The sequence below is a fragment of the Corvus moneduloides genome, chromosome Z, assembly GCF_009650955.1.
Source record: "Corvus moneduloides isolate bCorMon1 chromosome Z, bCorMon1.pri, whole genome shotgun sequence".
Taxonomy (NCBI): domain Eukaryota; kingdom Metazoa; phylum Chordata; class Aves; order Passeriformes; family Corvidae; genus Corvus; species Corvus moneduloides.
In genome coordinates this window covers 10,891,770-11,035,948 of record NC_045511.1, presented here as the reverse complement: position 1 = coordinate 11,035,948, position 144,179 = coordinate 10,891,770, and the positions used below count along the sequence as shown (strand labels likewise).

The 144,179-nt window shown below is 40.8% G+C and overlaps 1 protein-coding gene across 1 annotated transcript; it reads right to left on the bottom strand.

Annotated features, from left to right (window-relative positions):
- Positions 1 to 48,416: 48,416 nt before the first annotated feature.
- OXCT1 (3-oxoacid CoA-transferase 1) lies at positions 48,417 to 133,120 on the bottom strand. Its single transcript, XM_032095470.1, has 17 exons — positions 132,920 to 133,120; positions 129,289 to 129,397; positions 127,873 to 127,963; positions 116,052 to 116,187; positions 111,707 to 111,856; positions 109,851 to 109,957; positions 103,246 to 103,306; positions 88,554 to 88,661; positions 85,847 to 85,958; positions 85,283 to 85,377; positions 84,525 to 84,573; positions 80,522 to 80,594; positions 79,703 to 79,778; positions 68,907 to 68,996; positions 64,016 to 64,096; positions 62,032 to 62,133; positions 48,417 to 52,203 (listed from the first exon to the last, which is right to left on the bottom strand). Exons 1-17 carry the CDS (start codon positions 132,989 to 132,991, stop codon positions 52,168 to 52,170), a joined length of 1,548 nt encoding a protein of 515 aa, XP_031951361.1. The 5' UTR covers positions 132,992 to 133,120; the 3' UTR covers positions 48,417 to 52,167.
- Between the last annotated feature and the right edge of the window lie 11,059 nt (positions 133,121 to 144,179).

Below are 144,179 nucleotides of genomic sequence, written 5' to 3'. Positions count from 1 at the left end.
GCCATAAATGAGATTTAAGATTTTAAGCAGCCTGTGTAACTTTTCTTCCTCTTAATTTCCAATATCTTCCAGTTAAGTTCTTCTTCTCTGAAAAGAGTTTTTAAGAATTTTTCAAGACTTTTATTTATGTACTTAAGGATATGCATATCCTTACTCATATAATTAAGAAACTTCTTTTTGTGTTTCTTTCTCAAAAACTGAAAAGAGGCAAGCCACTTTGTTCTCTGTACAGCTTATCTCAAGACATCCCGCTCTGCATTGTCCCTCTCTACAACCTTCACCAGCAGCCTAGATGTAGGCACTGATCCCTGCCTCAAAACACCTGTTCTTCAATCCACCCAAAAGCAGAAGCAAAGAGCATCTCTAAAATAGTTATATCAAATAGTGTCCTAGCATTGTTTGTCTTGCAGCATAGGGCTATTGTGCTTTCACAATACAGGGGAAATGTCCTTTTCACTCTGGGTTTGGAAAGGAAAATGGATGAAAAGGAAGACAGAAGATGCATGCAAATATATTTTCAATATGTTTCTGTAACACACTGTTCATTGGATGTTTCTGCTTAAGTCTGAACAGATTCACTGGGGATTTTTGTCATTAAAGAAGAGTTAAGTCTGAAGTGCAATATTCTCATGCTTTAATGCTACGACATTTCACTGAAGAGATTCAGGGGCAGACATCCTACCTGTGATTATCTCCGGCCATGAAGAGGCTGAGTGAAGACATTTGCCACCTAGCATGTGACCCATGATTCCCCTCATTTCTTGAATACCTGTCAGGCACTAACAAACAGATGTCATGATGCAACACTGAACTGCCCCACAGCATGGCATAGCCCTCAATGCTAGCAACCAAACTGAGTGCCAGGCTCCTGCTTTCACCTGGTAACCTTGCTGGAAAGCCATAGTGCTTTAAATTGATAAAGACAGGGAAAATATAATGGTAGAAACTCTGATAGGTTTTCTTTCTTTTCCTTTTCTCCCCTATACTGTACTCTGTTTTCATTACTGCTGATATTACTATAGGTAACTAATCAGAATCAGGACTGTCCTGTTGCAATAGGAGCAGTGCTTTAATGTCAGAGGAGGCCAGAAACCCAGCTTTCTGGAAGCAGGAGTTTTCCCTGGAGTGAGAGACAGCTTTAATGCCAAAGACTCCAGAGTTAAGCCACTTACATCCAACTCCCCAGATGAAACAAGAGCAATCAGAGTACATTCTGTGTTAGAAACATTACAAGCTGTATATGTTAGAGCATTCCTGGTGCTGTTCCCTGGCCCAAGTCAGTCCTGCGGTGTTAAAATTCAAAGGAAGGCAAGGGCAGTGCTGCTGTTGGCTCACCCTCTGCATCACTGCTGGGGGCTGCATGGACTCTGACCACAATCAGGGTAACAGCTACTTTTACATCCATACTTTCTCAGAACTGGCTTAATCAGAGATGAAGGTTAAAGTTTCTTCAGTTTTAGAACAGCTTGTTTCAAGCAATTTGGTATCATTGTGGGTTCTGACCTGGAGTGTTTTTCAGCACAGCCATTAACCCAACGCTGCTCAGAGGTTGTGCACACCGGGCTGCACCACGACCCACTGCTGCACGGCTGCAAGCCCTGCGCATGCTGCGCCGGAGTGGGAGGGGCAGCTCCCTGATGTGGGACGTCCTGGTGAAAATGGACATGCACTCAAGCTCCATTAGCGCTTTTCTTCCCTCAACTACCAATGTTTGTTTCTCCTGCTGTGTTCTGGCTGCTTAGAAGTGTTAAGTGCATTTCACTTAGCAAAGGCAAATACACACCCCACCGTACCAGCTTTATTGTATATAACATTCCATAATGCTTAAATTACACCGGACCAAGTCAAAAGCCTGATCTACATGGTATGTTCAGGATGAATTGATGTAAAATACCATACCAACACTACAAAAGAAGTATTCACTCATGTTGTCATGCATTTTAATCTTGTTCTCTTTTTGTTTTGCTAATGAAAAGTTGATTTACCTTGTGAAGCTATAACTAGATGGGAATTTTCATCTCCTATAGGTCTTTCATGTCTCTAGTTTCGTCACTAGATTTTATAATTCTTGCTAACAGAAGGATGAATACAATGTCTTCATAAGATTAAATAAGGCCGCTTAACTATGCTAAACTAGTTCAATAGCTGACTACACAAACGTAAACACTGTGTGCCCTGTCTCTAAGAAACTTCGTATTTGTGCTACATCAAAGCAACATTTAAATGGAAATGGGAATCAGATAAATTACATGTAGTAGAATTTAAGACTAGTTTTATCTGATAAATTACCTTGAATTTGCTGGGCACAAAGGAAAAAATAGCTTATCAAATCATATTCTTCATTAAAAACTGATTTATTATGAAATATTATGAACTGAACAGATTGTTCCTGGTGACTGTGTCTTCCAAAAGTTTAGAACCAATAAATTTCTCTGAGTTCCCCTCCTTCAGCTTGGTGCTGAGGGGGTATGAGACCCATTGCTTCTTGAGGTGTGGATGGTGGGTGTGCTTGTCTAGGGGGTGGCACAGTAAGGCTCCATCAGCCAGTCTCCTTCTCAGACTCCCTTTATACTTCTTGGCCTTTCTACTTCTTCCCTCAGTTCTGCTACCAGGCTGAGCAGATCGCCCCCCTGGTCGTACCTCACACAGCTGGTGTTTCTGCAGCCGCCAGGCTCCGGCACTTTTTGCTCTTCTGAGCAGCGCCAGGCTCTGGCACTCCCTGCCCCGTGACCGGGACCCGTGCACACGTTCGCGGGCGCTTGCTCGGGGTCGCCGCGTCCTTTCTGGCGCGCGCAGCGGATGTGACTTTTGGAAAGTGGACGAGTTTGGACTCGTGGACTTTTGACGAGTGGAAACCAAGCCTGAGCTCCTTAGGCGGTGCTTGAGCACCACCCGAGCTCAGTGCTGGAGCCCTGCGCGCCCTCCGACCCCGCTGTTCCGCGCCCCGGCGGTGTCGGTGCGAGTGGGGGTGGCGCGGTCCCCGCGTGGTCAGAGCCCCTCTGTGCCATGGAAACTGCGTCCCGCTGGGGCGCCTGTCTCTGCTCTAGTATCGAGGGCTTGCCAGGTAGGAAAGCTCGGCTTGCTCGGTGCTCTGAGGCACAGGGATGTGACTCACTTCGGCTTTGAGGTCCAGGAGGGACCCCGGGCCGGGCAGAGGCTGCTTTGTGATCTGTTCCTAAGCAAGCACCTGAGGAAGTCTTCACACCAGAATTTCGGGATAAGCTTAAATCTCTTAGAGAGTTCCTGTATCTTTGCCCCCTCCTCTTCTCTTCCTTCTCTTCATCCCTCTCCTCTCATCTTTCCTCCATTTTCCCAAAAAACTTTTGGGAACTTTGAAGCTGGCAGAGCAGCAGTGTAGCTCAAGAAGATACTGAGTTTAGAGTAGTTACAGCATCAGGTGTACATACTGCCTTCCTCTGTGTGAAAGGGGACACAGGCTATCACTCAAAATACTTGGCACAGACTTGCACATTTGAAATGTAACTTCACAGTAATTTGGGGCTCTTCCTGTTTTATACTCATTTATGCTCAATTCCTTCCCTTTCACTTCTCTGCTGCTCAAGACCACACCTCACAAATAATGCTGCAACATCATCATTTGCTTACAGAATAATCATGGTTCCAGCCTTTTCTCATAAACCCAGATGCAGCTCAGAGTTCAACGAAGGCGTGATCAGATTAAGTAAAATCAAAATTGCCCTGCATGGATCTTAAAAGCAATAATTGAAGTCCCTTCATCTGAAGGAAGTATTTTCTCTGGAGGTTATTTATCAGTCATTGTCCAAATATAGGAACTCCCAACATTTCTATTACCTTTGATTGCACTGTTTTATCCCCGTCAAGAACAAAATATTAAGAAAAAATATCACTATAGCGTCATATGGTTTGATTTTTAGTTCTGCTAGCATCTCTGTGTTTGCTTATGCATAAATAACAAATATGTGCTCTGCAGTTTCACATGGGGAACCCCACTGGCACCTTATGTTTCTCAAGCTGTAGGAAAACATTGTGACCTTCTTGTCCTCAACCATACAACTGAGGGAGCTTCAGCTGAGACCTTTATTGGTCTTAAAGAATCCTTCACTCTACAAAGCTGGCAGATAGCAGTGTTGGTCCAGATCAAATAACACTTTCAAAAACCGATTGATTTAAATATCAGAATAAAATTACTTCATGTTCTTGGTGATATTCAGAAATTTCCACAAGACTGGATGAAAACCACACTATTCTCTGGCACGTCCCAGTACTCATACTCATGTATGGTCTAGACTGGAGACTGCTAGAAAAGACGAGAAGGAGAAACAGTTTTGAATACGGCTGGAGAAATCATGTGGTTACCAGGTTGTTGGTAAGTCAGCTGCCAAGAAACTTGTCGGTGAAGAAGCAAAACTCAGTTAGCAGCTCAGGACATTACCTAATGGGCATCCTTACCTCTCAATGGCTCAAGAATAGGATAGTGTATGCAGTCTCTTTGGAGAAGAAAAGCACAAATGCTGACCCTTTTACTTGAACTCCTGGAACTAGACAGTATTATGAAAACATCCAGAAAAACACTGCTAGTGATGGTCTACTCTGTGACCAATACAATATCAAACCAGACAGATGGGAGAAAAATGGCTCCACGTTTTCTGGCCCCAAGAGTGAGACAGGAATGGGATAGAAATAATGGAGACACATCATTAGTCATATTAGTAGAGCGAAATGGGTTTTCCCAGAGCCTTAAACAGAAGGATTTTTTTAAAGACTGGGTGACCAGTATTTCCTGTGTTGCAGCAGTAATTATTGGGAATGAAGGGAAGTGGAGCACTAAGGAAGGCAGTGGTTTAAAAATAGAAGGGAGTATGAAAATGAGACAAATATAACATCAACGTTAACTCAGCAAATCATAAATAAATTGACCTACAATGATAGAAAAAGTGAAAAGAACTAGCATTCCAATCGGTAGAAATTGCAGCAAGATGCAAAAAGAATTGGAAATTTCTTATTTTAAAGAAGACACAATATAATTGACATTACAGACTACTAGTGGGAGGAATTGCATGTCTAGAATGTTAAAAGCATTGCTTTTAACCTGGTTGAGAGAAATAAAACAGGTATAACACAGATGGAACAATTACAGCATGTGTCACAGGAACTGTTGCTCACCGTAGAGACTTTGAACTACAGTCCAGAGCACACACACACACACACAAAAGGACTGAACATTAGTTATATCACCTTTGAACTGGTTTGATTTTCCTTTTTTAGCTCTCTTTTTTTTCCATGTTTGACACATATGAGTAGATTGACCATTGTAAACCAATGAGAAGAGTATAGAGGTAGACAGTAAAACTGTTGTCTTAGGTTGCTATTATGAAATTTGCATCTTTGACTTGAATGCTACCTGATGCTGCTTGATCCTGTCTGTTCTGTTCCTATCACATCTGTTCACCCCTTCAGACTGCTAGCTAGTTTCCTCTGGTTTTTTTGTTCGTTTGTTTGGGGGGTTTTTGTGGTTGGTTTTTTTTTTTTTTTTTGGTGGGGTGGTGGTGGTGGTCAAGCTTTCTGTAATTGTTCACACACTTTATTTTGTGTTAAAAGATAATTGAAAAAAAGTTGGTTTTCTTCTCCCCAAAGTTTCATTGTATACATTCCCACTTGGAGGTCTTCAAAGTCTAACAGTTTTACCTGTTCCAGTTCTTTCTGAATCGTGTAAGGCAAGATTCATGGATTAGTGACAGTGATAAAAAGGAGACAGTTCTTCTATTGCATATGAGGATAGTTTTAGGCAGCTTCATTTGAAAGAAAGGCCCAGATAAAAGAGAAGGAACAAGAATGGATATTGTCTTTCTTTGAGAAAAGTTTTAGATAGTCGAAAAGCTACAGTCGAGGCAGAGAAATTTTTTTGCTTAAACGGTCCTGTTAAATAAACACAGACCAGATAGAAGCTATATAAACAAAAAAGAAACAAGGAGGAATAGGTAAAATTAATGCGTTGTCTAGCTCAGAGTATAGAAAGGTGTAATAAGAGAAGTTAATACGTTACATAAAGATTTATGGCAGGCTGGGCAAAGAACAAAACAACTTCATTTAAATGTTTTAAGAAAAGAAAAGAGAAGAGCGAAATCAAGAAGGGCACCTGTTTAATGAACACCTCTTTCTCTCTCATTAGGAGCAACCTTTATAGAATAATTTACTACTTTTTATCTGGAAAAAGGCAAGATGAGGTACTTGAAGTATTTTCCTGACAAAGATGAAATGATTCCCAGGCCAGCAGAAGATGAAGCACACTAAGCTCATAGTGGATAAACACCTGAGACAACAGGGCAGGTAACTTTTTCCCAAGTCATGAAGTAAATTTTCTGTGGAATGTTCTAGACAGTTGATTTTATATAGAAAATAGATTCTATCAGAGGCCAGAGAAAATGTCTGATGCCTGGAAGAGCTGCAACATTGTCCACACTTCAGCCAGAGCAAACAGAATGACAGATGGTGGCTTAATTTGATAGCAATCTCAGGCAAAATAGTGGAAAATCAAATAATCAATTGTAGGAGATTCAGCCGACAGAAAATGAGCCATCTTGAATCTACCATGGCAACACATCTGCCACTGCTGTTCTTTAATTTGCCCAAATGCTTAGTGAAGTTTTTTTGCTTTGCAGACAACAAGAAGATACAGCTAATCTGAAAGGTTAAGGTCTTTGTGGCATTACCCCCAGCTTTCTGTATTCTCCATGCTCCGTTCTCTCCTTCCATTTTCCAGAGTCAATGCTTTTTAGTTGTAGCTGGAGAAACAGGTTATCCATTGAACTTGGAAAACAAGTTCTGCCAGACAGTGGATTTAATTATTGAGTGGTGGAAGGTAAAGATAACTTGAAGTCTTGAATGGTGGTGGTAAATTGTACTTGGCTCTTCTTTGCAAAGTCGCAATTGAAAAATGAGTGCACTAAAATATCTTCGAAGTGCTGGCTAATGTGTTGGAATGTTTCTTATAAGATAATAGGGAAAAATGTTGCCTGAAATCTAAAAATCTATCATCGGCTGTAGCTGCTAGAGCTCCAGTGCACAGCAGCTTGCTTGTAACCTAAGCAATGAGCTAAAACATGAAACAGACTCAATTACAGAGTAAGTTTGCATGATAGCAGCAGAAGACTGTAAACAAGATACAGTGCATTTGAGAAATCAGCAGAGAGCAGAAATACACAGCAGAATCCTCACTGAGGTAATCCCCAGGCTGTGAAAATTCAATCACAGAAGAAAAACTCTTTTGCCCTAACTACAAATGCAAATACATACTGCACCAACCGTACAGTATGAGCTCTGTGGCACCCAGGGATGCAGTTGACTTTTAAAGGCTGATCACTCCAATGCATATAAAGCAAGCAGAACATGTTGAATAGTTAGTCAGTGAGGTGTGTGTATATGCGTGTGTGTGTGTGTGTGCATGTGTATTTTTATATGTGTGTGAATATATATATATGTGTGTGTGTGTGTATATATATATATATGTATGTATGTAAAAAGAAAGACTGTTTGCAGTACCTCATAAAACATCTTGAGTTTCTTAGCTTTTGCAAGAGAACTGGTTGTTAAGGAAGTTTTGAGATACTGAAAACTATGACATGAGTGTGTCACAGCATGAGTCAGACATTGAGTGGAAAATGGGCTAGCAAGGTTTTCAAACTATAAATTGGTTTAAAAACCAGAGTGAATAAATAGAAAAGAATCTTACATGTCTAGGACTGGAAGAGACTCCATGGCTTTAAGCAAATAGTCATGGCACAGAGGTGTCCTGGTCTCTTTTCTAAAGGGCTTTTGTAACCCAGTCTGGAAGAGATGGCAGGAGGTACCCAATGCAGCCATCCACTCAAAACAGCAGCAGCAAGAATGTGAGATCACGTGGCCTGGGGCTTTCTCCAGACCAATCCTGAAAAGCTCCAAGAACACAGACCCCACTGCCTCTCTTAGCAACCTGCTCTACACAGGACTGTCCCTACAGGGAAAAAAGCTTCACATTGTATGTAATGTGGGTTCCTCCTGTTTCAACTTAGACATACACTCTCTCATCCTGCTGCCTTGCACTGTTCTGGAAAGCATGGCTCCATCTTCTCAGTGACCTGCCCAGAGATAGAAGGGGGCTCTGAGGTGCCTTCCCTTCCTCAGGCACAAGCAGTCTAGTCTGTCAGGCTCCCCTTGCCAGGCTCACTCTCCCTGCTCAACCTCTTCTTCAGGTTTTGTTATTCCACAAAAGGCCAAAAAGGTGCTCCCATTAATTTCAGAGATTTATAATTTAAAATAGACTACTGTTGATCTGATGGTATTAGGAGAGAGATACTGTGTTCATTGCTTATACAAACCTGTAACAGCTCCATTGGTCAGAAAATATCAGTAAGGGAGTCAGAAGTTCCATTTCAGGATGCTGACAGTTGTTGGTCTTAGTATCTTGTAAAAGACCTTTTAATAATGAAAAAGGTCAGGCTGCTACTAATACAGATTGAGGCAATTTTGGCTGGACAGAGCATAAATTCATTGAACTTTTCCAGAGTAATGAGTAGGATATGTTTTCTAATTTGAGAAGTTGATCAGTTAATCTGGGCCAAATACTGCTAAAGAGAAAAAAACCCAACAAAACAAAAGTAACAACTAAAACCAACCACCACCACCACCATCCTGTCTGTGAATATTCATTTATGATTGTACAATAATTTCACCTGATCACAATGGGGTCTCTTTTTATTTAGGAATACAATATTTGTGAATATTCTGTTCAATTAATTTAGTCTATGGTCTGACAAGGAAAGAACTAATGTTAAGGTGCTTGGAGTTACAAAACCCTTGGCCTGGCAACTTAGACTTAAAAGCCATGCAACATATGCATTAAATTAACACAACTCAAGATAGTTACTTTTCAGGACTAGCTACTCCTCAAAGCAATTATTTCAAAAATACATTTAGCAGTAAATAGGAATGTAATAGTAGACACAAAATCAAAGATATCTCAATTTCTGGACAACAGAAAGCGAAAATATGTTGTTCAGAATATATGTCATCTTCTCCAAGTCCCACAAGTAAATCTATTACTCTGAAATATCAGTTTCCTCCTTCACCTCTACTATTTTATACTCAAGCCAAAACACTGGGCCCAATGTATGTTACTTCTTAAAAATTTGCTTCAGATTAAAGTAATTGATAATTGTCACCATCTTTTATTTTTGAAGTGTCGGAAACAACAGAAACACTACAATAGAGATATTATGTTCCCAGAATACATCTTCTTAAATGGGAATCAGATTCATCTGGAATGAATAAACCCGTGATAGATGCAGTGCACATTGTGCTCAGAGAAAGCAGTTCTCTTCCACTTTGAAAGGGGCCTTATTAGCTAATTACACAGCAATAATCAGAACATGCTGATCCCAGCGAGTAATGACCAGAAGGGGGTGATTTTGTCTGTGCACACCTTGAGCCAGCAAGCCCTGAGTCATTTATCATCAGGAAGCTGCATTATTCTTATTGGCAAATTAAACTGCATATGAGAGCAGAGCCTGAAGGTGTATGGACAGCTTAATTTTATTGGCTACTGTGGAAATAGCTGTGTGTACAGCAAAGGGAATGAATGTCGTGTATGTCAAATGTCATGTATGTCAAATTAATTGAAAATAATCCCCAGACATTCTAGTTGCTTGATAATCGCAACACATTTTCCAGTAGTAACATGACTGATTTCGTTTCACACCACTGTACTTATTACAGCCTTTTTTTTTTCCTTTTAATAACAGTGGTCTATATGAAACCTGAAATCTTTTGTGCTTACTGATTTCAAAATAGTAATTGCAATCATTCACAAAATTGAAAAAACTTTGAAGAAGGAAAGAGAAAAAAAGGAATTAGCTGAATTTTTCCTGCTCTCAGCAGGACTTGCTTTCATACAGATGAGTGTCTCCCATTAATTAACAGCAACTAGAACCATGATCCCAAAGTTCCCGGAGAGCTGCGGAATGGCAAGTTCTTGCAGTCAACAGCCTCTTTCCTGAGGGAAACAACCATTAGGAAAGGGCACAGCCTCTTTCCTGTTGAATATGTTTTTCTTTCAACATCATTTTCCACAACATAAAATGTAATAGAACTGCTTTGTTAAATCTCAGCTAGACTAAGTAATTTCTTACAACATGGTTTTCCAAGAAAAAATAAAACGTGCTAAACATATACCCAGACGTGAAATACATTGCTAGTGCTATTACATGTAAAACTAGAGCTAATGGCTTGTTTCTTGACAAGTAGCTTTATCATATGGTTTCTTCAGCTCTGCATTTTTCAGCAGCGGTTATTACCAGAGGTTTAACCAAGGCATGGACTGTTACTGGCAGCAATGGCTTGGTCACATTTGTCAGCACAGTGTGGCACCATCGTGGTAACCTTTCAGACAAACACAAGTGGAACATGTGCTCTGGGCTTGTGCCATTTCTTAGAAACAATGATCTTACCATTTACAAAAGAGACAGTATCAAAGCATTGAACATGCCTTCTCAAGAAAGGCTGAATGAGAAAAATGGGAAACCTGCTACTCCCTAATCCAGTATAGAAATATGAGAATAAACAATTGTAGGGTGACTTTCACCCAAGATGCTCCAAGGGGTTTAATTAAACGTATCTTGAATTTGTCCAGCATTTGTAATTTTAGAAAACAATCTTTGATATTCACACATTAAGTTTGATTTTATCTGAGTGGACTGTAGATTCAAAAGCTAGTAGTATTTTTCCCATGATTACGTTATGCCAGTCCCTAACAATCATTCATTGACATAACTTAATGTTATGTGAAGAAAAGACAAAAGCAATATTTCAAGCCATAATTTTACAAATGAGATAGCAAGGTCCAGAAAGATTTAAAAAATGAACAAGGAAATCCTAGAGGTAAAGCCTGGGGACAGCAGCTTGATCATAAGATCTGCTTCCTGCCTGCCTGGCCTGTTTCATTGCCCTACTGCAGGGTGTGAACATATATAGAAGGAGGTTTGGCTCTTGTTTATTTTGGTTTTGTTTTATTGTTTTGGGGGTTGGGGGTTTTTTTGCATGTGTTAGAATACAGAATGGTTTTGGTTGGAAGCAATCTCAGAGATGATGTAGTTTCAACCCCTCTGCCATGGTATTGGTTTTAGTATCAATCCCTGGTCTTAAAGAAGAATGTGCTATACACTTCACAGCAAGGCTTATGCTCAGCCCACTCTTCCCTCTTTTACAGGGATACTCAACTGAAGATTCCCTGTGCATCTCAAGGACCTGTCCCAGAAGTATTATCTTCCCTGGAGCATGGAATTTTCTGGATGATGGAGAAGTCCCTCAAGCAGAAAGCTTGTCATTTTTCTGGCAGTGACTTTGTCAATGAAGATGAGGATTTTGGAAATCTGGTATGAAATTGAAATGCTCACATTGGCCATCATTGTTTTTGAGACACGTTAGCTGCATGTTGTACAAACACACATGAGGCTTCTCACAGCACTCATAGTAAGACAGAGGAAAAAGCAGTTGTGAGAACATATACTAGACATGACAGGAATAAGGATCCATAGACATGTTTCTTTGCTGGAAAAACAAGATAAGAAGAAAATTTCTGGACTACCTGAAAATTTCCTGACCAAAATGTGAACACAATGCTATACTTACTTTGGTAGCCTGCTTTGAAGTGCTCAAAATGCTGGTGAGACTAAAAGATGAGTTTGGATCCTTAAGTGCTTCCTAATACTGGTACAAAACTATTAATGCTTATGTATGTCTTGTCTGGGTAACAGCTCCATCAACTGCGTACCATCTCATAGGTTTAGAATTTCCAGGCTCTGGGGTTCCTGCCAAAAGGAAGGGAAGGAAACCTATTTGTCATCTCTACAGAAGTGTGGCATAAATGTCTTGCTTCACATCCCTGAGGATGCACAGTGGGAGGGAAGGGAACAAAGTGGGGAAAATAGAGCCTGGGTGACTCAGTAACATACAGACCGGCCACCACAGACCTACATAGCCAGAAGTGTCTGTCTAACCAGCACCCGGAAAGTTTGCTCTCTGTGCATGGAGATCTTCAAGTCCTCACATAAAGTCTACAACACACCTTGGTATTAGAGGTTTGCAGATGGTGGGTCAGGCACAGCTTTCCATGGAGGTGTAGGTACTCTTGATCTCCCATGCTATGGACAGAGATTTAGCAGACCATGAACAGCCTTCTGCATTTCTGTTGGGAGAGGGCAGATCTAAGTTTCAGTATGGCCATTTCTTGAGTTTGTTACCTCTAAGCAAAAATCACTATAATTTTGCCTTAGAAAGAAGAAGAGAACCCTGAAAGCATAACTGTCAGGCAGGACTAATCACCTGTGTGCCACACAGAGCTGTTAGAGTAGTTAGGATTTTCTTGATAGAGTTGTGCCTGAGAGATTATTTATATAACTGTTGCAATGGCAACACAGAAAGACATCAAGGGTTTTCAGCTGTGCTTACTTTGAGTCAGAATGAGTTTTCTTCAGGGATGGTGATCTCCACTGGTTTTTGCCTCCTACTTTTTATATAGTTATCACAGAACAATGAAGAATTGTGGGGCCATTGAAGTGTAGTGGATTAACCTGGGCAGATGCCAGGCCTCCACCAAAGTCACTCTCCCACTCCTCTCCACAGCTGGACAGGGGAGAGGAAATTTAATGAAGGGTTCATGGTTTGAGATATGGACTAGGAGAGATCACTCACCAAATACCATCACAGGCAAAACAGGCTCAATTTAGAGATATGAAGTGATTTTATTACTAACCAGATCAGAGCAGGATAATGAGAAGTAGCATAAGCCCTTAAAAACACCTTTCCCACCCTGTTCCCTCCTTCCCAGCTCTACCTCCTACCCCAGCAGTGCAATGAGACAGGGAATGAGGGTTGTGGTCAGTTCATCACCCAGGGCTTCTCTCACCAGTGAGGGAGAGGAGTCATTCCCCTGCTGCACTGTGGGGTCCCTCCCACTGGAGACAGTTCTCCATGAATTTCTCCAGCATGGCTCCATCCCACGAGCAACAGCTCCCTGCAAACTGCTGCAATGTGAGTCCATCCCATGGGCACCAGTCCCCCTCACACTGCTGCAGCAGTGGGTCACTGTTCCACGGGTGCAGTCCTTCAAGGACAGGCTGCTCCAGCCTGGGAGCTGGGCCCTCTTCCCACAGGTCTCCCACAGGATCACAGCCTCCTCTCAGGCACCCACCTGCTCCAGTGTGGGGCTTCTCCAGGGGCTGCAGATGGATATCTGTAACCCCAGGACACTGGACCTCCCTGGGCTGCAGAGGCACAGCTGCCTCACCATGGGCTGCACCAGGGACTGCAGAGGAACTGGCCCCTGGAGCAGCTCCTTCTCCGCCTCCTTGGTGTCTGCAGGACTGTTCCCCTCGTGTGTTCTCACCCCGCTCTGCTCTGGCCAGAATTAAAACTGTACAACTTTTGATTTCTTTTTAAAAACATTCTCACAGAGGAGTTACCACTGTTTCCAATCAGCCCAGCCTTGGCCAGCAGCACATCCATCTTTGGAGCCACCAGGGACTGGTTCTGCCAGACATGGTAGAAGCTTCTAGCAGCTTCTCACAGAAACCACCCCTGTAGCTGCCACTGCTACAAAAACCAGGCCATGCAAAAACGATACATGAAGAAATGCAGCTAGGTTTGATCTGACATGGTCAGGTTCTGTGGTATTTCGTCAGTGTATCAACATGATAATCTCTCTGGTAGTGAATTTTCTTCTGCATTTTTTGAAAATTCTCAGGTGATGTTTTTCCTGCAAAGTACTGTCTCAAGACTTTCAAATAAAAGGTCAATTACCTGATTTGTCATTTACTAGGTCATAGATATGCTTCTGAGGTTTAATCTTCAGCCAAAAATAAGGGGCAAACTTCTGATCACGGCTAGACTGTCTTAGCATAATATATTAATTATATAATTTAAAAACGGCTATGTATTTTTGGGTTAGATAAAACAATGTAGGGCTTTGTAGAACTATAGAGCACAGAAGGTGAATAAGGACTCCTTTTGCCACCTGCTGAAATACAACCACCATTAAAGACAAGCCTTCTCTGTCGCAGACAAGTAACAAGAATAACAAGAGTAACAAGAATAGATGGCAGACATCTCCACCTTAGAGAGATGAAGACACCAAGCCTGGCAGGTGAGGATGCTGACAGCTGGAACAAAGCACCAAGAGACACTGACGTTCAGCTGTCACTTGGTCTCTCTAAATCAAGCCTGGGTATTTTTCTGGAAGATAAGTCATACAGAGATCAATGAGTGAGGGTGAAGCTTTATAGCATGTGGCATGTGGGTCAGACTAAGTAATTAAAGGTGTCTTCCAGCATTTCTATTGATTAGTCAGCTGACCAGAGGAATGAATGACAGATCATGCATTCAGTGAGAACCACAGGCAGGAACCGAGGCAGGTAGGGCATGTGAACTCCTGACCTTCCGCTGTGCAAATCACTGCCCCTTAAATAAATAAAGCCATAACATATTATATAGCAAGGTACACAGGATCCTGATTTTGCCCCTGTGTGGTGGGGCTTTTTTCCTTAGGAACCTCTCTGTTTCTCTCCATGCTTTTTTGTTTGTTTGTTTTGTTTTATTATGAGACAAGGGATAGGAGCATTACGCGACTTTCTTTTGTAGCTCATGATTTTATATCCTACATCTGAAAATGAAACGTAGCATGAAATTTACTTTTATAGTAATGTGAAATTGGATCAAGTAAAAGCAATTTCTGTACTCTTAGCAGGGAGAGCCCCTTAAAAAAGGCTGAAAAGGCCTCCATTCAGTTTAAAAAAATAACCATCAGATTTGTACCTTGTCTCACAGTGATTTTATTACCGTCTGATATATGAATGATATTGAATTACAGATGGATCACCATATCAAGCTACAAAATTATGAGATTTTCCTTTTGCTCCAATGTATTGTTAAAATTCTTTCTCTCTGTGACTCAATAAAAAGCATCAGGCTCTGCGCAGCTGCAGCTAAAAGAACTTCCACCATAAAACATTGGCTCTGTTTGCAGCAACTAGGACAATGGTTTTTATTTTAATAACAGTGTTCAGTGATTCATGTTAATAAAAAAAATCCTCAAGAAGCATAGGCCTTCAATGCTTGGATTTTTTTATTTAATTAATTATTCCTCCATTTGATTATGATAGTATGGTTCAGAAATCTCTGGAAAAAGTGTCATATTATGACAATTACTGTTAATCACCCTCAGGCTAGCAGAGCAGACCAGCTTTCTGGGAAGTTGCAGCAAAGTAGGGAGGAAGCATCATAGCCTCTTACCCGGTGGCTTCCCCTTGCACTTGGTCCTGCTGTGCAAGCTGGGTGACAAGCACAGGAACTGTCACAGCACTTCCCACCACCCCCCACACATCTGCCTGGCAGCACCACGCAGCAGCATATGCTCTGCCACAGCCCACAAGGTACAAAGCAGCCCCGGGGTACAACAAGAGAAGCTCTTGAAAGAGCTTCTGATAAGATGATATTTACCAACCCCATCAAAAAAAACAAAACAGCTCTGAGATGAAACTGATCCCTAGAAGTCCTCCAAAATACCCTCCTCACAGTGAATATTAAATAGCACTAATACACAGGTTGGCAGAATAAGTGAAGTGTGGGTTCCGCCACGCATCTGTAATGCTGGCAGCCCTGTGCATGGGGAAAATGAGCGCACTCAAAGAGGAACTCTCTTCTTTGCCTTTCACATTGCCATGCAGAGTACCTAGCAATACTGCTGAGCCCCTGTGGTTTGAGTAAATAAACAGTTCCAGTTTGCAATTACTAAGAAGCAGAATTATAAAATATAATGAAAAATGAGACCTTCACTAGGCCATAAATAATTGTTTCTGACACAGCACTGAAGAGCGATTTGTCCATGTATGAGAACAATGCAGGACAAACAGCAAACTGTGAGAGCTTTTATACATTAATAAATTAAAATTATCTGGTTGGAAATTACACACACGCTCATAGTATACACAGAGATTTCACTGACAAAATTGCTGTTACTCTGAAGCCACAGTGGTGGAATTGCCAAACAGACAAGTACTCAGAAGCTTGGCTTCACCTGCTCAGGCAACCTTACCACAGGAAAGGGATTAGCAACCAGTAACAGCTTAAGCAGGTGCAGAATGAGCTCCCAGACAGCAAAGCTGCTGTTAATTTTGAGAAAGTCTGTTTCCATGGTTTCTACAAAAATATTCCGGGTAACATCAAACCACTTGCTCATCCTATTTCAGTGATATTCCCCCTCCTGATGGCAATGGTGCAACAAAAATCCTTACCCTGACATCCATGCCTTTTAACCAGAGATTGTCCATTCCATGTCAGGGAGCCACAGATTGAGCTCCCTGCACCCTGCAGAAGTGGTGGGTGATGGTGCCGTGGTCACTAGGGCTGGCCTGTTGTCCAGGAGCCCCAGAAATGGCTCAAGGCATACTGCATCACTGGAGCCCTAAAACTTCCCTGTTGTCATTCCAGGATGCAGTCACCAGTTTAAACCCTGTGATTCCCTCCTCACCTGCCACATTTGGTCATCAGCACTCTCTGTCCCTGCTGTCAGCTATAAAGACCTTGTGGACCCCAAGGGCCCAGATCCCCCTAACATTAGGAAACCTCACCTAGAAGGGTGTGAGCACACAGCACCTGCCTGAGTGCCCAAATCATCAGCTATGGGCTCTCCTGGGGCACCACTTTGTAAAGGGTAATGAAATACTCCTAAGGGTGGAGAGAGGGTGAGTGTGACCACGCTTGGAAGTGTGGTCAGAGCTCAAATCCATCGGGTTATGGCCTTACCTCATCCAGGGGCTAACTTTAAACAACACTATAACAAAATAGAAAAATCTGTTGCTAACATAATCTGAATTTAAATGTAATGGCTTACAAAAAAGGCATTTGTCTGCAGTACAAATTAATGTGGATTAGAGTAGGCACACAACAAAATGTGTGGCTGGTCCCTGTGATGGCATGAAACATCCTGGAGTGATGCCTGAAGTGGCCACCTAAAACAGAGACTAGACAAGAATAAGGGAATAAAGGTAGGTATTTATTTGAAGGGCTTTCAAAGGTACACCCTGGGGAGCCAGAGGCTACTGCCAAGATGGACCCCAGGATGGACGACAGGTCACAAGTTCTTCACACTTTTATAAGTTTGGTTCATTTGCTTATCAGGGTTAATTCTCCAATTAAAGCTTCAGTTAATGATGTAGTTTCCCCAAGCTTGCTCCCCCTTTCAGAGGCTTTTGATTTACATGTTTTGGGCCTAGGACAGTCTGAGCGTCCTTGAAGAGCAGGCCCGCAGAGGCTTTGTTATCTCTGCCTAGCATGAGAGAGCAGAAATTAAGAGGCTACAAGAAACTTCAGAGTTACACACTAAGCACTACAGGATTTGAAAAATATAAAAGTTAAAACCTAAGGCATCAGGAGCAGTTAGCCATTGGCAAAGAGCAGTGGAATTTTTCTCTGGAAATAAAGTATGGATAAACTAAACAACAGAAAGAGGAACTTTTTAGGCTAAGAAGTGTGTTTGGCACTACAGCAAAAGGTGCAAACTGCCAATAATAGTGTCAGGATGGGAGTGGACAGTAGTAAGCCAGCAGAGCCTCTGGGAGGGAGCAGTCCCTCAGCCTGGACAGCAGGCAAGATGACACGCAGAAGTGGGCTTGGTAGACATGTGAATAGAAAAACAAGAAGTGACAGACAGGGATAGTGGGAGACTGTATTTGATAGCTCAGGAAGGCTTGACTTCTATTTGCGCATCTGCAGGCAGACAAAGTTCAGTCTGAAGTTTGCTTTGTTTTTCATGGTGCTGATGCTGGGTGGCATCAATGAACAGCGTTTTTATCCTTGCTGTCTCTGCAAGAGGTTCATTCCCGTCATCACATGCAACTCAGCCCCAGTTTCACAGCTTTTTATTAAGGCCACCAGAACTGTAGCCATTAATAGAACCCAAAACTCAAAATGGTTCAAATCTAAACAAAGTAAAATGCTCTTCTACACAACTACATTTTTCTCTCTGAAGGCATACTACAGAATGACCCATACCTGACTGAAGCACCATGGAAACCCTTTAGATACTACACTGATGGGGGTTCTGTAAAAGCCTGTATAAAATCTGTACAATCCTGATTAGAAATGCGTACACAGAAGGGAGACATTGATACTATGCATTAGAGCCTCTGCAGGGGCACGTTGTGAATTGCTTTATGTAGTGCCTTCTAAAGTTTATTCTTTGGTGTAAATCTAAATGTGGTAAAAGAAAAAACAATCTCTGCTCAGATCATCTGGGAAAAGATTGTTTAATGTCATTAATAATATAAAAGAATGAATTACAAGCCCACTGTTTCTTGTATAAAGCAGTCCAACTCTGTAGACTCAAGGGCTCTTTGAAATACCCTTGCAACCACATCACTGGAGGAGCCTGCTGGTGTTTCACAGCACCATTCCCACAGCCTGCTTTGGCGCAGTACTGGGCACTATGTGGATTTTGCTGCATTGGTGTCCACAAAGAGTTGGGGTGTTCAATGGGACCAGCAAAACCTGGGTCTTTATAACAAGTGAGAAAGCTGTTGCTCAGCCATGGTCTCTAGGGTTTAAAATCATCAGCAGCAGAGAGTACACACATTCATGCATGACTAGTGAGAGACTAAACATCCATGAACACTGCACGATTTTGAAGAATAAACAAGTAACCTTGGGTGCATTCATGCCTGGATAGTCCAGAGAAGCCTTCATTTTTCACTTTGAGTGATGGCACTGATCGTGTTCTTCACCACCAGCATGACTGCTGCACATTCTGAGTAGAAAGAGGGAATTACATCTTGAGGGTTACTAGCATACCTACCCTAGCTCCTGTGTAATGAAAGGATGTCCTCAAAGGACAAGGCAATTATTCCTCTTGCAGGGAATGAACATGCAGGCTTCCTGCAGACTGGGAAGAGTGACAAAAATATTCCTAACAATTCAGACTGGTTTGATTTTGCTTATGGACAACGACAAAGCTGTCCAGAAAACCTCACCTAGCACAGCAACTTCTGCTGTTTCAAGACACAAGAGTCCCACGCACACATGAAAGTGAAGGTACACCCCTGCAGAAGATGCTGACATTACAGACCCACATGCTTCTCATTTAGGGAGGTGGCAGGTTGTGAAATGGGCAGCTTTTCATAATCCTTGGTCACAATTTCTATGCAGACTCTTTGTAAAGGATCCCTAAACAATGTGCCAGGCTCCCATGGCTACCATTAGAGATGGTCCTATGTGCATCTATGATTATAGATAATTATTAGCCATGAACAATTATTGACCTATTATGAACAATTATTGACAATTATGAACATTTATTGACCTATTGGATTTCTTTATTAAGTTAGCCGTGATAATTTTAATAGATCACCCATGGTAAAATGTTTAAAACCAAGATTGTAATGTAAAGTAAATACATTTATTTCCAAGCTGTGTTTTTCAAACTAACAAACAAAAAATCCCTACTGAAAGATAAAAAGGAAATATTATTCTGAAAAAGGACAGTTGCTGCCACTGACACACCATATCTACCTGCCTGCACATACACAGACATGTCTGTTCAGTTCTGGGCTTTGGAATTGCCCAGAGACTTGTCTCCTTGCTGGGCCATTGCTCTCACTTTCTGTCTGACCCTGTTGGCATTTCCAAAAGAAATCTCCCTGACAGATGAATTAGTTTGGTCTTTCATTTTCTATTCACCAAAACTGGTCACTAGAGTACCCTGCTGCAACAGAGGAGGAAAGAGCTAGGCAGTGAGGAGCTGAAGACCTATTGACTGATGTGAGATTCAGATACTGAATCAATGCTATCACAATATTTTTCCTCACAGTCAAACTTTTTTTTCATCCTCCTACCATGCACAAAAAAACCCAAAAAACAAAAAAACAAACAAAAAGCAAAAAAACAGCAGGGTTGCATGCTGTTGATGCCACATGGGAAGCTTCACAGCTTGCCTGTGTCTGCTTTCCATGCAGAGCAAGCAAAGCATATGCAGCAGCAGCATGAGTCGCAGAAAAATGGACATGCTGCCTCATTTACCTTCCTTCATAGTCCTGGAAGTTGTAGGTGCTGCACCCCTGTTGAGATTTGACTCTCAGTCTGTAGTGGGTTATTTATGAAGTTTTCAGAAGAGATTCAAACAGTTAGTGCAGAAGAATACAAAAATGTTTTTTAGGACAGACCATACTCTTAGACAATGCTGCATCACATTCTCCCAGAAACCCTTAATTCTCAAAAAATTCAGTATTGTTTCACTTTGTATACATACCATCCTGCCAAAATTACCAAATTTCTTTTTTAGCAAAATTGTTTCTTCAGTGACATTTGCCTACCCTTGAAGAATATAACAGAAGAAGATAGCTAAAACTTGTTTTTCTGTTCCCAAGGACTGAGTTTCCACAGTTAATGCTACAGCAGGTCCCATGATTTACTGTGGGAGAAGTCTCAACCCCAGAATTCTGTCCCAGGCAAAGACAACACACCACTGAAGGTCAGAAAGACAGTTAAACAAGCAGCTTTTTTGCAAACAATTCCCACTTGGTGGATGTTCTATTTCGAGCTATCACAGGCCCAATTGATAAGAGTTAGCATGTTTGAAGAGAAGGTTTATTCTAAGAAAAAAAACTTCACTTAAAGAACTTTTTGGTTTCATATACAAAGGCTGGAAAAAAGCGCACAGCAGATGGATATAGGAGGGTAATTTTAGTGATGATAATTTTGTGGAAATTCAGCCTGGGATAAAAAACTTATAAAGTATCATCTCCTGCTTTTCAGAGGTATTAGCAGGGCAATGGGCAGTGGTACTCAGCATAGATAGGATTGCCAAGCTAGGGGCACTGTCATGATGACAGACTGCCAGGCAGCAAGTGTCACATTTAGAGGGACCCCAGGACATCCACCCATCTGCCAAGACATTCTCAGGCCACAGAGCATCCACCTCTGCAGCAAACTCAGAGCCTATGATGATAAAACAAGATTCACCCACAGGAAGAGAACAGGAGAGACTGGGGACATCATGGGCTCTCCAGTAACTGCAAATTGATGTGCTATTGCAGCTTTTGCTATTTCCTGCTGGTGTTTAAACCATCACAGAGGTTTAAGCAGAGCAAGACAAGGAACATGCACTGAGACTCCTTTGGATGCCCCAGAAGTAGCAGTGCATGTTACCACTGCCCTGGTTCACTGGTCACTGTCTTGGGTGAAGTCAAAGAGAAATGTCCTTCCCGGAACCCCAGAGAGCTCGACCACAAGTAATGACAGTACAAAAACTGTGTTACCTGAGGCACAAACCTCATCCCTTTTCTCCAAGAATTCCTCCCTTTACCTGTTCTGCTCTTTACATGGGGCCATGATGCTCCATCTTAAAACAAGTCCAAGCCCTCCACTTCCATGACCAAAGGACCTCTTCTCAACTTGCCTCTTCAGATACCCAGAAATTGTCTTCTATATGAAAGTATAAATTTATCCATAACCAACACATAGTCATTTGATCCTGAGCTAATATTATGTTTCAGCTCAAAAAGCTTTTTTTCCTCTCCTCAGCATTTACTACCCAACATATTTATTAAGAGATATTATATCTCCTCTGACCTTTGTTTGACCTGGCTAAAGGAGCTAAGCCCATCAGAGGAAATGTTGTAATTATTTTAAAATACAATTACCAGTTCTGCTAACAAGAGAGAATAGAGAGACTACAAAGTCAGGGGACTTCAGCAGAAACAATTAAAATGGGAAGGTGCCTTAGAGGTTTTAGCTGGAGACAGTCATTAATTTCCCAAATACGTGTTTCCCCACGAGACACAGAAATGAACAAGTCTTCTACTAAAGATAAGGATAATTCACTTTACACTCCACAATATGAAACCTGTCCAGCATCCAGCCAGCCTCCAGCTGGAACAGCTCTTTGCATGTCTTCTGGTCTTTGCAAGCGTGGATCTCAAGAGGCGCCTCCAGCCACAGCACAGGCAAGGAGTGCAGGAGCTGTGGCAGGAGGAAGAACACTGGCTGTGCCGAGGAGCACTGTTCCACAGGTTATTAGTGAATTTGTTTTCCAATGACATACACCATTAGACCCACTTGCTTTCATATCCAATCAAGTCTCTTTTCAAGCTTTTTTGAAAAAAAGCAACCCCCGGGTTCTTTTCTTTATCCAAGTTGTGATTTTAAGACACTTACGTTTTTCCTTTGACATGTCAGAAGTTGTACGGCAGCTAAAAATTAACTGCGAAATCTGACCCCGCACTGGGGAAGGGGCCTGCCATTAAACCAGAAGCAGTCCATATGCCAAACACTTCATTTCCAAGAAAGAATAGCAGAAAAAAAGCTTGTGATTTTAATGACAGTCTCCTCCAAGAAGCCAGTGGCTGAACTAACTGGACATGAAGCTGTAGCTGAGACATGGCACTACTCACCAGGGCCTGGGAAGAGAGGACCCAGAAGGGCACCACCCTTGAGGTATTTGCCTCCTTGTTCAAATTGGAGCCCTGCAGAGGTGAGGGGCACATCACTAATACAAACCTACTCTAGCAAGAAGGATTAATCAGCTGCTGAACACTCTACCCTCTCTTTCTCTCACTGTGCTGAAATCATGGTGAGTCTTAGAACATCTCTGTGTGTCCAAGAAATGTGTTATATTTAGACAGATAATACGTGCCTGTGTAAGAACCTGCCAGGTTAAGCCCACCTGGCAACTAAGCACCACACAGCCACTCACTTACCCTCCACAACCCAGCCCCACCCTGCTGGAATGGGAAGGAGAATCAAAAGTAAAACGTGTAAGATGAGATAACTAAAAAAGAGCAAAATATAACAATAATAATACAACGAGATAAAACTCAAGAAGAAAACAAGTGATGTACAATAAATTGCTCACCACCCACTGACCAATGCCAAACCCTGTCCCCAGTATCCAACTGACCCCTTTTCAGGTAATTCCCCCAGTTTATGTCCTGGCCATGTCAATCTGTGTATGGAATATCCCTTGGCCAGGTCAGGTCAGCTCTCCTAGCCATTCTCCCCCAGCCTTTGTGCACCTGCTGACTGGCAGAGCACAGGACACTGAAATGTCCTTGACACGGGGTAAGCACTAGTTAGCAACAATCAAAACACCAGTGCACCTCCAACAGGATTCTCATACTGAATGCACAACACAGCACTGTACCAACTACAAAGAAATTATCCCAGTCAAAGCCAGGACAAAGTTTCTTCTATAAATGCTAGACAAACTGCTTCCATTTGCATAGAGGAAGAAAAATGTCTTTGCCCCGCCATCTGATAAAGCTTGTAAAAGCTGTAGGAGATTATTTCTCTTCCTCATCTGTAGTACATTTTTACCAAACTGTTACATTTTCATCCATGAGCAAAAACATGATAATGGGATGCTACATCTCTCTTGTGGCAAACCACACAGTTTACATCCTGCACATGGCCTTATTGGCCTGTCCTGGTACTTCTCATGGAGGTTACAAGAGAGCAGACAGCTTAAGAGTTCCTGGCAGAAGATGGAGGTGAGCAAATGGCTCCAGAGGACATTTGGGCTGTCTGCAGGAGGTGCTGAGACACTTGAATCACACAAGAGCCTGGGCTATCACCCCAGAGCTGCCTCATCTATAACCTGCCCCACTGCCTGCCCAGGCTGCACTCTAGAAGAGGGAGATAGGGCAGGAAAAAAAAGGCTTGTATACTCATGGACACTGCCTGCACTCATCTGTGTGGCAAGTGCTTTTCGTGTTGCTCAGCATGATTGAAGCCTGGTATTTCCTAGCTTTCCAGAAAGTATGATTCTTTTGATTTATAGTAGCTGATCAATGAAAGAGATGCATATGTTCTCAGGAATAGTGCCCCTTCCAGTGCTGGAGCCTTGGTGTCAGCCAGAGCTGAGGACACAGGTTTGCTCTGAACACTTTGGGTTGGAGCACTTTGCTGTGTGCCAAGGCATTGTGCAGGAGCGAAGACAGACTGTAGGGATGTAGTGCCCATCCCAATGGCATCAGCTGCCTCCTTTGTTGCAACAGCAATAGAGTCAGAAATTCAAGCAACTTCATGACTTTCTTACCTGCTTCAGCCATGTAGTGACAGCTTTAATTAGTGTAGATAATGCCACAAGAATAAAATCCTGGCATAATGTAGTGTCTCTTGGTGGTATGTAAATGTCAAGACATTCATGGAAGACAAGTGTTGCAGCAAAACAAATGCTTGTATTTTCATTTACTGAGTGATAGATGAAGATGCAAATGTCACCACATGGCTGAAGGGTGCTGTGCAGATAAGTGGAGGCGGCTCACTGTAGCATGCTGCCCAAGCTGATGTGCGCCACCACTCCTGGGAAGGGGCCACCTCAGGCAATTTGTACTAGAGCTGTCCAGGAGGACATGCCACGACCAGGCTTAGGTCATTTATCATAGACTCACTGAATAATCTGGTTTGGAAGGGAATCTTAAAGATTATCTAGTTCCAACTCTCTTGCCATGGGCAGGGAACCTTCCACCTGACCAGGTTTCTCAGAACCCCATCCAGCATGATTTGGACATTTCAAGGGATGGAGCACCCACAGCTTCTCTGGGCAACCTGTTCCAGTGCCTCACCAAACTCACAGTGAAGGATTCCTTCCTAATATCTAAACTTAGCCCCTTTGAGTTTAAAGCCATTCCATGTGTCCTGTCACTACATGCCCGTGTAAAAAGTCCTTCTCCAGCTTCCTTGTAGAACACCCCCATAGATACAGGAAGATGCTATGCAGTCTCCCCAGAGCCTTTTCTTCTCCAGGCTGAAAACCCCCAAATCTTTCAGCCTCTTTGTTGTGGGATACATTCCTGCAGCTCTTTCCTCACTGGATTAATCCTGCCTCCAGCTGATGAGATATCTGTCTTGCCCACAAATCATGCATAGACAAAAGAAAAGCAGAGGTCCTTGGAAGAAGAGATGAGGAGAAAGAGGCAAAGAGGACCATTTTCCCAAAGTCCTTCACATAGGGAGGATTTGGGCTCCAAGGCACCTTGACAGTATAAGCAATAAATAGTAACAGGATATAACCAGGACACAGGACTTCAGTTTGAAGATGATATGACTTTAAATTAAATTAGCCTTTATGTTCTCTTCAAATCCTAATTTAATTTCACTGACATTTTCAGAAGTCTCCAACAATATACACAGCACAATTAATGCATTAAAAATTCAAATGGCAGGTCAAAGATAAGCTAACAAATGAAGAACAGAAATTGTTTTCTAAAAGGCAACAACTCCTTTCTTCCATTTGCCTCGCTTTTACTGTTGGCATTGAATAATATTTTCCATTTCAGGATTTTTAAATGTGGACCCAGGTTTCATAAGCATATGTAGCTCCAACCACTGAACACCACCAGGTCGACAGGTCATGATCACAGCCCTGTGCAGCCTCCCAATTCCTCGTCACAACAGGAGCAGCCCAAGTCTGCCAGACACAGTGCACAAACATGTGCAAGAGTTTCACATGCACCATTTACTGTATGACTGAGGATGATTCTCATCCCCTTCACTCCTGCTGAAAAAGAACCCAACAGCAGCAGGAAGGGCCAATGAAGACCTTGCAGATGGAAGAGCTTGTAATTTTATACAGCTCCTGAATCCCTGAGGAAATATCCTGGAGTAGCTAAAAGATTATCTGCTTTTTATTCAGCCAAAAAGGGATTTATCTGAGAGAGGTGCTACAACAGAGGAATTCCCTCATGTGATGATGTCAAGAAGAATGTTGATACCTAACTTAGAGAAAACAGGCTAAAACTCCACATTATTCCAGCCAATTCCAGCGAAAAGCAGGATTTTCATAAGCAGGCAGGTTAGGTGAAAAAATCAATGATTAAAAATGTCAGCGATGGTTTTCATCTAAGAAATGACAGAAACGACCAGAAAACACTGTAATTCAGACATGCTAAAACAGGCTCTAGGAAAAATCAGTCAAACTGTTTCCTCACTACACATTAATGACATCCTTTCCTTCAGCAAAGAATTTTTCCAGCAGTGCCCCACACTGTGGGGAAATTGCAATACATAAATTTCTTTTCCAAGTAGGTGATTTAAAACAATATTAAAGCAAGGCAGAGTGAAATTGTTACATTTCTTTCGTCTGAAGGACTGAAGGCCGATCTTCCCTACTGTCAATATTTCAGTCTTTAATGCATCCATTCTCTTAAGATTTTTGTTTTCTTTTTAAATCAGATAAGCCCCTAGATAGGATAGCCTGGTTTTTGCAGCTAATGCTGCTCCAGAAGGCAGGTCCCCTTTGCCCCTTTCCCCGGCTTTTGTAGGTCTCCTGTCATGAGCACCGTCGTGCAGCACCTGCCCATGAACATGCCTGCGAGCTGTGGGTGAGAGACAGAAAAGTGATTAGTGGAAATAGCTTCCCTGCAGTCCACATGCAAAGGCACACACCCTGCCAGACAGGAATACAACTCCAGCTTTTCCCACTTCCAAAAACCTGAATTTATCTGCAGACAGTCCTGTCCTCAGTAGAAATGTTCTTGTAAAGCTGAGCACATCGCATCAAAGGGGAGGGCAGACCACATTTGGGGGATGTGGCCATCACTCACTGAGGAGCACAGGAGGTTGTGGAAAACCAGTAAAGCCACTACAGACTGAGCAAAGTCTTGGAAGAAAGGACCAGACTGCAGGGCGCAGCAGGGACCAACAGGATTTTGGTGGGGGTTTTGTTTGGTTGTTTCTTTCTTTTAAACCCTCATTTCTATTCTGTCTCACTTTGAGGTTTTTCATCAATTTTTCAGTTTGCTGCTCAGGCCCTGGGGTTCAAAGCCTTTTGGTGTCCTTGGCAACCGTGGCAAGGGAGTGGTGCTGCAGCTGCCCTCAGAGCTGGCACTGGCTGAAGGCCCATCAAGAAAAGGGGATTTATCCACGGACCATTCCATTTTCATTCAAAGGCAATATGAGCTTAAGAAGTAGAAAGAATGCAAAACATTCTAAAAGCTCTTGATTTGCAATATTACAGGCTGTGTGACTTGAAAAGGCATCTTTGGAGGTCATCTTGTCTAAAGCCCCTGCTCAAGCAGGTCACCCAGGGCAGGTTGCTCAGAGCAGCATCCACTGAAGTTTTGAATATCCTCAGGGATGGAGACTGCACACCCTCTCTGGGCTGCCCAAGGCATGAAGAAGGAGCTGATAGGCCTGATGTCACCATCACAAGTATTTCAGTTTCAGCTTTTCTAACATGTGGCAGTGTAGAAAGTAGCTTTTGTCTCTCTCAGCTCATGCTTAGCACAACTATAAAAGTCAGTTTCCACCAACTTCAGATGTGTCCAGTCAAATATATTTCCCACTAAATTAGTGAATCAGAGAAACATTTAGCTTGGAAAAGACCTTTAAGATCATCAAGTCCAACTGTAAGAGACATGGATGAAAGAATACAAAGAACTAGAAAGTGCCAGTTGCTGTGAGCAATCCAAAATTCCTCTTGCATGAAGGTTTTTTCAGCAGCGTTTGATGCCTGTGTCAGGCCCCAGAGCAAGAAGGAAAGGCTGCCTTTTTGTGTGCAGGCTCTGCAGTGCCTGAGCCATGTCATCCTGACCAGCTGAGATTCTGCTTGTAGGTTTATTAGCAGACTATATACACAACACCTTGTCTTTTGCTCAAGCTTGCTCTTTCCAAATATTAACGCCTCTGCGAATTATCCTACAACGAGACTTGAACACTAGCAAACACGCTTCATGACACCAACCATGGAGAACCACCTCACCTCCATTGCAGGCTGCCTTTCCACCCCAGGGGCTAGCAGGAACATTCAAGCACTGTTCCATTCCACTGCCATTGCTGGCAGTATGCTTGATGGCTGCAGCCTCACTGCCCTCCCCGATAAATCTGTGCCTGCAGTGGAGCAAAGCCTGTCAGCTTCCCCACTGCACCCCACCATCCCTGGTGGCACACAGAGCAGCTTCATGGGGAACCACTGGTTGAGATTTCACAGTTTGCTGCAGCAGCACTACCCCAAACACTGGGAAAGATATCTAACACTGTTCCCAGCAGGTACCTGCCATTGTGCCACATCCCCACCAGTCAGCCCAGCCCTCAGGAGCAGCTGCTTAGATGGAGCAGTCTGGGAATTTAGCAGTGCAGATGTCAATGCAGATTCTGGGCATGGCCCTGCCAGTGTGTGCTGTCCAGTAAAGGCAAGGCCTCAGATGTGAGTTTAGGTTAGTCTTTGTTTCTCTTTCCCTTGGCTTTTTCACCTGCAGACGAAGGGATGCCTGCAGGAAGTACAGCGGGGCTTGAGCCATTCATCTTTCTACACCTCCCCCTGGGGCCTTTCCAACAACATCAGCCCTGCTGCACCCACTCAGTGTCATCACTACCCTTATATTATACAGCTGGTCTGCTTGAAATCCTCTTTGGAGTTAATTTATTTCCCTAATAACACTGTCTATCTGCCTGGGTGTCCCTCTGAGCCCCTTTAAGGGTGCACTAGGAGACAGCACCACCTCCTTGCTGTTTCACCATGCGCTGGCATGGCCTTGGCACACCTGGATGTACAGGAGTGTATAACTTCTGATTTGGAGAATAAAGTTGCTGAGGTTTAGATATAAGTTTAAAGAAGGATCTCTCTTCTGCCTGTCATGGAGGACAGATGCCTTCTGCAAGGGACCCCTGCAAGACCTGGACATAACAGTTTCCCTGGGGTACCTCCTGCTGTTTTGGCTTGCCAAGCAGTCTCTTCCAGAGACTGGGGTGTAGAGGCTGGTGGGGAGCAGTGACTTCTGGGACAGTTTGCCTCTCTCATCACAGGCCACTGAGGCTGAGGCTGAGGCAAGCCCAGCACCTCCGTTAGATCCCGGCACACTTCAGCCTCCAGCTGATGCCTTAACCCTTGCTGTGGTTTTACTTGCTCCCCTGATCTCTCAGGGATGTTTTAATTCCTTACCAGGTGGGGTGAAAAGTGGCAGGGTGGGACACACAAAGACAAAGGACAGGAAGAATTTATGTCCCTTAATTTGAATATACCAGAACAACACAGTACCTGACCCTCAAGTTATTCATGTACCTGTCCTGTTTCTTTGAGATGTTCTATGGCATCCCTTTGAAGAAGGCTGTTTGGATGTATTAAAATAAAGGAAGCATTTTCCCAGTCCCTCCTGGTCTTACACATCCAGGCTGACATCCAGAGCTGGGCTTGAGTTCCTCTAGGATACAAAACTTATGGTTTTGGTTTCCACATTTGCAAACTTGGTGCCACAGCAGTCTCTTACTATGCAGTAACTCACCTTGTGGATCCATATAAGCCCATATTTCTGTGAAGAAAAATCAATTTTTTCCTTATTGCTGCAGATATGCAATACCACAATGTTAGATTGCTTCTTCTAGAAACATTTCTGAGTACATGAAGGGAGTGAAATCACAGACAACCCTTCCAACTGCTGGCTTTTATGAACCGAAAATCAAGTAGTAGAAATCACCCATTACACCAGAGATAAATGAAGATTGAGAATTTATAGAAGAGGGACTGAAAATACATCCCTTGGGTTTTTTTTCTTAATTGCACAGTGCACAGCTGAAGTAAATAAAGGGAAACTTGTGCTGGAGCACACGGCAGCAAGAGGCAGCAAGTAAGTGAATTAAAGCCCTGAAGTGGGCATGAGTCTCCCTTAGCAAATATTCAGTGAGAAGCAGCCAGTTCCCTTCACCAAGTGCCTGGGAGGTCATACCCTGGGGCCAGGATCAGTGCCCAGCTGTGGAGTCAGAGAAAAGAGCAGGTGAAATTCAGCAGTGAGAACTCGAAGGGGGTGAAACCAACACTGCAAAATTAGTTCAGTGTGTCAGGAGATCACTTCAAGGTAGAAAGGGAGCAGCTAAGAAAGCCATGAATGTTCCATACAGCTTTCATTTGCTTCCATCGGTCATTGTTACGGTGCCATCCTACACGTCACCAGATGACATTTTTTGTGCTCTGGCTGTAAATGCATTACAGCAGGACAGTGCCTACCACTGTGAGGTGCTGATAAGCTGTGCTGAACCCCATATACCTTCACATGAGAAATCAGGAGAATAGTGTTTTGCAGAGTTTTACGTCCTGTGGTGCCCATCAGCAGCTACATCCTTCCCAAACTCCAGCTTCCTCCAAGTCTTAAGTTGTGCTACTTTGATCTTGTGAAAGTGCTCTAACCTCCTTCAGGCAATCATGGCCCTGCTCACATTATTTCACTGATCCTGTGATAAAAAGTTTTCCCTTTACTCCAAACACCACAGGCACCAGTGTCTGATCAGCTGTGGACAGGTCCACTCTCCATCCTGGTCATGGTTTCCAACAAAACAAATCACTCTGTTTCTGTAAGCAGAGAGATTGGCTCGTGAAGCTGGCTAATACGCTAAGAGGTTGACAAACATGAGTTTGATGAAGAAATAGCATATCTTGTGTGCTCCAATGGTCTCCTCATGAGTTGGGTTGGCAGTGAATTCCCAAGTTCTATTCCATTAGTATCAGCTGCTGTCAGTGCTCCCAGGAGGGAAAAGCTTAAGATGAAAAATCTAGTGTGTAAGAAAAAAGGCAAGCAACTGCCTGTGGGGAGATTTCTGGTGTCCAGGCAATGACATGATGTTGACCCCTTTGGGTGTCTAAACACTATCCAAGGTGTTTAAACATGTTTCAGAGTATTTGACCTCAAACCTCTGAACACATCACTTTTGGAAATGTTGTACTGAGTAGGGTGCACCCTTTAAAGAGAGTCCAGGCAAAGCAGGCAGGAGGGTGAGGGACCAGCAGGGATCCAAGCAGTTTGTCTGTTCTACCACCTCAGCACACTCTCCAGCACAGGCTATCCACCTGGAAAGCCCCTTTGTTCAAAACTAAGCTGCTCTTTGCTTCAAAGCCTCAGCTACTGCATCACTACTTTAAAAACTCAAAAGGCTGGTTATTTGTCAATGTGGAAAGCAACTTTTTTAAAAGTATTTGTTCCTCTGCCTTGTAGGAGTTGATCAAAACCTCTCCAGCACTGGGGAGGGAGCATTTTTTGCTCAGTTATCTGCAACTTGAAAGCTGCTGTCTGGTCAGCCTTTGAAAACAACTTCCCAGAGAATACCTAGAAGCTGCTTATTTTATTTTGCAAATACTTTGAAAATAAATGCTTCTGTTGCACTAAGAGGGAACATTTTTATCTTTTTTTTCAAGTGGATTTTTATTCTGAACTGTTTTATTTTGCATTTCATTGAAACAAAATGTTCTAAATAGTGGATTTAAAATTAATATTTATCTCATTTTGTAAAGGAGATTTCATGCTTTGGGCTTTCGTTTCATGTTGCTACAAAAACAAATAGCAACAATCTGGGGCTTTCCCAGGAAAAAGGAGTATTGAATTTCAACCATATCTGGTTAAAAATCTCAGTTGTTATAGTCTCAAGCATAGGAATTGTGGAGTTTTCTCAGTATCTTTACAAACAGTGATTTTTTTTTTTTATTCCATTTTTCCTGAAGTTAACAAAGATTAGTGAGCTAGCAGAAGAGGCTAGGGAAGAGTCTAATTTGTTGTTTCTTAATGGCACAGATGTAAAACATTATCTAGATCCCTATTTACAGCTAATAGCAAGATAACATACCCAAGAGACAAATCATAGGCTCTGTAAAGTGCATGATAGCTCCGAAACACAGTACCCCACAGCATTCAGCAAATAACAAAGGCTTGCAAAGGCATTATTAAGTTTATTGTTAGAGAGTAATGATGATGGGAATGGACACAGGACTATAAATAATATAATTTCATGAAAGGCTGCCAAGAGAAAAAATTGAAACCACCACCATTGAAGCACGACCACGGAAGTGAACAGGGGTGAAGCCCTGCGGAGGGTGACGGAGGAGGGTCCTGGACCAGCTGCTCTGAAAGCTGGTGGGAGGGTGCTCAGCCACTCCAGTGACCCTTACTTAAAGGGAAAAAAATGGTCTGAAATCCCATTTGTTTGCCTTCAGTTCTTGTTTCCAGGCTTTTGGCAGGGTTGCAGTTTCCCTGAGGGGGAACATTTCTTTTGCTGAAGTGTCGGCTAGAGTGGTATGAGATGCCACAGTGGAGGGTCTCTAGGCATGCTGTGGCGGGTGGGTGCCCAAAACCAGGCAGCACAGCTTCGGCAGGGCTGAAGGCTTTCAGCCTTGATAAGAGAAAAAAAACGTGATTTTTTTGCATTTCCTGCTGAGAGCAGTCTTGTTTGCCAGACTAAAGCACTTTCCTCTCATGTTATCTTGTGGCAGAGCAGGAAACCTGCCCTGCTGATAATTCGGGAACACACGTCTCTCCCCATGTTTTATGCAGCACTTCCCTGTGGCCCCACAATACTCTACACAGCATGATAAATCCCATGAAATAGTCATGTAATATCCTCATCTTTTTCCAGGGTTACTTGAGGACTTCCATGGTGAGCAGCTTGGTGTGCAGATACTTACAGCTTTTTACCGGCTAGGCTCATAGTTCAATGTCTTAGAAAGCCTCGGGCAGCCTAGAGAGGTAGCACGGGCAAGCCAGCATTTCAGTAGCTCTAAAAGCAGCAATAGTAGCTGCAAAGCTGATATCACCAGCAGAAGCAAAGAGAGAGAAATATAGCCTTTGGTTTGCCCAATTCCTGCAATTAGAAGCTTTCAAACAGAAACAGACGACAAGATGTTCACAGAAAGGGTGCAAGCCAAAGAGGGCGGGCCCCCCCTTGGTCCTTTCTTTTATTCGGAGAAGGGGAAAGGGGAGGACTGGGGGCGGACCCGAGGTGACCGGCCAATCAGACACTGCTGAAGAGTTTGAGTTACATTTGGTTTTGCCCACGCTTGGAACAAAGCTGTTCAGAACACATGGCAGAGGCAAGTCCTGGCTTGTCTTGGGGAGGGGGAGGGGAAGCTCAGAGCAGGAAGCAACAATTCCCTATTTTTTTCTCTTTAAAGCTGGGTTGTAACTCTTAGTAACAAAACAACAGTGCAAAACATAATTGGAATCTATCGTCCCTACAACTCAACAGTACCTAGGATGCCTTTAAACTAGTTCCCCAGTGAAAACTCAGGGGGTTAGCCAGGACATCTGTGGTATGGGGTATCAGAATGAAGATTTACAAAATACCGTGCAAAATGTGAGTGCAAAACAGTGCAACTTAACTTAAGGGATTAACATCAAAATCTGCAGTAGGGGGTTGACATGAGGGTGCAAAATCAGGATCCTTCTTACGGCATCTCCTCCAGGAGGCAGTTTTAACCTCCTTGACTTTAAAGGAAGTGACATAAGGTTTTACCCATTTCCCTGGGATCCACCTCAGTCCTTGAGGGGTAGATACACTGGCATACCCACGTCCCCAAGTTACAAGTTTGTACGGTCCTTGGATTTTTTGAGTCTCTAGGTCCCGGATCAGGACTTCTGGATTTTCCTTCAGTTTCTGTCTCCCGGTGTTCTGGAAATGATGATAGATCAGAGGGTTTGGGTCCTCAAAGGTGCCATTCAGGAAGTTTATGGTAAACAACCCTTTGCTGAGTCTGAGGACAGGTGAGTTGAGTTTAGTGGTCCCTGATTGTTGTAGCAGCATTCGCTTAAGGGCTTGATGGGCACATTCAACAATGTGCTGCCCATCTGGGGAGTGAGGGATACCTGTAACATGTCAAAATCCCCACTGCTGACGAAAGCTTTTAAACTCTTGAGAGGTGTAGGCAGGTCCATTATCAGTTTTTATCTCCTCAGGTATACCGAGCACAGCAAAAGCTTGGACAAGATGTTTTTCAACGTCCTTAGCCTTTTCACCTGCATGTGCAGAGGCATACATAGCACCAGAGAAGGTATCAATAGAAACATGAACATATTCTAATCTCCCAAATTCAGGGAACTGTGTGACGTCCATCTGCCACACTTCACCACTATTAATGCCTCTGGGGTTGACCCCCATGCCCAGTGATGGAAGCTGTAGCTTCTGGCATTTGGGACATGTTGCCACTATTGCTTTTGCTTGTGTCCGCGACAGATGGAACATGCGGATAAGAGCAGGAATATTTTGACGGTACACGGCATGGCTCAATTTTGCTTGTTCAAAAACTTGGGGGAGCTTTGGTAAATCAGCTGATAAAACTATGTCTGCTGGCATAGCCAGAGCATCAGCTCTATGATTACCCTCTGCAATAAATCCTGGCAGGTTTATATGTGACTTCACATGCATGACAAGATAGGGATGCTCCCTGTGGGAAACCAGATAAATTAGCTTTGAGAGCAAATCACAAATTTTTTTGTTTGAGATTTCTTTTAAGAGAGCATGTTCAGCTCTAACAGTTGCTCCAGCTACATATGCTGAGCCCGTGACCAAATTAAAGGGTTCTTTGAACCTCTCAAATGATCTAACGACGCCTGCTAGTTCAGCTACTTGTGGTGATCCCTGGATTACTTTGATGTCAGATTCCCACTTTTGCGTCTTTGGGTTTTTCCATGTGATCACTGATATTTTACTTTTTCCTGAAGCATCTGTAAAAATGGTCATTGCATCGAGGGGTTTTCTACTTTGAATCTCTCGAGGGATGAGAGAATGCCAGATTAAACAATGAATGTTTTGGGTAATGATTTGAGATTTGGCCTGAGTAACTATCTAATGCAAATTGTAAATTTATATTATTTTGAAGTAGGTGATCTAATGTGTCTGTTGTTACAGGTGAGTAGATGCATGCAAAGTCACATCCTGCCAGGGTGCGGAGCCTTGCTCTATCCTTCATTATAATTTTTGCCATTAGTTCTTGTGGCTGTGTGATGGTCTTAGGTGGTGGGATTGGAAGGAATACCCATTCAATTATGATGATGAGTTCCTTCTGCTCTTTGTCCCACTGAAATATGAGACCATGAAAGTGTGGTACCTTCCCTAAAATGACAAGCTTAAAGGGCAGGGAGGGCTGATACCTGTGTGCTTGTCTGGTGGAAATGATCTCTTGTATCTTTTTGAAAGACTGCCTTGCCTCTTCTGTCAGGGATCCAGGGGATGCTGGACCACCTTCCCCTTTTAACAGGTTCGCAATAGGAGCTACATCCTCTGTGGTGAGTCCTAACCAGGGTCTTAAATAATTCAGTATCCCACAGATCTGCTGCACTTCCTCTAGTGTTTTTGGGTTATTATTAATGGTGACGGTGTTAGGGTGATACAGGTTTCTGTGATTTTGAGTCTGAGGTATTTCCAAGGGCTTGTTCTCTGCATTTTTTCTGGGTGTAATTCAAAGCCCTTGGCCTCTAGGGCCTCAATCACCATGTTAAGTGTCTGCTCGAGATACTGACTATTGGGAGCACATATCAGCACATCATCCATGTAATGTAGGATGATGGCTTTCTCTGCTTTGGCACGGATGGGAGATAGAATTTAGCAATATACTCTTGGCAGAGAGTTGGGGAATTTTTCATACCTTGGGGAAGCACAAGCCAATGGTAACGTTCCATGGGAGTTTCACGATTAATAGAGGGCATGGAAAATGCAAATCGAGGGGCATCTGCAGGTTGGAGTGGAATAGGAAAGCAGCAATCTTTAATATCAAGAACAGCTAAATGCCAATGTTGTGGGAGCATTGAAGGTGATGGCATACCTGGTTGAAGGGGTCCCATGTCTTCAATAACCCTATTGATTTCTCTAAGATCTTGGAGGAGCCTATATTTGTTCTTTCCCGGTTTTTGTATTACAAACACGGGAGTATTCCAGGGGCTATTAGTTGGCACAATATTCCCTTTAGCCAATTGTTCAACTACTAATGTTTTGAGTGCCTCTAAGTTTTCTTCTTTTAGCAACCACTGGTTAACCCACACTGGTTCATCTGTTTTCCAAGTTAATTTCTGTGGATGGCACTCTGCTTCAGTGGCCTGCAAGGGAAAATTTTGATGTCTAGGGGTGATATCAATTTTTGTTCCCCACTGAGACATGGCATCCCTTCCCCACAGGGTGAATTTGGTGTCTAGGACATATGGATGAAGTGTCGCTATTTGTCCTTCAGGACCTTCAATCTGAATGGTGTTTTTGGATTGTTCTGCAATTTGGGTACCGCCAATCCCTTGTATGATGCCCTGAGATTGCAATTCCCATTGCGTAGGCCACGTATCAAATGGAATGACAGACACACCAGCACCTGTGTCTATCATTCCCATGATACCGATTTTATGTGATCCGTGACGGAGCTTACATTTTACTACAGGTTTATTGCTTCCCAAAACCTCAGTCCAACAGATGGCTGGGATATGACCATCTGTGGGCAGGTATTTGGGCAGTGGAATGGCCTGTGCAATGACTTGACCCTTTGGCATGAAGTACAGTGGATATATACATTGTACAATTAGGTTAGAACACCCGTTCTGATCCACTTTCATGAGTGTGGGTGTAACCTCTATCCCAGCAGGTGTTTCCCGAGTGTCCCAAATAACAAAAAGGTATGCAAAGTCTGGCATGTGGTCCACATTCTGGAATGAGATGGGTATCACAGTCTGTTTGTTGTTGTTGAAATGGTGTGTTTCATCCCAGATTACCTTAAACCCGAGTCCAGAAGTCCAAGTTGCTTTGTCTGCTGCCCTATTTATGTCTGAACGCGGAGCTGTTAGGACGCGTTGAGTCGCTAGTTTCCCTGCTGTTGACCTGGGGAAACAATCTTTGGAGAGTTTTTATCAGCGATTATAGTTGTTCTGCAATTGTGAGCTACATGTCCCTTTTTCTGACAATGAGAGCATATAAAGTTACCTCGAGATTGAGTTTCCCCTGTAGTCGTAGCATTTTCCACAATTTCTCCCACCATCCCCACTTTTTTCAAAAAGGAAACAGCTGTGTTCAGCTGCACCTTCTTTGTACAGGCTTTGAGGATGGATTCAATAGTAGGAGGAGGATGCAGAGGGAGAGTGAGGATGACTTGTTTGCAAACATCATTCGTATTCACTTGGAGCAGTTCGAGTAGGAGCGCTTGTTGAAGGTCAGAATTAGGGACCTGGGAAAAGATAGCTATGCACAAACGGTTATAAAAGGGAATAATATTTTCATTTGGCAATTGTTTGATGTTGGTATAATGAGATGTAGAAGTCTGAGATGGTAGTAATATTAAGGCCTTTTCAGCAGCATGTGTGATTTCAGTAAGAACTGGACAAGGAATAAGCATTCCTTGTTTTTGGGGATTTGCCATATTATTGTCACCAGATAAAAGGTCTAATGTGATCTAATTGTTGTCAAAGTCCAGGTAATTATCTGGAGTTTGCCACAAAATTTGCAATAAATCAGATAAAATTATTTTCCATTGTTTTTTCCACAACACAAAATCACCAGGTGTGAGAAGTTTGCACTATTGTAATTAAATCATGAGGTACAAGTAAGTGAGTTGCAAAAGTAGCACTTAAAAGGCTCTTGAAATAATTATTATGTATCCCAAACTCCTTAATTGCCTTGCACAAATCCTTAATATTAGAATAAGGAAAGGGTGTCCAGCCAGGGTTCACGCCTATACGAGAGAGTGTAGTAGCAGCAGGAGGAGTTACTTCCTGGTAGCCACGGGCTTCAGGATTTAAGGGGGTAGTCACATGACTGTGGGAGCCTGGGGTAGGACAATGGGAATCAGGGGCAGGGAGTGGAGGGGCAGGGGTGGGGAGTGGAGGCGGGGACACGGCCGGAGGAGGGGAGGGGTTGGGGCGGGTTGTGGGAGGCAGGGGCAGTACTTGCGTCATGGGTGGGAATAGAGGGAGGGGTGAAACACGATGCTGTGGGGGTGGGGTTGGGGACAGGGTTGGGGACAGGGACAGGTTCCAATGCAGGAGTGGGAGGGGATGGGAACAAGAAGGGATTTGTGGGGTGGGGGAGAAAGGGATTGTGGGAGGTGTAGTTTGGGGATGAAGAAACATTGCGTCTGCCATTATTGGAGACAAAACAAACTCGGAGAAAAGGGGTTGGAGGGAGGGGATTTTTCCCGGGCTGCGAGCTGTCCCTGGGAACAAAGAGATCAGGGGAGAAGGGGTTTTTACGTGTGCTTAAAACATGAGGGCTAGAAACTGGGGACAAAAGAGTAGAGAAAAGGGGTTGGAAAGGTCCTTGGACTAGCTCCAGATTTCCGTCCAAGGCAGGGTGCTGAGGAAACACGGCTGAGCCAGGACGACAATAGCACTCCTGTGCTGAAAAGCAGTCTGCTCTATCTGTGTTTTCTAGCATAGCAGAAGAGGGGTCAGGGACACAGGGGTTGGAAGAGGGTGTAAGGGAATTAAAAGAGGGTTTCTGCAGTGGCTTTTCATGTACTGCTTTTTTCTCCAGCAAAGTATAACTTAGTAACAGGAGAGGAAAAAATTTTGAAACTGTTTCGTCTCCTGCACGCCTGAGAGAGGAGAGTTTTCTCCCCACCTTATCCCAAAATTCAGGAGATCTCATATCCTCGGAGGTCAGATTAGGAAAGTACTGAAAAAGCCGTAATACAAAAGATTGAACTAGATTTTTAGGGTATTTATGCCCAGTACAAGAAAGGTAGCTTTGAACTTGGTAGTATATTTCTCTGTGGTGTGCAGAAACCTCTGATCCCATAACGAATGCAGCACCACAAACCTCAGACCCAAACTGCAAAAAAGAGGAAAAAAAAAGGGAAAGTTTGCACTGGAACCAGCTTAAGACAGGAGCCCCTAAACCAGCAGGGAAATACTCACCAGAATTCTGGATTTATCACAGGAAAGCAGGTCTGGAGAAAAAAATAAGCGAAGAGGGTTTTCCACTTTCCAGCTGTTCCCTCGCCACGTGGTGTGGGGGACAGTACAGGCTGAGGCTCTGGGCTCGCTGTTACGCAAGAAGTAACAGCTCGCTACACAGAGCTAAGGTGCAGAGGTACAGAGCTAACTCCAGCAGACACGCAGCTGCTGGGACACCCTAAAAGTCTCTCAGAACTGGGGTTCAGAGAGAGCGCGCTGGGTGCCAGATGTGGAGATACTCACAGCTTTTTACCGGCTAGGCTCATAGTTCAATGCCTTAGAAAGCCTCGGGCAGCCTAGAGAGGTAGCACGGGCAAGCCAGCATTTCAGTAGCTCTAAAAGCAGCAATAGTAGCTGCAAAGCTGATATCACCAGCAGAAGCAAAGAGAGAGAAATATAGCCTTTGGTTTGCCCAATTCCTGCAGTTAGAAGCTTTCAAACAGAAACAGACGACAAGATGTTCACAGAAAGGGTGCAAGCCAAAGAGGGCGGGCCCCCCCTTGGTCCTTTCTTTTATTCGGAGAAGGGGAAAGGGGAGGACTGGGGGCGGACCCGAGGTGACCGGCCAATCAGACACTGCTGAAGAGTTTGAGTTACATTTGGTTTTGCCCGTGCTTGGAACAAAGGAGTTCAGAACACATGGCAGAGGCAAGTCCTGGCTTGTCTTGGGGAAGGGGAGGGGAAGCTCGGAACAGGCATCGACAACCTGGGAAATTGTCTTGAACAGTATCCTGTAAGTCCCTTTAGCCACAAACACCAGAGAAACGACCCCATTGTAGGGACATGGGTGAAGGTTGCATTGTCCCTTGTGCCTGCTCTCTTGGAGCACGTATATCCTCATCAAAAGAATGTTTGCATTGGAATACACCATTATTTGCCAGGCTTACCACCCTGAGAGAGTTACTGTATAATTAATTACGAAAAGGGCATTTAATAGGGGGAACATACAGATGGTCAAACCTACTTCATACTCAGTAACAGCTGACATGAAGGGAAAGGATGAACTTTTAATGATGCTGTCAGATGGCAGGAAAAATAATAACTTTTCTGGTAAGAGACAAACTACTACTATTGACCAAAAGTTTCTGTTTAAAAGAAGTTTCACAAGACTTTTCCCAGCCAGGGGGCATAGGCAAGGAACAAATTCTCCTGTGCTTGGGAGTACAGCAACTGCTCCTCTCCAAAGCTTGTGAATTTTGAAGTGAGCTGGTTCTTCTAGATAGTCTTACATTTTCCTTTGTCTTTCATTGTAGCAAGGTCCTCTGGGGACTATTCCACAGCCTGACTAAAAGCCAGAGTCCAAACTGAGCACACACAGAGCACCTTTACCCCAAGCTCTGGCCCCCAGCAGGTCCTTGCCTGGAGGCTCGGCTGCTCCAAGGGCAGCCTCAGGCTCACATCAGTACCCTGGCTCTGGCATCACATACATTCCCCATTTTGTAATCAGAAATATTTGTTTTCACTTGTCCAAAAATAGTCCAAAAATAATGGGAAGTAATACAATAATCCATGGGAAGTAATATAATAATCCATGGGAAGTAATACACATCTCCACTACTGAGGTCAGATCTTGCCCTGCCAGCAATTCATGTGCTTTGTCAGTTCTAACACTGTCCAAAATACGAATTGGTAAACTTCATGCTCTTCAGTTATCTAAAAAGCTCTGAAACTCTGAAAGCTGAACTTTCACCTGCTTGTTGTCTCATTCATCCCTCATTTTAAGTGGCCACAGGATTTTTAGGCACTACAGCTTTTAATAAGATGCACAATGGCTCTTCCCAGACTAGCAACGAGACAGTGACTTGGCCAAAGAGATTTTAAGTTATCCCTAAATTATCCTGTGACATTTCTAATCCCACGCCACTTAATATCACTGCAACACGTTTGCCTACTATCTTCTCCCCCTTTATCTTGCACTCATACAGATGTACACATGCTGAGGATCCTGTTAGGATCATGTGGAAGAAGAGGTATTTAAAAAAATCTCTTGTTGTAAGAAAAAATTTTAATTTTTTTCCCCACACAGGGAAAAGGGTGAAAAATACTGTGTTTGTACATGACTGAGGGGGAAGAAAAACAGTGGAGGAACAACGTGGGAGAGCCAACCTCGCCTGTGCTTTCTGGAGATCGTTCTTAGCTGCAGGGATTTTTTTGTTTACTAGGATTAGCAAATACCTCTGCAATCTTACTGTGAACCACTCAAATAGCAATTAAAGCCCTCTTCTTTGAATAATATCTCAGCCACAGCTCCATGTCATGCTTAAGGTCCTCTAATGTTCTGTGATGCCTCAAAAATTAGTAACAGCAACAAAGCTGGCAGAAGGCGCTGGTGGGGGCTGGCTGGCACCCTGCCACCCAGAGCCTCACAGCTGAGGCAGCGACCAAACCCTCACACCACCCCAGCACATCATGCTCTGGGGAGGAATCAATGCTCATGTTATACCACCAACTTAATTCACCTAAGAGAACATAGCAGCTTTCCTTCTCTGTGGTCCTGGCTTTAGTGCCAGAAAACAGTTAAGAATTGACCTTTCCTCCTGTCATTTCAGTGCATTTGGGTATTATCCTTCTGTGGATGAGGATGTGCTGAGTGCACCATTTCCAGCTGTCTCTGCAGCTCCCCCATCACTCCCCTGGGTAATTGCACAGAGCCTGAGTGCAGAACACTGACTTCCTCCAGCTATAACACAGGTAATCACATTCCCCAACAGGGATGGCATGCTGATTTTTTCAGCGAATCCAGTTATCTTTTTTCATTTCCCACCTTAAAGATTCTGTATAACTAGTGGGATTGCAGCTGTATTCATTTTTATTACTGAAGGCTTCACCTGTGAATAGTGGTGGTGAAATTAGAGCTTGCTTCCTCTTCTCTGGCCCCAATAATTATGAAGATGAATGTCTGCTGCTGGGTTTGATTTGCCAAAGTTCTCTTAAACTGTGAAGCACTGTGTGAATATACAAAATTTGGAGTGATAAGTGGCAAGAAAGTCACAGGAAAGCTGTTCTCTTTCTACCCTCTTCATTTACTACATTTTTACAGAACCTGTTTGCCATGGGTTGGCAAAGCATAGTCCCAGAAGTGATGTCCTTGCAGGGGGGTGCTTACAGCTTCCTCTGTGACCTGACAGGACCTATCAGATGGCCAGTTTGAATATGGACAATTCTTTGAGCCACTTAAAGTTGTGACCGCCTCTGTGATGCACACTTAAGAATAGAAACCCTGAGGCAGAGGCTCTCTCATTTCCGGCGCTGGGACAGGTGGCTGCGGGCCCTGTGCGGGGGCCAGCGGGCCCGGCCCAGGCCCTGCTCGGGCCAGGCCGGGCCGGGTCACGGCCATCCTGGAGCCGATGGACCTGTTCCACCCGCAGAACACCCCCACAGCCCTGCTGTGGGCAGCCGGAGTGGCTCGGCTCCCCAGCCTCTCCACTGTGATAAGCCACATTCCAGCTGCAAGGCCTAGGTGAGATTAACCCTTTTAGTGCTATGAAGAGCTGAAAACCTGACGGAAGAGAAAGAGGAGATACTTAAAGCTGAAATTCTGTTGTGAAGCTATGATATATCGGAGTACTCATTGTAATTTCATGAAGATATGGGGGGTGGAGTGCTCAACTCGTGCTTGTTAGCAAAAGCACCTGTGCTGAGATAGGCAGATGCTGATGCAGCTGTAATTTCATGAGAAGTTTGGACAGGGAGAGATGGAAGCCATGAGGACTTTTGCTCCAAATGGGAAAGGAGAAAACCTCAGTTCCTAGAGATGCTCTCAGAGATAGTCCTAAAGATGAAGATGAGGAAGACCCTTTGCTCCCAGGGAAGGAGAAGGGCCTCTGTTCTTAGACATGAAATGCTCCCAGATATGGGTGAAGAGAACTTTTGTTTCTAAACAGCTCAACCTTAAAACTGTACCCCAAAAAACTTCAAGAGTGGACCCTCGAAAGCAGTTGTGGGAGAAGATGCAAGTTGGGGGAAGGGACTCACATGCAAGCAGAGAGACTCCTCTTTCTAAATGGACTGAACAGAGTTATTTGGAATTGGGCGGCTGTCTCATTGTGATAATGTGTTCATAGCACGAGCAAGAGAGATTCCTCTTCCTAAATGGACTGAACAAGGTTATTATGGAAGTGGTAAACAGACTGAACATCTTAAGGGTTGTCTTTTTACATTGTCAGTGGGAGAAGGGAGGAAGGTGGGGGGAGGAGGAGAGTTCTGAAGATGTGGTATAATTTTTTTCCTTCTTTTAGGTCTGTTAATAAATTTCTTTATATTCTTTCAAGTTTGGTGCCTGCTTTGCGTTTCTCCTAATTCTTATCTCACAGAAGGTAAACAGTAATGAGTATTTTGGACCAAACCACTACACTAAATTGGTGTTTCCGCCCAGTTACAAACCCAACTCGCTACAACCCGCTGCATTAAATTTAGTTTCGTATTATACTGTTATTATTAGATTGTTTCAGATTATATTATTATTAGACTATTTCTAGATTTTAGTGCAACCCTTCTTAATATTTGAAAGCCAAGTACTTAAAATATTTACTGTGTACTCAAAGATGAAAGCCCACACCGGGGAGCAGTAATCCTGGGATCCTTAGGCCAAATCTCACTAAATTGATACACGTTTAGTAGTTAATGCTTAAGTAGCTAAAATTGCTCTGGGCAACCTCCACATACAGTTTCCCCATGCACCTACCCCAGCTGAAGCATCATGCTGTGCATATTGTTTTGTACGAAGAACTGGTCTCCCTTTCGGGTAAAATTGTCAGGTACTGCCAAAATTTGTCATGTCAGAAGTGCTGTTCTGTATACAGAAAGCCTTCAGATGTGCCCATCCAAGCCAGGGTTCAGCACTCAGCATCTCTGGGAAAAGATACAAAATCTCTGCAAAGCCCACTGAAGGGTCTGCCCCTGTCACGCAGCTCTGCACAGCCTCGACCAGACTCAGAGACACAGCACTTCCCAGCTTTCCCATCCCACCACCTCTGGGATAGCAGCATTTCTGGCATACACTGCAGATCCCCATCTGCTGGCAGGTCCTGCCTGCCCATGCTCTGCTGGAACCAAAAAGCCCTCAAAAGTCACAATGCCTGGTTTCTGACTTCCTCTAACCTTGATCTCTGAGCTCACACTCCTCGAGGTGCTTCTGGAGGACCCCAAGGGCACACTTAAATCTGATTAGATTTGAAGATATGTTTAAATAACACATGCACTTGTAGAGATCACCCCAAAGAGGATCCCATCCAAATCAAGAGCCAGGAGCCATGGCCCTGGTGGCTGGGTTTGCTGCCCCAGGACGAGCAGTGCCATGATATGATAGTGCTGCTCCCTGGTTGCTCTACCGCTTTCAGCTCCACTGTGAAAATAATCTGCTGCACAATTAAAATCCCATGGAAGAAAGGTCTCCGGCTGCTGCATTCTCAGAGGGATTGTTTTGCAGAAGGTCAGATAGCTTCTTTGGTGGCGATATACACAGGGTGATTTGGATAATTAATTACCAGCCATGACCTCTCCACTTTTGAAGTAATCAGTGATCATTCCCCTCTCTCAGTTTTTCTGGGACAGATTACCTCCAGGTTTTTGTCATTACAATATGGAGATTTTTTTTTCAGATTGGATGAGTTTTGCTACTCCACATCCAAAGTGGTCTGAGGCTTTCTCTGTAACTTTGCCCCACTGGTGTACCAGCGATGATGCTCCTGCAGAACTGAGGAAAAGTACTTTGGAAATTATAAATTGGCTTTTGTGAGGCTGTGGTTTACTTTATATTGATCTGCAGCTTCTTCTTGTTGCAGCAGTTAACATGTCCTAAAAATGCTGAATTGCTCTTAATGAGAACATGGATATGCTGTTGCAGAATAATTTCACCATCCTTCAGGTGTATAGCTAGCAGATTTATGCAGTTGGCTTTTCTATTTTTTTCCTTTTCCAGGCCAAAGGTTGCCTGAAAAAGACGAAAACCTGAAAATCTCAGTATTAATACAGCAGCAGAAGATCAGCAATACCAGCCCGAAATCCTGAAGAAGTATTAGCAATACCATGAGAAGCATCCCCTGGTGGAACTGAGAGTTCCAGCAGCAGTTCTGCCATGCAGGACAGAAAAATGGTTTTGTGCCTTATCAGTCCCAGATCTGAGCTCCTGCCTTCTGTTCCAAAGAAGTCCTGAGCCATTCTCAGCCCTGTCCCCCACCACTGTATAAGCATAGCCCACAGAACAAGCATCCAGGATCTGAGAAGAGCCATGTCCAAGCCTGATGTCTTCCTTCTTGCCCCAGTGGGCACTGCAGTCCGGAAAATGCCCAGGGCTTGGGTAGCCAAGCCCCTGGCTCTTCACTCTGATTCATCCTCTTCACTAGAGTTCATTATTTTAATTTTTCAAACAAAGCATTCATGTGATCTCCAAGTTGAAATAAAATTAAAAACAGTCAGAAGAACATACCGTGCTTCTGGGATTTTCTGACAAGAGATGTGTGAATGGAAGTGCATTAGAAGCTGGCCAGCACACCAGAGGTGCTGATGCTCAGCAGTAGCTCTCTAACACCTTTGCCCAGCACCATCTCTGCCCACGATGTCTGCTCTGCTATTCTGGTCTCAGTTGCCCTGCTGGCATGGCTCAGCTGAACACAGGCACACACAATTCTACTTCCTCTCCTCCCTGTAAGAACAAGCCCAGGCAAGCAGGAAAACTGATGAAGTTTGAGTAGGCTTCCTTGGGCAGAGGGAGCTACTTGTTTAGGATTAGTAGGGTGCCAGAAAGAGGAAAGCACGGGTGATGGATTTTATTGGAGCAAATGCAAGATGGAACTAGACAGAAATGACTGGCAAGCCAGAGTGTCTGATTAAATTTTATATTTTTAGGGATATTTATTGGACAAGACAGCCTTGCCTGCTATAGTATCACATAGCTTGCCTCATTTTTGGACAAATCTGAGTGAAAGTGTTAATTGCTCATACAGCCAAATTTTCCAAGGGGGTGGGGGAAACGTGATTTTGTAGGATATAGGCATCAGATCCAATTAATAGTCTTTATTCACTTGCTGCTTAAAAGATGAGATTGAATTTGTCTTAAAAATACTGTATCCTTTCTTAAGTGGCACCAATGTGTTGCTTCTGTGGCTTGCCTTTGTTTTTTCGGTGGTAACATATAAGTTTGCTTTTCATGTTGCTTTTGTTCAGTTTCTGCAAACTAATTCTCCTCCTGGCTGCAGTTTTTGCTCATCTTGAAACAGGTTTTCCCTGCATTTACAGAAGTTTTTAGTTCCCTTTTCTACCTATGTATTATGTACTTTCCAGTGACAGAACCAAAGGGAATATTTAGGAATTTATCCAAACAATAAAAGTAATTGGCATGGGCACCTACAAACAAATTTGATTCATTTAGACAATCTAATCTTAAAAGGGAAAATCCCTCTCTGTGCTGTGCTGAGGTGCTGTAGCACTACATCGCTTCACCTGCCAGTTCTGTAAGAGACTTCACAGTTTTGTTGTGTGCTTGCCCTGAAACACCTGACTTAATGCAGGTAGGTGCCTACACATGGGAGAGCCAGAAAAGAGGGGAAGTGAGTTGCTTACACATTTCAAAGTGCATGTTAATAAAAGAAGAGCCATTCTCTGAAAGATAATTCAAGGCTTGCCACTGCTTGGTGAATTACTTACACAATAGATGAACATCTACTCCTTCTTGACTTCATTCACAGCCTTGTGGCTTTTACTATCCTTTCTGCAAAGTAAGACATTATTCACTGGAGCAGCTCTCTCATCCAGCTCCCCGGGCAGCATGGCTGGTTAGGTGTTTTCCTGGGACCAGCAAGATGTGCTTTGAAGCTTACTGGACAGGGTTAGGAGCTGAACCTTCACAACAACTCTCCCTGCTGAGTTAATACAGGGAAAGAAACATTGTGACAATTTTTCGAAGGAGCTAGGGCTGTGCCACTTCTGTGTTGAAAACAGCATAAATCTACATACACGGTGAGACCCTTCAGCAGCCAGGTGGGTGGACACCAGCTTGTCAACCTCATACAGACACAGATTTGACACAAGCGTGATGATCTGAACTGCATCAAACACAGCATTTCTCCCCTGTACAATAGCAGCAGGGGCAGTGCCCAAAAGCACTGCAGCACCTGCAGTCTAATCATCTATCAAAGCTTTACACAAATTAAACAGTTTTTCTCTGGATTGCATGCTCAGGGGACAGTTTTAAGGACATGGAAATAAAAATTCTAGTTTTAGACTCTACTGCTCCCACCAATAAGTAATGTTCTGCTTGCTTTTGAAAGCCATTACACCAATAAAATACAATCAATAAAATCAAAGTATCATGGGAGGCAGATGAAGAACCCAATTGCCTTGAAGGCAAGGACTTCTCCCATGTCCTTAGTTCTTCTAAATATGTACATAAAGATGTGAACCAGGCAGAGCAAGTTTTCATAACAGACGTAATAGCTACTTTTATTTTTGCTGGATGCTCAAAACCTGATGTTAGGTAAATACATTCAGAAAAGGAATTCCTTCCCCATCCTGGTGTTCTCTGAAATTCTTCCATTTAAAGCTGCCAAACACACTGTGGTGTAGGTATGTCAAGAACTGATCCCTGGTCTCCAGGAGAAGATGGATAGGTGCAGAAGAGGGGTTCAGAGTACTGCTGTACAGCAAAGAAATTATGTCCTGGCCAAGTCCCCTCCCAGCTCCTGTGATCCCCAGCCTCCTCACTGGTGGGGTGGGATGGGGAGCAGAAAAGGCCTTGGCTCTGTGCAAGCACTGCTCAGGATAAGGAACACATCTCTGTGTTATCAACCCTGTGTTCAGCACAAATGCAAAACACAGCCCCCATACGAGCTACTGTGAATTAACTCTACCCAAGCCCAAACCAGCACCATAGGCAGCAACAGAAGACACACAAGGCACCACAAAACCTCTCAGATATGCCTGCAACCAGCTTTCTTCTCTTGTCAGAGGAAAATGTAACCTTCCACATTTGTATGAGTGGATTTTAGAGATGCAAGGCTGCTGTATTATCTCAGTGGGTTTAACACTTACCTTGTAGACCCCTTTACAGGGGTGTTGGATTTTGACCACACATATAAATTACTGAAGAGTTTCATTTCAGAACAAAACATCAGGGATTTTTTTAATGACTCTAAACATTTTTTTTTTTCACATTTATCAACCTGCTTTCTGAGGATACTGAAGAGAAAATGATTCTATGACACATTTATGCATGACCTTATGACAGGTATGGAAGGATGACCCCACTACACACAGACATTTTCATCCCTTTGCAATCATCTACTTTATCATTCAGTAGGTGGTTAATGGAATTTGTCTTCATGTGTCATCTACTACAATTTTCAGAGTGCAGCCACATGCTAACATCAATGATTAACATCTCAAATGTGATCAGTTCTACAGCAGTTTTAATCAAAAGGTAAAAAATCACTTCGCTAAGGACTACATATGCAGTCCATTATTTAACTTGATTGAAAAAACAAGTCATTTCAAAAATGAATGTGATAATTATGTTTGGGATTGACCCAACAGAGACATCAGTGAGAAGAGAGAACTTGTAGAATCCAGCTGTTAACTGATTTTCGAGCATCATTATTTCTGTTTATCAAACCCATCCACATTCAGACAAGACCCTGAGGTTTTGTCGTGTGCTGAGGTGTGACATGCTGATGTGAACACAAACTAAACTTCTACTTGTCCTAAAAGCAGAACAGAACACCACAAAAAATGATAATAGACAAAACCTGCGATTTTGAATTTTTACTTTATTGATTGTTTTGCAGATACATTAAAGGACTTTGATGTTTAGTTTGCAGAGTTTACAGTACAACTACATTTTCTATATTTTTTTCTTTTTTCAGGGACAAAAAATCAATAAAATATAAAGTGAAGTCCAATATGATAATACAGTAGAATTATCACCTTCTTCAGGACAAAGAGTATCAGCTGTCCTTGTCTTGTGAAGTGCTGTTAAGCAGGGAGTGATTTCAGTCCCAGTAAACCTTCATCCCTGCAATACCGACTATTGCAACTACTGCTCAGAGTATACCTTACCTATGAACCGCACTTGTGTCCACAGAGAGGGAAATACTTAGGAGTGCTTTAGTTTTTATTCCTGCTTAACAAATGAATTTAAAGAGTGGATTCAAAGCTTGCTGCAATTAGCTTGTGCGGACTCATGACATTTTCGTAACAATACCAATATTTTACCACAATCTTTTGTCCTCAAGATAAAAAAAATTCACATGTGACATACATATCTTGTCTCCTGTTGCTACAGCATCATTGCTGTATATGGAGAGAGCCTGTTCTCCTTTTATCCCCAGTTTTCAGCACCATGTACTTTTGCTCTCTTGCACTAACACTGACACAAATAAGACACAGAACTTGAATGTACAGCATGTATGACAATCTTCAAATACTCTTCCACACCCTTGATCAAGTGTGATCCCCAAGTTGAAGAGAAACAACTAACCTCTTGCACAGACCTTAGCTTCTTATTCCTCACAACATCCCTGTGAGGTAGGAAGAAAAACATCCCCTTTTCCAGCAACAGGAGACAAGGCAGGGAACACAGCTGTCGTTTCACAAGGCAGTAAGTGGAGAACCAGAAAAGCTGGAAATCAGGAGTTCTTGGGTCCTAATTCTTTGATTCAGAAACCAAGGTGCTGAACTCCCAGACATTACCAGGTCATTAGTCTTTTTATAGCCATGTGTTAATGACAACAATGGCTTCTGTGCGTGTGCCAGCAAAGTGAAGTTCTATGGCAGAAGCAGTGTACACCTGATCCTGCCCTCAGACACTTCTCCTGTACTTCATAGATGTGTAAATGTTCACTGTAATTAACTAATCAGTCCTATAACTAATGTAGCTTAGGTAATTGCAATATATCAACATTTTAATTTATAGATTTCTTTAAGACTTGCCATCTATTTAAATGGTTGTGTTCTTTGGTCTTTCTGTTCCGTTTTTGTGGGTTTATTTTTCCTCTGGATAAGTTAATAGTAACTGCCTTCCCCTGTATAATAGTTTCTATAATCCTCCCCTAAACCCAGCATTCATTCTGGGTACTCTCTGCAAGAGCTTTAAGTGAAGATGAACAAAACACCTTCAGTGACTACACCCATCCCCTCAGAGTACCTCTTCGCCCATCTCTGGCCCTGAGGGCAGAGACAGGCACCTTTTGCTGTGTACAGCACCACAAGGGTTAGAATCATCACTGAAGAGTCTCCATGCGTTAGGGAAGAGGCCTCTGGGCTGCTCTATCCAAAAGTGAAACTGTTTACAGTGAGCTAAAATAGTCAGGTTTTATTACATACAGATTTTTAATCTGCAAAACCTCTGTGAGCAGAACTTGAACCACCTCCACAGCAATAAAAATGGCCAAACAACTTGTGAGGAATCAGCAAGTAACACAGGGAATACACCTAAATAGCCTAAATAGAGAAAACATGTTAAGACTAACGTGCTGTGTTAAGATATATTGGAGTACTATGATAATATAGTTTCAAGTCTTCGATGCAAATTACCTATCAACCAAATCACTTGTATATGATAATCATGAAATTAGCACTGGTCTTTGTACAAAACATTTCTTTCCCATGGGCTCAGCATCAGGTCTTGCCTACAGATTCAGGCTACGCAATGGCCTACCACCCACTAGCAGCCACAAGTTCAAGTCACAGCTTAGTCTTATGGGAATGCTTTTGTACTGGCATAATGGTGTTTACAAAGGCATTTTGTTTATTTCTTTCTGGGATGAAGGGTAGCCTGTTGTGGTATAGAGAAGAGATTAACAAAGAATTGTTTAGGGTAAGTGCAACTGTACAAAATAATACCTCAAATCAAAGCAGTTTTACTGCTGTAAAACCCACATGTGGATCAAGACAAATTTTGTAACTCTTCCACGAAGGAGAAGCATTTCTTATTTTAGAATGGAAAAATTCTGTACAAAGGCTAGTACAAGAGCTAAACATTGTATGGTTTTTCTATCTGGCTCCCCAAGAAATGTGTTACATTCCTTCTACAACACACATTGACTGTGGTGAATCCCTTATTCACTTAGTGTTAGAAGATCTTTCTATGTCATGTGCTTAACATGCTTATTACATGTATGATAGGCATTACGTACACTTCTTCTTGTGCATCTACATTTTACTTGTCTTTCAGTCACTTAATATGCTACAGTCCTGATGTCAAACATTATGTCAGGAATTACTTTAAGTGAAGTGTTTTGTGTGCTCCTATTTATACCAGTGATAAAAATGACAGAAACCATTATGTTAGAGAGAACACTGTATTTTAGTAAATGTTGATTTCCAGTCAATCCATGCTCTGTAAAAGACATATGGTACTGATTTGGTATGTGAGATCCAAAGCTGTCATATTACCTGCTGGCAAAGGTAACAAAATACAAAGATTATTTTGTAAGTAAGAGGGAGAAGAAGACATCCATAAAAATGATTCTGAGATAATGTCTTTTAATTTTGATTGTCTCAAGTTATCATGAAATTGGGTTCCAAACTCTTTAGATTTTGCTGATGCCTTGACAGTGGTGCATATTTCTTTTACCCTTGACCATCTGTATTCCCTTCAGAAGAATCTTAAAGGTGTTCACAACCTTCTCTTCCCCTGTTTCTTTATGCAACACTGGAAGGACAGACCTGGCTCCAGAAACAATATTCATTTGCCTTTGACTGGTAGCTGGGGAGAAGCATTATATCTGGAGAATAAGAGCAGTTCATGTGGGAAATTGTGCAGCTACTAGCTGTCTGCATGAGGACGGACACTTTTTAATCTACCTCCTTCACACTAGCTCCGTTCTAGTTTGTATGATTGAAATTTAAAGGGTCTCAGTTGGACTTTGGGAGGCGTGGGCCTCTCAATACCAACATACACACACTGTGGAAACAGTAGATATATTTAGATCCCAGTTATTTCCACAGATTTAAACAATTTTGTTACAGACTGATGAAAAAGTTCAGGAAAAGGAACGTCCATATTCCCAATATCTCTGTACAGATACATATATTTGTTATAGGCCACTCCAGAAAAGAAAAACCCACACCTTCACAGGAGAATGGATATGATAAGTGCTGTAGTTCCAGAGCAACAGATATCAGGAAACACAGAGGCAATCATAAGTTTTGCACAGTTGTTTTCTACTTCTGTGTAAAAAACCCTAGTATTTGGCAGAGAGACTACAAGGCTTTTTTTTTTTTCTTTTTTACAATGATCATTAACATTTTACTATAGCATGATTCAAAACTTAGAGAATATATTCGCCATTCCATTAAAATTGGTAATGTTATGAAAGCAGAATACAATTTAGGCTTATAGTCACAGGCTGAGTTTAACTACCTGAAAACTACTTACATAGCCCTTTACAAAAAAAAAAAGAAAAGGAAAAAAAAAGTAAAATTGCAAGACAGTCATCAATTTCTTCCATTTGGAAACAAGCTTTCTTGCGTGTTAAGCCCAGTCTGTATTTCACATTTAAATCTGCCTCATTGGTATTAGTTTCGGTGAAACCTAGCAAAAAGGAGGGAAAAAACCCACAACAGTTGTCATACAGATACAGATATGTAGCAGTACAACCCACCATTCACTTCCACCTGTATCAACTATGTACCATTTGTGCTAGAGACCCTGCACTTATTTAAACTGCTGTATTTGCAGTATGTCAGAGATAAACACTACCACAACTAAATTTTCTGATGTAAGAATGCAAGATATGTGTGGTGCTAGTATCCAGACCCCCAACTTCATTTGTTTTGAGATAGGTCATTGGTGTAAGAAGCAAGCATATTGAGCTTGGGCAGATGAACCTGTACTTGCCCCCTGCACAGTCTTCTGTGCGAAACAGTCAACTGAGTTTTGGAATATGCATGTTAGCAGGGGATATACAATCAAAGGTATACATATATGATAAACACTCTGCAACTACTGTATATGGATACATTTGATGTGATTATTTGTTTGATGATGATATAATACAATATCAAATTTATATTTCCCATTTTTTTAAATGTCCTTCTTCCATTCACATTCAATTTGTTTAATTATGGTTTAATAATGCTAATTTTGCTTTTTTAAAAAAAAACTTGCCTTTTCCCATTCACATTCATTTTTGTGTAAGGACACATTTATGTATTCTATTGTTTTAATTCATTCACTCACAAAATTCAATTAGTGATATTATAAGATGTACAGCAGACCAAAAATAAAGCATAGTAAGCCTACATAGGAAGTTAGATGAGGAAAGAAGGTGTAAATAGGAACAATACAGAGAAGACTTTGTAGAGCAGCATAGTTAACATTTGCGTGAACTCTCACTCCAGGTCTACACAAAACCCTGAGGAATAGGTCTCCCCAGAAGATCCAAGCCTCTTTAATTATCTCCTGTTCCCAGCCCTATCTAAAGAGATGTCCCAGAATGAAGATCAGAAATAACTCCTGTGATCTTACTTTTTCAGGATGAAAAACAAATCCATGGATAATCTGGCTCTTAGTTGATTAATGTGCCCCATGGAAGCATCACCTACTGCATCCTCCTGCCTCCTTAACCCATCTTTTTCAGTTAACGGTACTCAAGAAGCTAACTCATGAAAGAATAATATATAAGTGCCTTTTCAAGTATTCAAGCCTCTTTCTTTTAGAGGTACAGAGCTGTATTTTCTGTACCACTTAGATTTCCATGTAATCTTTCCTCCAACCACTATGTATCATCATTTATAACCTTATGAGAATAGCCACTGAGGAAAACTTAGTTCATGAAGAATGTGTTTACTCTATCAAATGCTAATGAAATGTTTCAGTGGATGGCAACCATTCATTGATTTTTTCAAAGTTGTGCGTGAACTAGGATAATAAATAGATGTAATAGGTACAATGCATCAGCATTCCTGGATTCACTCCAGAAATGTTTCAACATTTCAGAGTCCAAGTTACCATGTGCCTCACTTTATTTGGGCCTATTTCTACCGCAGCCAGGGGTGGTTCCATTAAGTAAAGGTAAACAGTGGAGGACAAAGATAGAACCACTAAAATCTGTATTCTGCAAACAATGACAAAGGCAATTACTGGAGAGATTACTGTTTTCTCTGATGTTGTAGATTTCAATACCATCAAAACATCAAGTGTTTTACATTTGATGAGCACATTACATTAAATGTGATGTCTGCGCATCTGATGCTAACAGCTGTCATTTGTGTGTACCACAATCCACTTCAGAAGGGTCTGATGCCCGTGAGTGTGATGTGCCATAATGTCTGCTCAAGATAATGGAGGTGGTGAGAGCCCAGCACCACTCAGAACTGGACCCAAATGCAACTTTTGCTCCTACTAAAATGTGATTAAATAAGCAGAAAAATGCCAGTGTAACAAAAGGGATGGTTTGTGGTTGGAAAACAAGGAGTAATGCAGAAATGCAGAAAGGGCCCTGAGTCCACTGCTTTAAATCCCAGTAGAGACAGTCAATCCAGTATCACCTTATGCCAAGAGCACAGTACTTGGTAAGGGCTAAAGGGTCTTAATGAAGACTCTATTCACAGTGCGCAGTTTCAGAGCTCCTACTTTCTCACAGTACCTCCTAAGCAACACGTTCTTAATAGTATTCAATTACAGGAAGAACATCTTATCTTGAAAGCTTCAAATACCTTGCTAATGTTGGACAGGTAGGTGTTCTGGGAGGAGTTGGCCTGTGCAGTCCAGTACGTGGCCTCTCAAGTGGTAAGAGAAATATGGGCTCTGGGCCTTGCTGCAATTCAAGCCTGTTGAATCTCTGATTCCCAAACCCAAAATACCCTTTTCAGCTACACAAACAGCCCTACGCTTATTTCATTGAATTCCTATGTAGCAAGCATTCCTTCAGGTTCTGATTCTGAATAATGCTGAATCCTGTTAAGTTCTATTGACCTCAACAAGCATGCAACAGCAAGTTACTGTTCAAAAATTTAAAATAAGCCCCTCAAAAAAAAAAAAGCTAGCATATTTGTTAAGTTAATAAAAGTTGTCTGTCTCTTATTAACACCTATTGTTTAATTTCAGATAAATGCAAACCGGAATTCTAACATCATATGTATATGTGATACAAAAATCTCTTCTTAATGGTTTTTGCAGCAGGGGTGATCGATCAAGAAAAATCCCCACACTATTAATTAAAAAATCAACTCAGTCTTGCAAGAGCCTCGAAAGAAAATGTTCCTCAAAGGAAAATGTACTTCCAGAAAATAAAATCTATATCCCATATCATTTTGAACTCAATGACTTGGAGACACAATTCCTTTTCAAACATACACTAGGCTTGGCAGATGCCTTTTCTATACTTCATGCTATCTTTTAAGAACATTTTGAAAAAACAAGCTCTAAAATTAAGGGGGGAAAAAATGTGGTGGGGATTTGTGACTTATCCTGATTATTTTTATAATTAAATACATCTGCAAAAGTACGTTCTGCCACAGTCTCATCAATGGCAGAAGGCAGTACAAGCCCAAACAGATTGCCTGCCAAGGTGATCTATATGCTAGGCTACAGCAAATCTTATTTAAGCATGCGAGATAAGCCAACATTTTGTCTTCATAGTACAGTAAAATTGAGGGCGAATTGTTTATTTTTTAAATTATCCCAGTCTGTGATGAAGATTGTTGACTCTAAATCATGTTTCCTTTGACATTTTGTTGTTGCAAATGTTCTTTAGGAGATGTTTTTCCAAGTAAGTAAGTAGGCTGTGAAATGGAATTGTATAGTCAAATGTGTCTCAAATATGGCCATATAGACCATGAACTTTTCCTCTCCAAACAGGAGTAGTCTACATGGGGTGAGGCAGTTACATATAAAGATACAGCTATCTGTTAAAATCTCATTTCTAGTGAACCTAGAGAGGTATTTGTTTTAGTTCAGATCATACACTGGATCTACTGAAAAAAAGCTGCTAGAAAAAGGGGTCAGCTGCTCATTTTCCCCTGATTAGTTCTGTTTCAAACCAGGAAAATACATGATCCTGCTTTTACTGTGGCAATACAGTATCACTAAAGCTCCTGTCACCGATATAAATAAACCCAAGATATCTCATTCAGTGAACATAAATAATCACAAGCACAACTGTTACTCTTGCAAGAAAGCCTGAGGCAGAGTTTTGAAATGTGGAGAAAAAGGACCAAGGATGCTGCAGTCTGAATAAATGCCTATCACTATGCTCTAATTCCTATTCTCTGATTTGCTATATATGAAATTCAGGAAATTACAGGATGGGGGGAAAGGGGGAAGGGAAGGTGTGGGAAGGGAAGGTGTGGGAAGGGAAGGTGTGGGAAGGGAAGGTGTGGGAAGGGAAGGTGTGGGAAGGGAAGGGAAGGGAAGGGAAGGGAAGGGAAGGGAAGGGAAGGGAAGGGAAGGGAAGGGAAGGGAAGGGAAGGGAAGGGAAGGGAAGGGAAGGGAAGGGGAGGGAAGGGAAGGGAAGGGAAGGGAAGGGAAGGGAAGGGAAGGGAAGGGAAGGGAAGGGAAGGGAAGGGAAGGGAAGGGAAGGGAAGGGAAGGGAAGGGAAGGGAAGGGAAGGTGTGGGAAGGTGTGGGAAGGTGTGGGAAGGTGTGGGAAGGTGTGGGAAGGGAAGGGAAGGGAAGGGAAGGGAAGGGAAGGGAAGGGAAGGGAAGGGAAGGGAAGGGAAGGGAAGGGAAGGGAAGGGAAGGGAAGGGAAGGGAAGGGAAGGGAAGGGAAGGGAAGGGAAGGGAAGGGAAGGGAAGGTGTGGGAAGGGAAGGGAAGGGAAGGTGTGGGAAGGGAAGGGAAGGTGTGGGAAGGGAAGGTGTGGGAAGGGAAGGTGTGGGAAGGGAAGGTGTGGGAAGGGAAGGTGTGGGAAGGGAAGGGAAGGTGTGGGAAGGGAAGGGAAGGTGTGGGAAGGGAAGGGAAGGTGTGGGAAGGTGTGGGAAGGTGTGGGAAGGTGTGGGAAGGTGTGGGAAGGTGTGGGAAGGTGTGGGAAGGTGTGGGAAGGGAAGGGAAGGGAAGGGAAGGGAAGGGAAGGGAAGGGAAGGGAAGGGAAGGGAAGGGAAGGGAAGGGAAGGGAAGGGAAGGGAAGGGAAGGGAAGGGAAGGGAAGGGAAGGGAAGGGAAGGGAAGGGAAGGGAAGGGAAGGGAAGGGAAGGGAAGGTGTGGGAAGGGAAGGGAAGGGAAGGGAAGGGAAGGGAAGGTGTGGGAAGGGAAGGGAAGGGAAGGGAAGGGAAGGGAAGGGAAGGGAAGGGAAGGGAAGGGAAGGGAAGGGAAGGGAAGGGAAGGGAAGGGAAGGGAAGGGAAGGGAAGGGAAGGGAAGGGAAGGGAAGGGAAGGGAAGGGAAGGGAAGGGAAGGGAAGGGAAGGGAAGGGAAGGGAAGGGAAGGGAAGGGAAGGGAAGGGAAGGGAAGGGAAGGGAAGGGAAGGGAAGGGAAGGGAAGGGAAGGGAAGGGAAGGGAAGGGAAGGGAAGGTGTGGGAAGGGAAGGTGTGGGAAGGGAAGGTGTGGGAAGGGAAGGTGTGGGAAGGGAAGGGAAGGGAAGGGAAGGGAAGGGAAGGGAAGGGAAGGGAAGGGAAGGGAAGGGAAGGGAAGGGAAGGGAAGGGAAGGGAAGGGAAGGGAAGGGAAGGGAAGGGAAGGGAAGGGAAGGGAAGGGAAGGGAAGGGAAGGGAAGGGAAGGGAAGGGAAGGGAAGGGAAGGGAAGGGAAGGGAAGGGAAGGGAAGGGAAGGGAAGGGAAGGGAAGGGAAGGGAAGGGAAGGGAAGGTGTGGGAAGGGAAGGTGTGGGAAGGGAAGGGAAGGTGTGGGAAGGGAAGGGAAGGTGTGGGAAGGGAAGGGAAGGTGTGGGAAGGTGTGGGAAGGTGTGGGAAGGTGTGGGAAGGTGTGGGAAGGTGTGGGAAGGTGTGGGAAGGTGTGGGAAGGTGTGGGAAGGTGTGGGAAGGTGTGGGAAGGGAAGGGAAGGGAAGGGAAGGAAGGGAAGGGAAGGGAAGGGAAGGGAAGGGAAGGGAAGGGAAGGGAAGGGAAGGGAAGGGAAGGGAAGGGAAGGGAAGGGAAGGGAAGGGAAGGGAAGGGAAGGGAAGGGAAGGGAAGGTGTGGGAAGGTGTGGGAAGGTGTGGGAAGGTGTGGGAAGGTGTGGGAAGGTGTGGGAAGGTGTGGGAAGGTGTGGGAAGGTGTGGGAAGGTGTGGGAAGGGAAGGGAAGGGAAGGGAAGGGAAGGGAAGGGAAGGGAAGGGAAGGGAAGGGAAGGGAAGGGAAGGGAAGGGAAGGGAAGGGAAGGGAAGGGAAGGGAAGGGAAGGGAAGGGAAGGGAAGGGAAGGGAAGGGAAGGGAAGGGAAGGGAAGGGAAGGGAAGGGAAGGGAAGGGAAGGGAAGGGAAGGTGTGGGAAGGGAAGGGAAGGTGTGGGAAGGGAAGGGAAGGGAAGGTGTGGGAAGGGAAGGTGTGGGAAGGTGTGGGAAGGGAAGGGAAGGGAAGGTGTGGGAAGGGAAGGTGTGGGAAGGGAAGGTGTGGGAAGGTGTGGGAAGGGAAGGTGTGGGAAGGGAAGGGAAGGGAAGGGAAGGGAAGGGAAGGTGTGGGAAGGGAAGGTGTGGGAAGGGAAGGGAAGGTGTGGGAAGGGAAGGTGTGGGAAGGTGTGGGAAGGGAAGGGAAGGTGTGGGAAGGGAAGGGAAGGTGTGGGAAGGGAAGGGAAGGTGTGGGAAGGGAAGGTGTGGGAAGGTGTGGGAAGGTGTGGGAAGGTGTGGGAAGGTGTGGGAAGGGAAGGTGTGGGAAGGTGTGGGAAGGTGTGGGAAGGTGTGGGAAGGTGTGGGAAGGTGTGGGAAGGTGTGGGAAGGTGTGGGAAGGTGTGGGAAGGTGTGGGAAGGTGTGGGAAGGTGTGGGAAGGGAAGGGAAGGGAAGGGAAGGGAAGGGAAGGGAAGGGAAGGGAAGGGAAGGGAAGGGAAGGGAAGGGAAGGGAAGGGAAGGGAAGGGAAGGGAAGGGAAGGGAAGGGAAGGGAAGGGAAGGGAAGGGAAGGGAAGGAAGGGAAGGTGTGGGAAGGGAAGGGAAGGGAAGGGAAGGGAAGGGAAGGGAAGGGAAGGGAAGGGAAGGGAAGGGAAGGGAAGGGAAGGGAAGGGAAGGGAAGGGAAGGGAAGGGAAGGGAAGGGAAGGGAAGGGAAGGAAGGGAAGGGAAGGGAAGGGAAGGGAAGGGAAGGGAAGGGAAGGGAAGGGAAGGGAAGGGAAGGGAAGGGAAGGGAAGGGAAGGTGTGGGAAGGTGTGGGAAGGTGTGGGGTGGGAAGGGGTGGGAAGGGAAGGGAAGGTGTGGGAAGGTGTGGGAAGGTGTGGGAAGGTGTGGGAAGGTGTGGGAAGGTGTGGGAAGGGGTGGGAAGGGAAGGGAAGGGAAGGGAAGGGAAGGGAAGGGAAGGGAAGGGAAGGGAAGGGAAGGGAAGGGAAGGGAAGGGAAGGGAAGGGAAGGGAAGGGAAGGGAAGGGAAGGGAAGGTGTGGGAAGGTGTGGGGTGGGAAGGTGTGGGAAGGTGTGGGAAGGTGTGGGAAGGGAAGGGAAGGTGTGGGAAGGTGTGGGAAGGTGTGGGAAGGTGTGGGAAGGGAAGGGAAGGGAAGGTGTGGGAAGGGAAGGGAAGGTGTGGGAAGGGAAGGGAGGAATTCGGAAGGAATTCGGAAGGAATTCGGAATTCGGAAGGAAGGAAGGAAGGAAGGAAGGAAGAAGGAAGGAATTCGGAAGGAATTCGGAAGGAATTCGGAAGGAAGGAATTCGGAAGGAAGGAATTCGGAAGGAATTCGGAAGGAATTCGGAAGGAATTCGGAAGGAAGGAAGGAATTCGGAAGGAAGGAATTCGGAAGGAAGGAATTCGGAAGGAATTCGGAAGAAAGGAAGGAATTCGGAAGGAAGGAAGGAATTCGGAAGGAAGGAAGGAATTCGGAAGGAATTCGGAAGGAAGGAAGGAATTCGGAAGGAAGGAAGGAATTCGGAAGGAAGGAAGGAATTCGGAAGGAAGGAAGGAATTCGGAAGGAATTCGGAAGGAATTCGGAAGGAAGGAAGGAAGGAAGGAAGGAAGGAAGGAATTCGGAAGGAAGGAAGGAATTCGGAAGGAAGGAAGGAATTCGGAAGGAAGGGCTAGTGCACTTCCATGCCACAGGTTTAATAAACAAATAACTGAGGTTCATGTCATGCTTTTAACCGGCAGCGCTGTAGCGATTTCAGGCACTTTTGCAAGGACCCATCAGTACGTCAGTGACGCCCGCACGTACTCTGGCAGAGGTACACACTCTGCAAACAAGCATTGCTTTGCAAGCATTTATGCAAGCCACTGCTTTCAAGGTAAGTACATGTAAATGCATAAACCAAGAAGCATCTACATTTTTCATGCCCACAGCTCATGATTTCATGCATGACTGCAGCAACAGAACAAAGCAGACTGTACTGGAGCCTGCCTTCTGGAGAACTAGGAAACGGTTCCTGTGAAGGGTCCCTTCCTAATCTTAGAGAGACATATCCCAGGGACCCAGACAGTGCATTGTTCCAATACCTCTCATCAACTCCTAACTTGAGGCTACACTAAAGATTTGAAGTTTATATCATTCCTTTGCGACATTTCCAGGAAAGCACCAAGGAACAGTGGGTGGTGTTCATCTTTTCTTTGGACCTAATTGTCTTGCCCTATCATACCTGCTGCAGAGCTTAATCTCATAGCCCATCATCTTAACCTTATCACTTATTTCTCTGAATTTTTTGTTTGCTTCTGCTTTCACTGCCTTGAGCATAGGCAGCTGGACTTTACTTTGAGAAAAACACACTTAACTGAATATGTATCTGTTGGTCATCTCAACCAAAAAAACCCCAAAATCCTTCCAACAAGCAGGTTTGGAACAATTAAGGAGTGTCTTCAGTGTCTTCTGAAAACAGAAGTCCTTTTCTGTAGTTTACATCTATTTAAGTGCTTATTAAACAGTGCACCTTCAAATTCATCATGAAGTTACTCCTCAATTAAATACAAAAGAACAAAACAAAGTGACTGATTGCAATAGATACAAACCTAAAAAGTTCATTTTTATATTTTAGTTCTGGATGCTAGCTGCTTGATAGGCAGATCAGCCGAAGAAAAGGAAGTCTTGACATTACCGAAGTTTTAAAAATTTGGTAATTTTTTTCAAAGATCAAAGTCAGAAGCTGAAGGAATCATTTCATTTCCACACAGAACTGCTGTATAAGGAAGGTTGCTTCCACTTTAAATTAAAATATAATAATGACTTCCCTAAAATATTACATGGAAAATTAGTAACCTAGCAAAGTGATTCTGTAGCAGCTTCCTGCACTTTGCAGTTGCAGGCCACTAGTCTTCAATCCAAAATCTTTTTCTCAGATAATTTAAGGTATTTTCAGCAGTGAAAGATCTTTATTTAAAATATCCAAGAAGAAACATACATAGTCATATTTAGTTATCAGAAATGCTCTCCTATGGACACAAGAAATAAATTAAATTTCACAGGTTCATTGCTCAGGAAGTTTTTACCAAGAATATGCTCAAAGCCTTAATAAAAAACCCTTGCACATACTAAATGCTCTGCAGTTTGTGAATTAGGTGCTATAGCCATGCCATGAACTCTGCAAACAGGAGTATTTTACTTCACTACTAAATATTCCTGAACTACTTTTACAGCACAGTTTGTACACTGTCATACTTGCTGCCCTTGCCAAAGGAGGGCTGAACTGCCCCAAAAGACTTCACAACACAGAAGAAAAGATTTTGTAATGTTCATGTAGGGACAGGCCATGAAGAAACTGTATTATCAACCACTCATGCATTCAGTTACACTCTAGAGTGCTACAGCTGTCCATTAATAAGCCAGTTTTGTGTTTGCATTAAGTGAGACTTAAGAATGAATGTGAATGTCAAAAGGCAGGGGCTTTCTAGATTAGTGAAGAGCATAAATTCCATTCATACAAGGCAGTCTTAGAGCAGTTCACTGATCGGCACTACTAACACAGAGGGGACAACAGTAGTCACTCCTGTCAATAAGATTCACAACTTCACCTAAAGATAGCATGGAAACTTAGCTACAGAGAGTTAGGTAAACTTATACAGTGAAAAAAATCACATATTTTTCCATCTCTCAGAGATTAATCACCTCCCATCTTCAAAGCACAGAAGTTTACTTTCCACTTGTCTTTTTACTCTTAGTCATTTCTCCATCTCTCCTGGTCTTCCTAGCTTCTGATGCTTCCAACATCATCACACTGTATTAACCGCAAATTATCTTTCATTGTAAATCCCACAGGTAATCTATTCAGTCCTCACCTATAAAGACGAAACTTACTTCAACTACCAGTCTTCATGTGGTAAGTATTTGTGGAGAGTATTTGTTCTGACTCCAAACTGTACTGGTTTGTAAAATTACTTACCGCAAAGTCACAGCCAGTGCTTTTCTTGATATCATCTACGGTCAGTCCTTCCCAGATTTCTATGAGGGTCAATCCCTTCTTCTTGTCCACATCAAACACTGCCTATTAAGTTCAAAAAGCACGTAATTATTTTTTATTAATAAAGGAGAAAATGAGGATGTAAATGCAGTAACATTGTACAAAATGGTGTGCTGAAGTAGATAGCATTCCTTCAGTAACAAAAGATGACACTTTCCACTTTCATGACTGACCGATAAAGATTTCTGCTACATTTATTTGTACCAAGAAAAAGAATCTAGACTGCGTTAGAATATCTAGAATCTAGTATGTGTTAGTTTTCTGAGTAAAAAGTACAGCTGTTCAACACTGCAGGAAATGAGGACCATGCCCGCTGCTCTGGTGAGAATGGAAGGCTCAAAGGAAAGGGCTGACATGCTCTTTGCTGCAAGACAATGTCCACCAAGAGACCACAAAAGAAACAAGGGAAGAGAATGTCTTCATCATTCTTTTATTTCAAGGCCAGTAGTGAGATCACCTTTGTCTGACTATAAGTTTCTCCAACAGCTACTGCACACCCAATGCAAATGCTAGAATTTTCAGAAGCTAGGAGTGAAAGACAAGATTTTCTGCAGCATTTTTAAAAGAAAGCCTGAGAGGAAGAGGCTGAAGGAGCAAAGGCTGTTCTGTCTGATGTCTTCATAAGATATGCACTCTACTTCTGAGACCTGCAAGTGCATCAAATAAAAACACCTGTAAAACAATGTGCACTTTAACAGTGCCTACCAGAAGGAGATACACAGGTTGCACACTAGTTGCCAAGGAAACCATAAGGTCTAAAGCAATTTTCCTTAAAAATAAAAGTTTAGTAGCAAAAGACCAGTGAAGCTTGAACTTGAAATGAAAGTGAAGTCCTAAGCTCATCACAGAAGTATACTGAAGTCTAGCTGTCCTCTGGGCACATGAAACTGCTTTTTATGGGACTGAAAAAGGACAGCTTCTCTAAGTCTTAGAAGAGAAGCTGGGCATAAAGAACATACACACGAAGATGCTAGTGTGGAAAAGAATTTGCAACACTATCCAAATGCTGTTGTACATTTGTGTCATCTCCTGATAAAGCCACAAGATCTGGTAATTGATGAATATTACAGATATTTCTAAAACTTCCACATTTTGATATATTTTTCCTTATTTTGTGAAGAAAAATCCTTTAGATGTAGCAATATCCCACCATGAGAAAGCAAATTCTACATCAGCACCCTTGATGCATTCTACTTGGCATGATGGATGGCTCACAGAGGGACTACTGTAAGTCCTTAAAAATGTAGACACTGATAATAAAAGGAGTATGATTACAGCAAGAAACCTTAAGTCACTTATCCTGTGCTTAAAAGATCCACTAATGTACTTTGAGCAGCAGCAGAATCAGACGCTCATATGTACTTTTACCGGAGAATAAATTGCTTCACAAATGGAATCAAGTAAGGACAAGAGAACTAAAGCTCTGCTACAGCCACAGGTTTCTCTGAAACCTGTATACATGAAAGAAGATGCCAATTGTCCAACCTATAGGTGCTCTGCTGGGAAAAAAACCCCAACAAAACAAAAGGACAAAAACACTACCAAAACCAAACAACAATGCCCCTTTGCCTCCCAAGCTGTGATACAGCCGCATTCGAAAATTGCATCTCACAGCAAATTTTCAGAAATACTTTGGGAAAAATAAGGAGATACACACTTTTCATGCTTGTCATAGGAGGCATCTTTGTTCTGAAGGAATCTAAGGGTACAGTTCAGTATGCTAGATGTCAAAGTTTTAAAAGGAAAAATATGAGCCCCAAGACCTCTGGACCTGAACTCCAAGGCCATCTTTCCCCTTCAGTGGCAACAGATGCTGAATATATTCTTCATTTTTTACTAAGATTTGCTACTGTTATTAGGGATAGAGGAGAAAATTATTAATAAGGAGTCAAGAAAAGTACTTTACCTTCTCTGTAATGATGCGGTCCACACATTGTTTCCCGGTAAGTGGCAAACTGCATTTTTCCAGGATTTTATAGACATTGCCCTGTGTTTAACAATATGCAAACATCTGTTTTTAAAAAACTCAAACATGCTCATGGAAATCACAACTGTAGCCATTCAGTGTTATTTAAACATTCAGTGTACTCAGAACACTCTTCAAACTCACTTCTATGGCAGACTAGTAAGAATTTTACTGTACTACTGAGTGGATTCCTGAGTTTAAAAGTTCTGCACACTGCTTCTTAATAATCTGCCCTTCCTGCTACAATGTGAGGTCAAGAGATACATGGAACCTCAGTGATGACACATGAAGGACAAAAATTAGGAAACAACATTATGGACAACGTATTTCCCTGTGTTACCCTTTATCACAAATGGTATGTGCAGAATCAGCCATACACAGAGGAAATTCAAATCCCCAGAGTTCAAGTGCACACTCATACTCTCAAAACAGTAAATCCAGTTTATTTACCCACATTGAATTCCCATTCCCACTTCGTCTCTGGGAAAGACCCTGTCTTTTTTTCCTTTCATTTTTTAAAAATGCAAAAAGAGTTCACAAATGGCTCTAGATCACACTTAGTTAATGTAGGCTGCAAGAGCTCTGAATGGATATAAGGCAAATGGACCATTAAATTTTTGGTCAGTATTTTTAAGTGTTTTACAGAAGTAGCATTAAGTGCACACTTCTCCACTTACCCTATGTTTTTATTTTTTTGTCTAATTATCAATTTTTGGTTATGCATTTCAAATTTCTCAGAGTATAATATGTCTCATTTAACCATCTGGATGCAATACTTACATAATTTAGAATCATCAGTTTACCTTAAGGCTTAATCAGGAGCCATCTCACAGCTTGTTTGACTCCTGCATGATAACAAAATGAGCAATCCATGTGCTTTTGAATTTATCTTTCTCTGTGAGGAACTATTTCTTCATTCTAGTTACTTTCAATTGATCTACTTATATTCTGTCCATCTTGAGAATGTCCTTGTGCAATTTGCCTAAGAGCCAAGATTAATCTGTGCTATTTATAATATCTTCAGTAACATATCAGATACACTTTTCAGCCCTGTGAAATTAAGTGTCTCCTCCTGGTACCTAATTGAGATTGAAATGCATGGACTTGCAGAGGTGACAGCTTGAATGGCTTCTGTAACCCTGAGAACTGATACATTTGAGCTTCTTAACACTTGAGCTGAAGATTATTGTATTACCAGTTAGCCTTAAAGATGTAATGCATTTCCTGATCTTTTCAAAGGTTGGACTCTATGATCTTAGAGGCCTTTTTCAATCTAAATGATTCTGTGACTTTTGGAAGACATCTGTCAGGACAGTATAAGAAGAGCAATTTAAATGGAGCTGCATGATTTTTACCATCTGAATTTATTCAGATTTATATATTTGTTCAGCTAAAGGAAAAGACTATTGTATAGATACATAACATCTTAGGTGTTCCAGTTTGCTTTAAATAAAAAATTCTGTTGTTGAAGAACAAAAATGTCCTTAGTCTTCCACAACATATTAAAATCAGAACTTTTCACAGTATGAGAAAGGAGTTTTCAATTCAGTGCTCCATGTTTCAGTCATGCCCAAATCCAGTGCTTAAAACCAGTCTCCATTCTATTTTGCTGAACAATGTAGACAACTCATTTCACAACATGGAACAATTACCAGCCATTACTTTGCCATGTTTTGCAAAACATGTCAATGATGGTATGGGGGTAAGAACTTGACTTCTAATTCTCTCAGGCAGTATTTAGCAAATTAGACACAGATGCACTGGGACTGTTTAGACATTAAATAACAAGCTTATGTTCTATTACTCTTTTCTTCATAGCTATAAAAGAAGAGGTAATTTATCAAAAACTACACTAAGAAAAACTAATGAATTTGACTTAAGGTCTATTTGCCAAGTGTCTCACAGTGGCCTAAGCATATGGAACAAAAATTGAAATACCCTTCTGCAGATATGCCCTCTTGGTTCCTGATATGATGTAATGAACAGATTTTCTCTGCAGAGACTGCTTCCAGGCAGTGGTATTTAACTGTCATTGATGAACTCAATCTCATAAAATAGTTTAGTCTCTTTTATACAGATTTAATTCCTTGAGATTTTGCATCATTCTGCTATCATCCACAACTTCATTAGCTGGCTGCGGAAAGTGTTTCTTCCTGTTTCAATTAATTTCAGTTAGTTATCCCTATTTTGTTTATAAGGCAGTGGCAATTCTGCATCTACCTTCTCCATTCCCTCTTTATTTTGTGTACTTCGTTACCCTTCCTCAATAGCATTTCTTAAGCTGAAGACTCTTCTACGAAGCTGATTTCATGTTGTCTCATCTATCTTCTGTACATTTTTGCTTTCATTACATATAAAAACTTAAGTAATTAGAAGTGTCATTAACTTGGGACTGAGCATATTTATTTGTATTTGTAACATACTGCAGATCAGAGTTTTAAAAGAGTAAAATTGCTTGAGTATTTACTTGAGTGGTAAGACAAGTTACTAGTTCCACCATCATAATTTAGTGTAAATTATATTCTGCCTGTGCTGCAAGGACCCAGCCTATTTCTATGTTTAAAAAGTGCAATATGTGTCCTGAAAGAAGGGCTATTAAACTCTTAGAAAACTTACTTTAATGTTTAACAAGCCATCGTTATTATTAAAAAAAGCAAACAACCAAACTTGAAAAGGATTAGAAGATCCTTCACAAGATCACGTATCAAACAAAACTAGCGTAAGAACTACCTATTGCAGCACCTCTTCAACACGCCCACTGAAGGCACTGCCTATATCCCATGTCTGCCACTGTATTTCCATTCATCAAATCTTGACTGCTGCTGATTTACAGGAAACTTTCATGTCTGATGGTAGATTTCTTATTTATTTGGAGAATAAGATTACAAAAACATCCCTTTACTAAAGAGACAGTAGACACAACAGACTGTCTCAGTACATGCAGACATTTCTTTCACTCAGTAGCATACACAGGGCTTTGAGCAGGACGAAGGATTGCTCCTCTGATGCAGAGATTCATATGCAGTAAGTTTTTGAGAAAGTATTTGGTGTAAAGAATTAAAAAGCCATAAATAGAAAATCAGCTCTGTGAGAAGCAGTCAGCCCCAACAAAAGGCTTCTGACTTTCAGAATTGGCCTCATGGGTGCTATATTTAATTGCCTACTAATTAAAAAAAAAAGGAAAAAAAGGAAGAGCACCTGAAAACTCTAACAGCAGCATTGATCTCTAAATACTAGATATATATATTTCATCATCTTCACATTTGAGCAAGCAAGAAGCATTGATATGAAGACCCCAGAAAGAAGCTAGGTAAGAGGAAAAAGTGCCATTTAAACATAAGAATAAAATAAAAATGATGCATACTGTTTAATTTGGCAGTGCCTTCTCACAAAAGCAGAAGAAATAATTTATGAAAACCTGTAACTGGCTCTCCAGAAGTGCACACCAGGCACACCATGCACAAAAGTGCCCAAAGTAGGTATACCTATGCCAAAATAAATACTTCTATGCCTGACCTGTTCCTAACAGTGAACCTATCTCTGTTCTCACTCTTTTCCTGTTCCAGTACTCCTACAGACATAACAAAACAACCCAGCAAACAATTTCCAAACACTGTTTTGGAAAAATATTTTAGCAATAGTACCTTTAAGAGAAAAACTGGTTTGAATCATTTTATTGTGTGTGGACTCTAAGCCTTAACCAAATTCCACAGTATGTAGACATTTAGCATAAATATTTATTCAGACCACATTAATACCTGAAGTGTGTGTCTGAGCAAACAGATAACTACATATGTTACTGCAATTTTTGGGAGGCTATGTGATAGTGATGCAAGTCATAGAGACAAATTTGTTTTATACTCTCATTTACTTATTTATGCATATGAACATGAAAACTATTGGGTTAAACTCAGCCCTGTTACTTGAAATGTGCCCCTTAAGATCACAGTTTAGTAGAAATTGTGAAACTACTATGTTATTCAATTCTTTTTTATTTTCAAGTGAAAATTAATTCTTCAAATCTCATTAAAAACACAACTGTTAATATATTTACTCTCATATTTCCATATTTACTATAGCTTACTACACAAATTCTGACAAGAGATATTATTTTGAACAATACAAAACTAATCCTTGTTGCAGACATATAACAAATTTGGAATAACAGAAACAAAAAAATTAAACAAAAAGCAAGTTTTTAAACATTTGGGATAGAGATTTTTCTCCTTCAGTACATTTTTTCTCCTGTGTTAGAAGTTTCAAATGAAAAGTTTCCTATGATCTTTGGGGGGGATTTATATCTATATCATATACCTTTATCACTACCCCCACAAAGAAGTCTCTAGATTAACCACTTACACATAATGATGCAAGGTAGCCTGCATCTCATCATGCCAAAAAATATATTCTATTAAGCTGTTAGTACCAATTTGACTGGCAATTTCAAAGGTAAATAACTTTCCATCATAACAAGTATTTAACCGTGAGAAACCTAATTTTTCAAATTATTCTGAGGCAAAGAGTAGAGTAGCATCTACTGTAGCTTTGGCAATGGCTACCCCCATTAAATTTGCATGAAGTAGCTAAAAAAATGTGTGCAGCTTTTAAACATCAAGTTAATATTTCATTTTTTTTCCCATAGTGAATGATTCACTTACAAGAGTGGAACCATACTAACCTAGCCTCCAGTTGCACCACCATAATAAATAACAGCAAAACTGTCAAATCCTCACAGACTAGCAGAACGAAAAAGTCCTTTTTTTCCTGTTTAATTCCTTTTTTTTTGGTGCAGCAAAAACCACTAATTTAGAAAGAAGCGGCAGAGCCTTACCTTGGCTGAGTGCTCCATGGTGACAACCACTTTGGTCTGTGCGCTTGATACCAGGTCCATGGCACCCCCCATTCCTTTCACCATCTTACCCTAAAATTAAAATTTTAATGGAAATGTAATATTATTTATTATTACTATTATTATTATTATTTAAAAAAAAAAGAAGATAATATTGTGGCTGCAAGTGGCAGCACAAGATAGTCACCTTTTCCTGCATCAACACCCACCTATTTCATAACCACAGTATTCAAACACCAACAGAGTGAAAGGAGCTGTCTCATTCTAGGCTCTATATGACGAAAATAGGAGAAGAATGATGAGTAGAATAAAGAGATCCACTGCCATGGCTGGTGCCCTGGGGTGTAACCTAAATCTGAGTAGTATCCTTGGCTTAGTGGAAGCACTGACGCTGAGGAGCAATGAATTTAGTTCCAATGATTCTGTCACTTGAAAAGCAAAGTGTACATCTTCCTGTTGATGGAAATGTCATTACTTCCTCAAAAGAAATCCCTACTTATGAAATGCAGCAACAAGAACATCTGAGCACTGCACATCCACCTGACAGTTTGGAAAGTCTCTTGCCACTTTAGAAAGCCATGCCTTGTACCACTATATCAGCACAAACCAATTGTTTTTATTCTATTCCAGATGTCTGTAGAGGTCATTTCAGAGTATGAGCAAATATATAAATGTGCCTCAGTACTCACTTCTGCTTGTCCCTCAAACCAAGCAGTGTTTTCAGCCTCTGGACTCATTCCTCTCTCAAAGTGTGTTAGAATTGCACGTGTTATCACAGCAGGTGTCTTATGGCTTGGTGTTCAGCTACCTCTATTTTTACTTTCCATAATGCTATGGCACTCAACCCTGCCTGCTTCCATCACCTAAAACTGGATACATCTGATCTTGGAAGGGAAAGGGATCCAGACACAACACACTACTGACAGGAAATGATTAAAAGTACAAAGTTCTATAAGTATGAGCAGAGCAATTGTTTTTGAACAAGCACTAGACCCCAATAATCAAAGATGGTAACAATCTCACATACCAATCCAGAGCTGCTGAGGAGGAAAGAAAGGGGAGTGGAACATCTGCATGATAGGAGAGGCTAGTAGGAAATGTGACACAAGGAGAGCAATGAGGATGGTGAAGGGCCTTGAGGGGAAGCCATATGAGGAGTGGCTGCAACCAGGTCAGCCTGGGGAAGAGGAGACTGAGGGGAGACCTCATTGCAGTTACAATTTCCTCATGAGGGGAAGAGGAGAGACAGACACTGATCTCTGTGGTGATCAGTGACAGGACCCGAGGCCGTGGCCTGAAGTTGTGTCAGGGGAGGTTTAGGCTGGATATCAGAAAAGGGTTCTTCACCCAGAGGGTGGTTGGACACTGGACAGGCTCCTGAGGGAAGTGGTCACAGCACCAGCCTGACAGAGCTCAAGTAGCATTTGGACAATGCTCTCAGGCACATGGTGTGACTCTTGGGGACGGTGCTGTGCAGGGCCAGGAGTTGGACTTTGATGATCCTTGTGGGTTCCTTCAAACTGAGAATATTCTGATTCTGTGATTCTGTCAATTTTACAGATTAAAATAAATTAACTTCTGTCTCAAATGGTTTCCATTTGTTTTTGACAGGTTATATGGACAGTAATATACCATATACTGTTATGGATACGAACCCTAAAAGTTTATGATTAAATGCCTGGAAAACTTCCTAGTACAAAGCTTTTCTCTTATGCTTCCTTCTATCAGCAATGTGATTCAATACCTTACAAGTATGAGTACCTATGGTCCATCATAAAAAATATATGGAAGAGACTTGTCTCATTAAACTGCCAGGCCAGCTACTAGTTATTCTCTTGATCATTACGGTCTCTTATGTAACGAAGCCAGTATTCACACCCCACATCCCACCTCCCCCCAAAAAATTTCTTATCTACCTACTGTTGGCACAGTGAAGAATAAATCACATCTTCCTAAATCTATAAACAAACCTTTTGGAACTGTTCAGTCAGACTAATATTTAATATTTATCACATAAATCATTACTACTAAATATTTCTTAGCAAATACAAATGTGAAAAGGATTTACCTCTGTCCTTAACTTCCTGGCACTGCTTGGATCATTCTCCATCCTGCCAGGAAATACAGAGCTCTTACAGTGACCTCTTACCTGCCTACCAGAGGCTCCATGACAAGATAATGCAGAGTAGCTGAAGATGACATATTATCTCCCCAGTAACTCAGAATCTGTTTGCACTGAGGATTATGGTATCAATATAACTGTCCTGACAATGCCATTACCTCATTTCCAGGCCTTTTAGTTCTATTAACTACAAAAGACCCACAGCAACAAGTAAATTCCTGAGGAACTAAGTGCTGATAAAGGTCAACAACAAATGTACTGGTGGAGAAGCTGTCATCCAGAACTGAGAGAAGAGACATCATCCCACTGTGCATGAAGAAAGAGAAAAATGCAAGCTGAAGAGAAGAACTCACGGATTTTAAATTGCTTCATCTGCTCTTTCTCTTTAGAAAACATATTCAATGCTATTGGGTGGTGCCTGGTCATGCAAATCAATTCAGCACTAAATGCAACTAGCCAATTCCATGCTTTCATTTTGAGGAATATCCAAAGCATAAGAGATTTGTATTGCTGTCAGTGCATCTACCAAACTACCACAACTAGCACTTTCCCCCACACCATACTGGAAAAGGGGACACCTGCATGCTAAATTTGAATTAAAATATTCGAGACTAAAAGGTGATTCCAAAAAGACACTTTGCTCATTTTTGCCCCACCCTGCTCCCTCCATTTATTTACTTAAGATTATTTTTGTTAGTTCTCAATTACATTGGTACTGCTAGCTTCAGGAACCTTTCAGAAGGAAAGACTTAGTGCAGCGGTAAAATACTGGTAAATTGAAGCACTGTTATAAAACCCATTTCATCAGAAAGAGCTTGAAGTAAGAATAAAAGATTTTTGAATTAGCCATGCACTTCCTGGGAGGTCCAATGTTGGCAGTATTTATATAGAGGGTTGGGCGGAGAACAGACACAAGCTGACAATTTCCTTGCAGCTTCTCAGTTACAATACAAGGTGGGAATTCTGCTTTTCCCATTGTGCTTGCATCAGCAGTTTTTTCCAAGTCTCAGTCCAAATAATACTGGAGTGCAAGACATGGAAATTTTGGACCTGATGCTTTGGGTTTTTTAACTGAGATCATCAGCTCTTCTGCTTCTTTGTGTAGGTCATGAACCTACACAGTATTAGTGCAAATTCTTATAATGCCTACTTACTGCAAAATAAACTGTTTCGTTATTGTGGTGATGGGACATCATTAAGAAAATATGACAGAAGGGTACATATTTTCTCATCTAATGCGTTTATATCGGAACATTACTTGAGTAGTCAAAATACCTGAAAGAGTCTGAGGAATTAATTTAGCCTAATAGCAATTCCTAAACAGAAACCTTTGTGTTTGTTTGGTCACATGTGGCACCCAAGACAACCTGGCATTCCAGTGGAAACTTGTGAGTACTCCAATGTGGGCAAGACAGCCAAGATATTTTTCAAGAGAATGCGAAGTTTTGCCTAAAAGATATTTCAAGCAAGCTAGGAAGGTGCTATAGCAAGCAGGAAACAATTTATAAGAAAATTCAAGCAGATAGATAAAGAAGAGATAGCTGAGAGAAAAGAGAAAAATTCAGCAGCCTTCTAACACTATTAAGGTCTTGAATCCATGCTGGTGTTTTAAAACCTTCCTCTATATTCCCAGGGGGAAGAACTTTTCTTCTGTAACTGAATTTTATACCTACTCCTAATATCGTATGACAAAATGCACCTGAACTGTTGTACTTAAGTTAAAATAACATAATCTTTTGAGACAAACAGGTATTGCATCAACAGTACAGCAGAGCAGATGCTCATGATGACTTTAAGAAACAAGGAAAACTTGTCAGTGGTAAATGCATCTCGAATAATTCCCTTTAAAACTGAATATTAAAACACATGCAAGGTGAAAATGTACACCTGTTTGGAACAGAACCAAGCCACTTCCCTCTTAAGATTCCTTGACCATGTTGCCAGCTGCCCTAATATTGTATTAAACAAATAGCATTCAGTCTGAAATTTCTCTTTGCTTCCATGAGATAACAGAATAGACATGCCTCACACTATGCTCAAAGTCAGCGAAACTGCTGTTTCAAAAAGTCTTACGGTAAGATAACCAGTGCTTCTAGTTTAAACTGCAAGCTTCCCATTCAACCTCAATTTTCAGGCACCTCCCTGAACATCATGAACAAGATTCCTAGGATGAGAGAGCAAAGAATTTAAAGATGTCAGCATTGTCTCTCATGGCCACAGACACAGACGAGGTGTCAGGTATGAAAGGAAAAAAGGTATGAAGGCTGTCCTTATGAAAGGAAATGATTGTATCATGCCAGGGATAAGCACTAAAATTCAGAGCAACTGGAACAGTATGAACTTCACAGAGAAAAGCAGAAATTGGTAATGCAGTGGATACAAGATACTGCCATCACGACCATCAGTTGTGCTAAGGCTGCAGTCAAAAGGATAAACTGAAGGCCCCTTCAAAGGTCTCTGAAGGCCCCTTCAAAGGTCCCTGCTCTGTCCCTCTCTGCAGTATTGCTAACACACGTAAGACACACAGCTCTCGCTCTGTATAAATACTGCCTGCCAGCACAGACGTGTCAGCATGAAACAGCACAGCACCGGGAAGGAGGTCATCGGAGCCATACGTAACTATCTCAGTTGTTTGTGGGGTTACACCTGGTTGGTTTGGGAAAGTGCATATTAGCTCAAACCTTTGTTTTATTAAAAAAAAACCAAACTAACAATCAGAAGGTAATATTAAAAAAATATATGTGCACATATCTACTCTAACTTCATAAAAATGTAGATGTCTCCTTTGCCTGTTGCTAACAGCCCTGTCCTGTATTTAAAGGATATATTAAAGTTATATTTGTAGTTGATTCTAAAACGGAAAGTCACAACTCTTCCTGATTTCACTTTCCACTTTTCCAGTGAAAAAAGACTGGATGAAGATTGCATCAAAAAGATGGATAAAGCTCAAGTGTTGTGAACTATACTTCCTTGTTCTATTTTACACTGATTCTATGTCCTTATATGTCCCACTTACAGAATTATTGTAATTACACTGTCAACTAGGAGAGCTAGATTAGATTTTACTCTGAGAAAAAAAACTGGGAAGTTATTAACAGGATTTTTCAATCAGTAGAGTGGGTAATGCAACAACACAACAAAAAGCTAATACAGGCTGAATACAACAAAACTGAACACACACTACATTCACAACATGGTAAACGTATTTTTTTTAAAAATACAAAAAAACCTAGTTGTATGGCTTAGCCATATAAGAAATGGCCTGATTTTGAAGAATGTTATCCAGATATCTCCTAACACACACACAAACACATAGTGAAAAGCAAAACTAAAAAGTAAGTCTAATTTCTGAAAGAATGGAGCATAAGTTCTTGAATTACTTCTTTTTTTGGCAAAATGTAATAATAACTCTTCCCTAACTTTTAACATACAAAAATATGTGCACTAACTATATTTATATTCTTATCTTCCATGATCAGAAAATTAGGGGTGCATAAAATATGTGCAAAGAAAGCTGGACAAATTTTATTCCTTTGTTGTCCCATAAACCTAACTTGAAATAACCATTGGCAACAGATTTGAATGACAGAGTAAAATTCAAATGAATACACTGAGAAACTGCATCTCAGGAGCAATGCAAAACAGTCTGTGACATGCTTCATTGAAATGGATTTGCTTTACAGAGATGAATGTTATTTCAGTGTAATGGGACAATTAAGCTGTCCATTTACCTTTGCATACCACTTCCAAAACACACGGCATGGCATGCAATAATTAAATTTTACTGCCAACATAATACTAGTCTCAATCAAAAGTAATGGTTCCATATCGTAGTAACAATTCTCACCACTAACCCACAGATCAGAAGTCCTTTGACATATGCTTGTATTTTTGAGACAGGCAGAATTTCTTCAGCTGCTCTCATTACACAGAAAGCAGAGCTGCCACTTCCCACATTGAAAATTTAAGAGTATGAATAAAATACCAATAGGGAGCTCCTACATTCCTTCCATACAGTCTGAAGAGAAATAAACATGAAGAAAATTGATAGAAAAAGCCCTCAAAAAGGTGGAAGAGGTAGAGCCAACACAATACACTCAGTTTCTCCTTTTTGGCTGCAGGACTCTTGCAAGAGTGATAATTATGTGTTGCAAAGGCTCTGCAGGGCTTTCACGTACATGTTTGTTGGGAGATAAGCAGTAAGCTGATATATTACTGTAGGCTTAATTTCAAGATGTGTCTGCAAAAGCCTAATACATCTTCATACTAAACTAATATCCCGCTGAAAAGTAGATTTCCAAGGAGACTCTGGGTAACCGCAAGTCCCATCCTTCTCCTTTGTTCAACAACTGATGTAGCCTTACTCATGTCCTAGACATCAGACAACTTCATATTACTACTGAGAGAAACCCAGTCATTGAGCATAATTAACCTGTGTATTTTCTACTCATACCGATTTTAGCCCATTTTATAGTTAATATATAAAATGCCTTTCTTGCAATGCTGTACAGCTTGAAACAAAACAGAGCTGCATTCAGTGCCACAGATATATTAGGAGAACTAGGAGAGTAGACAATAGGCTTGGATTAAAAATGAAAATATGCCTTGTGCAAAGACACTCCTACTCAAGCAGAGTGACAAACAGGCTGCAATAGGGCTCCTCAAAGAAGACCTACAGTGCTCTCAGGCATTCAGGGATGCATTCTGGGATACCGGTCCTTTCTTCCATCATTAAAAATGATAATTTTACGTAAGAAAAACTCTTGGTGTGGAGCCCTCTGTTCCCAGGCTTGGCACAACAAATAGTAGCTAAAGGCAAAAATGAAACCAAAAAACCATCATGCAGACACAGAGCAGGCTGGTCTCTGTCAGTTAACTTTTATTTTAAGAATGTCTTTACTAATGAAATTCACTTCATGGTCAAAGCTCCCAAAACTGTGCAAAATATGTACTTTGAAGCTCTGTAGAAAAACTACCAATAATGAATAAAATTATATTCCTAAAGCCTTAGGTTATACTAACTTCTACAGACTGTAAATTAAAAGATTTATTATTGAATTTGAATTAGGTTTTCTCAATTCTTTTTTTCAGATAATCTTCTCTGATAAAGCTTAGAATTTTTGTGTAATTTTATTTCATTCTTAATGTTTTAATCCTCTAGGTTTGGCTAGTCCAAGCTAGAGCATTAAAATCTCAGGCTGCTGATTCTAAAATTTAAGGATTTTTTTCTTCCCAAGAATGATACAGATTTATGTATCCAAACTGCACCTCCTGCACAAATTACATCACTCTCTTCTCTTCGTGCTAACTAACTGCACTACCTTAGAATCAAAACATTAATTTTAGACTCCAGTTGAAGAATATACAAAGCTAAGGTTTATTCTCTTGGTTTGTATTGTTTGTAGAGAACAGAGATGCTAAATAGGGTCAGGCCCTGTATCATCTCTGAGGCTGCTGCTTGTTAACTTCCGGCCACTAGGCTTTGAGCCTGTTGCCTTAGGAAATGGCCAGCTTCTTTTGCACCTCTGGATGTATCCTATCTGCCCTTGTGAACTTACACAAATCCAGTTTATTAATCAGTCCACAGTCCTCTTTATGGTTGGTACTAAGTGCCATATCTACACATCTACAAGCCTTGGTGTCACAGGGGAACATGGCAGAAGTTCTGGTGTTTTGTTCTGACCTATGTCCAGCCTCTGATACACATCACAACAGCAATCATAGTTATGTGCCTTCCCTCAGGAAGAATGGGGAAAATAAAGCAGTACTTGGCGCAAGCTGAAGCTGCAGTACTTTGTAGTAAGCTTCTGCCCTTGCAGAAGGGCAGCAGAAACTGTTTCATAAACGTTTCTATTCCAAGGGTTTCAAAAAGACACTGGTAGAAAAGAACTCAAACAAAGCAAGTACATGCAGGGATTTGTGCAGTCAATCCCCCAACTTTTAAAAACTCATGTGAGACAATTAATGCTGCTGCTCTGTACATGCTGGGAAGCTGCCCTGCTATTCTGACAATATCTGACATTAGCTTGAGACACAGACAGGTCAGATACTGTGTTCTGCACTCATGAAATGAAAAGTAGTATCCATCCAGTAGCAACCAGCAGCTACGGGCTACCTGTTCTGGCCTATCTGCCCTACTCCATAACCATGACCTCAGTGTTTCTCTTCAACCTCTCTTTGCCACCTTCTCCCAGCTGCACTCTGTTTCCAGGGGATTCACAGAAATTTGCCACCTCCTTCCTTTCCCTCCTCAGAAACCCTATTGTTAGTTGGAGAAATACCAAAGTGAGGAAGACAAAAAGCCATTAAGTAGTAGTGCTTAATGGAATAAAATTACCAATAAATGCCAGTATTTAGGAAGTAACTTCTGCTAAGCAAACAGCATTGTTTACTGCATGTGCTTAAAATATTCACACCCTCTTCTTCCTTTACTCATGGGATTTTTCTCTCCATTAAAAGTCAGCAGATAAGAGCAAAGATAAAGGGCTGTAATTACTGCAGTGAGACTTCCTCAGCTCAGTTCATAATAATAAGTGCAAGTAAACACACACATGCACACGCTAGGGTTCAAGTGTTAGCAAGCTCTTATGGGACAGAAAGGACTGCTTCATGATGGTGCGCTTGCTCAAAACATACAGAGTTATTACTTGCCTCTGAAATAATGGCAAATACCATCAATACAAGAATCCAAAAGCTACAGTGTATAAGAAATATTTAACCAAAAGTAAATGAAAAACAAAGTGAAAAGTGTTAGAACAAAATACAGCTTAAAGTTGCCTTACACTATGAGTTTTCAGCAAAGTCAGTCTTTGTATCACCCACACACAAATCTTGTGACTAAAAAAGAAACACATCTTGCTCATAATTAAATTTAACTGACAATAATGTATCATCTTATTTACAGGAAAAGCAGGGAGATCTGAATATCTATGGGTTGGTTAATCCCATTTTAAAAACCTGTACTGTAGAATAGCAGTAACACATCAATAAAGTAGATTAAGAAACATCCATCCAACAGATCTCAATAAAAGTAACCAAAGAGAAATTATTGCTGCTTGGAAACGCTACTGGTTGGATTTATGAAGTATCATTGGGCACATTTACTCAAAAGTTAATACAAACTTACTGCAGAGGAAATTTTCAAACAGCCAAAGATTAGTAAGAGCGGAAAATTATGACAGCAAAAAGTCACAAGGATCCATTTGATGTAGACTGTAGTATGTAGTAAGAAGATACATCTCAAAGGTAACAAAAAGTGAAACAGTATTGAAAGTTGCATTTTATACTTCCCTGTTTTGAAAACATACTTGTTATTCATAAATTTGGGGTTGAACAGAACTGAGAGGAAACTTCATAGGTAAAATAAGGAATACCAGATATAAAAAATAATCTTCGCAATATGTATGAATGCAAAACGAAACTCAGTATCTTTCAGAGAACATAAAGCACTGAGGGAAGAACATGTAAATCTGCACTTTTTTGAGAAAGATTACAATCAATCTTAGCTTCAATGCTTCAAGAAATGTATGTGTAAACAAATCTTTTTACTAGTACAAAATGCTGTGTTTATCTTTTGGTAGTTCAGATCTTGAAAGGCACATTTCAACCTAGCCATACCCCTTCTCATGCCCCACAATTGCTCACACAGACACCTGGAATAGCCCTTCACATAACCCTTTCTCCCACACCTGCTTGTATCACTCCCATGTCAGACTCTGTCCCCTCTCCATAAAACCACCTTATGCTCCAGCCACTGCTCCATGACTTCCAGGCTCAAAAGTCTCCTGGAGAAGTCAGAGACTGCTGGGTTCGACTAACGCTTTTCCAAGAGACAGGACATTCATTTGGGTTTTTGTCCTCCTATAATCATCTTTCGGTTTCCCAAGTCCTTTAACACTGCTCAGGCAGATAGAAATATGCCTCATTACTTTAAACAAGGTTAATAAGAAAATCTGCTTCTAGACATCTCTGTTACAAGCCATATCAAAAAGTATCATATTGAAAGCCATTGAAAATAGTAAACTTGTCAACAGTATGAAAGTTACTTACGTTGTTTAATGTTAAAACATAAAGTTCAAAGAATGGCTTAATGTCATCAGCTGCTTAAATAATACTGGGATAAGCTTATATTTCTATCATTGAAACCTGAAGGTCTGTTTGGCTAAATACAGCATTATTGCCTTTTTCTTAATGTATTTGAAAGGGCAATGCTGCAATCTTTTGACAGAAACACAGAAAAATAAGGCAGACTTTAAAAATAAGTTTGTAAAGAGCTACATGCTGTTTTACACTTTCCTTCAACTTACTGTTCCAAGTACAACCATACAAAAGTTGTCACTGTCAAGAAAAAGCATCAGTCCTCAGCAAAAGAACCATGATATCTGAAAGGCATGGACATAACAGGCAGGAAAAAGGCTTGCATAAGTAATGTTTTGCTTTTCACAATGTGCAAGCATAATTTTAGAAGGCTGACTTCTGATAATGGATTGCTTGGTGCCAGCAGTATACAGGAAAAATACACATATCCTCTTATTTTAGTGCTTTTAGCTTCACAACCCTCATTCTAATTCTGCCCTTTTCTCCTTTGCCTGATCCTCAGCTACATTTATGTTATCCTAAACACAGTACACTGACAGTAGTTCAGAAACCTACTTACAGGAATCATCCAGTTGGCCAGGTCACCGTACTTAGACACCTGCATAGCTCCAAGCATTGTCAAATCAACATGGCCTCTGGCAACAGAAAGTGTGTAATTAGCACATCATGTTAAAGTAACAGCCCACAAACCTTAAGCTTTTGTTCATTCTCATTACATCAATTTAAAAATGGTGGCATATGACAGAGGTAGCAACCATTCGTCACAGATGTAGTTGGGGTTTTCCCCCTAGATGTATCACTGATGCAAATGTCTCTTTATGCCTACTGAGTCTCAAAAATGTTCCTACATTTGTCTGGTTTGGTTAATTGATTGCACAGTCAATCAACTCTGAACTTGCGCTTTTTGGTACACTCCTTAACATATTTACATGCACTCATTATCTTTTCAGAGCCATTAGGATCTAGTGTTTGTTTGCATCCAACCTCCTTTCTGCAAAACAAACAAAAAACAGGTGCAGACGTTGAATTTCCATTAAGGAGGTGGAATGAGGATCACAGTTGCAAGCTGAGCACATAAAATATACAGCGTGCAAGTACAGATTAGATACTTGGAAATGACAAAAAAATAGTTGCTAAAACATAGTTATAAATGTGTTTATATATGGCCAGGTGGTGGTAGGCACAAACATCACCATGGTATCTATTAGTTACAGTGGATTTTTATTTCCAATAGTTAGACCTAACCCTCTGTAAACCACCACTGATTAAGTCCATGACAATTTTACAGGTTGTTAAATGCTAACCACATTTGAAAGAAATACTAATGAGTTTATTCTTTTCCCATTTCAAAAAGATCAGGGTTTGTGTTGTTACATACCCTCTTATCATTGCAAATGATTCATCGCTAGAGAAATAGGAAGAACCTGGAAGAACAGTGACTGTCTCCTTACCTGCAAAAGAAATAAGCTACAGTACGTATGTATGCATTTTATCTCTTTGACAAATGAAGTCACAGCTATTTACCAACAAGTAAGAGGTTTTTATCAAATTCTTTTGGATTCAGTACAACTACGGACCTGATTACACTTACTACGTCACATGTAAACCTAATCAATCCTATTGAATTGTGAAGCAGTTTGTTAGAATTTCCAATGACCGGATTGCCTGCTCTTTGACCATCAGCAGTTCCAGACAAGCCATCATGAACACCGGAGTGTAAGAAATATCTAGGGGCTTTAGCTTTCTGCTCCATTCACAGAAAAAGTGAGAAGTAACTGTCTTTTGAAACAGAGAAAGATAAAGTCTTCAGGACACGGAAAGGCTGCAAAGAAAAGCAAGCAGATCAGATTGAACAATTTATAGTGCTAATAATGAAAAACACAAAAAAAATAAATGACAGGTCTAGTCTATTCTTGCTTTTTTAAAGGGCACAAGAAAATGTGCTTCTGTGTGTTGTACTGTTCTCTGAACAATGCTTGAGTCAAGCAATGGAGCACACCTGGCAGTGTCTTATTTTGACTCTGTCCAGGCCCCTTTACTTCCTCTTCTGCCTGTGCTTTCAATCAGTCTAGGCAACAAACATTTACACAGGGTGCCTCTGAAAAGGCAGAAGAAATATAGATGACGGTGGAATTATAAAAACAGCATGGTAAACTTGAAAGGAAAAAAAACCAAACCGAAATATTTTAGCAACAGGTGACATAGAGAAGAAACAGTGTAACAACAAAGGGGAAGGGGAATAAGACATCATTAAACAGTTTCCAGAAAACAAAGGAAAAAAGCCAATGAGATTAACTAAGAGAATGGGAAAAGGGAGAGGAACAGTCCATAAAACTTGAAGCAGAGATCTAAGGTAAGTGCTTTAATTATTGAGTTCATCTGATATATATTTTATGCCATTTGCATGGAAATTAAATTTTGACACACAGAATAGTATAGAATTAAGGTCATACAAGTGGGTCCTGCACACTTCTCAAGAATTCACCATGCTAACACCCAGACCTGCTGAGACTGCCTGAATTATCTTTCCCTACAGGGCACTCATCCAATGCAGTGGGAGAGAAAACAGGGTTTGCAGGCAGCAACATGGAGATAGAAGCCTGGGATAAAGTGACAAGGTAAGGTAATGATGAGAAGAAAGACACATAGGCTTAGGACCACAGAATAATGTAAAAAGAGCACCACACTACCCACTTCTTGAAAATGCTCTCAGGAGGTCAGTACTTTTAAATATTTCTGCTGTAATACAGTAGTGTGTAATACAGTAGTCTACCTTTCAGTCAAGATATACTTCATGTGAGACATTAAGAAAATGAGACAAACAGAAAAACCCATACATATTTCAGAGCAATACAATTACATTTGCAGAGAGAAATTTGGCAACAGCCAAAATCAAGTATATGTTTAAAAGACTTCAAACTGGACTTTGGAGCTGATACTGGATCATTCCAGTTAATGAATGAGAACAAGATTAATTTCTACTCCTCTGCCATTTAGCTTCTGGTTTTTTCTGTCTTGGGGTGACCGTCTGATGTGTATCCCTTATGCTGCTCTATGCCCGGAAATTAATTCTGTGCCTTTCTGTGCCTTTAAACTGAGCCTGAGAGGGGGGAGAGGAAAAAAACTGAGGAAACTTCTCAAAGCGGTTGTTCAAGGACACAGATACACACTCCTCTGCGTCCTGCTTGCGGTAGAGAGGGGAGGAAGCACCCTGCTTGCTTTTCAGACAGCTTGTGGCTCTTTTTTATCTGGAGGGAGACAGAGAATTGAACTTTGTTTTCGTGGGACTTTGGTTTTTTCCCTTCTTCTTTTTTTGGACTGTTTCAACATCAGAACACATCAGGAAAATTTTTCATCAAGGCCCCAGAGGTGGGCCCACCAAAACCCAGCTCCAAGGAGGGGGAGAGAGACTACAGAAGGACTCTGAAATTTTCTCAGGTTTCTCTCCACAGCGAGAAGTTTTATTATTTAGCATTATTATCCTTTTCCTGTTTGTTTGTTAAAGGAATACTTCTTATCTCTTTCACTTTCCTCTGAGGAAAATTTCTTTTTTCCCAAACCTGGTGGGGGAGGGGTGGTTGTGACCTGCCTTCTATCAGAGGATATTTTTCCTCCAAATTTGTCCAAACCAGCACAACATGGTTTTACAAATTTGGCTGGAAAGTACCTAGAATGGTCTTAATCCAACCATGCGAATGTTTCAGCAATTATAGCAATAATTATTTTGGTGGTAGGTCTGAGGTTAGTCTATCCCATGTCCTGTCTACTGCAGCTTCAGAGGGACATGTGAAGCTGCTTAACATCGAATTACCAATACTAGAATAATCTAATTTCCATGTTCCATTCTGACCTCTTAGGTTCATCCCTTCTAGATTAACTCTTAAAAAATGTTTTTCAACTGTAAATAACAATTCAAGATTATCTTGATTCCCACGTTACAGCACAACTTTTTCAGAGAATTTATGAAGTTCTTGGGTATTTTTTCACTGTCACTCTGTTAATATGTTCATTTTTCATGCACACCCATATTAAAACTTAAGTTCTAACGTGCATGCATATGATTTCACACTTACAGTATTTTTTTTTCTTCTAAATATTTTTTTTCCTTCCACACCTCTGACATATTCCTTCATAGAGTGTATCAAAACAATTACATAGATACTGGTGAAATGGTGGAGCAGATTTCTTAATAATTTTTTATTTCAAACCAGAAAATGGCCTCAAATAACTCCACATTTAAAATATAGTACAGTAACAGGGCAATTACATAGCACTATGATAAGTATCATTTAGTTGAGCCAGGCAGCAAATGTTTCAAGTCAGTGAACAATTGCTGGACTGATATTAAATTTAAATTATTTTATGCCAGTGTTTTATCTCCTTTGACTTTTCAGAGTTTAATTGTACTTGCTAACAGCCACTGAGAAAGGTACTGTCTGTATAGATACATATGTACACACTCATACATGTATTTGTATGTATGCATGTGTATATTTGAATAAAAAATATGAAATGTGTATACTCGAATGAAAAATATTAAATGTGTATATTTTCCATATGAAAAAACAACTAAAATGTCAGCTCTATCACCTACAGCATTAACATCATCAGCAGCAAGGTTCCAAAGCCTACTTCTGTTTGCCACAATGCAATATTTAAGTGTATCTTTACATGGAAACAGAGAATATACACAGGCACAACTTTTCCACGAAAACAAAAAGAAATCAGACAGGTGCACTAAATCATAAGAAATGTACATTTTTACATTGCATAGCTGCTTCTGAGGTGAAATGCCCCAAAACAGCTGGGCAACCACAGTATGTGAGAACTGCCATTCCCTGCTAACAGCGGCAAAAGCAGCTGCCTGCAGCAGCGCCCTCAGTGTGCCAGGTCCCAGCTGGGCAGCTCTTTCCCCCTGCCTTGGCTACCACTCTCTCTCTGAATGCAAATGAGTTCTATTCTTGGCTGGGAATAAACCAGGCCATTATACACAGGATGTTTTAAAACATGTCCCAAGCATAAATCATTGAAAACCATTTTCTAGAAGACTCAAGGTGAAAAGCAGCAGGAAAACAAACCCATATTCCCATACAGGCTGCACGAAACAATCTCACTTCTGGAAAGGATGATTTGACCGTTTACTGACTGGTCTGGAAGAGAGTCTCCCCCAGTAGCTACTGAAATGAATCAAAGCATGAGCTCTAACTAGAATATTAAACATTGTCATTGATCAAAAGAAGCCTTCACTTAAAAGACAAATATATTAATATTTATTATCAAATAAAACAGGACGCTGGGTTCAAATACTGTGTCAAAAGAAAATTTTTAGATTAACAATGAATAGTCACTTTCCATTAATTAAATTTAATTTAAATATTTACCTGCATTAATCAGATCTGGATCTACTTCATTTTCAAGTGGATAAGGACCCTGATAACAATACAGATGTATGTCAAACTTTATAATAAAATACCTTTAAAATACAATCCATAATTGCCGTACTATTTCTAATGCTTATTACTGAAAACAGATCATGGCAGACATGCGTTTTTATATCCTTTTTTAATCAGAATTCTATTTTTTATCAGAAAAAAATCCTGACATTACAAGGCATGATTTACATCAAGTAACGTATCAGGGCTGATGGACATATTGTTCAAGGATGTTAGAGTTACTAAACAACCTTGAAGTAAGAGGTTTGTTTGATTTGGGGGTTTTTTTTGTTCTTAACCAAAGCGACAGACATTTTTCAGAAAAAGGTCATAACTGCAACTTCATAAAGCCATGTGACTAGTAGTAAAGACAGTAAAAATAATATTCACTTTAAGCTTTATTTAAAATTATGTTTGATAAGGTTTACACTGCTCGGTCTTGCAAACTCCTGATGATTCTGAGTCCAGAAAATCACATACTTAAGGACATCCTTAGCAAAGTAGCACCATAATCATAAAATGATCATTTCCTAAAAAACTTCCCTGCAGCACAATGAGAATTTTATGGTGATGTAATATAGCACATATTTGAATACAATTTTTTAGTAATATAATAATCAAGTTGGAGGTGGGCAGGAAATAAAATACAGCCACAGGAAAATACAAACACTATAATAAGATATATTCTGACCAAGATATATTCTTACCAAACCCAGGACTCCATTTTCACTCTGTAAGTGAACAGTTATATCTGGACTGATAAAGTTACTGGCCAACAGTGGGATTCCAATACCCAGATTAGCTGAAAAGAAGTGGTTAAGGCACAAACACTCATTGTAAACTAATGAATTTTTAAAAATTACTATTGTACTATGAGTTGATTGGAACTATTCCCTTCACAAGCACTTTTGTTTTTACTTAGATATCTCATATTTGTGATGAATTATTTTGCGATTTGAACTGTCTAATTGCATTCTGTCAAATCCTTTACATGACAAAAAAAGCCCAACAGTGCAAGTAAAGCTTCTTTTCCAAGTTTTTCAAGAAATTCTTGTGACACATTTAACTGTTAATAAAACCACCAGAAATAAAAACTCCACATATTTTATGTCTTAGCATCCCTTCTATTTCAATTGGGTATTAATAAAATGAGAGAATCCCAGGGTCTGGTAAAGACAATAAGCATGTTAATTAACCCATTCTAAACAAACCATTTGGGTTTGTTATTCTAGTCAGCAATCACTTTAACCTATGGCACAACTGAAGGATACCATACATGCCATCCTCAAACTCTAAAGCAGCCCGTTTGATGATCCTCTCCCTCACATTGTCTCCTGTTTTTTGTTGGGCTTTTGAGCCTTCAGGCTTTCGGATTGATAAGCGCTGCAAAATAAGAAGTAATCATAAGTAAAGATTAGAATCCAGATTCGTGCTTCTCAAGACACAAAAGCCTGATTTGTGATTGCACTGAGATACTTGCTCTAAGAATAAAGTTATTTATTCATCTTCTACAAAAAACAACCTTTTATTTTATGCATTCAAGCTTATCTAAGCGAATGGAGTCATCAAATATCGCCAATGACAGCCTTAGAGCAAAATATTATTTCTTCATCTGTATTGCCAAGCCTGATACATAGAGAAGTGGTGAAGAAGGCACCAAGCATTAGTGGAAATACTAGCAAGTCTGAGATTCATTACCCCAGAGATACCTAAATAGATTCATAAAATGTCAGCCAAAAATACAAATACTGATCTCTTTCTGCATTCATTCAATTCAATGAGCTATTCTAGATTTATAAGGATGAGACAGACAAATGCCATTCATCTAAAGAAACTGGGAGCTAAGAAACAAAGTTTTCAAACATAAATCTCTATAATCTTGCACACCTCCATGAAGTTGTTTCCTGAAATTTTCTCATCTCAAATTGATGTTCTGTAAATCACATGTAGGTGAAAATGCCAAGACATTCAAGAAATTTGTAACATCTTTCTTTTAAATTATTGTCTACACAGACTATGTTCTTTCACATTTCTCCTACGCATAAAAAATTCCTCTGGGCAACATCATGTCCTGCACCCCCATACGTCTTTATACCCTCTCCTTCTTCAGGCTACAATTAACACATCAGAAAAAATTATCCTGCTACTTTTCATCACCACAAAAGAATTTTTGCAGAGTCACTCTCCCCTTAGGCAGTCAGAAACAGTCAGTATCAATCCTCTTGAATTTCCCATCAACTTCCTTTTTATGCCTTGGCTATTTTCCCTAGAATTGCTTGACTTGTGGATTACGGATAAAGTAAGAACAATTACAGAGGGTTTCTACACAGCAAAGAGAAGGCTGGATAGAAATTATAGCTGGTGCTAGAGACCACTTTTGAGCCATATTAGGCAAGAACTGCTATTTAAAGCCAGTAAGAACTATGACAGACTAGCTTATTTTTATTTCTTATGTTCCTCATCTTCTCTCACCACTTATCCTACTCAGTGCTTTTCTGTGTACAGCCAGTTCATATATAAAATTTAACGTAAGAGTAAATAAAGCTGCCATTTCTTTCCTATACCTCTAGTAATGAGAGGTGCCACTGCCAGAATTACAAAATTGCATAATCAAAATTAATCTCTGTTACAATTTTGCTTGGCAGTTAACAGTAGCTTTCTCCCTCACCCCTGCCCCACTTTTTTTATGAAGCATATAGGGAAGGGGGCAGATGACTGGGTAGGTATGCAACAGTCATCATTCAGTAGGTATTGACTAAATCCGTATTCCCTTATGCAACCAAGATGCAGTAGAAGCAATAGTTTAATAAATGAAGAAAAGATTTCTGTCATAAAAGGCAAAAAGCTTTTCTGGGAGATAATGCAGCCATTCCGGAGAAGAACACAGGCCATTAATTGCAATCTAACCTAACATAACCAGAGGAGAAAAAAAAAAGTTTGACACATCTGTTTGCAGTCAATTACTCAACAACATGCAATATGCTTTTGCAGAATGAACAGATGGAATTAAAAAAAAAGCGTCTTAATCTTAGCATTCACAAAAGAGAATGCTCAGGGAAAAGACACTGTATGACTTTCTAGGACTTTGTGACTTGATTTTAATAACAAAAGTTTAATTATCACAATTCCTTTCTGCACTTTTTTCTCACAGATTTTTTTTTTCCTTGTGTCATATATCTTCCCTTCTACCAGCTTTTCTGACAACATTTTGAATAAGTCCCAGCTCCAGAATATGAAGACACAGAAGAAATACAGAATTTTCAACTGCACTTTAAAACCATTGTCACATCACCAAATGAATATAGGGACATAGCCTGAGTGTGACAAAGACACAGAAACAACAAAGAACAATTACATAATCGTAATTTTCTTGGATGTTTTCAGTGGTGGAATATTATTGCTGGAATTTTAATAGTTATTGACATATTTTATTCAGACCAGAAAGACCACCAGCTAAAAAAGTTCCTGATTAAAGAAAAAGGAACAAAGGTTTCCAGGACCTTCGCAACATAACATAATTCAATACACGGCACAAAAGGGACTGAGGCTGGCCCTACCTGCCCACATCAAAAGCTCTCCAGTGGAAAAGAAAGTAGCTACTTGTCAAAGTCAGATCCTTGTCTAGGTGTTCCTCTTGTTGTGTCTACAGCAGGTGAACTGAGAGAGGGAAGGAGAATGAAGTAGCATTTTCCACTAGATTTTCAACTGCAGTAAATTCATCCAGGGCTACAGGCAGGTGCTGTAAGTTATTCCGGGACTTAACCACAGAGTCTGAGGTGTAAGAAAGAAGGCTCAATCCTCAGGCCACCATCTAACTACATAAGTACCTACCTAAGCTCCAGTTCTTAGCAAAACATGATGGGTCTTTCTTACACTATTTTCTCAGTGCTAAGACTTGGAGGCTAAAGTAAAAATCATACAAATTTTAAATACACCCCAAGCTGAAAACTGTTGTGACTGAGAAGCTCAGCTACTTACTTCAATTCTTTTCTCAAACTTCTCTCCTTGTAACAGACGATCAACATAGATTTTGGGAACATGAATGTCTTCTGGGGCAAATGCTCCTATATCAACAATTTCTTCTACCTACAGAGTGAAAAGGAAAAGTGAAAATATTTAGAAAAAAATATTCAATGAGAGGTTTTATTACCAATGAAGTTTTGAAATTAAATATTAATATACAGCAGATCACATCAAGAAAACTAAGGAAAGGGACAAAATAGATATAGTCTTTAAAAGAGGTTAACTTTGATGCTTATCTGTCCTCTTCTTTCAAAGCATATTTCTTCATACAAATTGAAGGTAATTTATGTTTTAACGGGCCCATTTGTATGGCCAACTTGAAGAAATATACTATGTACAGTTACTTCAGAGTTGTTTGTACCTGCAAGTAATTTCTGCCCAAACAGAGGAAAACAATATGCTAGTAACAAAATATCAAAATATAATGGAGAAATATGACTTTAGAGGATACAAACACAGAAACTGGATCAAAGGTTTTTCATAGTGTACTCAAAAATAAAATAGAAAACATATGAACTGTAATAATGGATTGCAAGAAAGAATATGCAAGATGAAGATCTAGAAGTCTTTACAGCTAGTGAAACAGATTTAGCACAAAATAACACTCATCCACACATAGTAGATTTGAAATGTCACCTATCTGGAGCACCATAGACAATAGGGGTTTCCTTCCTCTGTCTGAGTTGTGGGGTGGTCTAGTTAGAGACCCTGCTGTAGACAGATACCTGCAGCACAGACCCTCAGCCATGGCTGGTGCTTTCCCTGACAAGTCTGAGGCACACAGAGAACATCTCACTCTGCCACAAAACAGACACTTAGTGTTGTTTGCAGTGCTCCAACCACAGGGAGAACATGTAATGTTAGAGCAACAGGCAAAGATAACAGACAACAATCTACTACACAGGACATAAGAATGTACTCGAAGATTAAAAGAAAGTTTCCAAAATGCTTTACCACCAGCAATTTATTAAACTCTTAGGGATGTCCAAACACTAATGACCCCAAAACAAGACCCGGGGTATGGTAAGGGTAAAGCTCTTAACAGCTATCAGCAGTGAAGCAACATTAAAGAGTTTAAAACTCAATCTGATATCCTATTGCACAATATGATCAATACTAAAATCTATAGTACATCCAATAGACAATTAACTTCCTGCTGTGCCTTGAACTGTGACAATAAACAAACAAAGAAACCAACTAATCCACCCTAAAAGCAGGAGAGGGAGAAGACAAAGTAAAAAACTAAAGGTCACAGGATCAGGTTCAGATGACCCCTAAAAAAAGCCCTGGATTAAAGAGACAGAGAGGATGTGTTGTGAAATCTGCAATGAAAACATCCTAAGCAAGAGGCAAGAACAGCTACCGCAACACCAGCCTTAGTGTTCATGGAGAGCAGAGGCCCACATCCAGAAAGCCCTTACCAAAGATAAGGAGGAGACAATCAAATCAGTATCATGAAAATTCTGACTTGGGTATTCATGAAAAAATGCTACAGTGTCATCCATCTCACTTGAAGTTTCTTATTTTATACACACATTTCAAGATTAATATGGAGACCAAGTCAAAGACAGGGTAAAATGAAAAAATCCTGAAGCACACAGCTGAAGCACAATGCACTTTTGGTGCAGTGACTACTGTCAGAAAATGCTCGAAAAGGAGGAGAAGCAGGAGACAAGGCTTTCCAATGAAGCAATAGGCAAGCAGATGATCTGCTACCAGCAGAATTCCCAAATTCATCCTTTTTAATTAAATTTGTCTTCACTTATCAGATGGAAAACTAGGCCTGGGGAATACTAATTGCTCCTGATTTGAACTTTCTCACAGAATAACTACATTTATTTGCTGCAGCAGCTGAGATTATAAAACCAAAATCTTGGCACAATTCAACAAACTCCAACAGAATTATGCTGTCAGAAAACTTGACACACTGAGTCTCTCCCCCCATAGAATACACAGAATAAATTATTCATCCAACAATAAATTGTTGGATTTTGTTATCAGTCACGCCATTCTGCTAATTGGTTTGTATTTTGTCTCTTGGGACACAGCAGTCAGCCTGATAGCTTTTCCTCTACTATTTCCAAACATTATCCTAAATGAACATAACACTGCAAACTGTATTTTGTCCTAGGGATTTTAGATAAGCCTAAGGAACCTTGACGACTGGAACACCTTTCCATGTTCTACCATTATGTGGAATAAGCATCAAATGTAACTAAAATTAAATATGTTTAAATATCTCCACAGTAGTAAAGAGGAATTTTGAGAAGAGATTAAGAATTTGCATGTGATGTATGAAAAATTAACTGTCTTCCAGTTCTGCAAGTGAAATAATCAGCACGTTTACATGGAAAAGGGAGAATTCACGCAGATGAAGTACAAACTCCGTCTGAGTGCTCCAGCTCTCTCTCCCAGGGAACTCAATGATGAAGCACCGTGCATGGGCTGCCTGCCATCAATATTGCCAGAGATGAAGCTGTGCCAGCTGAAGTGACACCAGGAAATCTGATGGCTATGGGAATCAGCACCTTAGTGCCTGTGGCCACCGCAAGGCATTGCCCAAGTATCTTCCTAGACAAGAACAATACTGCAAATTTAGTAGTCCCATCACTGGGCAAATTCACTTCACTTTCAGGCTTCATATTTCTTTATGAGTTGGCTCTGTAACACCCCTGTAGCCAAAGCCTCAAGGAGAAAGGCAGGAGTGCATTCATATTAATAATTCAAAGAATGTGTGTGAGTTTTTCTCCTGCTCTGCTCTCATCCTACCTATGCTTCTGTTCTTTCTTTTCTGTATTCACCCTGCCTCAGGCTTTATTTTGTAACATACAGAAGAATCTTTGTAAACATCAAAAATTATTATGTGTCATCCCACCCAAGAGGCACCAAGTCTGGCAAAGCATAGAGAGGGAACTAATCAGGGCAGACCACCTCCTGTACTCTTTGTAATTAGAAAATCAAAATCCTCTGGTACCATTTAGATTGCCTTGATCATCTCAAATCTTCATTTCATCAATGTGCAAAAAGACAGAAAATGTTTACATCTTTGCTGTACCGGCAGAGCTAAAAAGGAACTTCATGAGACCACCGGGGCTGACTGCCCTTTTCTGGGAATGCTCTGATCCCTGATTCAAAAATCCCTTTGTTGTTCCAAGAGTTTCATAGTATTGGAGGTTTCTTCCTGGAGATAGTGTTCTTGCAAATCTCTGACTGCTGACAGTGGAAGGAGGATGAATGAATTCAGTCCTTTCTGAACACTGGTTTATCTGTAAATACATCTAGAACATAGAAGCTCTTCTCCAGTACGATTCACAAGAGCCTTCTGCCATTCCTTTTGATATCAGCACTCATAAAGGCAGTGGTCATTTGCTTCACTATATCACTTCCTTCTCTAATTTACATCTACTTTCCTTTTTAAAGCAATTTGAATTCCTTTCCTTTACAGAAATCCAGCTACTCTTCTATTTTTATTTCGGAATTTCTGAACGCTTCCAGAGAGAAAGAGGGAACCTTGATAGTTACGGATTTCTAGTAAGAAAAATAAAAAACTCTGGTTCCTGACCAAAAATTGGTAAGGAAATGACAATGACAAATTATTAATGCCAAAACACTCAAAAATAAAAAGGCCTTTGTTTTGAGTATGTTCCATCTACCTACTTCTGCAGCCTAAATATGTACTTTATGATATGTTACATGTTTTCAGCAGGTTTAGTTTTAAATCTCAGCTTTCATAAAACTAAGCTATAACCAGAAATTACAATATGATTTCTTATTACAGAAAAAAAATTAAAACATGTGCATATGAAAGAAAGAAAGAGATGGGGGAGAGTCAGAGCCTAACAAACCTATGCATTTTTAAGTAGCTTATTTTTACACTTACTTCATCAAATCTCTCTATCACTATCTTAGTACACTTCAGTTCTTCAAACTGAAATAGTGACCATTCCTAGCAGAACATTAGTAATGTAAAACATTACAATTGGTTAAATGTCCAAAACAACAAGAGGAATGAAATAAAATTTAGCCCCTTAGACGCTTAAGACAAACTCATCAGTACACTTCTTCAGTTCACTACTGGAAGAGTGTGAATGTCACTGCAAAATTCATTCTAACATTCATAAAATCATAAAATTTAAAAAACCTTAAAATACATAATAAGGGCTATAAGACTAAATTTTGTATGCATTCAAGATCACAGAAACTGTGATCAACCATTCATGACAGTTAATGACAAACAAGAGGGGGAAAAAAAGTTAATTGTTTAGACTGCATTTCACAAAAGGCTTTGATATTTTAAAACTGTGAAATACACTCTGAAAACAGTTCATTAGAAATTAAGAACACACTATAAAAATTTACTGAACTACAGAAAAAAGCAAAGCAGGTTACTGAGCTCCGCCTGCATGAAGGGAGATGAAACAGAGGATCTTCTAAGTTAAATTACTTGCTTTTCTAAGATCAGACAGACTATGAAATTTCTACTCCAGTCAAAATTCCACAGTAATGGAATGACAGCCAGTCAATATCCAGAAGATATTGAGAGAGTTTTATATCTTTAAAGAGAGTTTTATATCTTTAAAATCAAGCAACTACCAAATAGCCTGATAAAGGCACATCTTGGTCAATAATTACCGCATTATGGTCACATCAGACTTCAAATAAATGTTTTCATAAGCATACTGAGTGGCAGGGAACAGTAAAAACCTGAAGTTCATATTTGTTAGACAACTTTTCACATAATGAGCCAGGTCTGGGTCACACTGAAGGTCCACTTAGCCAAGCAGCCCTTCTTCTTAGCAACAGGATCTTAAAAGACAGTGTGGTACTTCTGGTTATCTTCTCCCAGCTGCTAGCAAGTGCCAGCTGCAGGATGTCCTCAGTCAAAGGCTGGACATACACCACCTTCTTCATAGCTTCTGACAAGGAACTAACAGTTTTCTTAGAACCCAAAAGACTCTATTGATGCATTTCTTAAATTTAACTAGTTTCTTATTACCTCTTGTAATTCACTGTGTACTCCCTCTCTGTACCATACAGGAACAGCACACAGCAGTTCTTTATTCGTCTGTTCCATGCTGTTGAAGATCCTATGTACCTTTATGTGTTTTTCTTCTTTCTAGTAGACTGTTATCCTCTGTAGACACCACAGAGAAAAACAGTGAGATCTGTTGCCAGTATGTCATATCTGATCATTAGGGAAGCAAAACTGACATAAATCTCCTACATTTTCGTCATGTGGCTACATATCCTCCTAAATCAGGAGCCCCTGCTAGAATATACTCAATTCACCTTTGTTTTCTCTGTTCTAAATCTCCTCAATTACCACCTCCACTTGTAGTTGTTGCCTCAGGCTTAATCTCCTCTCACGTTTCTCCGCACCTGCTGCCTGTTTCTTCCAACAGCCCCTTTCTGTTCCATGCATTTGACGTCTTCCTCCATGCTGTACTGCTGACAGCAGAGAAGAAAACAGACAGCACCAAATTACCTGCTCTAGGCACTCACACACAGCAGCTCCAGAATAAACACCACAAAGAAAAGAGGAATCACACCTGATTATCTGCAAAGGCTATGTATATGTAAAGCCGTGTGCATGCATGAAAGAATATCAAAAATTTAACCACCAGTCTCTGAAGAGGTTCTCCTATACACATAGAACTACACTGCAGAAATTTTTAAGCGAGTCACATATTAGCACAGCTAGGATACATAATAGTCTTAAGTTCCAAGAACATGTTCAAAGTCTGAAGATACTGACATTTCTCAAAGAAGTTCCTCCATTAAATTGATGGGCTTGCTTGTTTGATGACTTGCACCAGGATGACTGTATAATTCTGTATCCACAAAAAAGTGAAAGTGAACATAGCTGTTCTCTTATCTCCTTAAATTCATTCCTCTGGATTTTACAGTATTATTCTATGGTAAAATTACCTGAATAGAAAGCATGAGAGAGCACTTTAAGATCCAGCAGTCTAGCAGTCCCAGCATTACCAATCAAACCAGCCTCCTGCAGCAGGCACACCTAAGGAGTGATTCCTTCCGAAACCCTGTGGTTGCTCTGATGTAAGTCATCAGTGAACTCCTGCTGGCTGTGATCACATTTTGTGATTTCTGCTTTCTTGATGAAATGAGGTGATAAAGCACCCAATTTGTATTCAATACCTAGGTTCTTAACAAAAAATAAAACATAACCATCCATGTGGGATATATACAAAATCACCTTCTCACATCTGGAGATGGCAATTTTGGAAAATATTTTTTTAGATTGCATGAAGTAATTATTTTTCAATCATAGAATTAAATAAGGGGAGAAGAGCCAGAAGACAACAAACAAAACCCACAATCAGTGAATATGGTCTTCATTTGCTAAGGGCTAGTTAATAGTAGAAGAACCTGTTTAATCTGTACTCTGCCAAATAAGGGGACTGACCACATCCCAAATACTACTGCTCCGGAACAGAATAGCTGATAGCAATATTAACTCTAGTGCAATATAATTTAAAAAAATTTTTGCAAACAAAACACAAGTTGCTTTAAATACATTATTGCTATACTTTGTTACTTATTTTCAAACTACTTTAGAATGAAAGCCTTTGAACTTTATTAGAAGGTAAAAATAAATAACTGACTTTCTAATTAAAATTATTCATATTTTACCAGCAATAATTGAACCTCAAAAAAAACCCAACCATAATCACAACGAAAGATTTTATTTTCTTACTCACATCAGAGAAATAACAAATGAAAAAAGACTAAAAGAGCTATCAAATCCTACGCATTCCAAGAAATGTAACTTAAAGGTCAGGAGATAAATATAAGCTTAACTTTCAAAAATGAACTAAATAAAATTTATATACTGAAGGGAGAAGTAGTAAAGTAAAATAAATGTATAAAAATAAATCAGAGATTTAATTGCACTATCCAAGAAAGTGGCTTTGGTACTTTACAGTCTATTTAAGTGCAACTAAACCACCCTCAGATTCAATGAATGTCTCTAACTAAGGATCAGACCAGAGTATGCTCCGCAGAAGACATATAGCAATGTAATCCCATTAAAACAACATATTAGCAGCTGGTTTATAGCCAATTATGTTGCTGGTTCACTCTGGTAAGAAAAAGAACTCCTGCACGCATTTCAATAAAGGTAACAAAAAGGTAACTTCATCCCAAAATGGCATGTTCTGCCCATACATCTATTAGTTCTCCTTATTTCAGATGTTCGTTATAGACGGTGGTAATTTACAAAGATTTCTGAAAACTACTAGACATGCTACCACTTTGTTTCTCAACAAGAAGTTAGTGTGGTCCATTTCACCTTCAGAATCATGGCAGATATCCCAACTCCCTAAAATACTCAAAATAAATAAACTTCTCTGCAGTTGAGGAAGAAGGTAATCAGGGTACTTTTCAAGGAAAAGTTTGAAAGAAAGAAAACAATTGATGTGACTTAGACACTTTCAACAGGCCACAGAAATGTGTGTATAAAGAGATTGTCAGTAACAAATTTTAAGAAGAATTAAAGTTTTCTTGCATGTAATCATTATCCTTCCTAAAAGCTGCCTGGAAAAGAGAGCACTAGACACAGATGTAAATTAAAAAATACCAAGAATAAACTGCTTTACAGAACCAAAATTATTATTTGAAGCTGGCAGAAACATTTAAATCAGTCCTTCAAACTATAAAAATAGAATTTTCTGCTTATCATAACCTAATGAGAAAATTCTGATTTCACTAGAAATGGTGAAATATTGTCATTAGCAAAAGTGCTCCTTATCCCACTGCTTACCGAGCCAGCTGGCTACATATTTCCCCCATTCTAATCAGGATTATTTCACAGAATCATCTGAGTCAGAAGGGACCCACAAAAATCATGGAATACAACTCTTAACTGAGTGACCCGTATGGGCATCAAACTCACAACTTTGGCATTACTAGCACCATGCTCTGACCAGCTGAGGCAATCTGCTCATGTCTTTGCTTTTCTTCACTTTTTTCAACAATAAGAAGAAAACTGATAAAATACATTTGACTTATTCCAAAGGTTAACAAAAAGGAGAGGTGTGCTTCTTTCTCTATTATAAAAACCCCAGGAACGCCTGTTCAAACCTGAAGTTGTTTTAAGATTCATTTAGTTATTGCTTTCTCCAGAAGAATCAGAAGCGGCAAACTAAGGATCTCAGTATCTAATTCATGGGAATATAAATGGGAGTGCATTTCCACACACTGGACAGCATGAGTGCGAGTTATCTAGAACAGAATTTAATAAAAGATCTGAGGAGGAGGAAAAAAAAAAAAAGGAAGACTAGGCAACTGTTTGGGACACAGAAATGGAAAACTACTCTGTTGTCCTTGTTCATTCTTTTGCCATTGTCTGCAGCCTGAAAAATCAACATTATTTAAGTCAAGTCAGTCTTGGTATCTCAACCCATTACTTCTCTTCAAATATTCACTTTTTTTTACTGAGTAATTCAATAGCATTTGCAGGAGAGGGATGCTGCAAGAGCTAAAAGGATGCTGCTAAAATCTGAGCAACTGATTCAATTACTCAAAAATTTTCACTGCAGCAAAAGTTATGAGGCTGCAGCTTTTCAAATCTCAGTATTTTGACCACCTGAAAAAATGCCCTTGCTTCATGTGAGAAGGCAATTTTTTTGGAAGGTTTTCAATTTGGATGTCAAATCTTTCTCATCCTATACTAGAAATCTCCATCAGAGATGTTAATAGCAGAGAAAACAAACTAATGCTTTAAGACACCAGGATATACACTTGCAGATTCTTTGATTCATGCCTAAAATTCTCCCATCTTTTCAGTGCTACAATAATGCATGATTTTAAATGCAGTGACAGGTAAGTCAATTGATTTACACATCTTACAAAGCAGAGCTGAAAAGTTAAATTTATAGTATTGTAAATCCTATTAATTTTCAAATTCTCATGATAGAAGAGTCTGGGGGTGAGATTCTTTTTGGCAAATCAAAATTGCTGTGGCAATGGCGTGCAAACGTTTCTAGGAGCTGCTTTTCCAAAACAATACTAGTAGTCTCTGAATTTCAATTCCAGTACTTCTCTGACTTGCTCTTTAATTTTCTATGACTGGCATCACTATAGCCACCAAACTGGTTGTTAACTTTGCTCAATATTGAAGGAGAAAAGCCATTAAACACTTCAGCCTTCCTTGTAATCTGCACTGATAATTTTACTCACTTCACTGAGCAGTGAAGTATCCTTGGTCTCCCAGCCCACTATGTATGTATGCTTAAAACGATTTCTTGCTGCTTTCAAATAGTCTTTTTTTTTTGTACTGGGCTGGATATTTCTTAGAAGGTTAAGCTTTTTGGTTTATTTTGCTTTGTAATGCTTAGCCTCAGACATCTGACCTTAGTCCTCACTTTCTATCATGTTCCTTTTCTGTGTTTGAGATTACAATGATTGAGATCAAGGTCAAACTCCTACTGCTCTTCCAATACTTTCTCCATGTTGGAAAATTTTATTCTCAAACTCATTAACACAGTCTTTCCCTAACTTCATTTCTTCTTCGCTATACCTCCCAGAAGGCTTCATCAGTCCAAGTCCTTGAGCTTATGAAATCAGTACTCCTAAGAGACATTCCTCATATTTTGCTATTTTCCCTATACTTTCTAAAGATCATGAGCATGCATTTCAAACTTTCTCTCCCACAAGTATTCACTCAAATCCTTCAACTAAGGTTCCTCTGGGAAAGGTTATTGTAATGTCTCTACACTATATTTGGGTTATCTAAATTCAGATCCACAGGCATCTCTGACTCAGGATTTAGCCAAGGCCTAGGCACGTAAATACACTTTTGCAGTCAAAAGCCCTGACTAACCACCTACATATTCAATATGCAAAGATATCTATACATATACATATACATGTAAAATTTATTACACAAGCATATTATGGCAACTAGAATTCTACTGTCACTTGTGCCAAAAGTAGCTGGTAATGTATCAGGGCTAAGAAGCTCAGTGTCCATCCTGTGACAAATGGGATTCTCAAACAAAGCCTTTCCCCCACAGCAGATCCACGGGACACTCCATCACAACCACTGCCGGAGCACACGCAGACTCATCACTGAGCAATTAAATAGTATCAAAAAAGGCTGTAGCAACACAAAAGCTCAGGGGTTACAGCATTTGCACAAAAGGACCTCAATTCTACATCCTTCATCATGGTCTGTGGTTTCACAGAAATGTAAAGTCTGTGCCCATCCCAAAGCCATCCTCCACCAGGGTTCAGTTTTGAGTTCCATGGCTGGAGGCATCCAGGTGACAAAAAAGATTCTATCAGATTATTGTTCCACTTTAAAGTGGTACTTACAGGCTTTTTATAGTAAACTGTCACTGTGCAAAAATCTCGAAGAATTCCTCAGAACAGAGCTGTGCACATGAGGAAAGTTTTGCCCTTGTTAAAGCATTTGAAGGAATAGACACACACAAAAAAGGCTTATTTCCAGTTTCCTCAATAAAACCAAATGCCATGATTTAGCACAGATAACGGGATACAAATAGCTTATTTCAGTCTGATTCTGTCCCTTAGTGCCATGCAGTTCATTGTACCTGAGAAAATGGTGCTCACTGATGTGGCTGTGTTGTTACTAGGCAACCAGAGATAAAATGCAGGGCTTAATGATTTTTATTTAATGCATTTTTATGAGAAAGTATACTCTCTTTTTTTCCCTTCCCTGATATTATTTGAGGTGTAAATGTTATTTACCCAAGAAGATATATTTAGTCATCTTCTGTGATCTGAACAAGAAAATTATTCAAACTGGATATTCAAACAGTCAGTCAATAAATATTTCTAAACATATTGACCATTACCACTACCAAACACTGTCACTGTGGCAATGGCTGAGATTTAAAAGCACTTCACCAGGGACAAATATTCAGTAGGTCTCACAGCAGAGAAAAACAAGAAAGCAGATAACAGCTCAGGGTCATTTGGGACCTTTACAGACATTTCTGTACTCTTCTGCGGCAGAAAGCAAAAGCTTGAGCCTATTTACCCTTCCCCATGCTGTCATGACACCCACATCTGGCAAGGTCACACCATGTTTTCTCCTGTGGCTTTGGGCAGCCACAGCTCCCTAGAAAAAAGAGGTGTCATGACCGAAAGCCCCAGTGGGGCTCTGCTCAGACGGGTCTCTACAGGGAGATGCACATGTTAAGAAACACTCTGTTAACACAGCCCTCACCCTAGGAGTCTAGGCACCCATCCAAAAGGCCTCCCTGCAACTCCAAGCTGCCTTGCAGTTCATCTCTCATCACACAGTTCAACAGCTCTGTTAAGGGTCCTGACAGCAGTGACACCTCCTCAATTCAGCATGACCTTCGTTCAACAGTGTTGGAAGTGTTACCACATCTATAACACCACACAGCCTCTCAAGTTCCATCACATGCCGTGCTGTTCCTTTCAACCTTTACAAGAGCTGGTGGCTTGTATGTAACTTCTGACCGTTGGGTTTCTTTTATATCAGCCAATTTCTCAACTCTCCCATCTTTGCAACAGGGGCAGAAAAGTGCTTATGGATCTGAAAAACAACTGAAAGCCTCAGGCTGAGTGTAGGCATGAGAGCTCAGGTTCAAACAAAGCTACAGGTCTGACTGCATGCTTAACTTCTGCAAGTTCTGCAAGCTCAAGTGAGAAGATGAACTCCCTGCATCATTTTGCTTTCATATATAGATAAAGCCAAACTAACTGATGCTGCCAACATTATTTAGCATTTGTCTCTGCAAAGGTTAACTTCCAAATAACAGGAATCATGCATTTCAGTTGAAAGTTTTTTTTGACCTTCAATAATGGGTCTCCTTCAAATTAAAGTAGAAATTCCATTGGACTTGGCACAGTTGGGTTTTTACAGACAGTTATCTGTTCCTCAGATAACCTATCCTTACTACCCTGATTATCCTAATAACCTTATTAGCAGGTTATACTCCCTCTCACTTAGATAAACAAAAGATACGCATGCAACAGTTCAAAATATTCATGCAGATCAGTAAGCACTTGTTGCATTTCATTAGAAGCTTACAATCAATGTATTTCTGATCCCAAAATGAGTACCAAATGGTTACTTCTGACCATTTCCCTATTCAATATAAACAAGGGTGAAGGTCAGATAGTTTATTCTGACATTTTAAAAATTAGTAATTCTTCACTGTGTGTCCCAAACATAACAGGTAATAGTACAGGCTGACTTCCTCCTTCAGACTCCTCTATGCACAGCCAAACTTGCTCCTCACAATACAGGCAAATTTTTAAGCAAACAACAGCTATCAGTCTGTGAGTTTGAGAAGTGGGGTTTATCTCTTATCCTTCACATCCACAAAATTTGCCTGCCTCTTAATTGTTACAAATCTCCAGTGTCTGTCTGTACTTCAGATAAGAATGTGTAAAACACCACACCGACTAAAAGTAGAGAACAGCAGCATAAAGTAAAGAAAAAAAAAAGTCTTTCACTGTGTATGCATGTTGGATTTCACAGCTCCTCAGGTTAACTTAGCAGGACAAGTTAACAAATGTCATTGATTTTCAATTAACTTCCTATTTTCCCCAAGTTCACAGATACATTGAGATCAGATTTCCAGTAGTTTATATTTCATTGGTATCTTAGTATGCCAAATTCCATATTTTTATCAATGATCAGAAACTAAAGTAAATCTTGGGAAAGTGGGAAACTACAATCCTGAAAACCGACGGTAATCACTTCATCTTTGAAGACAAGCCTGACCTGTAGCTATTTTGATGAAAAGGAGCAGGGTTGGCTTCAAGTCTTTACTCCTAGAGACTAGAACTGTCTGCTTAAATTCAGTTAGATGTTCAGCCAATAAAAAATAGCAACAAAGCTGGGAACAAACACCAGAATTCAGAAATCCCTGCAGCCAAGACAGTATCTGAATTACTACCCTACAAAAACCTTTTACTTCTCCCTGTAAATGGGACTGAGAATTTCAGCCTTCGGCCTTGAACAACATTAACTAAGGAGTCAGGCAAAACTCAAATTTTTAGTTGCCTCTGTTCCCTAGTGATGAGCTAAGACAGCTTATAGTGCTCAGTACTGAGGATATACTAGACACCATATTGAGATATTTCCTTCTGATTCCCTGGGTTTGAACTTTAAACCCAAACACAACATTCTGAATTCCACTTTGAAAGAATGACATTTAGAAGTTAAGTCAAGGATGGTTCAAAATATTTGTCCTAAATCTGTGGTTTTGCATCTTCATCTCATTTGTCCATAAAAACCAGAATTGTAAAGTAATATTAATATGCCATCTTGCAAAAAGATTGACAGTTTTATAAATGGTATTGAAAATGCAGTAAGACTCAAAGTGGACACAGTTCACAGCAGATCTACTAACAGCTGATAAGTGGAATTACAGCAAGAACGATGTCACATCAGTTGCTCACTGACAAGAAAATTCTACTTTATCATACGTGGATAGAAGAGCAGAAAGAGAGAATAAGATGGAATGTAGGTGGAAGGCTTTGATCTACTTAAATTCTTTAAATGCCAGACTGAACGAGGTATGAAGGACAACTGTCTAGAAGGAAAGATTCTTTATTTAATTTTTAAATAGAAAAATACTTGAAACCTTTCTTGAAAACAAAACACGAAAATGTTTTGCTGCATTGTCACTGTAAGTCATGTGGCAAATACCATGGTATTTTTTGTCATAGTTCTGTAAGGCACAAAGAAATAACTGAAGTTCCCAAATGTATTATTCAGAGATGCTTATATAACAAATATATTTTCCAAATAACATCGTACAAACAAACATACAAAAACCCAAACCAACTCCCAAACAAAATAAACCAAAAATCCTGAAGAAGTAACAGCCTCTTCCATAAACCATTTACTAGAAATAGTCTAGAAGAGTTTGTCTTGATCTTACTGCCAAATCATATTTAGCTTTTATTAGGCATATAAAAAACTTACCAGAGAGTGAAGAAAAAGCTAATAGAGCAGTCTGTCTTTTACATATTGCTATGCCTTAGCAACTCTCCAGGCACCAGTATTTTTCCAGTGTAGGCTGCTTCATGTTTTTAAACATGATCATTTCAGACAAAGAAAAAGGGCAAAAAGATTGGAAGAAACTTCTAGATCAGCTAGTCCATCCTCTTTCTCAAGACATAGCCAAATGTCTGTATCTCACTGTGGACTGATATTTATGTAATTTATTAAATCTTAGAGACCACAACTGTGATAGCTCTATGGTTTGCCTAATCTACGTTGTTATGTACCTGATTTTTTTTTCAAGAAGTTTTGCATAAAGTCTTCGAGAATCTTCTCAAGCACAGCCTAAAAGCCTACCCTTTTCCTCTTTCATCCACCTATTACTTTATTTTACAAATTTTAAGGTTCTTGCTTTGTTTCCCTTTCAAAGGCTGGTCACAGTGAACACGAAGTCCTGGTCAGGATCAAAGGTACAGCAACTAAGGAATTAATCACTGAAGCAGAGCATAGTGTCAGGAGCAGGCAATCCAAGGAGAGAGGTTAGACCACTGTCCCTGATTTGAAACCCTGCAATTATCTGAAATCCCTCCACCTGATCTCCAGAATACCACATAAAATAAAGGGTTATATTGACTATACCAGTATAGGGCTTACTATATTTCAATTCCCTACCTCTACCACAGTTGTCTTTGCAGCTTTGCACATAGGTTGGTTGAAGTTTCTTGCAGTTTTCCTGGGGAAAAAAAAAAAAAGAAAATTAATAAATATTAACAGCTGTAATAGTACAGTGAAAGACTTTTCAGAGATAAGCTACTACAAGTATGTCTGTATTATAAGCATCACAAAGCTTTTTGCCAAATAGCTGGAGAACTAAGGACAGGGAGGAAAAAGTATTATGGAATTGTGTAAGATGCATCTGAGATGAAATCGTATTTTTCTACGTCAGAAAGTATTCATTACAGCTCTTTTGACTTTCAATCAGCACACTGTTTAATTGAAATTGGTTATGTTACTGATATGTTCATTTATTGGATCCAAAAGCAGCAGCAAGCTGGACTTTGTACAATGCCTTTATTTCACTGCACAAAGAATGAAATTAATCTCCACAGGGGACCAGCACCAGGCCTAACAATCTCTCAAGTATGCTTTCATAATTCAGACTAGGACTTAGGACAGCCCTTTACCCAGCAGTAAAGGTAATCCAATTCTCTTAATGAAAAAAACCCAAAACTGTGTCAGTTTTGGCACTCACTGTGCCAATGTGACTCTGGCACTCATTTTAAGTATTCCCATACAGGATTTCTGTACCAAGGAAAAAGAACCTCTGGAGAATAAAAGCAACACATGACATGTAGACCTGTGTTGGGATCTGCACCAAGATCCTAGTAGGCACACAGGAAACAAGTGACCTGTGTCAGCCCCACAAAAACATGTGGCACATTTAATAATTAATAAAAATTACAGAGGTTTTAGTGGTGCTCCACTGCTAGCTTCTCAGCATTTTTCTCTGTTAAAAAGGAGAATTCTTGAAACTTTTTCATCAAAATCCAAGAAACCAGGGTTCAAAACAAGTTAAAACCTCCTTTCCCACACAGTTTTTCCACAGAAGCTTTTTTTTTTTCTGCCCTCACCATCCTTATTTCATAGAATCACAGAATCATTTAAGCTGGGAAAAAAGCCCTTGAGACGATCGAGTCCAACAGCTGACCCGCAAGGTGTCCTGCCCTCCCTCGCTCCCCGGGCGCCAGCCCCGTGCGCTGCCGCAGCCACTCCGAGCCTCGGGGCGCTGCTGCCACCTCGTGCCTCCGGGCAGGGAAGGGACACGGACAAAGCCCGACACCAACAGGCCGCTCTCACAGGCTTCCGGCGCAGGTATCGACACTGTCAAAGCTATACCCGAAGGCACGTATCTTGGGGAAATGCTGTTTTATTGGCAATACACAGCTGCTGCGAAGCCTCTAACAAAAGGCCAAGCGTGTCCTGGGGGCATCAAGCACAGCATCACCAGCTGGACAAGGGAGAGGATTGTCCCCTCTGCTCTCCACTGGGGTATTCTCACCTTGAGTCCTGGCGGCAGTTTTGGGTGCCACAACATAAAAAGGATATTAAACTATTAGAGAGTGTCCAAAGGAGGGTCACAAGGATGATGAAGGGCCTTAAGAGGAAGCCGAATGAAGAGTGGCTGAGGTCACTTGGTCTGTTCAGCCTGGAGGAGACTGAGGAGAGAGCTCATTGCAGTTATAACTTCTTCGTGAAGGGAAGAGGAGGGGCAGACACTGATCTCTGCTCTGTGGTGACAGTGACAGGACCCGAGGGAATGGCCTGAAGCTGAGTCAGGGGAGGTTTAGGTTGGGTATCAGGAAAAGGTTCTTCACCCAGAGGGTGGTTGGGCACTGGAACAGGGTCCCCAGGGAAGTGGTCACAGTACTAAGCCTGACAGAGTTCATGATGTGAGACAATGCTCTCAGGCACATGGTGTGACTCTTGGGGATGGTGCTGTGCAGGGCCAGGAGTTGGATTTGATGATCCTTGTGGGTCCCTTCCAACTCAGCATATGCTATGATTCTATGATTCTATTAATATCTTCTGCCCATGGGTCTTCTTGGTGGCTCAAAAGAAGGATGTAAGAATAAGAAACAACAGGAAAAAAAACCACATGAATTTATATTCTCCTCTGAGAGATGAATACAATACTAGTTAGCAGTGTTTCAGGAAAAACTACCATAAACTAGGTAAAGGAGCAAATGACAAGAAAAACGGAGTTACAAAAGCTGAATTAAAATAGCTGAGAAATGGGTACAGATGGGGGAACGAAGATGACAAAACTAACAATTCAGTATTTCATCCCATGTGACTACTTTTCTGAGCCAAAGACTTTCTCAAGATTGTAGTGGCTACTCTGCCAGTAAAAGAAACTGATATAAAATTACTTTTACATAGGGAAAAAACTACAAGAAAACATTTCAATATTAATCTGACATTAAGAAGAGCTAATGGGCTCTAATCTCATATAATTTATAAAAGTTTCCACCATTTAGACTTTTCTTGAGTTAGTAAAGTTGTTTCAGAAGCAGCAGTCTTTTACAGGATCAAAGGCTTTATTTCTAAACAACACACCACCCAGAAGTTTTATGGGATCGAAGGCCTTATTTCTAAAGAGCATATCATCCAGAAGGAGAAAAACCAGAAGCACTACATTTATTTTCCAACACAGAATAATGTTAAAGAGTTAGCAGTAGGAAATTCAAAAACTAGCTAGACAAAGTTGCCTTTTTATTTTAAGATCATTTTCTGGACATCTAGATTCAGCAATGCCTACAAAGTTCTATTGTTCCACCGGCTTTCTAAGCTGACCTAAAGGTATGACATCTTTTCTCCCAGAGGCAAAAGACAGCAAACTAGACTAAACCAAAAAACTGCATCCACTACATACCTAATGATATGACAGTGCAGAGACACCTCAGGTATGAGCTGAATTTATGTATTACAGAACCAGTTGAAGCACGAAGAGATGACCAGACATGACTGACAGCAGAGGCTCTGACTCAGGTTATCCCTTCAACATTCCTGCTCCTTTGACAACAGTCTGTTTTCATCACCACCAAGCCACACGTTTGCTTGGAAAGTCAAAGTACTTTGGGCTAGAACAGCTCCAAAGCAGAATGGTACCAGATGAAAAAGGAGGGGAACCAAAGGAGGCAGACAAGTCATTCTCCATGATATTTGAAAAGTAATGGCAGTCAGGTGAAGTACCAGGTGACTGGAAACAGGGAAAGATGGTTCCCACCTTTTATAAAAGCATAGAGGAGGACCCCAGGAACTACTGACCTCTGCCTCACCTCTGTGCCTGGGAAGATCATGGCGCATAGTCCTAGAAGGTGTGCTAAGTCACAGGGAGGACAAGGAAGGTGATTCAGGACAGCCAGCACAGCCTCACTGACGGCAAGTCCTGCCTGACCAATATAGTGGCCTTCTGTGATGGAGCAACTACATCAGTGGACAGGAAATGGCTAAAGATGTCATTTTTCTGCACTTCTGTAAAGCCTTTGAAATGGCTTTACAGCCCTACAACATCATTGTCTCTAATTTGGAGAGAGATGGATTTGATTGCATAAGCTGTTTGGTAGATGAGGCATTGGTTCAACAGTCACACCCAGAGGTTAATGGTCAATGGCTCAGAGTCCCAGGGGACATCAGTGACAAGTGACATCCCTCAGGGGTCTGTACTGGGACCAGTGTTATTTAGTATCTCCATTAATGACATAGATGAAGGAATCGAGTGCACTCTCAGCAAATTAGCAGATGACACCAAGCTGAGTGGTGCTGATGGCACACCTGAAGGATGGGATGCCATCCAGAGGGACCTGGACAAACTCAAGAAGGGGCCCATGGGGATCTGATGATGTTTAACAAGACCAAGTGCTGGTGCTGCACCTGGGGAGGGACAACCCCCAGTATCAGCACAGGCTGGGCATGAACAGACCAAGAGCAGCCCTGACCAGCAGGACTTGGGGAGCCAAACATGTCCTGGGCTGCCTCCAGACCCCCGTGGGCAGCAGGGGAGGGAGAGGATTCTGCCCCTCTGCTTTACTCTGCTGAGACTCACCTGGAGCACTGCATCCAGCTCTGGGGTCCCTGCACAGGAAGGACAGGGACCTGCTGGAGCCAGTCCAGAGACTACCAAGATGATTAGAAGGATAGAGAACCTCTCCTACAAGGAAATGTTGACAGAATTTGAATTGTTAAGCCTGGAAAAGAGAAGGCTTCAGGGTGACCTGAAGGGAGTATTCAAGACCAACGGAAAGAGACTTTTCACAAGAGCATGTGGTGACAAAACAAAGGAGAACGGCTTCAAACTGAGAGGGGAGGTTTAGATTTTATATTGGGGAGAAATTCTTTACTGAAGGTGGTGAGGAACTAAAACAGGTTGCCCAGAGAAGTTGTGGATCCCCCATCCCCAGAAGTGTTCAAGGCCAGGCTCGATCGATCTTTGAGCAACCTAACCCAGTGAAGGGTATTCCTGTCCACAGCCAGGGCTGGAACTGAATGATCTTTAAGGTCCCTTCCAAACCAGGCCATTCTGGGATTCTTTGGTGACTATCAACAGAAGCAGTGGCACTCCCTGATGTTGTCCCTAATGAGCAAAGCTTTAAGGGAGGTTAAGACCTGGAGACACTCTGCTCAGCTAAGTAGAACTAGCACCTGCATCAGACTAACAAAGCAAAATGGCCATGTATCTTTTCAGTTATCATAGGAACAAGGTGAGATTATTTCATAATGTTTGAGGGAGTCTTGGATTATTTGTCTTGCTAGTGGTGTACTGTATCTAAAAGCTATTACCTGCTGAGTCAGACATAGGCCTTTGTTAGACAAAAGATAACCACTGATAAGTGGTGCAGAATAGTCCACTCAGCATGAAGATGCCTGGAATGAAAGAAGCCACAATGTGCTGTATGGAACAAAAGATCCAGCACCCATGAAGTATCACTTCAAAAAAAACCCCAAAACAAACAGTTTTAAAAACAGCTTTCTAAAGAAGTTGGTGCCATTCTAGATTCCAAGAAAACAGTATAGCTTGATGTATGAGAATAGCAAAAAAATTAATGCCAGCCTGCGGTCCAAGTAAGTGTACCTAAAGTCCATCCTTTAAATTTATGAAAGCTCTTAGCTCCAGGGTGATAAACAGTTTGGCAGAGACTTACACGATTGCTACTGGCTCCACAGAGTCACAGGAAACACACAACGAATAGTACCACACTGCTGTGAAAGTGGTAACAGATGGCAAGTTAAAAGACGAGCCTATGTTTCTGCTCTATGTCATCAGATAATCATGTCTCATCCAGAACCAGAATAGGTCACGGCTTATCATAAGCCAATTCCTTTGAGCTAGCAATATTCTATATGGAATAGGACACCTGGTGATGATTTGTTTCCATCTTTGATGAGTTACAGTTGAAGGAAGGAATCAAGATTTTTAGGTCTTCACTCCAGATGGAAGTAGTACCTGGTATCAGTTGTATTGTGTGAATGTGGGAGACATATGAAGACTTCTGGAAGGAACAGGAAGAAGGAAAGGCATAGAGGATAACAGGACATAAAAGGAGAACACAACTAGTCTGTTTCTGTGGAGAATGAAAGAACTTTTCAGAGGTATGTACTATGCATCAGTAGATAGATACAGGATAAAAGCACAGAGAGCAGTGGCTCAGGATCAAAGCCAAGGCCAAGGGGGAACACTGTTTCATGAATTCAATGTACCAGAGCCTAAGGAAAGCAGTTTAGCAGCCATCAAATTCATCTGCACACACACAAAAAAGTTCGGCTTTCAATCAGAAACCATATTGTCTTGCTAGTGGGCAAGTCAGGATGTCAAGAGTTGGGCAAAATAAAAACTTGTTTGTTAATTTTCAAGTATTTTAATTTAGTATTAATTATGAGGAGATATATATATACACACACATATATACACATAAAGAAAAGCATTACTTTATGGGTATTGATTTTTACACATATTTTTCAGTTGCTTTTCCAACTCCTTGTTTGTTCTAATACATACAAAGACTCTCAATCAGCATCTTCTTGTAATAAACTGCAAGGGATAACTACAACACTTACCTTTTCATCTGGTAGCCATAAGACAAACAAATAAAAACCAGGCATTAAACATAAGCAAACCTCTCTTCTGTTTCAGTTCAGGACAAACCAGAACATAAACAGAGTAACTCATATAAAAGATTTTCTCAGTAGTGCAACATCAAACTTTTCATTGAAAAGATGTTTAAATTCATATGATGCCTTTCCCTACACCACTGAGATCAAATCAACTTTAACACAGTTTTCTTTAGACAGAATCAGTTTTCCCATCACTGGCTGGCAAGAAGACTGACTCAGTTCCCTTCTCTTCTGTCATACATGAACCTGCACTTCTTGGGTCAGCCTTTAATTGCTCAAGAAAAAGGACCCAAACTAACATGAAAATTGAAAGAAGAGAATGTCACTAAATTTCTCAACAGTCATCGTAACAACTTTGGTCTGCTGTGTCCCATTTTTAACTACCAATGTTTTATTGCATAGTTATGTTTGAATTCTCAAAATTCATTAGAAAAAGTAATTAAATTTTGGTGGTTTATAGCAGTGTAATTTGACAGTAGGGAAAGGCAATATGAAAGAATGTGAAATCAGTAGAACATTACTTTGCCATAACACAAGAGGCAGGATTCTCCTTCTCATTATCTAAACTGTAAAACAATATTTTCCCACCAGTAAACAAGTCATACCTGAAAATGATGTTTCCTGCACGATCAGCCTTCCATGCCTTCACAAGAGCAAAATCTCCTGTAATCGATTTCTCCAGAATAAAGTGACGGCCATCAAACTCCCTCACCTACAGAGAAAAGTAAAAAGTTGAGATGTAGGTTTCTTCCAACAGATTTCACATGTAATACTTATTTTAAGGGTCAGTTTTGCAGACTTATATTTTGACTTCTTTTTGTAGTATGTAAAGTTTTAACTGAAAAGTTTTATGTATGTAAAGTTTTAACTGAAAAACTGTATAATAACAGAGAAGCATGGAAAGGCTGTAAACCCCAGTTTTATCATAGTGTCTCCAGTGAAACAGCATGAGAATCCATATTCCTCCTGCTCCATCTACTGGAATTAGACATGCTTTGTCCTGCACATCTACCAGCTAACCAAAAATTGAGGTGCTAAAGTAGAACTATTGAAAAAGTTCATAAACACTGCCCACCATCAGAAACCCCAAATCCAAAATTAAGTCAGCTTGAGACAGACTACTCGAATCATGTCATCTGACAGGCTGAATTTAATTTGGTTTTCCCTGCATTTATGATCAATATTTGCAATGAATGATACTGTGCCTGAAGCCAAAATATGGAACAGAGACACAGCTAGTCTTTTGATCCTACAGAGAGAGATGAATCCACCACTCTTAACAATGTAGAAGGTGAGAGTATACACAAATATTACTTGAGAGCTTTTTAAAATTGCTGAAAGGGGGAGGAAGTATGAGAAAAGTGTACATAAGTCAGTTTTCCAGTACCATAAAAGGAGATCTGAGCTATTATAAAATGACACTTCTGTGCAAAATGGATATGGAGAAGGGAATTGAACTAATCATGCTAGTCATGTTATTAGCACCCCTCAGTTATTAGATTGAGGAGAGTAAGGGAGATTTTCCCACAAATGTCAAAAGAAAAACAAAGGAAGAAAAAATTTATTAAAATTATAAGCTATTTAATGAACAAAATATTCCTCCAAATGGTAAAAGAGTATAAAAATTAAGGGAATAAAAAAGACTATGTCAATGTCTAGATGCTGCAAATAGTCATGTATAACATACATGAAAATCATGGGTTACGGCGTAATTACCTTTACCGCAGAGATTTCTTGAGGTGAAATTTAATGTTCTATGCAGCCTAATTGGAACACACAATATTAGTCCCACCAATTTCTTCAAGAAAAATTACGGCAGATCTCTCTTCCCTTCTCCAAATTCTACATACAATTTCAAAATGAAACCTTTGTTTCTCCCTTGAAAGCCACATACAGTCTTTTTATTTCTTTGCAGTTTTAAATACTGAGAATAAATTGCATTTCAAAGATTGGGAAATGCATTTCCTGAAATTTGTGTCAACTGAGCTCTTCCCAGTTTAGCAGGAAAATGTCCCATTTCTTCTAAGGCTGAAGCTCCATGTACAGCTGCAGGGCTGCTTACTGCAAGGCACAGTATCTGAAGAGCACCTGCCCCCTAACAGGAGATTGTTCTCAAATACCTCTATGCACTGCAGTGGCCTGGTACAAAATTTGTTTGAATACACAGCGAACCTGGTCAGAGAACAGTCAAGTGAAGAGTAACTCAGGAAGGCAGGCTTTCACTTGGACCAGTTCTTGATGCTAAATCACTCTAACGCTTCAAAAACTTTTCGAACACATCACAGAGGACAGCAGTAAGCAATGGGAGCAAAACTAATGTGTCTGGTACCACAGACATCCAGTTAATTGAATACATTAAGGTTAAACTTAATACCTTCTTAAACTCCTGTTTATCTTGTAAATATGTTAGAAACTCATTTTTCAAAGCTGCAGGCTTCCTAATGGCAATCAGACCTCTTACCTCTCTTGGCTGGCTGGCAATGGCAATTGTGCCATCTGTGTTGTACTTGATGGGTGCACCCCCTTCCTGCACCAGAGTCCCATAGCCAGTACTGGTGTAAAATGCTGGGATACCTGCTCCTCCTGCTCTAATACGTTCAGCAAGTGTACCCTACAGAAAAACATATTTAAAAAATCATCATTTGGGAACAAGAGATAAAACTTCAATGAATGGCTTGAATTAACTTTATTTTATATCCCGTCATTTGGAGCTTTTCCTTCTGTACTAAGTAGACAGATGGGATCATCTATTTCTTCCTCACATTTTAGCTTCCCTATGTGGGACAGGTACTGGATATGGCAAGAAATGCTTGTCACACAGTCATAAATTGCTTGAGATGACACTGTCATACAACTACCTGCCAAATCCCAGGCCCCAGCACTTGGCTGAGTCTCCTCTCCTTCAGTTTGTTTCCCAACCCATTATTCTTGAGCATAGTACAGAGCTCTTTTTCCCACCTGGCTACATATCCTAGAAGGTTTTTCTTCTCTAACAGTTGATGTTCATTCTACAACATCCTAAGAAAAATTTCAGAATCCACTCCAAGTTGAAGCAGCCAAACATGACAGACTGAGAAAGGAAGAGGGAGTCCAGTGATCTGGGTTGCCCGTGCCAAGAATACCAAAAAGCTAACAGAGCAGTTTTTATGCTGTTTGACCGTCTGCACTCTTCTCTATGTCCAGCTGTAGCACAGATACTAACAGCAGAAAGTCCTCATTTGCCTTAATTTTGGACTTAGAGCCACAAATGTGTGTTTGCTTTTCATTAGTGTAATTTCCTGGATTTTTTTTTTAAATATATTTTCCTGTATTCAAAGCAAGACAAGACCATCATGGTCAATTATCCAGCTTAACAGCCTCTATAACATCATTTGCATTTTCCCCAGTTATCCTGCAAGAAGAACGATGACTTCTGGTTGGTTTTCAAAATGATGGGAAGACGCAGATGCAAACCATGCAATGATACAGGGTCCTGTGTTTTAAGAAGCCTTAGCATTTCAAGATCTCACCATGACATCTCCCTTATGGTGCAACAATAATACAAAAGTCTCCAATTTTGCCTAAGGTTACACCAAACTTTTTTACAAAAGACTATTTTTTCTGACACAAATATTTCAAATCCCCACATCTCCTAGTAAGCAATTACATTTACCATTACACAGTGTAAACCCATTATTTCAATGCTGGATCTACATAGATTATCTGTAGTCCACAAAGCCAACTACACGTCTATGGAGTTCACAGTCTTCTAGGTGAAAGTACTGAACATTAAATAGGAAGGAAAAAATGCATTGTGAGATTTGTGACATTTGAAACATAGACATGACAAGTGTCTGGCTATTTTCAGGTCTGCTGACTGGGTATAAAAGAAACTTTTCCATTCAGGTGTGGAATTCTAACAAACATTCTCTCACAGCATCCTCATAGGTAAGCTCAGGAAGTCTGGAATCGATGAGAGGACAGTGAGGTGGACTGAGAACTGGCTGAACAGCTGATCCCAGAGCATCATAATCAGCGGCATAGGGTGAAGTTGGAGGCCTTTTTTGTTTAACTCATTCACCAACGGTTTGGAGGAAGGCGCAGATGCCTCCCCAACGAGTTTGCTGATGACACAAAGCTGGGAGGAGCAGCCAATACCACATAGTGCTGTGCAGCCCTTCGGAAGGACGTTGACAGGTCAGAGAGACGGGCAGAGAAGAACAATCTGAAATTCAGCAAGGGAAAATGCAGGGTCCTGCACCTGAGGAGGAATGATCCCATGCACCAGTACAGGCTGGGGGCTGACCTGCTGGTCAGCAGGTTGGTGAAGAACGTCCTAGGGCTCCTGGTGGGCAACAAGCTGACCATGAGCCAGCAGCGTGTCCTTGTGGTCAAGCCCAGTGGTATCCCGGGGTGCATCAGGAAGAGCATTTGCAACAGGTCGTGGGAGCTGACCCTGCCCCTCTACTGAGCCCTGGTGAGACTGTGTCTGGGCTGCTATGCCCAGTTCTGGGCTCCTCCCGACAAGAGAGACATGGAGCTCCTGGAGTGGGTCCAGTGAAGGGTAACAAAGATGATCAAGGGACTGGAGCATCCCTCTTACAAGGAAAGGCTGAGGGAGCTGGGCCTGTTCAGCCTCAAGAAGAGGCAACTGAGAGGGAACCTCACCAATGCCTGTAAGTATCTGAACAAGGGGTACCAAGAGGATGCAGCCAGGTCCTGTCCATTGGTGCCAAGCAATGGGACAAGAGGCAATGGGCAAAACCAGATGCATTAGGAAGATCCACCTGAACATGAGGAAGAACTTCTTTACTGTGACACTGACCACACACTGGAACAGGTTGCCCAGGGAGGTCACGGAGCCTCCCTCACTGGAGATATCCAAGCACCACCTGGACACAATCCTGTGCCATGTGCTCTGGGATGAGCAGGGAGGTTGGACCAGATGCTTGAGCAGGGAGGATGGACTAGATGACCCACTGTAGGCCCTTTCCAACCTGACCCATTCTGTGATTCTGTGATTCACAAAAGAGGGAGCTCAAGAGACCATTCTCAATACAAACTTACCACAGTTGTTTTTCCCAGAAACTTGAATAGCTGTTTAAAGCCCAAAGGTTGTGTGTCACCTCTGAAAGTGCTACACACTACCATGCTGTAGGCTTCAAAGTTAGAGCACCAACTTCACAAAAGTTGATCTCTATAGAACATAACTGATACTGATGATTTTAAGATCTCATTGCATTCATGCTATTTGAGTAGCTGAGCAGAGCTAAAATAATTAAAAATATGGTGCTAAAAAGTAAAGTTGTAAATTGGCTCATAACAGTATGCAAATATTAATTTCGTTAAGAGTTAATGAACAAGCCAAAAAGGGTTTTGTCTCACAAGGAACGGTATCTCCTAATTTGATTCCAGCCCACTAGATGGCAGGCATTGCACACCCAACATACCCAAAACCTGCCACCAGGATGGGAACAGAGCAGCTCCTTGACTTCCTTCCCTTTATATGCGGCCACAGTGCTGAGTATACTTTATGCCTTCTTCTACAATCTTCAATAAAATATACATAAGTGTGTATATATATATAAAAACTTCAAATGAATATAATTTATTATTAATTAATTAATTCCATTAAAGGAATTTACACAGACAGCCAGTTCTTAACAGATGCTGGACCCTAAGATGGTGTATTGGGTTTGCAAGGTTTTGGTAGTTAGAGGGATGGCTTCTGTGAAAAGATTCCAGAAGCTTCCCCCAATGTCCACAGAGCCAGTGCCAGCTGGTTCCAAGGCTGAGTCCATTATCAAGAGTGCTAGCACCTCTGGGACAGCATATTGAAGGAGAAAGAACTTCTCACAGAGATGTAATGCATCCAAGAGTAGAGAGAAGTGAGAATACGTGAGAGGAACAGCTCTGCAGGCACCAAGGTGAGTAAGGGAGGAGAGAGAGGAAGTGCACCAGGTGCTGGAGCTGAGATTACCCTGCAGCCCATGATGAGGCAGCTGTGCCCCTGCAGCCCATGGTGGGCCACATGGGAGCACAAATCCACCTGCAGCCACTGGAGGACCCAATGCCTAAGCAGGCAAAGGCCTGAAAGAAGGCTGTGACCCCATGGGAAGCCCATGCCGGAGTAGGATCCTGGCAGGACCTGTGGCCCCATGGAGAGAGGAGCCCACGCTGGAGCATGTTTCCTGTCAGGACTTGTGACCCCACAGGGGACTCATGTTGGAGCAGCCTGTTCCTGAAGGACTGCATCCTGTGGAAGGCACCCACACTGGAACAGGGGAAGAGCATGAGGGGTCCTCCTGAGCAGGAAAGAGCAGCACAGTGTGTCATGAACTGACCACAACCCACTATTCCCTCCTCCCCCTGTGCCACTAGCAGAGAGGAGGCAGAGTAAACTGTGAATAAAGTTACAGCTGGGAAGAAGGGAGGGTTGGGGCAAAGCGTGTGTAGTGGGAAGACATGTCAAGATTTGGTTTTACTTCTCTTAGCCTACTCTGATTTGATTGGTGTAAACTAAATTAATTTCCCCAAGCTGAGTCTGTGACGCCCATGATCATAACTGGTGAGGGATCTCTCCCTTTACTTAACTCATGAGTCTTTTGTTATATTTTCTTTCCCCTGTTCAGCTGAGGGGAGTGAGAGTGCAGCTTTGGTGGACACCTGTAGTCCAGTCAGGGTGAGCCTACCACAGATGGCAAGTGCCTTCTGCACACAAGCAAAACATTTGGATTGCAAAACAATTTCATAAGAGCACTTAAGCATTATTCTACTCAGTATTTTAGATGGAAAGAAATCACCAGTCTCTTAGAGACACTCCTTACCTGTGGTGTAAGCTCAACTTCAAGCTCACCAGATAAATACTGGCGTTCAAATTCAGCGTTCTCACCAACATATGATGACACCATGCGCTTTATCTGCTTTGTCTGAAGCAGAAGACCAAGTCCAAAATTGTCAACACTGTGTAGAAAAATCCAGACAATAGAGTTTTGTTGTAAACAAAGCACTTGATAAGCTGTAATGACTTAACAAGAAAGAACAAAGTTATCTCCCCCACACATAAGGAATTGAAGACAAAAACCAAATTCCAGCTTTTAGGGAGGAAAAGCATCAAAGCTACAATTAAAATCTAAGATTTCAGTGTTCAGACCTCGTCTCCTCCAAGATATGGAATACATCCAAAACTTCCCTTTAAAGCCATTTCACATGTTAACAGCTAAAAGTAACAGCTTGACAAGTGGCGTTATTTTACGTATCTACTCCTTTTAAAAGCCTTACCAAATTAATAAAAAGTCAGACATGGCTTTGAGTGAATACAGATATATTTTTGTTTACACTCCTGCTCACCAGGAAAAAGGCAAGTGATTGCTTAGCACCCCAAGGAGAAAGGCACATTTGTATTTATAATGCTAATTTCTGTATGAGGTAAGAAAATGTTTGTATTTAAATTTTGTTATTATAGTAAATAATTTAATTTCTTACTAAATAACCACCTACTCCAACAAAGGGTTTGGGCACTACAAACAAGATTTTCTTGTCTATGTCAGCTGAAACTGAATGCCAGAGATGTTAGACAACACTTTTCTTGTGCCAGGGCTTCTAAAATGCTGATATCCTTTGTGATGTTTGTCATGCTATACTGTGTACTATTAGATTAGGAACATTTTTCAAGCGTTCCTGCAACCAAGATGCTCTGTAAAAAATGCTACTTCAATTCCAGGAAATACGAGGTTAATATATAAATATAGAAATAAACATAGATGATATGATAAAGACATGTTTCTTTCACTTTTCCAGCACATTATGCAGCATGCCAGCAGAGTGGTACATGTGTGTGAAGCTCCTGCACATTTATGTTGGTCTCTGCATCATATAAGCAGAGAACTCAGACCTTCCAGTCCCTCTATAGAAAAGATGCCATGATCCAGAATTACCTCACAAAAAATGATGTATATCTGCCATTAGTTGGGTTGATTCAATATTATTTAATTATCCACACAACGGGTTGACATTTCAGGATAAGAAATATAGAAGAATATTACAATAATCCTTTAAGATGTCAAGTATTCAGCACTTTGTAATTAACACACACAGGCCTACAATATATGAATCCTGTTGAAAACACCATTCCTGAAGAAGAGCTCCAAAAAAGGACAAGGTTCAACAACTTTACTATTATGCAGTATCCATTTTCAAATATAAAAGTAGTAATGCTTGCCAGCCATAGCACAGGCTGCAGTGCTGCTGGTGAAGGGAGAGGGGCTGAGCAAGCAGGACCAGCACCAGTTCCTCATCTCCAACCACAATGCTCCAAGAGTTGCATGGACAGACATGCAGTCACAATGCCTTCGCAACTGCATGCATCATGAGCACTATTTTAAGGTTAGGCCTATTTTAAGGAGATGGCCCACTTCAGTGCATACTCAAGCATTTTGGAAACTGGATGAGAGGAAGTGAAACAAGCTTCTCTCATCTGGTTCTCTGAATTTATTCTATGTTCTCTAGATACAAAAGAATGCGACTTATTATACAAGCTTGCTCTACTCTCCAACTCTGACCTACTAAAAAAACCCTAAAAATCTAACTGTGATGCAACTTCCAAAGAGTTGTGGTGCCAAAGCCTTGGGACTAAAATGTGCGTTGCCTAGAAACAACCTGTGTTTCTAATTCCCTGCAAGAAAACAAATCCTGCAGTTTGAAACTAGAAGAGCTGAGAATAGAGAAGAAAGAGGAGTCTTGTGGGCAAAAGGGATTACAAAATAGAATAAAAATAAAAAAGCCAGAATTTCCTGTATAGGTTAATTTAAAGCAGGGCAATTCCTCTCACATGAAAACCATCAAACCCTGACCTCTCATTATAAAAGGTAGTAAATGAATGTAACAGGGCAGCCAATATCTGATGGGGGTTAAACAGGTTGGTATAACTACAGCACTGTGTGGCGAAAGTAGAGAATTTAAACAGAATTCTGCAGTGCTTTCTAGTGCAAGAACAAGGGGAAGCTTCCTGAACTGCTTGCAAGCCAGAGTTTACAATTTCTGTGTATCATTCAGGTGGTTACACTGCTCTGATCATTACAAATCTTGGAAGCTACCAAATAGAAACAAGCACTTCTGCATGCAAACAATGAAATACTGAGTGTGCATTCACTTAAGAAAGGATGGCAACAGAGGGTCAGATTTGTAACGGTTAAAGGAATTTCTGCTTCATTTCACTAAGATCCATAATCCTTCCTCCTACATTCTCAGAAGCAGCTACTGAAGCATATTGTCCTTAACAGGACTTTGTGTATCATCCTGCAGGATTCCATGTGGATACACTTGATTCCCTGATCTACTACTGTGAGGAATGTTCTCTCAAAAGAAACTCAGTAGTTATGAAGAAATTAAACAGAAAGTTGCACAAAGATGATGCCTTAGGTTTTAACTTTAATATTTTTCAAATCCTGTAGTGCTTAGTGTGTAACTCTGAAGTTTCTTGTAGCCTCTTAATTTCTGCTCTCTCATGCTAGGTAGACATAACAAAGCCTCTCTGGGCCTGCTCTTCAAGGACACTCAGACCATTGTAGGCCCAAAATGTGTAAACCAAAGAGCCTCTAAGGGGGGCAAGCTGTGGGAAACTACATCATTAACTGAAGCTTTAATTGGAGAATTAACCCTGATGTGCTAATGAACCAAACTTATAAAAGCGTGAAGAATTCGTGACCTGTCGTCCATCTTGGGGTCCATTTTGGCAACAGCCTCTGGGCTCCCCACGGTGTACCTTTGAAGGCCCTTCAAATAAACACCTACCTTTATTCCCTTATTCTTGTCTAGTCTCTGTTTTAGGTGGCCGCTTCAGACGTCAAAGGTTATTTTGTCATGCCAAGTTGTTCTTCACTTCTTAAGTCACTCTTTCTCTTCACCTCAAATGCAGCCAATTTGTTCACAAAATTGCTGTGAGGATCTGTTACTGTGCACACAGGTCACATACAACCTTATTTCCCTAGCACAATGAGAACAGGAATTTCACCTTTCAAAAGTCGTTGTACCAGGAGGCTCTGCCTGCCTGGTAACACAAAATTACTTCAACTCCCACATGCATTTAATCTTCAGAGCAGTGTCACAAAATCCTGTTGCCATTACTCATATGCGTTTTTTTTGGATGTAAATTTCTTTAAAGAAATAGACTGCCATCCGTCTTTTTTGAGGGTGCAATCTGCAATCTTCAGGTTTCCAGCTAAAATAACCCTTTTGCACTCACACGCATCAGTTTTCATCTCCGTCCCAAAACCCATTTTGAGCACTTCAACCTATTTTTTGTTTCCTATGTTTTTCTCTTATATCTGAATACCCTAAGAAACAAATATTTCACATAGAAAACACTGTCCTCACTCCTATTTCCCCTACCCTTTGATTTTCATGTGATGTCTCTATCCCAGATTACAAATTTCAAAACCCTCTGGTTTACAGAAAATTCTTTCCATATAACAATTCTATGGCGATTTTAAGTTACTTGTTCTCCCTTTCCATATTTTGTTGCTTTCTTGATTGTGTTGTTTTAAGCACAAGGGCTTTTTGAACTTTTCAGCTTTAATTATGTTTACCCTCAAAATGTTACCCCTAAAATACTGCAGGCATTGTTGTAGGCAACACTCCGTCTGTCGAACAGCAACCATAGAAAGAAAAAAAGAACCTTTACTGAGTGCATGAAAAGAATATATCCCATACACCTATTTCAAAAGTTGGATTCAGTCCTTTAAAAATTAAAAGAAAGGTAAATGCAATAAAAATATGTTGCTCTAGATAGGAAGGAAGAAGGCGTGACAGAAGTTGACATAGTTGTTTCGTGTGCTGGCACATTAGTGCTAGACAGTGAATGTGTTCTTTTACCCTCAGAATTGTTTGGATGTCTAGAAGTTTCCCCATTCTGTATTAGGATGAAAAGTGAATCAACAGAATACATGAAACATATATAGGAAAAGAGATCTAACTAGGCATTCATCAAGGACATAGGTGACCCAAGTTCCCCAAATTATTGATGCAGACAAGAAAAATTAAGGAGGTCTGACTGTCTAGCAATACACTGCCTCCTATTGTTTTGTCCCTCGCAGACCCACAAAACCTTCCTGTCAAAAACTATGTCGGCCTTTGTAATCAAAAAAATTAGCCAAAGATGACTCCTAGACAGATCTAGCCCACGCATCTCCAGTATACTGGAAGGAGTCAAAGGCAACATTTCAGTATCTCACTGCAGATAAACAACAATCTGAAGCTCTCAGACCTTCTTCTTTGGTGGCTCAAGCATAACACATTCTAGCATCCAGCATTACAGTGAAGAAGAGATTACCTAAGTTTCCAAGCTGGTAAAAGCCTCACACACCAACAAGCCCCGCACAGCCTGATGAGGCAGGAAATAGAAATTTGCATTCTTATGCAGAAAAAATGGATACTTGGAATGTCACACAGTCTGGCACAAAACATACAATGGCTTATTGTTAGGGAGTTTTCTGAGTAAAAGGAGACATTATAGGACAATTACAACTTTCCTCTCTCTCTGCCTTTGTAAAGACATCTATTTGTTTCTAAAAAAAGTGGGTGTGGTCAGAATAGACTGGCTGCCCTTACTGGATGGCAAGCAGCATCAATTAGAATGAGAGTTTCCTTCTAGATTTCTTAAAGAGATCGCTTCCCCTACAGTCATTGTCCAAAGATTCTCCAGAAGGTGATATTCCTGGGAGATTACACAAGACCAGAAGTCTTGATTATGAAATATTAACATGAATATCTTGAGATCTGGAGAATTAAAACGTTGGCCAAGGAGCTAACATGATACACCACCTGATCTTTCTCCTCTCATAATTTGGAGACTGGAAAGGTAAGGGGGTAACTACATCACCCCTGAGAAGGAAAAGAATGCAGTAAGAATCCTGAGGCAAGGCTCCACCTCAGGCAGAAGCTGAAGTTTCTGCAGCTAGCTGTTGCTGAAAAAAAATGCATATTAATAGCTGGTCCTACTCCTGGAAAACATTTTATGTAAAGGCACCTGTCACCTTCTGGAGAGAGACGAGCAGTCTTTTTAGGCATTCATAAGCTCCAAGTGTTACATAACGAAGCATGAAACTTGATAACAAATGGACCTGTTCCAGAGCTAGAAATTTTCTTGGCAATAGGCTAGGAGTGGGGAAAGGAAATCATTTCCTCTGACATTCTCTACGTAGAAGAGGAGAGGCTGGTTTTATTTGCAACATCAGCTTTTCAGTCTTCAAAAGGATTTGCTCCAAGTTACATGCAATTATGTCTTCTGACAGATCCACAATTCCTAGGGAAGAGTAGATCTGCTTCCCAACTAAAAGGAATGCATCAATCACTACCTGCTTGGCATTTCTTAGTTGCAGAGTCTTAAGCTTTCAGGCTCACAGGGGTGCCTGACTATAACATGAAACTTTACCAACATGAAAGTTATATGGATAGAGGTACCACCTGAGTTCTTAGGGACACACATTCTTAGATCCACAAAAATAAAGTATAATCCTGGCAGCCCCAGAAAGAGATCCTTAACAGTCTTTGTTAGAAAATGAGTAAATGCCTACTAGATGGTGTTTGCCAAAAGACACTGGACTAAAGGGAAGGCATACCCAGGGCAAAATTAATGTAGACAATCAGTCATATAACAGCTCTTCATAACTCATCTTCCCCAGTCTTACAGCTGGCTCATAACGAGACTATGTCCCACAATACTTTCTCCATGTGTTACACTGGAAGATTATTAAAGAGCCAGCTCAGATGATATTCTGTTTCTCCTTCTCTGTCCCCCACTTCCATAAGGGTACAAAGAATGAGAACAAGATGAGGAGTAGGAGTTACCTAACAGAGACAGAAAAACAGATTCAGCTCACAGAAAGGTAAATTATTCAGAGATATAATGCTTATTTGCCTTGTTGTTTCTTGTCTTAGCCAAATGCCTTGACACTGTCTTCAGGCACCTTCTTTACATAGCCATATATCTGATTGCAAATTGCTTAACGGAAAGCAAAAAAGAGAGGCTGAAGCTCTCTAAAGACTGAGAAAAGAGGAGGAAGAGAAAAATATGGGTGCTGCCATATGCTATGGCAGTCCTGTTCAGGAGAAAAAGAGATGAAGGTAGTGAGAAAGGGAGGGGAGGGAGGAAAGTAGGAAGGGAAGAAGGGAGGGAGGGAGACAGGAAGGAAGGCAGGAAGGAAGGCAGGAAGGAAGGCCACAGTTGTAGAAAATCACAAAGCCCTGTGTGCAAACTGGTGTGCCTGAGCCTTAATCTCCTTCTACTCCTTCCCTGAAGTGTCTGCACTGCACCCTTGTCCCTCTGCTACTGAAGTCTTCTCATGGGAACTCTGTCCTCTCTGCTCTCATAACTTCATCTCAAGTCTCACAGCAAAACAGCAGTACTGTTCCACCACCATCCTCCTCCAAAAATGATGCTCTTCTCATCTGAGAATGATGGGTGCAGGCAGATAGGCCAAATCCATACATGGCAGATAATTTCTGCAGAGAAGAAATACTGTACATTGCACTGTTACATGAGCAGCAAGGTCTCCTCTCTTCACATTCCTTTCTGGTACGAAATGGCATCCTGTGTTTTTATGACAAGTAAAACAACTCTATTCAGAACTTTTAAAATGTACCATATTTTTCCTTCACAGAGAAGTTATATGTTATAGAAGTAATCTGATAAATATTTTAACTTGATCATGAAACCATCATACTTCAAAAGTCACCTAGCTGAAAGATAGGTTTAACTTTCACTGTCACTGTTCTATATCCAATTCCTCAACCATGTTGAGTTCTATACCTATTTTTTTCTCATTTGTAATCACAACCAGAAAGTTATCTCCACAGCTGATTTTTCAATAGTTCCACATAGTACAAAGTTAGTACAATTTTCCCTGCCAAAATCCTAAATAACCTTCACACTAAAATTAGCTAGATGACCTAGGCAGATTTTCAGGGATTTGCAGTTCACACAGTGTCACCAATTTAACAGCTGTAACAAAGCATCTGATTAGATTCTTTATAAAGAATGCAGACAATAAAAAATAAAAAAATCAAAGTCAAATAACTAAATTCACTGAAAATATATACCTTGTCTCCTGAATTTGGTAATTTGCCATGTGCAAGATTTTACATAACTCCACTCTTCTCTCTCTACCAAGAGAGGTATGAGTCACTGCTGACCTTGTATTTCATTTCTGAAAGTATATTTAATTTGAGATACTTGAATTTCTTATGGATATACAAAAATGACACACATGAGGTAAGACACTCTGAGCATGACCTTGATCCCATCTTTGTGCACATACCCGCCTCCTTGCCAGTCCCTCAAACATTTTCACTTACATTTTAACTTTCTGAATCAAGAGATTATCAAATTTGCTCCACTAAAACCACTTGATACCTAACAGAAAAGCTTCACAACCTTCTGTGAATTTGGAATGCGATTTCCACATGATGGTATATACACATTTACATTTGAATATGTTTTTAATAAGTGTAATACAAAGACAGATAAATAGATAAATAGCTAGATGGATGGATGGATGGATAGATAGATAGATAGATAGATAGATATTATAGTAACAGTATCAGTGGAATTAAGCCAATGAGTTACATGCAAGAAAAAACAGGGAATCTGTGGCGAAGATGGCATTTTGGTTTCAACAGAAACATAACATTCAAAGAAATGACTGAAAAATCAGACAACCTTTAACTTACATAACAGTTATCAAACCTGTCTTAAATTCAAAATATTTAATTGCTAATATAAAGATACTTTTTGTGCTTTAGAATAAGGGGTGCAGTAAGTTTACCACTGCATCAGATCCCATAGAGTACTGCCTTTTGGAGATCTGGGAACCACAAATAGCCCAGCCCATTAGGAAAGCAAGGATATTATGCTTCACAGAGCTAAGTAATGACACTCAGGCATCATGATTAGAAGTGGAAATGCTTATCTCAAAGTCATCTTCTCCTTCCTAATGTATAACACTGTAACATTAAAAGACCTTCAAAAAGGGTACAGAGACCAAAGGTTCAAAAAGCTGGTAATGCCTTATAAGAACAGTCTGAACCAGTGATAATCTGATATATGCTGTCCATCTCCTTTCAGATGATCACCCAGGTGATAAGCAATTAAGATCTTAACTGTGACTTCTCTATTTTTACTGTAAGTGAAAGGCTTTTGTTCAAGACTACTGCATTCCAAAAGGATGCATTTTTAAGTCTCAAAAGCAGACAAAGCCCAAAGTTGATAAAGCAATCAGATCACACATACAGTTATCACAAGTAATGGGCTTCATTTTCACTCTGCACAAATTCAGCCTATTGGGGTGGTTGAATGAATGAAATGTTGATTTCAGAATGTGATTATAGCGAAAACTATTTATACATTTTATTAAGCACAATTAATTAAAAATAATAATTTCATGCACTTTTTTTTAACTTTCATTTTAAATATTTGGCTGTGCTGACACGAAGATAGCTTCCGTTGCAACACAGGTCCTGAAACAACAGGTCTGACAGCCTGCATTATGGAAGTCTTAGCATAGGCTGATCCAAAACATCCAAGTCCCAAGTTCCAAGTAACTTGAAAACAGTATGCAACAAGATACCATGAAGTTACATGGAGGTGAAAAAACAGACAAAAAGGTACTGTATACTAATCACAACTATGTTGGGAATTTACTGAATCAATGTTTAAAATAAGCTTTTAAAAATTTATTTATTTATTTATCCATTCATTCATTTTCATTTATTTATTGTTTCTATATATTTTTATTAATTTTAATACTGGCAAATGTGGAACAAACCAAATTTAAACAAGAATGAAGAAAATCTTTAATAAAATGGATTTTGGTAGCTTACTGAGACAGAATACTCTCAATTTAAAGAGCTTACAAAAACAGTGTAAAGAAAGTATTTACAGTATGAACAATATAAGCAAAACAAGTTATAAGGGAAGCTGTGAGAGGTTGTATTTTAGAAGCACACCTATCTGTCGCAGTTATCTTTCACTATTGCCCTGGTTCACAAGCTTCAGTTTCCCCTGCAGCAAGTTGTGTAAATACCAGAGGGACTGGACATTTGAATTGCTTCACTTTCAAACACTTTGCCTTGTTTGGCCTGGCAAAAGAGTAACTGCTCTTAAAGCTGTTGTTTCACTGGCTAGCACACAGCATGAGCACAGCAGCAGACAGCAAGCTCAGCAGTGTGACAAAGAGCACCCCATACACTACTGTACAACCTGTCATTGAAAAGCCTTAGAAAGGCCAAAGACAGGACTTCACCTGCCAGCAATGACATGATTTGAACAAGTTTTTGAAGGAGGAATCTCCTCCGAATTACACTGCAGCACAGAACAGTAAGTAGGATGTGAACTTGTGAACATCCTACTCCTTTAAAGTTATTTCCAGACACTGCTAAGCATTTCTAGGCTCTGCTGAACCTTGTTTCCAGCTAGAAAAGTTGGCAAGAATGCTTCAGGACTTCCTAATTACTGCTTTCCCTTAGATGTAAGTGAACCACTGTCTCCATTGCTGCTATTTTAGTTATAAACAGATAGCTCTGTAGCACATTCCGTGGTTCTTGCATATTGAAAGGCATGTGACTTAATCCATGTAGCTGCACTGCTGTCCAGAATAGGCTGTCTGTCTATGTACTTGGCTCTTCCCTGCTCCAGTTACAAGCTAACCCCACTGCAGGATGAGAAAACCTGACCACAACCAATTACCTCCTATTGGCTGGAAGAGCTGGAGAAAAGAAAGCAGCTGCAGTGAAGAAACTGAAACACAGCCAGGCATCAACTCCAGCACAAGGTCACCAAAGAAAAGCACACTAAACCATATGGCAATTTGAAAATGGGAAATTACTCATCCCACAAAGTGCCTGACACCTCAAGGTTACAAGAACAATTCACCCTTTGAATACGACTGCTGCAGGGTATATTGCTGCTGTGCTACTTCAGTCGTAAAGGCATTTATTAGTGCTGCAATACTTGATAATGCCACTATACTTTTGGACGTGGTATTAGAAGATGCTAAGAAGATACATGGTATTAGAAAAGCAGGCTTTTTGACATGCTAATTAGAAGATTAGAAATGGTATTAATTGCTGTGTTGAGAATTCTTACTCTATTTCTGACAACAGCTGTGTTTTAACCTGGTTCCCAAACACTACCAAACTATAGCAGTAGTAATACAGTAAATAAAAAGATAGATGAAGCAGTTATTTTATTGTTAATTAAATTTCAAACTAAATTATAGTTTGGAGAGTAAAACTTGTATTTTTACAAACTAGACTTGGAAAAAAAACTCTAGATGCCCTTAAGCATTTTTAAATTGTTACACTGTTCTGTGAGGAACTCTCCAGGTTTTCATGAATGTTCATGGAAAACTAGTTTCAAGACAACAGGAATTAAATTTTGCTTTCCTGCCAGCAACCAGGAGTTTTACAGAAATCACTTCAGCCTCAAAATCCAAAGAACTTTCAGGAAAGTTAACATTATTTCAATAAAAATTAATTCTAGCCTATAACATCACCAACTATACTCAGAATACAATACGAAATGTCTTCTTTTTCATCCTATTCCACAGTGGTCCTCTTTTCACTTTTTCTCATTTTCAAACTTTTGCCCCCCCCTCAGGAACACCTCTGCAATCTCTCTATCTGCAAATATATGCATGTTATTCAAAAATAAGGCTATGAGGAAAGTTAATGATCTCTACTCTAGTGCTTGATCTTTCCACTCAAAATTATTTATCTCTTTCTTTTTCCTTTTTATCATCCAGCAGAAATTGTTTCCCATAAGATTCTAAGGAGCTTAAGTTTGACTGTGTATGTACCAAATACCAATACAAATCATCTGTTATCCAATGAATGCGCAATTCATATTTTGCATATTAATATTTTTATTCAATTTCATTTATATTTTTATCAATGCACTTCAATGGAAGTGGCTGTAGTTATTTCTCTATGTGGAGATCATTAGGTATTGTGGAGTTTACTATGAACAGTTTGTGTAAAAACTAGCCTGAATGAGAAGCTGAGAAATTATACGTGAAAGAAGTATTCTCACTGCTAACCCCACAGGAATTTCTTAATAGGCAAACATTTAAAAAAAAAAATCAAAAATTTCAAGACCCATTAAAGAGACTCTCCATTTTTTCATTGCAGATATTCTCCACTGTTTCTGTGTTGCCTGGAGTTTTTTTAAAGTAACAGAAATACAGTAAGAGGGTCAGAAAGCACCAATCTGAGTTTAAAAAAATATATCCCCATTTGGAACTTCATAAAAACACACACATACACACAAAATCATTGATACTACATTTAAAGTATCTAAGTTAGACTTTCCAGTTGCAGTCAACCAGTTAAGTATATATAAATTTAAATATAAATACTTATAGTAACATAATTGCAACTCTCTACAGCATGACAACTGGTCCCTGAAAAAGTTGAGTATCATATAATACCGAACTTCCTGGGCTCCTTCCAAAAATAACACTTTCAAACCAAGCTGTCTTGTTAATATGAAAATTATGATGGTGAAAAGAAAGATTTTTTCATATATATCAGCATTTTCACATAATTGGAATCTTTAGTCTCTACTTATTAAACCACAGACATATGAATACCTACCCTGCATTGTTACTGACTGCTGTTATTCCCTTTACTCCAGTCTTCAGTAAACCTCCAATGAGGTTTTCAGGAATCCCACACAATCCAAAACCTACACAAAATACAAGAAAATTGATTATGTAACAAGTGTTTGAAAGACCACAGATAGTTCAGAAGTATGGGAATTAAAAATCCTTTCTGAGTAGAATAAGCTCTTTAGTCAATTAAATAAATCAGCATTTCTGGAAAGAGTTACCCCTAGTACTGAAATCTCCCACTCACCAGATACTTCCCAATTTGGATGAAAGCTGTTTGCCCATCAGAGTGGGCCTTTGGGGAAGCGGTCCTAATGTGTGTCCTCAACCCTGTATTCATTATTCCTCCTTCTCTTTCTACCAACTTAACCTTCCTATCTTTGCTGCACATCCCATACAACTTAGCCTGTAATTAGGTGATAAAAATCTGGGAGTCGGAACACCCTTGGGAAGATGTCTAACTGGAATCACAGTAATTTAGATCTCCACAGAGGCACAAGTGCCTCACACTCTATTATGTGAGAATCCAGTACACCTAAAATGAAACACTATGTCACACTACAAGCACTACCTTTTCACAGAACCACTGAATCAATTAGGTTCTAAAAGACCCCTGAGATCAAGGCCAACCTACCTTGGCCTCAAATCTTCTTTTCTTCAAGCAATAACAACAACAAAAAGAGACAAACAAAAACTCAAAATTCCTGCAGAAGGAATTTTGCCGCATTACATATCTCCATTGAAGTTTCCCATGTTTTACAATTAATTACTTCAGCAATATTAAAACAACCTAATAAATAGATAAATCACTTTTTTTTAATGCAGACTGAACAGCATGAAATTGTGGAAAGCATCTACAATATCCAAAAGCTCAGGTCACAGTGAAAGTTAGTATGACACAACTTCTTGACTCTTCTGGAAATGCCTCACATAAGCATTAAGTGTAACATAGATAAGTATTATCTTCACTTCCTAACACAGAAACAGGTTAGGTAATTTGTTCAAGGTCACAGGGACCCAGAAAGGCGGCAGACAAAGGCTATAGCGAATGCTAACATAAAATAATCAAACCAATTTGTATTTATTCACCATGTGAAATAACAATGTTATCTTGAAAATACCCAAGCTCATTTTCTGGATTCAAACAAATAGAGTCCAATTTTTGCTAGTGGGGAAAAAAAACCTAATTATTTTTCTGAGGCTTCTTCCCCTGTGACACAACCTGGATTTTCTCACTGGAAGAGTATACCCCTCATGAGCGGAGTAGGAAACCACTTGTTTAAAAAAACATGGAATTCCATGGATTCTCAAATTAGTTAATAGTAAAAGAAAGAAGGTAAATGAGTAAAAAGCATCTTATTAATATAACATGATTGCTTCCATAAAGAATTTAAATATTTACCACCAACAAGTATAGTTGCCCCATTGGGTATATCTTTTACAGCTTCAACAGGATCAGTGTAAAATTTGGTGTTGCGATGACAGCTGGTAGAAAAATAGCATCCACAAATCTGCAACAACAATAAAATTAACAAGTGAATGAAGAAAAGGCATTATACAGTAGCTTTGTAATGAAGACCATGCCTCTAGCTAGATAGGGGAGGAAATAGATAAAAAGAAATATTGCTACTGTAAATACTAAGCGGAGGGGGAAGGGGGGGAGCCGTGGGGAGGAGGGAGGGAAATACGGTGCAGGTCTCCAAAACAAGAGAATTTCACCCTGAATTACTGACAAATTGTGGCTTTCTGAGAACAGATTTACAAATGCAATTCCTCAGCACGAGTTGGAGCCATCCACAGACTTCTTAAACCTATACATTGCTACATGAGCTTCAAAGACATCCAGACACTAAACATAAACTGCTGAAAGAACGACAGACACACTGCCACAAAATTTGAGTGGAAGCCAAGGAACAACAGGAAGGACAGCATTGTACTGGCAGTATGGTAAGCAGGGACACCCTTCCACACAGTGAACCCTCCCCCAGCTTCCTCATGCAGTCTTAGAGCTCCCTGTGTTGTTGAAGAACAGCTCAGAATCAAGAAGACTCCAAGGAATGCATGAACTGTGGAGGACAAGAGGGAAATCAATACAAATCCCACCCCCAAACCTGGACCTTACAGTGCAAAGCCATTACACAGTAGTCATCACAACTTACGCATGTACCATGATGCCTTAGGTCACAGCTACCTTTTTTTCTCTTAAAGTATTTACCACTAATAATTAATGCATTAATACTACGCAAGCATTTGTTCAGGCACCAGAAGAAAAACTGACACTTAAGTCACTATGTTGAAACAGTCTCAATAAATTCAGAAAATCTGGAAGCGAAAGTACTGCCTACTGGTGTTTCAACTTCTAGCTTGATAGCAAAAGTGAAAAATTTATATTGTGAAAGAGGGAGAAGAATTAATAAATCAGCAAGGAAATCTACACATTTTAAAGACAATAGTCCAATTCTTCCCTGAAGAGTTACCTTAAGAATTACCTACAGTTACAATCAGGGCAACAATCTTTGGCTCGGTTTCAATATTACACAAGCTGTCCTCTTTATAAAATTAAACCTGCAAGAGTTTATACTGAATATTAAGTAAACCTTTCTGAATGGAAGCTTACCTCCTTCCCAGTGGAAACACTAATGTTGCTCTGCTTTGATGCGCTCAATAAAAAGTCAGTATGTGGGTCGTAAGAAACAATGTCATGTGAGAAAAACTACAACAGCCTTCTGCATGCTAAATTATACTATGCATGTTTCACCACTGATCCATGGCATTCAAAAAGTCATGGAGTCAGGTGCAGTCCCTTGAGACTTCCCTGAGGGAAACATTGTGCCCATCTTTAAAAAGGGTAAAAGGAGGATCCCAGGAATTACCAACCTGTCAGCCTCACCTCTGTGCCTGGGAAGATCATGGAACAGATCTTCCTAGAAGCTGTGCTAAGGCACATGGAGGACAAAGAGGTCATCTAGGACAGCCAACACAGCTTCACTGAGGGCAAGTCCTGCCTGACCAACCTAGTGACCTTCTGTGGGGGAGTGATCACATCAGTGGACAAGAGAAGGGCTACAGATTCATCTGCACTTCTGTAAAGCCTTTGACACGGCTCCCCACAACATCTTTGTCTAATTTGGAGAGAGATGGATTTGATTGCATGGATTTGGTGGATGAGGAAATGGTTGGATGGCCACATCCAGAGCAGAGTGGTCAATGACTCAGAGTCCTGATGGATATTGGTGATGCCTAGTGTCCCTCAGGGACTGGTACTGGGACCACAACTGCTTAGTATCTTCATCAATGACAAAGAGAGATCAAGTACAACCTCAGCCAGTTTGTAGGTAACACCCAGCTATCCAGCGCAGCTGACACCCTGAGGGGCAGGAAGCCATCCAGAGGGACCTGGACAAGCTCAAGAAGTCAGCCCATGGGAATCTTACAGGGTTCCACAAGGCCAAATGCAAGGTGCTCCATCTGCATCAGGGAAATCACAGGCCTGAGTACAGACTGGGAGAAGAACTCATTGACTCATAGGTACTGCTGGTGGGTGAGAGGCTGGACATGACCTAGCCATGAGTACTCACAGCCATGAGAGCCAAATGTGTCCTGGGCTGCATCCAGAGCCCCCCGTGGGCAGCAGGGGAGGGAGGGGATTGTGCCACTCTGCTTCACTCTGCTCAGACCCACCTGGAGCACTGCATCCAGCCCTGGGGTCCTCTGAACAGGAAAGACATGGACCTATCAGAGCAGGTCCAGAGGAGTGTTAAGTGCTGGCAGCCTTGGGAATCACAGTACAACAGGGCTGCAAGAAGGCTCAAGGGCCAGGGCTGGAGGGAGGCCGGGCCTCTGCTGTGTCCCTGTACCCATGCATAGGAAAATATTTCAGAGGCCATGTGGTACCTTTTCTTTAATCTTCCCGTGTGCAACACTGGTGAACAGAGCAGCATGTGTTACAAAAGCATGCATTCGCAGGTTGGATGCCTCTAATGAGTGTATCTGCCCTTCTATCCTAAATATGTTCCTCTCAGTCCCTTTCCTACCCACCCTGTCATTTGAGAGCAATGGGCTTTCGGGGACCTGAGGCACCAGGGATCACCTATGCTTCCCTGCACACCAAAGCAGCAAGCTAAGATCTCAGAAACGGGCAGCAATTCTGGTAGGTTTAAGAAAGTAACATGGAGACAGATGAGCTCCTAGAATAATCAACAGAATTTAAGTAAATTATCTGGAAAAGCAAAAATATGACTTAGTAAAACAAAATCTGAAAGTGTTAAGATTTGTATGTAAGGATATCAGAAGCAGTAAACACAGGCATGAGAAGGTGAGCTTTTTCAACTAAAATAAACTAAGAAAAGCCACAGAGACACTTCTGGACGAAGCGACAAAAAATAACTTTGCTATGGTTACATGTGGGCTGGAAACCATTAAATCTGCGAGGTTTGGCGGCCGCTTCCTACAGGAAGGGCAAAGCAAGCGAGCGAGGGAGCTGCACGGCTGCACAGCACGCGTTTATGGAAAGCGGTAGATGGCGGGGCTGCCAGCAAGCTCCGCACACCTGTTCCCCACCTCCGGGCGAGGAGGCGGTGAGAGCAACACGGGAATACACAGTAACACACTGTAACTATGCCGCCTTCTGAAATGATGGGGAACTAAATAAAAAAAAAAATTAAATATAAAAACAAGACCAAAAAACCTCATAGTCAACTCTCCATGCCGCCTCTCAAGGTCACCGCATCCCCACCCGCCGCCGGGCCCGGGCCTGCAGCGGGGCCGCTCTCTGCCCTCCCTCCTCGCCCCCGCCGCCTGCGGGACTCCCGCGGGACAAACCCTCGAGAACAAAGCCATCGCTTCCCCGCGGGGCGGGAAGCCTCTCCCGCGGGGCCGCAGGGCGGCCGCCCACCCGGGGCTCGGTCACCCCCCGCGACACAGGCCGATCCCGGCGCGGACGGCCGTGAGTGGGCTCCCCGCCAAGGTCTCCCGGTGGGCAAGGCCAGGCGGAGGGGCTCGGACCCGCCTTCCCCTTCGTCCCTCGCCCTTACCTCAGCCTTGCGCGCGGCGGGGAGGAGGATGCGGCGGCCGAGGGGCGCCAGGAGGAATTTGAACGCCGCCATCTTCGCGCTGCGCGGCTCTCGGGGAGCGGAGCGGGGTCGCGGGCCGGGCCGAGCCGGGGCGGCGGCTGTGGGAGCCCAACGCGGGACGAGGGGAGCGGGAGCGGCGGGACGGCGGATCCCGCGGGCGGAGGGAGGGCGAGGGGCTCGGCCCTGACGTGCGCTGACGTCGGTGCGCCCGAGGCGGGGCCGCCAACCGAGGGGGACCGGAGGGTTGAGCGGCTCTCGGCTCCCCTCGGCCACCGGCCCTGTCCGGGACCGGGGAGAGCTGTCCAGCCGCCCCGCGGCTGCCGAGCACACGCAGCCCGTCCCGGGCGCTGTCCCACGGGAGGGAGCAGCCCCCACTGATAGCTACCAGTGATACCCCGCTCCATCGTCAGCGGTTTTGTTCATAAAATCCCTCAGAACCCGCGCAAAACACCGGTGGGCAAAATGTATCAATCAGCGGCGCTTCAGTGTTACAATGCTACAATCACTTCAGAAAACAAGAGCTGTTCCTGTTTTCCTTTCCTTTTCCCTCTTTTCCTTTCCACGATTTCCACAAATGGACAACTGAGATGTGCAATCTCACCTGTTTCCCCTGTGAAGTTAAGGTGGCTTAAATTTCTGTGCTGTCACTTTGTGACCAAGGGCTAGCATCACGGGAATTAAGGAAAAGGCAGAGGCTTTTCAGTGGTTAAGTTTCCAGTGCATAGTCCTCAGGGTGACCCAGACTCCCGTAAGCACATGGTCTCCAAAGAGCTCTGGGATGCTATGTTTGGGTGGGAAAATGTTACTAGAATAGATGTATACTTTTTGAAGCAGCAGCCACATGATGTGAACTGCTGGCCCTTCTGCTGCTGCCAGAAGGAAAATTCAAAGCATGCCTCTGCTATTATTTACACTTTCTAAAAATACCCCACATGATCAGTGCATGCCCTAACGATGCCCAATGCAACAGAAGAATTCACAGAAAAAATGTGAGAAGCTGTTTAGAGACAGGAAAAGAGAAATTCTCCTCACACACATGACAGGAGGTCACACTTCTGCCAGGTCATGCTGACCTTTGTCTTGTTTCCAGGCTGTTTCCAACACAGCTGCCAGCCTCACTAATTTGCCATTGTGGTAATCAACATGCAGAAGGATAAGTTACAAGGAAAACAAGGCCTTCAGAGTGTGCTGCTTTGTCTATAAAGTGTTCTTGCACAACCTGTCTATTTTATTCAGAGCCTACCTGGTGGTGATCCGTGGCCTGCGGCATGCCATTCTCTTATAAGACCATTTTAAAAGGTGCTGGTTCCTGTACTTACAGTTCACGTAACAGGCAAACCTTGCAGATACCAGTGAAGCGTGGTGGGGACACCTTCACTGTCATGAAGGTTTTCAGTTGTTTTGGGGTTTTTTTTCTAGTTATTCACCATATTTAGCTAGTCAGTTAAGTCTGGGGCAGTTCCAAGTGAAAAAAGCTACAAATTACAGGGGCATAATGAACTAAAACCAAAATAAAAGCACAGCTTGTATTCTTCCAGGACTAAGCATTAGTAGAAAAGTTTCACAGGACTGGATTTCTGAACCTTGGTTCTACCTAAATTTCATATTAACAAGTAAATTCCTTACGAAAACTTGTCTAAAGAAAGTTTATTCTCTTCAGTTCAGTAAGTTATCTTTCTTTGAACCAACAGTGTGCACTCTAGAACTTACCAAAGAGTTCAGTGTTGAGTATTTGTTATATATCCAGCTAGCACTTATTTTGCATAGAGTTTGCACTATTTGGGATTCCAATAGTGTTCCTTCTTGCAGACTGAAGGAAGGGGGCTAACTGCATGCAGTAGGTATAGTGATGAGTACTAATACTTCCTTGGAACATCTATTATGAAAAACTGGTTATTCTACTTACATAAATTAGTTTATGAACTAAATTTTCCTCACCAGGTACTAAGATTATGTAAAACTAATTTTTAAAAAAAATTACAAAGTTTACATTCTTTGGACTGCAAGCATTTTATTTTGGCTTAGAAAAGCTCCAAACGTGACTGAAAGAGTAGATAAAATAATTTGTTCTGGAGTAGCTTAGAAAGGAGAGTAGATCATCAACTTTTTCTTTAACATGTCTTAAAGCTCTTCACACAACAAGAACTACAACTAAGCACCCAATGCGAAACAAGTCTCTAAAATGATCAAGACTTTTTCAGTACCTTATTTTCTTTAGCGAAGTAAGTCACATGACTGCAGTAAATGTGAGTCAAAACACTTTCCAAATTCAACAGCGTTTACAAATGAGGAGAGTTTTGAGCCCTTGGTGCCCAAAACAAGTCAGCAGGTAGACATTCTGGAGCTACTACAGGTTAATCATTATATACACTGTATAACACCAGCTTACTTATACTACTACTATGCATAAGATGTCAAAGTCAGCACACCAATACGGTGAAATAATATTGCCCAAAGAAGCCATCAAAGAGTTAGCAGATAGTTCGGAGGTTTGATTTACCTGCAAAGGGGCAGGAACTGGAATTCTGAGGTAAAGAACTTTGTTTCTAGATTATTTTTTTTTCTTAAATTCATTTGTACTTGACCTAGGCTTTAGCTAAATTTACCTTTCTTTCAGACCCACTGGAACTTGGCAGGAAAATTCAGTTAGTGAGGCATGAAAACCATATATGGAGCCACAGAGAAGGGAAAGCTCATTTAACTATGCAGAAACTAGAACACAGAGACACCACCTAAACTTACCTTCAACATGTTAATAGGTCCCAGTTCTGAAACAAGAGTTTGGTGGTTCGGTACTTTTGATTACTACTCAAAATACTAAAGTATTTTTTATATTATTAATTTAAGAGCACTTGCAACTCATCTTTGAAAAGTGCAATGAACCTGATTCCCTTGATATGGGATGGCAAGTCAAAGAAAATTGAAGCACTATTTCATGGCATCCTCACATTCTTGTGACAATAGAGTGCTACAGGGAAAATGAACAAAGGGAGGATATAAAACTTATGATACTGATCTAAAGGCATTAAATAATTATAAATATGGCGAGAATATGAAAACACTGATGAGCTCTGTGCAATACATTCAACAATTTTAGGATCAATTCATAGCACTTACAGGATATGTAAGTAACTAGGGGAAGACAAAAGGGCTGCTACCTACATGACTAATGATCACACTAGCAAGCCATTAAAACTTAAATTTTCAACTTATTAACAAGATTTCAGTGAAAGGAAGGTCATTACAATGAAAAATTAATATTTACAAGTCTTACTAAAACTATACATGTTAAAAGTCAGAAGGGATTTGACAAATGAAAGTTCAAACAAAATTAAATAAAAACACCAAAGGCAAAATTCAATTGGAAAACAAACAAGCAATAACAAAACCTCCCAAACCCTAAAAGCCATTTTCTAGATGGTTATGGAAATGTAAAGCAAATGAGAGAAGCACAGAGCCAAGGTTTTTGAAGGAAACAACACTTGGACCTGTTGAGGAATATCTTTGCTAACTTTCCTTTTATAATCCTAATCTTAAAGTAAAGAGGAATACCAAACTTTGAAAGGATAGTGAAGCTACATAATAAGGAAGAACCAACATCCCTTTGGCAAGGGCAGTTCTTTATCCCTGAAGGACTTCTTGAGCAGATATTAAGTCCTCAAACATTTTTGTTACAGTGAATATTGTAGTAGAATACTAGAGCTCATCTAATTAAGATTTTTTTTTAATTTAAAAATTTAAAATAAAACTGAAAAAAAATTAAACCAAACCAACCAAACAAAAAACCCCCCTAACTGGATGAGGTTTGTGAAAAACAATCTTAGGGGACTTTTTTTTGTTTGTTTTGTACTTGTCCAGTTTTCTATATACTAGACTCATATTTTAGGTAGAATGTCCTACTTTCATATAAATTATACAGAAGCTTCTATATCTTGTCAGACTATCATATCACTATTACAAGCTAAGACAAGCAACTATGAAGAACTTCTTAGAAGCCACAGAATGTTTTCTATTTGGGCAAAATTCGAGAATTAAAGTTACCGCAGCAAATTATTAACCTTGACAGCACTTGAGAAGTAGCCACTGAAATAGCAGCAGTTAAATAAAGAGTTAAGTTGTTACTGCAATTTGGTAGTCTTAAAAAAAATGACAAAACTCCAAACTTTCTCCCCACTGCAAATGCTGCATCTCAATTCAAAACCACAGGACTTACAAGGTCTAATTATACAGCACTTAAAATTAAGGTGTCATTTTTCTTTAAATAGAACCACAAAGTCTGTTACTCAGCATGATCCTTGGCACTTCTATTCACATTTATATATTCCTCATTTAGTAACTGATGTTAATATTGTCTGAATAAGTTAAGTGAAATAACCTTTGACAGTGACAGTCGGTATGTCTAATAGTTCTGGAGAAAGGATAAGTGCCTTATCATTCCTTTACAGCAGGAGTGAGGAAAATCCAAAATGCCTATTCAGCAGATATTTACAGACATCAGCTGCACAAGTTCCATATGTTTGTGTATTGATATTTATGGAGGATGGTATAAATTCCTATTCAGAAAATGCTACTACCCTCTGACCCCTCACATTTGCCAGGAATTTTCTGCTGCAAGAACACAAGAGAACAGAAAAGTCTTTTCCCCCACACCCTCTAGTAAAACTGAAAGAATGAGGTTTTTACACTCCATACCAATAGTGCTGTAAGGGTAAACATAGCAGAAGTGGCTACGGAAACAAGAAACTGTAAACAGGAATCCTGAGCAGCTGTCATAGGGCCAGTCCATTCATGTTTGGTAGCACTGCTGTAACAGGCTTTTCTGGATTCTGCAATGCAAACATTAATAAGCTGCAGTGGGTTCCTTCAAACAAACCTCAAGAGCAACAAAATGTACCATAAAAACAGAACCAAGGAAGACTTTGTAAAACTGCTACCAAAGCAATTTTATTCCTTCTGTTTGATACACAACATATAAAAACAAATACAGAGCCTTAGTAAGATTATGCAGGTATTCTTTTGCAGAGGCTGTACACGGCAAATAGATCACATGCACACAGCCTATCCCACACCTCGCTAGTGCTATACAATAAGACTACAGGGCCAAGCTGCCAGAGCTGTAAATGAAGACAGGCAACACCTGCCTGGTTGGCAGGTTTCACCTGCAACTGTGGTTTCCTCTTTGAAACTTGGACTTTGCCATCTACTTTATGGGTGTGGAGCTTAATTGGAAAGCACCATTTTGTCTGCAAGAATCTAGCACACAAACTCATGCATGTAATCTAAGCCCTTGTAATTACTTTATCATCTACTGACAAGGGAGACAATTCTATGCATGCACTGACAAAACCAAGTGCCCATCCATCTTCTATCTGCTTTGGATGCTAATTTTTTTGCCTAATTCTTTCGGTCCATCCAACTGCAGAAGGAGCAGCTGTCTGGAGTCCAGAACAGCTTCCCCCTTACAGTGGGAAGCTCATCAATGGCTTGCTTAGTATTCTCAACAGTACAAAACTTGCACATCTAAAAGCAGACAGTCCTTTACTGTGACATTTCATTTCTCAGTAACAAGCAAATTAACAGAATTAGTAAGGAATATAACAACTTTCACACAGGATATATGGCAAAATATGAAACTTTTGCTGTTAATTTTTTTTGGAAGGTAATTTAAAATGAACTACAATTCACTCCTCCATCTTTTTAAAAGGCCTCTTAGAATCCATTAGTCTTAGAGTATCATGTTTTCTTTCAGCTATCTCCTGGTTTTGGTAAAGTATATCTGTCTGATTTTAAAACTGGTTCTACAAATACACACTCAGAAGGAGCTCTGAAGCCTGCTAAGACTAAGCAGCAGATTTCCTGCATTTACAAGCACACAGTTGCTTGTTGCAAAGCTCTTGGATTTCTTGCTCTCAATTTCACCATGTCCAAACATGTCATCAGAGATCCTGACAGTTTGTTTCAGGCAGTCTGAAGCCATACCGTAACTGCTCACTGAAGACTTCCATGCTCTGGTTTTCGGGTTTTGCAGAGCTTCAGTACACACAATCATTTCACACTGACATCACTTCCATGAGACGTCTTGGTTAAAAGCTGCACTGTACTGAGTGCTGTACTGGTGACACCCCATGACATCCTGCTGAACTCTAACACAAATGGCTTCGAGGTCTTTGACATTTGTCTTCTTAGCACCAATGCCTGTCCTCACTTAAGACTAGCAGGCCCCAATAAAGTGCTACCTCTGTACCAAGTTTTGCATAGAGAACATTAAGTAGCAATGGTAACCAGCAAAAATTGATAGAAACTAATTACTATGGGAATGGCAAAAAGGTCTCAAGATTCCCACCTAATTTTAGAATGTATAATTCACATAACTAGATCATTTATCCAAGTGATAAACATGATGCTTTGTGCTCGTAGCACATTTATATTGTTAATAGTTCAAGCAAGCACTTGAAGAATTTCACTTAGGTTGCAAGTTATGCTCAACAGCAATCAGAAAATTTGTCAACAATATTGGATTTTTCATTTACCTCACAGGGTAAAACTTTGATTATCATTATCATAGTTTGCCACTTCAGCAGCTGTGGACTGTAACAGAGGAATTACCTGTGACAAGATTAGGTCTTCAAAATCAGTAGATTTATATTTATTTTCTCATGACTACGAAAGATGGGGTATTTAGTTGAACATAGGCTCAAGAGGGTACTCTTGGCAGTCACACTTACAAGTAGCAGATTTCCAGCAAGCCAACCAGAACACCACAGACACTTCCCCATCCTCCTCCACACTTAACATACAACAAACAGGAACTTGCTGCTCAAGCAAGAGCAGTGCATCAATTTGCATGGCTGAACATCCAACTGCAGTACTGGAAAAGGGGTAAGGAGGCTTTTAATACAGATGAGCCTTCCAGCCACATTCATGTGAAAGATACAATCATGTAAGCACAACTTCAAATTAGGAAGAAGGGGCAAGAGAGCAGAGCAGCTGATTAAACTAATTTTCTTCCAAGAGTAATGCTTGCCAGACTAAGGCATGACACCTGTCTTGTGTATAACTCAGGTACACATTTTTTCTTAGCCATTGCATGATCCTTTCAGGAATGTTGATTGGTTGGTTTGGGTTTTTTTTTTTCCTCAAGACAAACCCCAGAAGAGCAATAAAAACTTTAATGCTAAGTGCTATGTAGGTTAATACAACACCCCACTTAGTGGATTTAATTTTGCTATGATCCAAGGGAATTAACCGTACAAAACCTCTTACAGAGGCAAAAAACTTCAGTAAAAGCCAAATAAAGGTTCTCTCAGGGTGCGCTACACAGAACAGTTTCAGAAGGAAGCTACAGTATCATTTTAACAGGCATTCAGATCAGCTTGATGATTCAGCCGCACACTAGGTCTGTGCAAGAAACGGGCAGCATTCAGCCAAATAAGTGAGCTGACATTGCACACCAAACTAGCACATGACTCTAGAATTAATACAATTAAAGATGGGAACATGCAGTAATTGACAAGAGTCTGTTTGACTACAGAACGTTACTTCTGTGTTTGCTTTAAGTTGTTGGGAAATAATACCATAAATTACAAACGCAGTGATCTGTAACATTTGGAGACTAGGATGAAGACTGATGTATGCAAGTTCTCCCAGAGCAACACTGATAGAAGCCAATAAATGATGTGGCTGGCACAGCATTCCCCTGGATGAAGGCATACAGAGTACACACCATTCTTCGTTCATTAACCATGTAATAGAAAAACTCAGGTTTCCTTGCCTGTTGAAAGTAAACCATTTCATTACTTATAGAAGATTGTACAGAAGGTTTATTATTCCTTTTTGAAAAGAACTTGCTTCAGATCTCCCTCAAACAGTAAGAAGTTCCTGTAAGTCAGTCTTTAATGCTTCCCTCTTCTAAGGACATCACTTTAGCAGAGAGCAGTTCCAACATCAAAGTTCAGTGAATGCCACTCTAATAACCAGAAATCAAACTGCTGAATCACCTTCTATGTTCAGACCCTATTTTGATTCTGGTACCACGCTGTGCCAGTAGCAGGCTGTAAGAAAGCAGCTGTTTTATATTTTGTCAGGGCACCACCTGAACTATAAACAAAGTAGAAAGCAGGTAGAACAAAGAACATCCATATAAGATCAGGCAAACAGAAATATGACACACCTGCAATTTCTACTAGTCATTGGCATTCACATACCTCTCCAAAATAAATATATTTCACATATATTGACAACAAAGTTAAAATTCCATTACAGATCACACTTATTCTCTGATTTTACATTTGGCATTGAAAATATGGATATCAAATGCTCTGAAAGCAATACATTTCAGAGTAAATACACAGCCTTATATTAAGAGGGCTGACTGAATTTGATACTGTCCTATATAATGTCCTGAATAATGACATTATGAATAATGCCATGACATTATTCCATATGACTCTAGATTCTGGAAATCATTTCATAGTCCTTAATCCCACAGACAAGAAGGAAATCTTTGGTAACTATTTTCCACTGTTTTAGCATTACTCTGAATAATTTCCAGTTTTACTCCCCTTCCCTGGTAACTGTAAAGTGACAAAGTGAAAGAGGCAGAACGTACATCTCCTCTTTTGAACTTGAGGAATGTCTGACAGGTGATTACCATACTGTTGACCATCAGATATTATTACAGATATTATTAGCTACAACAAATGCATGAAGCTCACATACAATAAATAAAGACCTCTGTTTCATATTTTCTGGGCATAAATACAAATATTTATTTTGCATATATTCAAGAGCAGAAATATCTACCTCAAACAATACAGTGATGAAAGACAGGTGGAAGACCAAATATTCTGCAACACATTTTAATAAATTTAGTTTCTCTCAAGTATTTTTATAACCTACACTTCCTATACTCCTCAACTAATTATTCATGCTTGCAAAATAAGGGCATATATTTTTGAAATCACAGTAATTCAGTGTCATTCTAAGATGCTGTACCAAATACAGTCTTATAACTTCTGCCAGTTTCTACAGGACCTGAAGCATGCTATACTTTCTTTATTTGCTACAAACTCAAGCTTAAACTAGCTGAATACATCTGTAGTAACACCCATGATACCATCCTTGTTAGCTTTAAACACAATTTTGTCCACAGACTCTAAAACTGTTAGGAATCTGCTAGATAAGGGACAAGTTTAATCTCTTTTGAGTCTTGTTTAATCAGGTCTGATCTATTTTTTCTATCTCTGTAATTCCATTAATTTTTTCCATTACTAACTACTTAACTACTTCCAGCTCCACACATAACCATTTTTTCCCCTCTTTTTTTTTTTTTTTTTTTTTTTTTTTTAACATTAGGAGTCAGTTTATAACCAAAGCAAGCAGTAAGAAATCCAGTGATCATCAGGCCTCATAATCTCTGGTCAGAGGACTAATTTGCTGGAAGCAAGTTAGCTTTCTTTCTAGAGATCAAAAGAGCCAGCAGTCACAAGTCTGAGGGGGACCTCCCAGGACTCTGCATTTTCCTTACCAGGTGAAGGAGGCAGAGGAGGGGAAGGTGCTGATCTTCCCTCTCTGGTGACCAGCAGCAGCAGGACATGAGGCAATGGAATAAAGCTGCATCATGGGAAATTCAGGTTGGACATTAGAGAGTTGGACTTGCTGATCCTTACGGGTCCCTTTCAACCTGAGATATGCTGCGATTCTATGAATATATACAGTTCATTTGAGCCTGCCAAAATTTCTCTCTTGGCTACTTTCCCCAAGAATTTGTATGAGCTTATTATAAATATTACCTATTTTAAGTGTTATAGTTCAAGAAAATTTGCACAACCTGCACAACTCAAAAAGTCTTGAAGCTGTTAATAATGATAAAAAATTATCAATCTCTGGTGTGCAAAACTGCTTTTCTTAGACAATACTGTATTTTTGATTAAAGCTAAAGACATTTCCCTAGTTTAAATAACATTAAATACACATAGGAACAACTCTCTTGTGTTTAAGAACTACTTCTTCAACTTTGAATATAAATAATAGATGTCTCAGAGCTACTAAAGCAGAGTAACTATGTGTATCTAAGACATTACTTAATTCTAGTATGTTCAAAGTTTTCAGGTATTTGGAGATGTCAGGCTAGCACAGTTTCACAGTTACATATATCAGGGTAGTTAGCAAATGTTGAAGGAACACCACAGGTCAAAAATAATTCCCAAGTGTATCATTACAACCAGCCTGTTCTCCAGCAGCATACACACTTACGCACACATCTTACAAGGACAAAAAGAGCATGCGGTTTGAAGAAAAGAAGCAACAGAATCTACTGTAGCAACCCACAGAATCTATTTTACATTTGCATTACGTATACATTTATGCACATACACACAGATATATTTATATACTAACCCAAACCATCAGAACAGTTGTGGCAGTGCCTCTGAAAGACAAAATCATATGAGCTTTCCCTCTTCCATCAACCACACTGTTGACACACAACACTCTTTCTGTTACTCTTCCATTAATTTAGGAACAGAGGCATGTCTCTAAACAGTAAACACCTTACCCCATCCATATTGGTAACCTTGGTCTTAAAAACAGGTAGTGCTAGGCACTGAAAGAGCACAAATCCCACATGAATTCCTCCACCAGAGATCATTTTATCATAACCATTCCCTAGATAAGAAGTGAAACATTTTTTTGCTTCAACATAATTTATGGTGTCACTCAGAGTAAGTGTTTCTTTTTAAACATGGAAATATTCAGAAATATATTGGATGCACCTTCATGCGAAGTTCTAAAAATTTGAATGCTTTTTAAGTTTTCCAAGCCCTGAGAAGAACAGTGAGAGGTAGCACACCCCACACTGGGCCACTCTCCTTGAAATATCTGAGAGGGATTTTATTTAAACAGGTTCTAAGCAAAAGCAAAAAATAAGGAAATTGAGGTCACTGTTCCCTCAAATAATCAGATGCCTTGTCTTTCACCAGTCTTCAGACCAAAGCACTTTGCAAGGTGTGGGGAAAAGGCCAGCACAGCAGCCCCATGAACTACAGAACAGAGCTTGGGGGTTTAGTGCCCAAGGGAATACAGCTTGAGGAAGGGAAGGGCATGAGGCTGTTCAGAGGCCAATCCAGGCAGCAGAGAGGCAGAGGCTTCCTGGGCCAAGGGCTTGCCGACTGCAGTGAGGAGGCAGCACCCCACCCGGTTCAGCCCAGCCCCTCTTCCAGGC

Bases quoted from the DNA above. Each gene is read 5' to 3' on its own strand.
- OXCT1 (XM_032095470.1), bottom strand. From the start codon at position 132,991: ATGGCGGCGTTCAAATTCCTCCTGGCGCCCCTCGGCCGCCGCATCCTC. The intron at 103,307-109,850 runs GTATGACTTGTT...TTTTTTCCCCAG, and splicing joins GCAGGAAACATCATTTTCAG to GAAAACTGCAAGAAACTTCA. The intron at 88,662-103,245 runs GTAGGGAATTGA...TTCACTCTGTAG, and splicing joins CAAAGACAACTGTGGTAGAG to GTAGAAGAAATTGTTGATAT.